This window comes from Jaculus jaculus, chromosome 7 (assembly GCF_020740685.1).
Source record: "Jaculus jaculus isolate mJacJac1 chromosome 7, mJacJac1.mat.Y.cur, whole genome shotgun sequence".
Lineage (NCBI taxonomy): Eukaryota > Metazoa > Chordata > Mammalia > Rodentia > Dipodidae > Jaculus > Jaculus jaculus.
In genome coordinates this window covers 42650081-42794259 of record NC_059108.1, presented here as the reverse complement: position 1 = coordinate 42794259, position 144179 = coordinate 42650081, and the positions used below count along the sequence as shown (strand labels likewise).

The window sequence follows — 144179 nt, the reverse complement described above, 5'->3', positions numbered from 1 at the left end:
TACCTCTGATTCATATCTGTTCTATTTTGATTTTTTTTCCTTCTGTCATTCAGGTCTTATTCAGGTGGCATCATCCACTGTGAGGTTGTGGATAACAAGGCACCTTTATGTCTGGAACACAGCACTGAAAGCATTCTTTCCTTTCCTTTGGCTCTTACATTCTTTCTGCCACCTCTTTCACAATAGTCCCTGAGCCTTGGAGATTGTGATAGATAGAGATGTCTCACTTCTTGCTGAATACTCCACTGTCACTTGTTTTCTTCTTTGTTTATTTTATTTTATTTGGGGGGGGGGTTGTGTGTGTTTGTTTTTTGGTTTTTCAAGGTAGGGTTTCACTCTAGTCCAGGTGACCTGGAATTCACTATGTAGTCTCAGGGTGGCCTTGAACTCACGACAATCCTCCTACCTCTGCCTCCTGAGTGCTGTCACCACTTATAAGCACCATAGTGACTTTGTAAAATTTATTTACAATCAGACAAAGAGAAGAGAGATGAAGAGGGAGAGAGAGAAGGGGAGAGAATGGGTGAACCAGGGCCTCTAACTGCTACAAACTCCAGATACATGTACCAATTTGTGCATCTGGCTTTACATGGCACTGGGAAGTGAAACCTAGGCTGTTAGGCTTTGTAAGCAAGTGCCTTAACTGCTGAGCCATCTTTCCATCCCTTATAGTGAGTTTGGAGTCACCCCAGTGGACACCACCATCTGAAAAGAGAAGCTTCTTTAACCAAGATTGAGAGTAGCGTTACTAAATGTGTACAAACAAAATTATTTAGAGGGCAGTTTGATGGGTATAATATATTCATTTAGCCAGACAACAGTAGCAGTTTCCGCACTAGGGCTTATGACCTCCCTAGCTATAGGCTTTTGATTAGATTTTTAGTATCAGGCAGGAAATCCTTCCTGTGGAGCAGGCCTCAAATCCAATCAAAGAGAAATTGGTTTCTGCAATAACAGACATGCCACCCTTGCCTTTTAGTTCACCATTGGTACATTTGGCCTGGATGTCCATTTGTAAAGCTGGCAGGGTCCACTACTGGTTAACACCATTGCTAACTTTTCCCTCCTAACAGACTGTATAGGTCTTTTCAGCATTCTGACAGCTAGACAACATGAACAAGGCTTCCAGACCAGCTCCAGTTTGATTTCACAGTGTCTGCAGCCCAATCATGTGGAGTCTTCAGAAATAGGGTCTTACCATATAGTTCTAGTGTCTAACCAACAGCCTTGGCAATAGCCCATAATTTTGGGGTGATATCATTGGCCTCCTGGCCAAAAACATGCTAGAAGGTATCCCACCCCTGGCACTGAAATTTTTCTAATAGCAACCTATGGCTTTGGGCACAACATTATCTACCTCCACAGGATACTTTTGCCCAATATATATCTCTTTTTAAAATATATATTATTAGCTAGCAAAGAAGTAGGTTTCCATATGGCTTATTCATAATGTCTTATATTTCAATTAATCCTCCTCCTACCAATCCCCCCCCATCTCCTGCCCCTTTACTTACACATCTACTATGCCTTCTTTTTAACCCTCCCCTCCCCTTCATCCCTTATAGCCCCTTTCTAGCCTCCTGGCCTCTACTATTGCCTTTCACTCCAACTCACATACAAATCTAAAACATTACAAGCTAGGATCTACATAGGAGAGAGAACATGCAGCATTTGACTTCCTAAGCCTGGGTTACCTCAGTATTATTTTTTCCAGATTCATCTATTTCTCCACAAATTTTATAATTTCATTTTTTTACAGTGAATAAAATTCCATTACATATATATATATATATATATATATATATATATATATATATATATATGCTACATTTCCACTATCCATTTATAAGTTGATGGGCATCTAGACTAGTTCTCTTTCTTAGCTATTGTGGATTCTAATTATTACTTATTAAGTAGAAACTTTGTATGCACATATTGTACATTGATACCATCATTTCCCTCCTCACTGCCTCCACTCCACTGAGGGCCCTCCTCAGTGGGATTGCTGATATTCACCATGGGGTTGTGGGTTATGAGATGTGAGAGCATCAGTCAGTCATAGTAAGAGGGGCAGTACATCTGGATATTCCCTTTCATTCTGTGAGTCTTACATTCTTCCCATCCCCTCTTCCAAAAAATTCCCTGAGCCATGTGAGTATGTTTTAAGTTGACTTTAGTGTTGCGCTCTCAAAGCTTCTGAATTTCTGGTTTGGTGTGCTTTGAGTAACCTCAGTGTCTGTCTCCATCACCATGGTGCTGGTTGTCAGACTAACTATTTAAGCAGCTGTTGCAGTCTGGTTCGCATTGCTGGTAGAAATCACCTAACCAATAGCAGCTTCTGGGGAAAAGAGTTTTATTTTGGCTTACAGACTCAAGGTGAAGCTTCACAATGGCAGGGGAAAACGATGGCATGAGCAGAAGGTGGACATCACCCCCTGGCCAACATAAGATGGACCACAGCAACAGGAGAGTATGCCAAACACTGGCAAGGGGAAACAGGCTTTAATACCTATAAGCTGGCCCCCAACAATACACTCCCTCCAGGAGGCATTAATTCCCAAATCTCCATCAGCTGGGAACCTAGCATTCAGAACACCTAAATTTATGAGGGACACCTGAATCAAACCACCACAGCAGCACTTTCTCATCTTGCCAATTCCTCTGTGGTTTCACCTCAGCCCTGGCTGGTGTGCTGGAGTAGTTTATCTTCTTGGTTCTTGCTGCCTTCTGAAAAAGAAAAACAGATTTTCCAAGGGATAATGAGGTCAGCATAGGTTAAGTTGGATAAGCACTGTTAAATAAGAGAGTTTTTTTTTTTTTTTTTTTGGTTATTTTTTTTTTTTTTTCATTTTTTGAGGTAGGGTCTCACTCTAGCCCAGGCTGACCTGGAATTAACTATGTAGTCTCAGGGTGGCCTCGAACTCATGGCGATCCTCCTACCTCTGCCTCCCGAGTGCTGGGATTAAAGGCGTGCGCCACCACGCCCGGCTTAAATAAGAGAGTTTTGATAGGTGTAGTCTCCCTTTTGGACAAAGACTAGTGGGAACTTCTCGTTGGAGTCCATGATCTTGGTCTCCATACGATTCTGACTCAGGTTCCAGTTCCAGCTATGGGTTCCTTTACACTGAGTTGATGGACCTCTTAGCCAATCACAGAGCCATTGTTTACCCACCTAAGCTGTATGCCACTATTGCACAGGTGTGTCCATCTTGTCATGCTGGATACTTTCATATAGCAGAGTCTCCTGCTAGTACACAACATTGTTGACTATTTTTCCCCAGCAGCTCATGTAGCTCTTTGCAGCACTAAATGGGCAGACCATCTGGGAACTGGCTTCCTTCCAGGTTCTAGATGGATCTCTCAATGTTCTGTGCCAGCAGTATGTGGTGTAATCAGCACCTTCTGCCTCTGTGTAATCAAGTACCTTGACAGAAGCTTGTCTTATTTTGGGGACCTCATAGGTCTTTCTGATCAATAGCTCAATGTGGGTTGTGACTGATTTCTGGTACTGAGAGTTATAAGCTAGAGCCAAATGTTTTAAGGTCAGGCTTCATCCCACCCTCTTCAGGGCTCTTCTTACCAGACAATCCCTGTATACTCGTGTTGAGGGTTATTATTTTTTAGTCTGCATCTACATTAAAGTCTTCACAATTCACTGCAGAGATATTTGCTCAACCATGTTTATAGCTGCTCAATTCACAGTAGCTAAGAACTGGAATCAACCCAGATGCCATCATTGATGACTGGATAATGAAGATATGGTACATTTATACAATGGAATTCGACTCAGCAGTTAAGAAAGATGATTATGTAATGAAATTTGTAAGAAAATGGACAGACTTGGAACAGCTCATACTAAGAAAACTCACACAAGCATAGAAAGACAAACACCACGCCTATTCCCTCATCTGTACTTCCAACCTGGAACAGCTTGAGTTGCTGGCATTCCTGATAAGCAACTCTAGAGACAGATAATAAGGATGGAAGTGTTTGAGGGAAGGAGAATGGAGGGGGGCGCACTAGGTACACACAAAACTAAATCCAAAATAAATTGGTACCATAGAAATCTTTGTCCTAGATAGCACACCAAAATATATAACCCTCTAAAATATTTTAAAGGTAAAAAAATTAGTTATTGCCATGTGTGTTGTGTTGTGTTGTGTGGTGTGGTGTTGTGTTTATGAGGGTGCATGCATGCCAGGCACATGTGTGGAGGTAAGAGGACAACCTTGGGGTGCTTCTGCTCTCCCTCTACCCTCTTTTGAAACAGGGTTTCTCTTGTGTTTGCTACTGCTTCTTCTGCTTGAGAGCTTCTGGATACTCATGACTCTGCCACCCATGGTCATTAGCACTTTGGGATGACAAACCCTTGCTCCTCTTTGGATTTACGTGAGCATTGAGGAGGATCTAACACAGGTCTGCAGACTTGCGAGGAAATGCCTTTAGCTGCTGAAATGTTTCCTCAGCTGTAGTATTTTCTTTTTCTTTTTTAGCTTTTGTAAATGGGATTGTTTCAGTGATTTCTTTCTCAGCATTTTCATTATTGGCATATGGACAAGCTATTGATTTTGTATACTGATGTTATTTTCTTACTACTTTGCTGAAAGTGCTTATCAGCTCTAAATATTTTTTGTGGGGTTTTTAGCATATAGAATTTTTGTTTGTTTATGTTTTTGTTTTCCAAAGTAGGGTCTCAACTCTGGCCCAGGCTTAGCTGGAATTCACTAGGTAGTCTCAGGGTAGCCTCCATCTCATGGCAATCCTCCTACCTTTGCCTCCTGAGTGCTGGGGATTAAAGGTGTGTGCCACCATGCCCGGCAAGCATATAGGATTTTATTTTTTTGAAGCAGTATCTCACATATCCCAGCGTGGCCTTGAATTTTTAAAAAGTGAGCTTGGATAGCATGAGAGCCCAATATTAAATGTTGAACTGTGACAGTGGTTCTACAGGAACATGTTACCACATAACCCCTGAAGGAAATAGCCCTGAAAAGAAATTGCTTATGTACTGTTGTAATCTATTTATTTGTGGAATAAATTGAATCATCTTAGGTAAGATAAACAGTCCATTTCTCTGCAAAGAGTAAGAATAAAGAGAAAATACAATTGCTAACACAAAAATGTAACTTACAGGGTCGATTTACAATTTTGAATTTGTCAGTTCACATGTTTGCTAGGATTGCACAATGGAGTCAACATATGGCAGAGTTGCAGCAGCTGGACTCTCAATGTTGAGGAAAGAAGGTACAAGTGAGCAAAGGGAAGAGCCTAGACAAACACCATTTGGGGACACCTGTGTCTGCTCCAAACTATACCTAGCTCCATAGACTATACTGTAAGTCTAGCATTTATTTTTAACAGTTTCTACTGTGTTAAAAGAGATTCTAGCAAGCAAGTGCCTTAGGAGATGACTGAGGAGAACTCCAAAGGAATTGCTGGATTGGTAGCACATTATGCAAACAAATAATACTTCCTTTGTTCTGGCTTGCTTTCTTGAGACAGGTTCTCGGGTATCTCAAACTTTCCTCAAACTTGCTATATAGTTGAGCCTAGCTTTAAACTCTGATCCTCCTGCCTCTGATACAGACATATTGGGCATCTTGAGATCAATGAAGCCTTTCTCAGCAACCCGCTGGGTTGTTAACCTAGGAGGTAGGGTGCTGGATACTCACTATCACACAAACCTTCTACCCAGTAAGTTGCCTCCAGGGTCTTTTCCTGTGAATTCAAAGAATGAAACTCATGGACCACAGATGGTGAGAGGGAAAAGGTTTTATTATAGAGCTTATGAGAAGGAAAGAAGGCAGAGCAGGAGGATCCCCAGAAATGGGAAAAAGCAGACTGGTGACTGTGATTGGGGTCTATCATGGTAACTTACCAGCTGAAGGCTGCAGGCTGAGGAGTCAGTCCAACTCCCATGCCGGGTGTTGCACCATCTTGTAATCTTAGCCGCGTAGTCATGTCAGGCTCTGAGGGAAGGGAGCTCCTTTATAGGTAGAGAGACAAGGAAGTTTACGGAAGAGGGGTCGGAAGGAATGTGAGAAGGGGAATCCAGAGACATAGTCCTCCCCATAATGACAGACTTCTGCCCTCACAACTCATAACCTACATCTACCTGGTGAATACCTGGTGCCACTCCCACTAAAGACAGCCCTCAGTGGAGTGGGGGCAGAGAGGAGAGAAATGATGGCACCAACATATGATGTGTCCATACAAAGGAGAGTGGTGTGAAGGGGAACGTGAGGGGGAGGGAATTATCATGGTTTATTGCTATAATTATGGAAGTTGTCAATAATAAAAAATAAAAATTTAAATTTAAACTTAAAAAAAGAATGTGATTACCATAAGAAAAATCATTTCCCAGCTATTATAAATTGAGCAGCAATAAACATGGTTGAGCATGGACTTCTAAGGAAATGAGATGAGTCCTTAGGATATATGCCTAGGAGTTCTATAGCTGGGTCATACGGTAGATCAATCTTTAGCTGTTTTAGGAACCTCCACACTGATTTCCACAATGGCTGGACAAGATTGCATTCCCACCAACAGTGTAGAAGGGTTCCTCTTTTTCCACATCCCCGCCAACATTTATGATCATTTGTTTTCATGATGGTGGCCAATCTGACAGGAGTGAAATGGAATCTCAATGTAGTTTTAATCTGCATTTTCCTGATGACTAGTGACATAGAACATTTTTTAGATGCTTATATGCCATTCGTAATTTTTCCTTTGAGAACCTTCTATTTAGCTCCATAGCCCATTTTTTGATTGACTTGTTTAATTCCTTATTAGTTAACTTTTGAAGTTCTTTGTATATTCTAGATATTAATCCTCTATCAGATATATAGCTGGCGAAGATTTTTTCCCATTCTGTAGGTTGCCTCTTTGCTTTATTCACAGTGTCCTTTGCAGTGCAAAATCTTTGTAATTTCATGAGGTCCCAGTGATAAATCTGTGGTTTTATTGCCTGAGCAATTGGGGTTGTATTCAGAAAGTCTTTGCCAAGACCAACATGTTGAAGGGTTTCCCCTACATTTTCCTCTAGCAGTTTTAGAGTTTCTGGACTGATGTTAAGGTCTTTAATCCATTTGGACTTAATTCTTGTGCATGGAGAGATGGAAGGATTTATTTTCATCCTTCTACAGATACATACCCAGTTTTCCCAACACCATTTGCTAAAGAGGCTGTCTTTTCTCCAATGAGTATTTTTGGCATTTTTATTGAATATCAGGTGGCTATAGCTACCTGGACTTACATCTGGGTCCTCTATTCTGTTCCATTGTCTGCTTTTGTGCCAGTACCACACTGTTTTTGTTACTATGGCTCTGTAGTATAGGTTAAAATCAGGTATGGTGACACCACCAGCCTTATTTTTGTTGCTCTGTACTATTTTAGATATTCAAGGTTTTTTGTGATTCCAAATGAATTTTTGGATTGTTTTTTTCTATTTCCATGAAGAAGGCCCTTGGAATTTTGATGGGGATTGCATTAAATGTGTAGATTGCTTTTGGTAAGATTGCCATTTTCACAATATTGATTCTTCCAATCCAGGAACAAGGGATGTTTTTCCACTTCTTAGTGTCTTCTGCAATTTCTCGCTTGAGTGTTTTAAAGTTCTCATTGTACAGATTCTTTATTTCCTTGCTTAGGTTTATTACAAGGTACTTTTTTTTTTTTTTATATACAATTGTGAATGGGAGTGAGTCTCTGATTTCATCCTCTGTGTGTTTGTTGTTAGCATATATGAAGGCTACTGATTTCTATGTATTTATTTTGTATCCTGCTACGTGGCTGTAGGTTTTTATCAGCTCTAACAGTTTGCTGGTAGAGTCTTTAGGGTCCTTTATATATAGAATCATGTCATCTGCAAATAATGATAACTTGATCTCTTCCTTTCCAATTTGTATCCCTTTTATGTGTGTCTCTTGCCTTATTGCTATGCCAAGACTTCCAGAACTATATTAAATAAAAGTGGGGACAGTGGACACCCTTGTCTTGTTCCTGATTTTAGTGGAAAAGCTTCCAGTTTTTCCCCATTTAGTAATATGTTGGCTGTAGGCTTGTCATAAATAGCCTTTATTATATTGAGATATGTTCCTTCTATTCCCAGTCTCTGTATGACTTTTATCATGAAGGGATGTTGGATTTTGTCAAATTGTTTCTCTGCATCTAATGAGATGATCATGTGATTTTTGTCCTTCCATCCATTTATATGATGATACCTATAGATTTGCGTATATTGAACTATACCTACATCTCTGGGATAAAGCCTGCTGGGCCAGGGTGAATGATCTTTCTGATATATTCTTGTATTCTGTTTGCCAATATTTTGTTGAGAATTTTTGCATCTATGTTCATGAGGGAAATTGTTCTGTAATTTTGTTTTTTTATTCTATCTTTGCCTGGTTTTGGTATCAGGGTGATGCTGGCCTCATAGAAAGAGTTTGGTAGAATTCCTTCTTTTTTTATTTCATGGAAAAGCTTAAGAAGCAATGGTGTTAGCTCTTCCTTGAAGGTCTGGTAAAATTCAGCAGTGTATCCATCTGGGCCTGGGCGTTTTTAGTTGGGAGATTTTTGGTAACTGTTCAGATCTCCATGCTTATTATAGGTCTATTTAAGTGATTAATCTCATCTTGATTTAATTTAGGTAGGTCATATAAATCAAGAAACTCATCCATGAGTCCTTCAGATTTTCATACTTTGTGCAGTAAATGCTTTTATAGTATGTCCCTAAGATTTCTTTAATTTCTCTGGCATCTGTTGTGATGTTACCTTTTTCATCTCTAATTTTATTAATTTGTGTCTCTTCTCGCTTTCTTTTGGTCAGATTTGTTACGGGTATATTGATCCTGTTTATGCTTTCAAAGAACCAACTCTTTGTTTCATTAGCTCTTTGGATTTTTTTTGTTGTTTCTATTTCATTAATTTCTGCCCTAATCTTTATTATTTCTTCCCACCTACTAATTTTTGGTTTGCCTTGTTCTTCTTTTTCCAAGACTTTAAGGTGAAGCATTAGGTCTTTACTTGCAACCTTTCGAATTAATTAATACAGGCACTTAAGGCTATAAATTTACCTCTTAGAACTGCCCTCATTGTGTCCCAGAGATTTTGGGATGTTGTGTTCTCATTATCATTTGACTCTATAAATTTTTTGATATCCTTCTTGATTTCTTCATTGACCCACTCATCATTTAGTAGTGTATTGTTTAGTTTCCATGATTTTGTGTATGCTCTATAGCCTTTCTTGCTACTGATTTGTAGTTTGATTCTATTGTGGTCAGAGAGAATGCAAGGAATATTTAAATTTTCCTATATTTGTTAAGATTTGCTTTGTGTCCTAATATATGGTCTATTTTAGACAATGTTCCATGTGCTGCTGAAAAGAATGTATATTCTACAGCCTTTGGATGAAATGTCCTGTATATATCTGTTAGGTCCATTCCTTCTATGATACCATTTAGTCCAGATGCCTCTCTGTTTATTTTTTCCCCAGATGACCTATCAATTAATGAGAGTGGGGTGTTGAAGTCACCTACTACCACTGTGTTTGGTGTTATTTGTGACCTTAGTTCTAATAGTGTTTGTTTGATGAATTTGGGTGCCCCCATGTTAGGTGCATATATGTTTAGGATTGTAATGTCCTCCTGTTGGAGTGTGCCTTAATCAGTATAAAGTGACCTTCCTTATCTTTCTTGACTAACATTGAACTGAAGTCTACCTTGTCAGATATTAGGATAGCAACCCCTGCTTGTTTACTGGGCCCATTTGCTTGAAACACTGTATTCCAACTTTTTCACCCTAGGATAATGTCCATCCTTTGCAGAAAGATGAGTTTCTTGGAGACAACAAATTGTAGGATCCTGCTTTTTAACCCAGTCTGCAAACCTAAGTTTTTTGGTTGGGGCATTGAGGCCATTGATATTAAGTGATATTATTGAAAGGTGTATATTTATGTTTGCCTTTTTTTTTTTTTTTTTTTTTTTGTGGTTCCAGTTCTACCTGTGCTCTCTTGTGTTAATTAGTATTTGAGTATTGCTTGTTTTTTCCAGGTTCCTTATACATATCCTTTTCCTTCTCTTCAGCATGGAGGATTCTTTCAAGTATTTTCTGTAGAGCTGGTTTTGTCTTTAAATACTCATTTAGCCTGATTTTGTCATGGAATGTCCTTACTTCTCCATCTATTTGAATGGATAGCTTTGCAGGGTAAAGTAACCTTGGTTGACAGTTGCTATCTTTCAGAATTTGGAATACATCACTCCAAGCCCTTCTGTCTTTTAAAGTTTGTGTTGAGTAATCTGCTGTAATCCTAATGGACTTGCCTTTGCAGGTAACTTGATTTTTCTCTCTGACTGTTTTCAATATTTTTTCTTTGGAGTGTGTGTTTGGTAGTTTGATTATAATATGGCGAGGAGAGGTTCTTTCCAGGTTTTGTCTGGCTGGTGTTCTAAAGGCTTCCTGTATCTGCATTGGCACCTCTTTCCCAATTTGGGGGAAGTTTTCTTCTATGATTTTGTTGAGGACACCTACTATGCCTTTGGAGTGAAAATCTTCTCCTTCTTCTATGCCCTGAATTCTTATATTTGACCTTTTCATAGTGTCCTGAATATCTTGAAATTCTCATTCATACTTTCCTATTAGTTTGTCTTTCTCTTTGTTGGACTGTATTATATCTGCCGCCTGGTCTTCCAACTTAGATATTCTGTCCTCTCCTTCATCCATTCTACTGGTGAGATTTTCTACAGAGTTTTTTATTTCATTAACTGTGTTCTTCATTGCTAGTAATTCTGACTGGTTTTTATTTCTATTTCCTTATTTATGTCTTGTATTGCCTTCTTTATTTCATTAAATTGGTGTCCTGCATCTTCTTTGATTCCTTTGATTTCCTCTTTGTTTCTTTTTGTTCTTCGACTTATTTGAACATATTTACAATCATTCTTTTAAAATCTTTCTCAGACATTTCCTCCAACTCATTCTCACTGGAGGTCATCTCTGATGCATTAATACTTTTTGGTGGATTTATATTGTCTTGATTTTTGGTGTTCCTGTGTTACAATGTATATATTTTTGCATCTTGGATTAAGTTAATGCTTAGATTTTCTAGTTTGCTGGGTATGCTTAGCTATATCAATTGATCTGATGTTATATATCTTCAGTTAGGAGATTAAGATGCTAGGTGTGGCTCTTAACATTCTCACAGTATCTAGAAAAGTGTTCCTAGGGGTTGAGTTTGCCTGCTATGGGAGTATTCAAGTAGGCTGAGTGGAACAAAATACAGGTAGATTCTAAAATTTAACTAAACGCTGTACACATTCAATCAATAACAGCACCGAGTATTTATGCAAGAGTAGGTGTTATAACAACCAGATCCTCTATCAACAAAGAGGTTTAGATTTCTGGTCTGTTGAGGGTTCCAAGTCAGCTTGTGACCAAGTGAGACCCTTCCCTGGTGCAATCCCAGTTACATTTTTGGATGATTTTGGTCTCAGTCTAGTAGGATGGCTGGGTTGCTGGACTGCTGTTCTCTTTTCTGGAGCTGGGCACTGGCTTTTCCTACAGGGCAAGCTGAGCCTGGCAACTGTGGCCCTGCAGATGGGCACCCCCGCTGCTGGAACTGCCACTGCTGCTGCTGAAGCCACCGCTTCTGGGTCCACTGTTGCTGGGTCTGCCGCTGCTGCTGCTGCTGCTCAAGCCGCCGCTGCTGGGTCCACTGCTGCTGGGTCCACTGCTGCCACTGCTGGAGCCGCTGCTGCTGGAGCCGCTGCTGCCGCTCCCGGAACCACTGTTGCCAGTGCTGTAGCTGCTGCTGTTGCTGCCAGAGCCACGGCTTCCACCGCCAATTCCGCTGCCAGAGCCGGGGCGCCGCTGCCAGAGCTGCTTTGGCCTGCCTGTTAGTGCTCTGGTGCAACTCTCCTACTTCTTTGCTGCCATTTTAATTTCTCATACACCTCACTTTTTAGTAAAAATGTGCATTTTTCTGGGTTGTCTTTGGCTTTTTCTCCCCTAGGCTGCTTTGGCGTGGCTCCTATGTCACCATCTTAACCGGAAGTCCTAGTGTACATTTTTTAAGCCACTAAATTTGTGGTAATTTGTTGTGGCAGCAATACAATATTGATGTACTTTGAAATTTTCATGTGTCCATTATAACATGACACACACAGAAAAGTGCTGTGGTTTGAATGTAAAATGGCCCCCACAGGTTCGGGCACTCAAACACTGGGTTCCCAGCTGGTAGCTCTGTTTTGGGAAGCACCTTAACCTTTACGAGGAGAGTCTTGCTGACATAGTAGGTTGCTGGGAAAAGACCTGAGGTTTTTATCCTGACTCCTCTTTTTGTCCAGCCCTGGCTTCCAGATCTGAGCAAGCAATCACACATTGCATCACCACAGTTGTGGATCACTCCTGCCACCGTATCTTCCCCACCATGATAAACTGTGTCCACTCAGACTATAAGCCAAAATCATTCCTTCCTCTTTTTTTTGGGGGGGGGGGATTTTAGGTAGGCTCTCAACCTAGCCCAGGCTGACATGAAACTCACTCTGTAGATCCAGGCTGACCTGGAACTTACAGCGATCCTCCTACCTCTGCCTCCCCGAGTGCTGGTATTAAAAGCATGTGCCACCACACTTGGCTCCTTCCTTTTTTTTTTAAAACATTTTTTTTATTTTTTATTTATTTATTTGAGAGCAACAGACATAGAGAGAAAGACAGATAGAGGGAGAGAGAGAATGGGCGCGCCACAGCTTCCAGCCTCTGCAAACGAACTCCAGACGCGTGCGCCCCCTTGTTCATCTGGCTAACGTGGGACCTGGAGAACCGAGCCTCGAACCGGGGTCCTTAGGCTTCACAGGCAAGCGCTTAACCACTAAGCCATCTCTCCAGCCCTCCTTCCTTTCTTAATGTGGTACATGCTAGCATGTCAGGCATTTGGTCACAGCAAGAAGAAACCAATGTAGTTATGAAATCTGTGTAGCTGGGGAGATGACTCAGAGGCTAAAGACATTTGCTTGCAAAGCCTGCTGGGAGTTTTCATAGGAAGGGAGTGCCTCTCCACCCTGTACTTTGTACGCAGAGAATGCACTGCAATCTTCAAAGGCAGTGGCAGTCCAAGACTCCCAATATTTTAGGACAGTTACCACTCTTTCCAAGCCTAGGCACTTTCATCCCTAAGTTTTATAAACTGAGGCCTTGGACGAGATTGTGCAAAGCCTCCCTAAGAATAATTTAAGAGGAAAAACTTTTAAAACGTTTTTTGACTTTGGTTCAGACCCCTTTATAAATCCATTTTATGAAAACAGTATAAATGGCAGCGAGGTTACCAGCTTAGCTCACAAGAGCACCAGTGACCTTTGACAGAGCTGAACCAGACAAATGGATAGCAAAAGCGCCAGCTGCCTTAGCAGGCACTCTCAGAGCGAGACAACCCCATGAGTGCGCTCGTCTGCCCTTCCTTCAACCTGTGTACACCTCCACAAGGGAAACAGAAAACGGGGAGGTGTCAAGATAAGGCATTACAACATCACAGTAAGAGGTTAAAGGCTTAACTCTTTTTACTGTGGCATCTTGTTTGAAGGGATGATTCTAACACCTGACAGATTGCTTTCTTCCTCAGTTCTGCTGACTTCCCAACAGTGAACGGTGTAAAAGCTGGAGCCAAAGTCCTGCCAGGCTGGCTCCCACATCCGTCCCCCTTGGCAGGATGCCACAGTGCCCACTTTTGTATTAGGTTGTTGAAGTCCAAGGAACTGACAGTGGAGGTCGGGTAAAGGTAAAAGAAGTTGACAAATTTAAAATATCTATTGGACAAATAATTTCAACAACTGTTCCTGATGGACTAGACAATGGAAAGGGAAGAGTAAGGGACATATTTGACCAAGGAAGTCACAAGGTGCTCATTTGCTAAGACAGGGGAGCTTGGGATGACAGGTGGCAGGTGCTGATGGAAGCAGCTCCTCTCTGGACACTTTTAAGGTTCTGATGAAACAAAGATGTCTAGCAGGTACCTGTATATTGCATTTGGAATTTGAATGGGAACATCAAAGTGTAATTTTGGAAAAGAGAAATAGTACATGAAGGAACACCATACAAACACCATTTAAGCACTCCTACGATAATCTTCTTTCAAAAAGAAATCAGATATTGTAAAAATGTAGAGCTGTCTTCAATTATGGTGCCATAAGTACAAATAACAATCTCCAAAAATGTAAAAAGCACTAGAATATCAGAATTCTCATGAAGAAGCAGAACCTAGACCTGAGAAACCTAACAATTCCATATTAAAGATTGAGAACTATATAACTCATACACTAATCTTGCTTGTTATATTTAGGTTTTCTAATTATTTATCCAGTCAAAAAACTGATCAATTTATTTGTCTCCAGTTTTAGAGAACAATGTAAAAATTTGGTTAGTTCAGATATCTGAGGGTGCTTTCGACAATATGCTTTCATTAAACCTTTTTCTCTTGCACTAAGACATTTTTACACTTGACTTTCACCCTTAACCAAATGTCATATTGCACGGTTTTGGACACTACTTCAAATATGCCTTTCAAATACCCAACTGAATTTTATCACTTTTAGAAGTAGTGTCTGGGTCACAGTCCTTAAATCAGTGTAAGTACATAGGACACATTAAGGGGAATTGGTTGAACTGACTTGAAACATAACTATATATCCTACACCTACCTTGGACCACCTTCCCTCCATTTCATCAACTAGATTCAATTCCCACACACAATATACACCAACAGCCATCAGTGTCTCCATTTATAGTGTTAATAGTTTTGCAACATGAGATGTACAATATATTTTAAACCACCAAGTATGCTTGAAATTGAACATTTTAAAAAGAGAATAAAAGTTAATGATTGCTCATGATCTATAACCTGACAATACATCTTTTCTTTCTCATTTTGAGATGATAAAATACCCCCCCTTGCTTGCTGCTGCTTAGTGGGAATGAAGAAATGTAGTCCTGTTAATCACGTAACTATCAGTTTATTAAGTTAGTTTCTCAACAGGCTTGTTGTACATGACTGCTAATGGGCTGCAGGTGGTTTTTTAAGTCTCATTATAATGCAGTTATGTCACAAAAAGACAGCATGGAACAATGGAAAACCTGCTGGACAAAGAATTACAGAGTTGAAGTTCAAATTCCAGCAAATACTCTTGAAGTCTTGAACGAGTCATGAGTCACATGTCTGGCCCCAAATCATCCCTCTGTAAAATCAAAGGACTGATTATAAAGTTGTGCCAATTTGCAGCAAGCTAGGAGGCAGGTAACTATAAGCTCATATCTAGAAAATGTACAGAAAACAGTCTTGCCAAAATCTTTCCACATTGAAATCAACTTAAGGCTGGGCATGGTGGTGCACACCTTTAATCCCAGAATCTGAGAGGCAAAGGTAGGTGGATGACTGTGAGGTCACCCAGAAGTTACATACTGAATTCCAGGTCAGCCTGGGCTAGATAGTGAGACCCTGCCTCAAAAAAAAAAAAAAAAAAAAAAGCATAAAACTAGGAATTCTCTCACCATCATCTACTCTAAAAGAGAATTTTGTGGCCTAATAGCTATGGAAATACACAAAGATAGCATTTCACATGAAAAATAATCTTGATTACTAAATCAAATTAACATGCTTTAAATCATGCTGAAAATAGCAAATGCTCAAGTTCTGGGCCCACAAATAGTGCTTTGTCATATAGAGTTTCCTTCTCTCTGATTAAAAAAATATATTGCCATATTTTGTTTCTTAATTTTTTTAGTCTTATTAGTTTTTAAGTTTACATGCAAAGTAATGGATTTCTTTATGGTGTTTTTATATGTTTTTCCTTTTTTTCTCTCTGTTCTTATTCATTCTTTGCTCCTCCTCCATTGTCCACCACCATCTCATTTTACTGGTTCCTTTCCTCTACCAGTCACCCTTTCTCCCTTTTTTTTTTTTTTCTTTATTAGTTTTGTCCTCAGTGAATATAGTAAAGTTGGTATCATTGTTAGCCTCCTCCCTGTCCTCACCCCTCCACAGGGACCTTCCTAATTGGGGAATATGGGTCATGCATTGTGGGGTTAGCCATCAGTTATGGGTAGGAGGCAATGTCTCTGTGTATCATGACCCAACATGTGGTTCTGACATTCTTTCCACACCCTCTTCCACAAATTTCCTTGAGCCATATTGGGTTCATTTTAGGTCTGCTTCAGTGATGAGGTCTTGGGAGCCTCTGTATCTCTGGATATCTAGTTTGGTAGGAGTTGATTGTTCTCTGTGTCTATCTCCTTCACCCTTGTGCTGGTACCAGGTTCACCAAGAAAACAGCGCACTTGCTTGTTTCCCCAATTATTCTTAGTTTCAGCTGGGGCCCTTTTGAGGTATGATGGGGTGGTTCTTTGCTTAGGATCTGTGTCTATATGAAAAAGAGAAGCAAATTCTCTGACAGAGAGTAAAATTAGCACCAAATAAATGGGATAACCATTGCTTTTATAAGAGAGAATTTAATAGGTGTGGGCCCTCTTGTAGCCCACAATGGGTGGGAGCTTGATAATGGAGAGCTGGATATGGTTCTGACTTGTTTCCCAGCTCCAGCTATGGGTTCTGTTCAACTGAGCAGATCAGTTAACCAAATCAAGAGCAGTTGGTTTCCCACCATGGCTGTGTGCCACTATTGCACTTGTGTGAGAATCACATCAGGTTGTTTGCTGCTAGGTAGGTTAGACCATGAGTTGCTTAGACAGATATTGATATTTCCTTGTTGCTCATGTAGCACCTTCTGGCACTAGACACATTGTCTGGGGACTGACTCTTCCAGCTTCCAGCCATGTCACTCCATGTTACGTGCCAACAGCATATGGTATCTTCACTTACCACTAATTTTTGGTGGGTCATCAAGTACTCTGACAGAAATCTGTCTTCTTGTGGGAAACCTTGTAGGTATCTCTGATCAAGAGCTCATTGTGGATGTGCTGGTACTGGGAATTATAGGTCAGTGCCCAAAAAGTGAAGGAAGAAAAAGATAAGTAATATAAAAGAGACAGAGAGAAGAGGGAGAGAGAGAGAAAAGCAGTAGAAGATTAAGGTCAGTCTTCATGGTACCCTCTCCAGGGCCTTGTGACTCAGGTGTTCCCTCTAAGGGCCTGGTGAAGGTTCAACCATTTGGTCTGTGTTTTAGGATGTAGAATTGTATGGCACCATTGCCATTTGGGTCCAGTTTTGTGTCCCCCACCTTCTCTCTTGCCCTCCTCTCCCTCACCACCCATCCTATTGTTTTAGGATTTTCAAGGTAGGGTCTCACTCTAGCCAAGACTGACCTGAAATTCACTATGTAGTCTTGGGGTGGCCTTTAACTAACAGTGATCCTCCTACCTCAGTCTCCCCAATGCTGGGATTAAAAGCATGTGCTACCAGGTCTAGTAGAAAGAGCATGTGCAAATGGACACAGCAGGCCCTCCAGCCACTGCAAATGAACTCCAGACCCATGTGCCACCTTGTACATCTGGCTTGAATAGTTACTAGGGAATCAAACTCAGATCACTAGGCTTTTCAGGCAAACACCTTTGCCTCTGAGCTATCTCTCCAGCCCCCCTTTCTCCTTTTCTGTTACATGTATTCCATTACCCTCTCTTTTAGCATCCTGCTTGTAAGACCTCTTCCCCCCCTCTCATGCTCTTTCTATTTTCATGGCCATTCATCCCCACCACACACACATATCTAAATGTAGTCTTAATTCCATGTATGAGAAAACACATACACTAGTTGCCTTTTTGAATCTGTTTTATTGTGCTTAGCATACTAATCTCCAGTTCCATTTTCCTGCAAATATCAAAATTTCATTTTTCTGTATAGTAGAATAAAAAGCTATTAAGTATATACACCACATTTTCATTACCCATTCACCTGTTGGTGGACATCTAGACTGACTTCATTCTTAGCTATTGTGAATAGTTCAGCAATAAACCTGACTATGCAAGTACTTCTGTGGTATATTGACTAAAAGAACTTCAGGTCTATATCTAGGTATGATATGGCTGGCTAATGTGGTATTTCTAGTTTTAGCTTTTTGGGAAGGCTCCATCCTGATTTCCACAGTAGCGCATCAGTTTACACTTCCACCAGTAGTGTGTAAGGGTCCCTCACCAGCATTTGTTGTCATTTCTTTTATTTATTTATTTATTAGAAAGAGAGTCAGATAGAGAGAGAATGGGTACACCAGGGCCTCCAGCCACTACAAATTTCAGACATATGTACCACCTTGTGCATCTGGCTTGAATGGGTACTGGGAAATTGAGCCTGGGTCCTTAGGATTCCCAGGCAAGTGCCTTAACTGCTAAGCTATCTCTCCAGCCCTTGATTTTTTTTAAGTTTTAATTTTTACTTATTATTAGGGAGGGAGGGAGGAAGAGAGAGAGAGAGAGAGACAATGAGTGTGTTAGGGCATCTAGCCATTGCAAATGAACTCCAGACGCATGTGCCACCTTGTGCATCTGGTTTATGTGGGACCTGGAGAATCAAGCCTGTGTTCTTGGGCTTTGCAGACAAGTGCCTTAACAGCTAACCCATCTCTCCAGCCCTTATTTTTGTTTTTTGAGGTAGGGTCTTGCTCTAGCACAGGCTGACCTGAATTCACTATGTAGACTCAGGCTGGCCTCAAACTCACAGTGACCCTTCTGCCTCTGCCTCTTAAGTGTTGGGATTGAAAGTATGTGCCATCATGCCTGGCCTCATTTCGTTTCTTTTTAACTGAATAAGTGAGTTTATTTAAATAATTGACTTAATGGTGACTTCAACCCCCACTCCTGGCTCAATGCTGATGGAAGTAATCTGCTTAGTGATCTCAGAAGGACTGAATAAATCAGTGAGTCCCTTGTGGATTCTCATCGGGAAGCGATCCCATGTCTTGGACCCTTCACCACACGGTGTTTTCCTTGTAGTTATTCTCAGTGTCTTAGTGGGCATGCTAGCTGGTCCTTTCACTTTGAGGTTCTCTTCCTTGGCTCCTCTGATGAAGTCAGCACGCACCTTCTCCAGGGACTTGTGACGGTGATCGGGATTCTGTGGATGGCCACCTCCGGTTCCACGGGTGTCTTTCCGGTGTCCTTAAAGGCCATGGCTGTGGCTGGCGAGGCTTCCTGGCCGACTTGATCCTGGCAAGAGCGAACAGCGACGAGCTAGGAGCAGGAGCGGTCGGGAGCCCGCCGCACCCACAGCCGCATCTCAGAAAGCCTCATTTCATTTCTTCATAAGAACCATTCTCACTGGAAGGAGCTGGGCTCTCAATGCACTTTTAATTTGCATTTCTCCATAGCCAAAAATTCTAAGCTTTTTCAAATATTTTTGTGGTTCATGTTCATGTGAGAGGGGGTATATGTGTGTATGCATGTGTGTGCATGCATGTGGAAGCCAGACTTTGGTATCTTTCCTCAGGTGCTGTCCCCCTTTTTAGGCAATGTCTCTCGCTGGCTTGAAACACACTGCCCTCAACTGACTGGTCAGCTAGCCCCAAGAATTTGCCTGTCTCTACCTCCTTAGATCTGGGGGTCACATGCATGCACCACCACATACATGGTTTTATTTACATGGGTTTGAGGGATCAAACTCAACTTCTCACACTTACAAAGCAAACATTTTATCAGTTAAGATATCTCCCAAAACTCTTTTTCAAATATTTATGAATTTTTAATTTTTATTTTATTTATTTATTTTGAGAGGGAGAGACAGAGACAGACAGAGAGAGAGACTGAGAGAATGGGCACACCAGGGCCTCCGGCTGCTGAAAAACAACTCCAGACATATTTGTCACCTTGTGCATCTGGCTTCTATGTGTCCTAGGGAATTGAACCTGGGTCTTTTGGCTTTGCAGGCAAGTGCCTTAACTGATAAGCCCTCAACTATCCGTTGACCATTTGTGTTTCTTCTTTTGAGAATTACCGGTTCAGTGCATTAGGACATTGGTTGGCTGGATGATGTGAAAGGTTTGGTATTCATTGACTTTTGTTTGTTTGGTTTTTGCAGTTAATTGCAAAGAGTTTTCCCCATCCTGTAGGCTGTCTCTGCACTCAGTAACTGTTTTCTTTGCTAGGCAAAGCTTATTTCTAGTGATCTCATGTGTCAATTCCTGAAGTTATCTCCTGTGCCTTGTGCTACTGGAGTCCTTTCCAGAAAGCCCTTTTGCCCGAGCAAGCAGCTTTGTGCCTGACAACAAATATAGATCTAGTTTCATTCTTCTACATAGGGCTATTTCCTGGCACCATTTATTGAAATAATTCTTTTATCCAATGTACTTTTGCATGTATGTGCAATATGTTCATATGTATAAGCACATTCATTCACATGTGTGTGGATGCATGTGGAGGCCAGAAACTGACATTGAGTATCTTCCTCGATTGCTCTCCACCTTATTTGCTGAGGTAGGGTGTCTCACTTGAGCCTAGAATTTACTGAATCAACTAGTCCTGAAAATCCCATTGCTGCCTTCAACAATGAGATTACAAATGAGTAACCACATTTACATATGTTCCAGGGATCTGAACTCAGTTCCTCATGCTTACATGCCAAACACTTTATCTCCTGAGCCATCTTCCCTTCACATGCATTTTTTAATTACTTTATTTATTTATTTATTATTTGAGAGAGAGTGTGAAAGAGAGAGAGAGAATGGGCACTCTAGGGCATCTAGCCAATGCAAACAAACTCCAGACACATTCACCACCTTGTGCATCTGGCTTTTTGTGGGTCGTGGAGAATCAAACTTGGGTCCTTAGGCTTTGCAGACAAGTGCCTTAACTGCTAAGCCATCTCTCCAGCCCAGATGCATGCTTTTGATATTTATAACAGAAACTTAGGTGGCTGTAATTGTGTAGGCTTATTTCTGAGTCCATGTTTCTATTCTATTGGTCTACATGTCTGTTCTGTGCCAGCTTCACTTGTGTATTTCTGAACAAAATAAAAAATACTAAAATATCAATTGCTAAACACAAGACTATTTTGCTTTTGTATTCTTAAATTTTATGAAAAGACAAAATATATTTGACTCTAATAGCCAATCAGTACTATTCCACATAGAAAAAGCTAGGACTTGAGAAGTGGTTCAGTGTGACAGCACTTGCCTAACATGTGAGGCTAGGGTTTCATCCACAACCAAAACAAAAAAAAAAGAATTGTATAACCCTGTTTTACACATTTTTACAAATTAGGAAATATTCATAAGATGATAACATGATGGATAGTTAAATATCACTTCCTATGTTTTTGTTTTCATGTGTTAAGATTGGCAAGGATGAGAACCCAAATAAATATTTGGGAGTTAATCCCAAAGGCAATGAAAATAAGCAATGTCTTTAAGGAAGTGAGGCCTAAATGAAAAAAACAACGTGGTTTTCTTTTGAGCAAATTTTGTCGTGATATAGAATGATTGGCTCCTCCAAAGTAATATAAAATAAAGACAAATAACTGAAATGATATAAAAAATTCTAAACTATTTATGCAAGATGAATTTATGGCAAAAAATCTATATATGATCATGTTGGTTAAAATGAGAGTTTGCCGCCACATGTTCTCTCTCATATGTGGATCCTAGCTACAGATGACTGGGCTTCTGCGTGAGAATGAAAATACTTTGTAGCAGAGGCCAGTAAGTTAAAAAGGAGACATAAAGGGAAGAGAAAGGAAGGGAAGAGGATACCTAATAGGTTGATATTGTATATATGTAAGTACAATGATTGTTATGGGGAGGTAATATGATGGAGAATGGAATTTCAAAGGAGAAAGTGTTGGGAGGAGGGAGGGAATTAACACGGGATTTTTTTATAATCATGGAAAATGCTAATAAAAATTTTTAAAAATTGAGAGTTTTCAAGCTCTTCTTTTTCTACTGTGATGAGGTGAAACTACTTTTAAAAATATTTTTATTTTTAATTTGCAGAGAGAGAAAGAGAATGAGCACACCACAATCTCTTACCTCTGCAAACCAACTCCAGACACATGCATCACTTTGTGAATCTGTCTTTACATGGTACTGGGGAATGGAAGCTGGGCTGGTGGGCTTTGCAAGCAAGTGCCTTTGTCTGGCTAGCCATCTCCCCAGCCCAAGGATTTATAAGCTTTTCTTTAAAAAAAAAAAAAAGAGTCATTTCATTAATATTAAAAACAGAATGATGGCCAGGTGTGGTGGCATACACTTGTAACCCTAGCACTGAGGTAATGAGAAAACAGAACAGTTCAAGGCCAGCCTGGGTACATACTGGGAGCCTGGGTGGTTTTTTTTTGTTTTTGTTTTTGTTTTGTTTTTGGTATTAAAAAAAAAAAAAACAGCACAATGATGCCAATCTAAAATTTGGTCTTCTCTGTTAAAACAAAACGAAGTTTTCCTTGAATAGCAATCTGCTATTTTGGAAATCGTGAAAGGTTTTTTCTTTTCATTTGATCTAGGAAACAAATATTCTCTTTCAAGTGCTTCCCTGTACCTCATCTTAAGTCTGTGGGTATTTAAGAAAACTGAGCTATTTTTTTCTTACTTTCTGAGTTTGCCTTTGATGTTTTTTATTACTTCGGTTAAATAATGATTGTTCACAGTGTCCTGTGATCATATTTTGGTCAAATGCTTTAAACCTTTTATAATTTTTATAAGCTTTTCAAAATAAAATTCTGAATTAAGCTGTTTTCATGCCCTCAAGTTAACTTTTGGTCTTTTGAGTTCAGTCCCTGGAAAACTGCCAGGAACATGTTTCTTGCTTCATAAAGAGCTACCAACTAGGCTTATTTGTTGTGATAAGTTATAGGGAAAGCACATTGGCTACTGTTGTAGTCAGTCTCATGTTGCTGGGATGAACATTCAAACCAGACAGACACAGCTTATGGGAGAAAGGGATTTATTTCAGGCTTACAGATCCAGGGGAAGCTCCATAATGGTGCCCCACCCCTTTCACAGATCCAAGCAGAGAGTACCACCACCAGCCAGCAATACACACAAGCACCAAGCCACAGCAAGCAAGAAAGACCCCCAGAGCTCAGACCAGGCTAGAATTTAAATCTGCCCCCAGTGACACACCTCCAGCAGGTAGCTCCAGACCCAAGTTAGTAAATAAATAAATAAAGCTAATAAAACACATGAGCCTATGGGGACATGCATTCAAACCAGTCACTTTTCTCAATGCCATAACAGAATACCAGACAGAAATAACAGAAGGGAAGATTTTATTCTGGATGCAGTGGCCAGGTCTTTGGTAATAGGAACAATAGCTTGACTACATCTGAGAGGGACCAGTATGCAGAATGCTCAGGCCAGTTTACAATCCTCAAGACCCTTCCTGCACGCCCACACCCCTCCCTCCTTGTGTCTGCCAGCTAGGCACATATCCAAAAGGTTCCAAAATCTCTGCAAACAGCACCACCAGCTGGGGACTAAGTGATCAAACACATGAGCTGGTGAAGGGCATTTCACATTCAAACCATGACAGAAAGCACTGGGAAGTGATGCTAAACTTTCTTTGAGTTATAACTATATGATGTTATTAATATGTTTAAAAAACTTATATAACATTCATAGAAATATTTGGGGAAAGGGTTTGAGAAAGGGTCTCATGTAGCCCAAAAGCCTAGGCTTCCCTTAGTCCAGCTCTGTAGCTGAGACGGCCTTGGAGTCCTAGTTCTCCAGCCTCTACCTCTGAAATGTCAGATACAGGCATTCCATCACCATGCCTAGATCACAATCTAATATTCTTGGCATAGCATTATTTATCACAATATTAGTTATAATTTTGTAATGTTCTATGTAGAAGGCTAAATTATTGTTACCTTCATTGTTATAATGAACTTGCACTTGATTTTTCACCATATAAGGAACTTTAACCACATCTTCAACCATGGATCTTCTAAATGCCTGTTGCCCAGTCATTTCCTTTGTTCTGATGCTTTTCTAGCTGTTTGCAAATCTTTAAGGAAATTCATGGAAGTAAATCTGATGAAGCTGGATCTCTGATAACCTGATGATCATAACATTGGACTGGAGATATTCTGTAAATTTAATGAAAAATATGACTGGTTTTTTGAGATAGTAATAAAATTTTATGACTCAGATTTGAATGACATACATTGTATGCTAACATGGCAAGGAACCATTTGCATTTTTTACAATAAATACAATAATCTTCTATTAAAAAAAGAAAAGAAAAATATGACTGGTTTATAAAATTGCTAAGCCAACATCAATCAGAATTAAGTACCAAGGAAACACCTAAGCAGAATTTCATGCTAAATTAACCAGTGCTAAAAGTACTAAGACAATTAAAATGAACTCTAACACTGATCCAAGTCAAATTGCCTAAAATAACCTATTTAATAATTGGTTCTAGACACCTGAGTTGGAGAAATAAAATTTGTGTTTGAGAAGATATAAATCTAATATTAACCCAGGAGTTGTGGACAGCTAGAACAAAGCTCTTCACTCTAAGACTCATCATGGAAGAGAGAAAATTAGCCAAATTGTAAAACAAAACAAAAATGCTGATGTGGTGACTTCTAAAGTTGTCAAAGTGGCTAATGCCCAACATGTTATTTGTCAAACTCATAATCTTAGGCAATACCTCAAGAATTCTTCTGCTAACCTGATTGGTTGTTTAAAAAATCACTAGGCACTTATAATACATGCTATTTTGGTTGTTTAGACACTCTCTTGTGCAAGAAGTATGAGGCTATAACAGTAGCTAAAAGGTTATTAGAAACGTTTCTCTCATGAGTGATTCTTGGAGAAATGTCATGATAGAGATAGTCACTCCACTAGTTATGTTACAAAACAGTTAAATATTGCAAACACAATAGCTGTGGGTAAAGCTCACTGAATTGAATGGATTGTGTGGGTCAAAGGTATTATATACACACATAGACTCCCATGGTAAACAAGTTAGAGGGAGGTCTATGCACTTAACAGAATCTCAAGCAGCTGGGGCTAATTCAGTGGCAGAATATTTGCTTATCCAGCATCAGGCCCTGGGATTAAGCCCCAGAACAAGGTGTAAGGGTATGTCATGCATCTTCCTCCTCTACTCTGAATGGATGAAGTGGTGCAAGGCTTCAGTGCATTATGCAATCATTCATTTTCACCAGATAAAACTTCTTGTGTCCCACCACATAAGAATTTAGAGATTAGACAAATTAAAGGATTCTAGAAACTACCTTCCATGAAGTCTGAAAAAAAGATTCCTTTTACTGGAAGGGACTGATACTTGGTTCTTCTCATTATACTGCATCAAAATTTGGGGGCTTCAATTTTGACCCTGAAGTCTCACAACTCAAAAAAGCTATTCAGACTTTTAGAACTGTACACCTTAAGATATTGCTAGCCAAAGAAAATTCCCCTTCCAGCAAATGGCATAAGCATAGACAGCTTTCTCAAGGTCACAGGGCAAGCCTCTGTTTTATCCTTTTTCATTTCCTGCTGTCCAACTCCTTCCCTTTTGGCTAAAATCTATGGGACTGGAATTTGTGAATGGTTTTACCTAAAGCGTTACCTCTAGAAAGACCCAGAATGCTGGGTTTATGTAGAGAAGATTTTCTTCTGAAGGTTGCAAGTGAGTTACACAAGGGGCAACTCTTGGAGTAGTGGGATACCAGTGGTATGAAATTTAAAACCAATCCATAAAGTCAGGGAAAATTATGGACTTTGTGGCCAAGCAGATCTCAAAGGCAAAGTATAGACAGGTTAATTCACATCCAAAAAGCAGATGGTAATGAATGTGTTCCAAAAAAAATTAATTGGGCTAGGGATTTAATTCAGAAGAACCCATGCTTAGTATGTACAAAGCCCCCCAAAAGTAGATTCAAACCCCAGCAAAAAGGAAGAGGGGGGAATAAAAGCTGAATAGAACATATGCTGCTTTAGATCTCTGTTGTTTATTTAGTAGACTTGTGTGAGGTATATTACAAAACTGATTGCTTTACTCATTCATCTTCCCCCTATTCTGCTACTACAGAGAGCTGAATGAAAAAGGTAGCTAACTATTTATTGAGGCATTGCCACTAAACACATGAAGATTCTCAAAAGAACAGAACAAATAACACCTCACAGACACTGTCACTAGACACATGAAGGAACTTTCTCAAGGGAACAGAACACGTGATGCACTCACAGACCTGTCACTAAACACATGAAGGAACCTTCTCAAGAGAACAGGGCATGTGACGTCCTCACAAACACTGTCACTAAACAAATGAAGGAACCTCCTCAAGGGAAAAGAACATGTGGCATACTCACAGACACTGTCACTAAACACAGAAAGGCACATTCTCCTCAAGAGAACAGAACATATGACATACTCAGACAGCATACAGTAGACTTGAAGGCATTCTAAGCAGTGGGTAGCCCGAGTGACAGCTTTTCCAAGGTTTCAAAACTTTTAAGTTTTCATGAGCTTCCAGATTACTGTAACTTGTGTTTAAAAGGTAAAGACACAAGTGGATATCTTTTTTAAAAAATTAATTTTCACACATGCATGTATGTCCAAGTATGGACACATCAGGATCTCTTACCACTGTAAATGGATACCAGCTGCATATACCACTTTGGTCTAGCTTTTACATGGGTGCTGGGGATTGAACTTGGACTATCATCTAGGAAAGCAAATGCCATTAACCACTAAGCAATCTCCCCAGCCCAAATGGGTACCTCTGTAAGTACTAAACTCCAGCACATAACTACCATAACACCCTGAACAGACTATGACTAACTGGGCTTGAATACTGTTAAACTGCTTATTGCCTAAAGCTTAATTTGATTGTAAATGGCTCAGGGCACAGGGGCTCTTGTTAGAGTACAACATAATCCCTTAATGTTAATCAGCACAGTCTCCCTGATGAAACACTTTCAGTCTTAAATGCTTTTACATATCTTCATCAGTAACTGCTTATCTCACTTTAACTAGATCAGCAAGAACACTATTCAACTGAAAACTGAATATTGTTTGATTATTCAGCTCATGGGATAACATGACTTGCAAATTCCCTACTAAAAAAAAACAAGTCTATTTATGATGCTGTCAAATAGGTATCGTGTTCAATGTTTTGGTCAATCTCTCAAAATTGAGAACTGACCAAAAGCGAGAAACTTTTAACTAAATTTGGCCTGGGCCCTCATGTGACTACCTGCCAAGTAACTTAGTACATCAACTACCTGAAAGCCCAACTTCGAAACACTACTGTAGCAGATGGCTGAGCCCCAGCCAATGCCATAGTCAATCACAGATGGCCAAATGCTTAAACTGTTCAAATATGGCAACACGGAGCTGTAACTGAGGGCTGTCTATGTGTCTCATTTCTGGCTCTATGTGTAAATGCTTTTTGAGCAGAACAGCCTACACATGCCAATCCTTGGAACTTGTGCTGGGCTGAGAAGTGCCAGATTCAAAAAACACATACATGTGCGCAAACATACACACACACACATACACACAAAATGAGATCTGCAGAACTAAACTGATGCCAATTGTGTGTTTTCACAAGATAGTTACCTTTTCTCTTAAGAGCAAAAAATGTTACAAAATAAAATATCACTAGCCCTGGCTATTTATAAGTAAACCACTTGGATCTTAGTTTTAGCACTAACAATAATTTTAAGGAAATTTTGACTTTTTAATGAAATTATTGGTTTTTTATCAAGGTAGGGTTTCACTCTAGTCCAGGCTGACCTGGAATTCACTATATAGTTTCAGGGTGGCCTCTAACTCTTAGCAATCCTACCTCTGCTTCCTGAGTACTGTGATTGAAGGCATGCACCAGCATGCCTGGCTTTGTTTTCTTAATGTTAAAAAAAAAAAAAAAACACTAACAAGACTTCTGGGTAAGATGGCAGTGGAAGAACCACAGCAAAGCAGCCAAAAGGGGGAGGGGAAGGACAGCAAAATACACTGTTCCACTGAAAAGTTAAGGTGCATAAGAAATTACCAACCACAGCAGAGAAGCACAAGAGATCCAGAGCATCTGCAGATCACAGAAGAAGGCAGAAGCAGCTCCAGCAGCAGCAGGACCAGGTCCATGCTGCTGGTCACCAGGCTTTGCCTAAGCAGCAGGAAAAGCCAGGTGAGCGAATTTTCCACTCACACCAGCATCCTCACAAACTCAAGAAACCTGCAGGGAAGGATATCAGGGACAAGCTGATTGGCTGGTGAAGAAGAGGATCACGGGGACAACAGGAACAACTTCAGCCACCATGTAGTCTCCCCAACCCCCACCATTAGTGCAAGTGCCAGCAACCACCAGTGACCTGGGGAAGGGAACTCACCTACTCAGCACCCAGCACAGGCTATCAGGGAATTACTCCCATTCACAATTGCCTCAAAATAAAATAAAGTACCTTGGAATAAACCTAAACAAGGAAAGTGAAGGATCTCTACAACGAAAACATTAAAACATTCAAGCGAGAAATTACAGAAGACACTAGAAAATGGAAAGACAGCCCCATATTCTTGCATTGCAAGAATCAATATTGTGAAAATGTCAATCTTACCAAAAGCAATCTACACATTTAATGCATTCCCCATTAAATTTCCAATGGCAGTCTTCATGGAAATAGAAAAAATAATCCTAACATGTTGGGCACAGGTAAGGGCCCCAGGCCACTGAGGGTTAAAGCGGCTTGAGCTGCCAGGCATGGCTAAGGGCCCTGGGCCACAGAAGGTTGCAGCTGGACTAGACCCCGACAACTTCAGGTCCCAAGGTTGGCAGGAGTGAGGCTGCTCCCTCTTCAAGGATGCAGTGAGCCTGGACCCCAATAACCAGGTCCCAAGGTCAGAAGGAGTTAGGCTGCTCCCTCCCCCAGCCCAGGACACCTGGACATCTTGATAAGACTTAGGTTCCACTTTCACCAGAGCCTTGTGACCCCTTGTCACTTGCCCAGTGCATCCCTATATGTTAAAGAGGTATCAGCCAGCAGCCTTTGCACAACTCATACCCTATACATTTTCTCGCCTCTACTTAGACCTTGTGACCCTTTCCTACTCACCCATGATGTCAGTACATGCTAATCTGGTATCAGTGGGACCTTTGCCCTAACCAATTGCCTTATGACCCATACCTCTTTCTACCCTTTCACAAATGCTTACAAACCCATTCCCCTGACAAATAAATGAGCCTCTCTCCAATGCTGCCTCCTAGGTGTCTTTCCCCCATCACACTCACAACCAAACCCTCTATTTCTCTCCAACACAAAAAACTGGTAATGCATCAACCTCTTAAAAGCCTTTAGAGCAGTGGCCAGTCTCTTCAATATGTAGATAGGCTTTGCATCCAGACCTTTGTGGAATCCCCCACTGGTGCTATTAAGCCCCTGGATGATTTCTGGGGATTCATGTGACGCAGACACATGGACCCACATAGCTTATTTAGCCAGGAGATGGGAGGTTCAGGAAGGAACCCTCCCCCTTCTTTTCTCCCAATCATAGCAATGGTTAGACAATGTATTAGCCTCCCTAAGACCCATTCCATGAAAAAATTAGATGATGAGTCCAATAAGGAGAGTCCCAAAGACCAGCAAGTGGCAGACCTCAGTTCCCTTGACAAAGCAATAGAAGAAATTAGAAAAAAAAATGATCCTAACTCCCCTATACCCACCCCTTTTATCTGCCTTTGCCACCATACCTGCCTCCCAATCCGGGCTGCCCCCCTCCAGACTCATGCTGCACAGACCAAAAGAATTCCAACATGAATGTGGATGACTCCTCTATCGCCCTCCTGTTATAACTCCATTTTGTCATGACCTAATACTCCAGCCTTTTGTTAATGATAAGAGACAAAGGTTCATGCTGACCATAAGGGTGATGAGTTGTTATGGGAGGGGCAGTCCATGGGTGTCTCTTCAGGGCAGGTGATGAGGAGGCCATGGTGGTGTTAGGTGGCACAGTGCTGAGATGGATATCACCAGTGTAGCATGTTGTTATGATTTGGTCCTGAGTGAAGCACAGACTTCTCTTGTAATCAGGGCAGTCAGTGGCAGACACCTGTTATAGAGAAGGTGAGGGAGATGGGATATGTGCACCCCATGAGAAGGCAGAAGGGAGAATAAAGGAACTTGTTACTCTTGTCAAAATGCTGGGTGTAAAGGGAGGATGAGTATTCAGAAGCAAGAGATAGAGGGCTTGGGGCAAGAGAGGAGGCAGAGGGGCATTTTGGAGTTGGGGAAGAGTAGGAACACAAGAGAGTTTAAGTTTGAGAGTGTATGTTGGGGTGGCAGTGTACTTATTCCTGGATGAGATAGGATAAGGGCTAAGGAAGGAGGGGGTCTGAGGAATAGCTCTAATTCTGGCTAAGGCAAGTGGGAAAGCTGGGGTCAGGGTAGGTGAAGTTAATCAGGGACAGACAGAGGCAGAAGGCATGAGTTAGTGTTAGAGTTTAGTATTGTAAATCACTATCAGACAGGGGAGACTATTAGTCTGACTCATTGTTTATATTTAGTTATATTTTTCTCATTGGGTGATTAAGACCATCCAGGCTGCCAGAATTAGCTGTATACTTTGGAGGTCAATAATGGCTCTGTAGGAGAGACTTTCAGGGACCCATGAGGAGTTCTATGACTCTCATCTGCTAGGATAAGCCAACGCCATGCCGACCAAGTGGCCCTCCATCTTTTGGGAAGCCTGGAGGACTGATTTTCCTCCAATGTGACTCTCCTGTTGCAGATACACTGACTTGGAACTCAGCTCTGGGTTTCCACATTCTCTCCTATCAAGAAGACAGGTAACTTACCAGAGGCTAGATGTTCAAGTGCCCCACCATCTCCTGTGGCCTTTTGACCAGGCAGCAGGAACCAAAATATTGGTTATCCATTTAACTACAATGTTTCCAATTGATTTGGGCTTCTACATATGATTATTACTCACTCAGAGAGACTGTACATATCTGATTAGCAAAACATATTAGTTAAAAAGAGTGTAGAACCTATCTGGTTAGCAAAGCAGGTCTGGTTAGAGAATGACATAATAGCTTTAAATCATTCTGATTAATATTTAAGTTTAGTTGTCAGGTGACAGTGTAAGCTACACTGGGACATAGAAAGCATACACATTCTATCTTTTAACTATCTGTCAGTTAAAAGTATAGGTAGAACATTTTAGTAGCCCTGAAAACAATATTTTTATCAATTATTTTATCAATAGCTTTAAGGCAATTGATTTAATTTAGAAATTGTATGTTAGGAAAAGACAAGACAGTATAAAACTTATATCAGTGTTTGAAAACAACTTTGGTTAGTCTGCATAATAATGCGAGTACCAATTACTCCCCAAACTGGAAGTAAAACAACAATTTAAAAGATTTTTTTTCTAGAGCAGGAAACATGTATCGATATAACTTTAAGTAATGAACTTGAGATATCAGAAATGAGAAAATTAAATGAAACTTTGAGACTGATTATACATAGCTCAAGAATAAAATAAAACTTGGTCATTGTTGAGGAAAGCAAGCCTGATTCTAACATGCATTAGAGACACAAAGCAATTTCTTAGATAAGTACCTTTTACCATTGAACAATTTTAAGGCTTAATTAAAGCAATATTTATGACTGTTACGTGAAGCTTAGACAAACTATATTAACATTGTTTGTATACAGTAGACTTTTTAAAGACATGGGGAGCTTTTTCAGCTTTTCTAAGAACAAAAAGCACAATAAGTCACTTTTTATAAGATTTAGATTATAACCTCAGTGATAATTATCTAGTAAAATTAGCATGAACAAGACAAGAACCATCTTAAAATTACAGTTTTAGTCAGGCATGGTGATGTATGCCTATTAATAGCCAAACATAATGAACTTTGTATAAATCAAATTACAATATTCTGATATCTAGAAAAGCCTAATACTAACAAAATTATTTAAGGCACATGAGGCTACAGAGAGTAAACTATGAACCAAAAATCTGCTAACGGTTCTCCTTTATACATTCATTCATTCAAAAGTTAGGCATTCCCATTTTAAATTTCTATTTGTTTTTTTACAACTCTGGAGATTAAAATCAAACCTTATTACCAGACTGAGGGAGCCGGAGGAGCCAGAAGCCAGAGGAGCTGTTGGGGTGAGGTCCTTTATGGCGTCAGGATCAAAAGCAGAGGGTGAGGACTAGTATGGGGGAGGGGGTGAGGGAGAGCTCATTTCTGAGACCTTAGCTAGGCCCTGGTGAGAATGGCAGGTACAGTAGACAGAAGGCCTTGCATACAGAGTGAAAAATAGGGTACTGCGGACCATTTGCCTGTACATTAGCAGAAGTTTGAGAATTTGGAAATCAAAAGTAACATTCTCAGGCCATTTGGACCCTTTGTCCAGATTATGGATGTGGCCAAGCAGAGTTGCAGAAAAAGATAAGATGTTATAAGGAGACAGGGAAAGAGCAAAACAAAGGTGAGAGAAAAATAAACCAGAGCTTAAGCTGGGTTTCCACAGAACACCAATATGACCCCCTGGCCCATTAGGGTGGACAGGGCCTGTACCTCCCACGTGGGCAGAGGCTGTACAGGTCACAACCATCGGCTGTTTAGCCTGTTAGCAGGTGAGAAGGGCGACTGTGCTCCCAATGGCGAAAGCTGCTGGCTGTGGAAGAAGAGAGCTCATGAGGGAGAGGGAGAGGAGGGAGGGAAAGGGGGTGTCCCAAGATGGTGCAACTGAACCAAAAGGTACCCCTTAGGAAAAGGTAAACCAGAGAGAAAGAGACCCAAGGTCCAGAGTGTGTCTTTCTGGAGACCTGGAGTTGGGGCCTAGTGGCCAAGGGGTGTAGCCTGGCATGCCAGCATGGCTTCCATGAGGAGTGAAACCCAAGACAGGCCAACCCGAGAGAAGGGGACACTTACCGAGAAGGAGAGAGGAGACCATGGAGAAAAGAACAGTGAGGCCAAATCATGGTGGGTGTGACAGCCCGTATCAGACAGAGATGGTCTGAGGCCTTCAGAGGGTCGAATGGCAGCTCAGTGGTCTGGTCAAGGGAAAGGAGGTCTGGCCGCCTAAGAGAGCAATCAGAAGCCTTCCTATCCAAGTCATGGCACCACATGTAAGGTTCAGGAGTGACTAAGGACCACAGAGACCACTCTGAGGCAAAGACAGAAGTTTTTATTCAGGGAAAAACATGAGCTGCCAGGACTGAGTCTCAAGAGTGGAGCAGTCAGCTTGGGGTTACAGATAGTGGGCTTTATAGGCTCTTCAGTTGGGGGAAAGTGAGGAAGGGAAGGAATTTCTTTGTTGTTCTTTACATTAGCCATAGGGTGAGACCAGAAGTGACCCAGTAGATCTAGAGCCTTGTTGTGCAGGGGAGGGATAATGGCTAAACAATCTCTTGAGGAATGTGGATGACTCCTCTGTTGCCCTCCTGCTGTAACTCCATTTTGTCCTGACCTAACAGGGGCCTACCCAAGGCTAGCCTCAGAGGTCAGAGGAAAAAGTTTCAAATGTCTAATTAATACAGGGGCAGATAAAACAACCCTAAAGTGATCTGAAGTTCCCCAACACTGGGAATTAATTCCTGGGCCCCAATTAATGGGGATAGGAGGTCCTTCACAGGCATATATTACCAGGGAGGCCTTTAAGTGGAAGGACCCAGATGTAACTACAGGTCTCATCAGACCCCCTAGTGGCAGATGTAACAACTATCCTGCTAGGGAGAGACATCCTTGAGGCCCAAGATGTAGTTATTGCCAGTAATATAGAAGGAGAATGAATTGAGATAGAAGACTATCTATACTATACTATACTATACTATACTATACTATACTATACTATACTATACTATACTACTATAGAAGACTATCAGTGTTACCCCCAATCCTAAAGATCACTGTTAAGTACGAAACTCCCTGCCTAGCATGGCTCTCTAATGAGCCAACCTGGATTGAACAGTGGCCTCTGCCAAGGAAGAAACTTGAAATCTTAAATTGGCTAGTAACAGAACAACTCCAACTCTTTGCCCCTCACAGAGCCCATGGAACACTTCTGTGTTTGTAGTTCAAAAGGGCTCAGAAGGATGGAGTTTACTAAAATATTTTAGGGCCATCAATAAAGCCATGCTCATTTGGGGCACCTCTCAAAGGAGACTGCCCCTTGTGTCAACCATTCCAGCTAACACCCCCTCCTTGCTATTGATATTAAGGATTGTTTCTTTTCTATCCCCTGCACCTCTGAGACCAACAAAGCTTTGTGTCCTCAGTCACCCTCTATCAATAATCCAGGACCCAGCCGGGCATGGTGGTGCACACCTTTAATCCCAGCACTCAGGAGCAGAGGTAGGAGGATCACCGTGAGTTCCAGGCCACCCTGAGAATACAAAGTGAATTCCAGGTCAGTCTGGGATCAAGTGAGACCCTACCTTAAAATACCAAAAAAAAAAAAAAAAACAGGACCTGCCAAACTCTTTCAGTCAATGGTTCTGCCCCAAGGTATGGCTAGTTGTCCCACTCTATGCCAAGAAGCAGTTGCTTAAGGCCACATTTAGATCACGGCCTTAATATCTATCATTACCTGGACGATATCCTAGTATGGAAAGACTCCTCCACCTCACCAGCTGAGCTAAGGGATCAATTAATACCTTCCCTCACTGAGGCAGACTTCAAAATTGCCCCAAATACAGTCCAACTTATCCCACCTATAGATTTCCTGGGGACAGAATTCTCCCTCACCTCTGCCCAGCCTCTTAAACCCATACTCTCCTTTCCCCAGAAGCTTACATTGGCCTCATTTCAGAGCTTTCTGGGGAACCTCAATTAGCTCAGGCCATCGCTCCCTGTCCCAACCAGTGATTTACAACCCTTATTTGACAAGTTAAAAGCGGACAAAGACCCATCCACCCAACCCCCACCTCCTAAGCCCAGAAGCAAAACAGGCATTAAGATTAATAACATATTTTCTGATATGGCACTTTCCCAGTACTTGCCAGACAAGCCAAGTCAGCTTATGATATTGAACTCCTCCCCAACCATCATGGGAGCATTATAGCAACCCCAAGGAGTCCTGGAATGGCTCCACACTTCTATTTGTGGTGCCCCATGCATATTAACAGAGATTGATGCCCTCACAGCTATGATCAAAACCAGGCAAGACGGGGCTCTCCATACCTTGGGCAAAGAATCTGACAATATTATAACCCCCTTCCCCTTGCTGACATACAATGGCTATTCAGGAACCACTCCTGATTTGCCATCAGCCTAATAGGCTCCCCTGGTCAAACTGACAACTGCTACCCTATTGAAAATGGATTCCTGCAATACCCCTTTAAAACAGCTCCCATTCTGCCTCTTTTCATGGAAACCAATCTCCAGAGCCCCTTCCCCATTTTTACAGATGGGGGAAAGGGGAAGCAGCTGTAGTTCTTCACCACCCAGAGAATCAACCTTCCAATATCATTTTTAAAGAACTTCCTGACAGATCCCCACAATATAAGGAACTGTATGCCATCTATCCGGCACTCCTAGAAGAAGAAGGCCCATTTAATCTCTTTTCAGATAGCATTTATGCTGTTAACTTACTCCCCTGGCTTGCTTACACGCATATCCTACTAGATGAAAACCCTCTTTCACCACTGTTGATAAAAGTCCCCAACCTCATATGCAAAAGAAGGGCCCCCCTATTTGCACAACACATACAGTCTCACAGCCCCTTACCGGGCCCCCTCACTGAGGAAATGCATAAGCAGACCAGGAGGCCTCCTATGGAGACCCAACAGACATCTTCTTAGCTACCCTTGAGGAAGCAAAAAAATTTCATGCTAACACCCATGTAAACCTTAAGGGATTACAATCACGCTTCCCAAAAATCAATCCCAACATATACTAAAAACCTGCCAGTCCTGTGCCTCACTAATAACACCACCTGCCCTGCAGACAATAGGCACTAACCCCGGAGGCCTCAAGTCCAATGTCCTGTGGCAAATTGACATCACTCATATTCCCCAATTCAACCATCAGAAATAGGTGACAGTGATAATTATTCCCATTATATATGGGCCACAGCTCAAACAGGAGAGAACTCAAAAAAGCTCATACATCATATGCTCTCTACCTTTGCCATGATGGGTCTCTCCCATCAAATAAAAACTGATAATGGCCCAGCTTTTGTCAGTTCCCCATTCAAAGCCTTTTGAATGCAATGGAAGATTCCCCACCATACAGGAATCCCACATAATCCACAAGGCCAAGGTATAGTGGAAAGAACACACCAAACATTAAAAGCCCAACTTAAAAAGAAACCGCCCAATACCTATCTGCCCAACCTTCAGTTAGCCATAGCCCTGACTACTTTAAACATTTTCAATATATACAAGAACTTCCAACACCCTCCTATCACCACTGGCATACACCAGAGACTGCCCCCCCCCATCCTGGTATGATAGCGAGATCCTTTAGATGGAATATGGAAGGTACTAGACCCCCTCCTCACTGTGTAAAGGGGATTCGCTTGTGTCTTCCCACAGGACCAGCCCAAACCCAAAATATCTGATTCAGTCCCACTGACCAAGATGGCCCACCTGACACTGACCAATCAAGGTTGGAGGAAATGCCACCCCTGCCATCACATGAGCCAGAAAAAGGGAGCCCCCTGGAGGGATGCTCATGATCTTGTGGACACAGCCAAAGCCTTATGCCCACCACAGGCATACCTCTCTGCCATTTTATTGGCGGCCTTAACAATTTTACATTCCAATGCAAATGTCTCTCTTGCTGCCTCTGCCCTACTTCTCCCTCCTAGTGTTTTCCAATGGCCTGACAGACCTATCAAGGGGTGAATAAAATTGTTGGCACAGGTGACTAAGGGCTGCCAAGTGACTGTCAGCTTTCATATCTATCCTAAGTCTGTGTGTTGAAGTCAAAGCATGGCATGCTTTGCATATCGCCAAACTGACAAAAAGTGCCTTAAAACCAGGACTATTATGGAGGATGCCAACACAATTACTGTGTCTCAGAACAAAGGGACCATGTAGATACTGTTCTCCTAACCTCCCCACATAAAGAATGTACACTCATCATAGGAGACCCTGGGATGAACGCTGGTGGGTAAGGGTGATGGGAAAACTCTATGCTCATAGACTTATCATCTCCCTCTGGCACTATTCATCTCTCTAGACATTATATCCCTGCTTCCCACCTGATGCAAATTAACCATCACATTCTTTTGCAAGAAAACAAGTCACAAAAAAATATTCAAGCCACCAAAACCTGGGCACAATACATCCAATATGTGGCCAACCTTCTCCCCTTTACTAACCATCCTAATGCTTCTAACTGCTTCTTTTGTGCATCTCCTACCCATCCTCTGCGAACCGTAGTTCCTATTAATGCCACCCTTGAATACCCTGTGTCTATAACCAACTATTCCCAAGCCCACCTTATTGATATCCCCTATTCGATTCCAGTCAGAACATGCCTCTTTGCCTGCCCAGCTCTAAGCTGACTAGAGCTGAATGTCTCCTTAATATTTCCTTAACCAGGAAAACTTGTGTCAAGACCCCCGCTCTCCTTTGGTGTGAAGGACTAACCACCCCCATGTATAAATGTTTCCTCTCTCACCTATTGTTCCCCAGTCTTGATTGTTCCACAGGTGTATCTCTATGAGGAAGAGGAAGCAGCCTATCAGCGCTGTCTGCACCAGCCGAGAGAAATAGTCATTACTCTGACGCTATCCCAGTGTGCTTCCAGTGCTGCAGGAGCTGCTCTTGTACAGACTACCACCTCACAGGGACTTCCAAGACAAGCTTGACAAGGCCATGGTATCCACTACCAACTGCCTCAGATCTCTCCAGAGATAAATGAACTCTCTCACGGGTGTGGTACTCCAAAACAGTTCAGCCTTCAACCTCATTATTATTGAACATGGGGGGCATGTGTGGTCTTGGGAGAAGAATGTTGTTTTTTTGTTAATGAATCAAACACTGATGAACAAAATGTTAAGACCCTCAAGAAACTCCACAAGGAGCAACCTGACTGCTATAAAACTGATGACCCCACTACCTGGTTCTCTAACCCTTTAGTCCTTTGGCTTCTCCCCTTCCTTGGTCCCCTTCTTACTATAGGAACCTTGTTACTTGTGGCCCCCTGCCTTATCAAATTGCTAAGACAACAAAGAACTAACATTGCTAAAGTTGCTACTAATCAGGTCCTTGTATAACATCTAACTCTATGTGGACCTGTGATAAGACTATAGAGAGCTCACTCCATGTGATGATACTGCCCCATTATAAAACCAAAGGGGGAGCTGTCACGCACAGCTGGGGCCACTGAGGGTTAAAACCGGCCCGAGCTGCCAGCCACAGCTAAGGGCCTCAGGGCCAAAGGAGATCATAGCTGGCCTAGACCCTGACAACTTTGGGTCCAGAGGCTGGCAGAAGTGGGGCAGCTCCCTCTTTGAGTATGCAGTGAGTTTGGACCCCAATAACCTCAGGCCCTGAGGCCAGCAGGAATGAGGCCACTCCTTCCCCTAGCCTGGCATACCTGGACATCCTGATAAGACTTAGGTTCTACTTTCCCTAGAGCCTTGTGACCCCTTGACACTTTCCCAGCACATCCTTATATGTTAATGAGGTATCAGCCAGCAACCTTTATACAGCCAATCCCCCTGTGACCCATACCCTATACCTTTTCTTGCCACTACTTAGACCTTGTGACCCTTTCTCACTCATCCCTGATATCACGACATGCTAATTAGGCATAAGCAGGACCTTTGTACTAACCAATCCTTTTATGATCCATACCCCTTCCTGCTCTTTCACACATGCTTATAACCCCAATCCCCTAACAAATAAATAAGCTGCTCTCCGATGCTGCCTCCCAGGTGTTTTTTTTTCCCCCATTGTGCTCACGGCCACTCATGACCCTGCTCCACAGTTTCCTGGACACCTCTGGAGAGCCAGTGCACAACAGCCCTTTTCGGAACCAAGGACCCACACCGAAATTCATTTGGAAACACAAAAATCCTCGAACAGAGCCAAGTATGGTGGTGCACACCTTTAATCAAGCACTTGGGAGGCAGAGGTAGGTGGGTCACCATGAGTTTGAGAGTACATAGTGAATTCCAGGTCAGCCTGGGCTAGAGTGAGACCCTACCTTGAAACCCACCCCCCAAAAAAACCTTGAATAGCCACAATTTTGAGCAACAAAAATAAGGCTGGCAGTATTACCATACCTGATTTTAAGCTAGATTACAAAGCTATAGTAACAAAAACAGCATGATCCTTCACAATGACAAACACTTAGATCAGTGGAACAGAATAGAGGACCCGGATATTTTATCCAGGCAGCTACAGCCATCTGATTTTTAACAAAAATGCCAAAAGTATTCATTGGAGAAAAGACAAGCCTCTTCAACAAGTGGTCCTTGGAAAGTTGGATATCTATATGTAGAAGGATGAAAATATCCTTGTTTCTCTCCATGCACAAGAATCAAGTCCAAATGGATCACAGACCTTTAATATCAGACCTGAAACTCTTAGACTGCTATAGGAAAAAGTGGGGAAAACTGTTCAACACATTGGTATAGGCAACGACTTTGTGAATATAACCCAGTTGCTCAGGAAATAAAACCACTAGTCAACCACTGGGACCTCATGAAATTACAAAGCTTTTGTACAAAGGACACTATGAATAGAACAAAGAGACAACCTACAGAATGGGGGAATATCTTTGCTAGCTATACATCTGACAGAGGATTAATATCCAGAATATACAAAGAACTCAAAATCAAAATATTAAATAAGAAATCAAACAACCCAATTTAAAAAAATTGGCTATGGAACTAAATTAAGTTCTCAAATGAAGAAATACAGATGGCATATAAACATCTAAAAAATGTTCTACATCCTTAGCCATCAGAAAAATGCAAATTAAAACTACTTTGAGATTCCATCTCCTGTCAGAATGGCTATCAAGAAAAAAAATAACAGTAAATGTTGGCAAGGATGAGGAAAAAGAGAAGCCCTTCTGCAGTGTCGGTGGGAATGTTGTCTGGTACACCCACTATGGAAATCAGTGTGAGGGTTCTTCTCATATGACCTAGTTATAGCACTCCTAGTCATATATCCTAAGGACTCTTTTCACTACCTTTGAGATATTTATGCAACCTTGTTTATTGCTGCTCTATTCACAGTAATTAGGTAATGGAACCAGCCTAGATGTCCCTCAACATAATAAAAATGTGGTATATTTATACAATGGAGTTCTATTCAGCAGTAAAGAAAAATGAAATTTGCTGGGAAATGAGCGGATCTGGAAAGGATTATAGCAAGTGAGGAAACCCCGGCCCAGAAAGCCAAATGTCACATGCTCTCTCTCATACTGTGGATTCTAGCTAGAAATGTTTAGATTTGTGTGTGAGCTGGAACCAAAAAGCAGTAGCAGAGGCCAGTAAGCTAGAAAAGGGCTATAAGGGAGGGAGGAGAGGTGAGGGTTTGAGGGGATGGCATTATATATACATAGATTACAGGGAGTGAAATGGCACACTGAGGCTGTACCTGCTCCTGTGTGCCTTCCAAAAAGACCATCCAATGCTCGAGAGGTAGATGCCACGTCAACATAACAATTTAATCATAATAAGAAAATTTAAGAAATAAGTCATTACATATTTAAATGATAATCTGTATAGGAGATTACTTTTTCAGATGTGTCATCAAGCTCACAGATAAATGTAATGCAAAAAATGCGGTAACTATATTTTACTTTTATTTTCGTTGTAAATTAAGGCATAAAAAACTCATGAGACCACAGATTATATGCATATGAAAATTGACTACAGAAAGATGCAAATAATTCATATAAGCTTTAATATATAAATCAGATTTAATTTTATCCATATTAGTCACTTCAGTTTAAACTTTACATCATATATTAAAATACTAAAAAGCTAAAAAAAAATCATTGTGAAAGAGATATAATGTGGGAAAATACATATTTGTGTCTTTATACACAATCTAAATCAGTCCATTCTATACAATAATTTTCCAAAATATAAATGGCACTGTACATGCAAAAGATAGGTACATGACCTCATGTAATTTGATATACAAGAAAATACCCTTTTAACAACACAGAGTCACAGCAGAGGTGGCATGAAGAATAAAATCTTGGATAAGGTTAAAGAAATATTTTTTTAAAAAATAGTTTCTACTACTTTAAATCTTTATATTTTTAAAATGATGTCTACTATGATTCTAAATTTTCTAGTTCTGTCACAGAGAAAAGCAAAACAGGGAAAGAGAAAAAAAAAATAAAAAACCTGATCCTTTGTGAAGTTTACACATTAGCCTTGCCCCTGGGTTGTATTTCGGCTGCTTTTCTGTTGACAGTGTCCTAAATCCCTCCTGCCACTCTGAGCTGGGCATCAGCATCTGATGAATTCTCCAGACTCCATCAGGCCATCGTGTAGCCATAACTGCCACAGTGGAGTGCCACCAGAAGTCTGTCCTTGAGGATTTCTTTACTTGGGTATTCAGGTAACTTGAGCATGTTGATGCTTTAAAATAAAAACACTGCCATTAAACAGAAAATATATGAAATTTCTGATAGTTTTCTCTAGTACTGAAAAACACTACTCCTAATTAACATAAAACCGCTTTCTCAAATTTGCAATCAAATTGGAAAACCCCTCAAGTAGTATTTAAAAAGGAAAAACCTGCCTCAGTGCAGTTTCATATGGCATACAAAGTGAGTAGAAGAAAATCAATTTCTTTCAGACTAAAACAAGGTAATGTATGTGGTGATGGTACACCTTAATAATACTTGTGACACTGGAACTTCAATGATATGTGAAATACTTGAAATATATGCAATTAAATTTTAGGTAGCTATGGTTTCCTCCAAAATTTTTGCTACCAAAAGGAGAGTAAAAACCCTGTAACAAGTAACCACTCACTCATCTGCAATACCAAGATTCTAGAGTAATCACGGGTGAGGTTTGCCTTTCATTAAAGAATTACAGTAGTTTTACCAGAGCTGCTTTAATAGTTTTATTTATTTGTAAGCAGAGAGAGATAAAGAGAAGAGAGAGAGAATGGGCACACCAGCCACTGCAAAAGAACTCCAGATGCATGTGCCACTTTGTGCATCTGGCTTTACATGAGCACAGTGGAATTGAACCTGAGTCCTTTGGCTTTGGAGACAAGCATCTTAACCTCTGAGCCATCTCTTCAGCCCTCTCTGCTCCTTTAACATTAACCCACAAAATTCATGTTTCACTGAAATAAACTAGCTTATCTTACCAGGTGCTTGAAGTTGGTAAAAGATTTGGGGCGTATGGCACAGCAGCAATTGTGAAGTTTTGCAGTCCACTGCCACCCATGATGTTGGCAAAGCCACCATGTGGGACCCTGGAACTGAGTATTTGAATCACACATTATGAGACTGAAAGGAAAATTCGTCATCTGACAGATATGTTATCAAGTTATAAGCTAGGGCAACAATATACTCAACTCTGAGACAATGACAGGATGATATATGTGAGTTACCAAAACTCCAATTGGCTCCTGTATGTTGCTTTGTGTTCAGTCAGTAAGCCTGTGCTGACACCCTCCATGTTTCACCACAGTCACTAGACTTTCAACTGGTCACAGCACATCTCTCTATTACTGTGCTGAGCATGACAGACTTACAGTCACTTGCTTCCATGTGCCCCATAGTAAGCTGGGACTTCCAAACATGTTCTGTTTACATGGGTATTCTTAGGGTAGCCAAAATGCCTAGCATCTATCAGTTGCTAAATATTTTCTGGAGAAGACCTTTTAATTTAGACAACAAAGGCTCTCACATGTTGTAATCCAATAGTTTCATTCCTTATTTAAAAAATAAAAACCTACGGCCCAAGTACTTCTTGTTCTACTTTTTTTCCCCCAGTGGAAAAACTAAAGATCCTTTCTTTTTATCTCTCCAGATATACAAAATACTGAATGTCATTTAAGATATTATGGCTATAGAAAACTTATTGATTTATCTACTTATTTATTTGCAAGCAGAGAGAGACAGGGAGACAGAATGGTTCTATTTATTTGAAAATAAATTAATATTTCAAATTAGTCTATGTATTGGTCATAATTAAGCAAACTGATCCAGGAGAAATTTTGCTGCTTTTAAAATGAGGTGCCAAGGGGTATACTACGACAATAGAGTACTTGTCTAGCAGGCACAAGGTCCTGAGTTTGAACCTAGCAGGACAAAAAATAAATTAACTAATTAAATGTTGTAGTGCTTTGGGTATAAATTACAATATGACAAAGACAAGGCCACCCTGAGGCTACATAGTGAATTCTATGTCAGCCTTGGCTAGAGGGAGACCCTACCTTGAAAAACAAAACGACAATACAAAAAAAAAAGGACAAAGAAACATTCAGTGTATTTAGATTCTAAGTATATACTTTTTCACACTTTTAATTAAGATTTTTAGTTATCATACAAAGTAATGGATTTCATGTTAACATATATTATCATATATTAAATATGACATATTTATATCATATGATATCAAATATAATATATTATCATATATTTTGTTCTTGTTTGCCATGCTGTCCCCCACCCCTTGCTGGTCCCTTTCTTTCCCCAAATAGCACCCCTTTCTAAATTCAGACTGCATATAGTCTACTGCCCTCTTTTGTGCCCCTTTCTCCACTGTTTTCAGACTCTTCTTCCCTTCACATAGTATACTTCTGTCATACATACATACATACATACATACATATACACATGTATATGTATGTGTGTATAGATATATATGATATATCTGCATTACTTTAAACTAATTTAATTTAAATCTAGACTGTATATAAGAGAAAACACTTATCTTTCTGAGGCTGGCTTGTACTGTTTCACACACTGATCTCCAATTCCACTCATTTTCCTACACACACCATGATTTCCTTCTTCTTTACAACTGAGCAAAATGTTAAAATATGCATTTTCTTTTTTCATTCATTTGTTGATGGGTATCTGGGCTGAGTCATAAGGTCTGACTAGACTTTAAAGATATTTTTAGTGTTGTACTTACCCTTCTCACAAAGCACCAAGCAAAAACAGCTCATGAGGAAAGTTTTTATTTTGGCTTATAGTTTCAAGGGGAAGCTTCATAATGGCAGGGAAAGGTCGCATGAGCAGAGGCTGGACATCACCTCTGCCACAGCAGGGAGAAGCAGCAGCAGGAGAGTAAGCCAACTAGCACTGGCAAACTAGGGGCTAATAAACCTCAAAGTATGTCCCCCAAAACCAGCAATTCAAGCCACCACATCTAGCATGTAATTCGCAGCACAAAGGAAGCCTGGGTGAGAAGGTGTGTGCCTGTAGTCCCAGCTCTTTAGGAGGATAGGGCAGGATAATCACAAGTACATAATACAAAGCACAGTTCAGCCCACTTTAAATAATGCTGACCAGCAAATAGGCAAAGCAACCTTGAAAAAGAAAATCAAAAGTGGAGGCTAACACATTTTGATTGTATTACGGAAGTAATCAAAACAGTATTATGCTGGCATAAAGACAGCTATACAGACCAACAGAACAAAATAACCCAGAAATTTACCCTTTTAAACACCATCAAATCATATTAGACAAGTGTCAAGAACATTCAATGGAGAAAGAAGGTCTACTCAGCAAAACATGTTAGGGAAACAATACCTGTAAAAAAAATCAGAAGATGAAGTTGGACTCTTAGCTTATACCATAGTCAAAGATGAACTCAAAACAACCCCAAAACCAAAGTATCTTCATAACTAATACTGTAACAATCTGAGAAGAAATACAGAGGAACACCTATTAGGAGTAACAACAGGTAAGGAATGATACCTAGAACACCCAAGAACTACAACAACCCAAAAACTACAACAATAAAATGCAGCATAAGAAATACAGTAGCAACAAAAGACTGGAAGAGATGTTCCTCCAAAGACACACACGTGGCCAATAAGCACATCAAAGAAGCTCTGCCTGCCAGTCTTTAGGGAAACATAGATCCAACCTATAATAAAATAACAACTCACAATCAAGGTGATTATTTACACCTAAAGAAAAAACAGAAAATAGTAAGGATTACCAAGAATGTGAAGGTTTCCTGATGGGAATGGAAACTAGGCACAGCCCTATAGCAAACAGTATAATAATTTCTCAAAAGTTAATAATACAATTACAGGGCTGGAGTCTGAGCTCAGTTGGTAATGTTTGCCTAGCACGCCCAAAGCCGTAGGTTTGATCTCCAGCACATAAACTGAGAAAGGGGTGCACATCTGCACCCAATCACTCTCGGAGTGGAGGCAGGAGAGTCATAAATTCACGATCATCCTTTACTACCCAGTGACTTTGAGGCCAACCTAAAATACATAAGACCCTGTCTCAAAAAAAAAAAAAAAAAAAAAACCCAAAATTTGCAGTACCATAATATGATCCTGCCATTTCATTTTTGTTGATATCCAGAAGAACTAAAGAAAGAGACTCAAAAAAGTATTTGTACATTCACATTCTCATTATTGATCAAAGCCAAATGTAGAAGCAATCCTGGTCTACAAACAGACAGATAAGCAAAATTTGATGCATATAAATAAAGGAATGTTCAGTCCTGCAAAAGAAGCCAATGTGACCATGCAACAACATGGATGAGCTTTGAAGACAACATGCATGTGAAATAAGCCTGTAACAAAAGGACAGGTCCATGATTCCATTCTGAGCTTCCTAGAGTAGTCCAATTCACAGAGACATGAGGTAGAATGATGGCAGCCAGGGACTGGTGGTTGAGAAGTGATGCAATAGGCAAAGATTCAGTTGGGGAACATAAAAAGAGTCAAAAGATAGATGGCGGTGATGATAACAATTGCTTAATGACAAAAGTGCATAATTAAAAACTGTTTAAAGGATAAATTCTATATTGTGTATTCTTTATCCCACACATAAAAACCATTAAAAATTTCCATTATGGGCTGGAGGGATAGCTTAGCAGTTAAGCACTTGTCTGCAAAGCCTAAGGACTCAGGTTCAAATCCCCAGTATCACATAAGCCAAATGCACAAGGTTGAGTATGCATCTGGTTTGTTTGTAGTAGGTACAGGCCCGTGGTGTGCCCATTCTCTTTCTATCTGCTCTCTCTCTCTCTCTCTCTAATAAATAAAAAAAAAATTCTTAAAATGGTCATTAGGATGTCCTAGTTGAAATCACTGACAGTGTGTTCTCAGCCACAGAAGAAGTAAAAGCTGGACAACATTAAAGAATTTCTAGGCTGGAGAGATGGCTTAGTAGCTAAGGCTCTTGCCTGCAAAGCTGAAGGACCCAGGTTAGATTCCCCAGTACCCATGTAAGCCAGATGCACAAGGTGGCACATGCAGCAGCTAAAGGCCCTAGAGTGCCCTTTTTCTCTATCTGCTTCTTTCTCTCTCTCTCTCTTTCTCTCTCTCAAATAAAAAATGTAAAAGCTTTCATCAAAAAAAAAAAGAGTTCCTCAAATTAACACTTTCCTCCCTCCTAGCTAAAAAGTGGTTAGATTTCTATTAAAAGCCTTACTGATAAAATCGCTCAGCTTACCTAATAATCAAAGTGAATACTGAGTGACTTCCCACACCAAGCCTAGTTGCACAGTCTTGCAATCCCAGCTGCTCAAGCAGCGAATGCTTGGGTTAGATTAAGTTTAAGTCTGGCCTATTCTCAAAGAACTATTCTCAAAGTATACAGTAAAAAGGGATGTAGTGTGATAGAGTACTTGACCAACATGCATGAGGGCCTAGGTTCAATTCTCAGTCCTGCCAAAAAAAAAAAATAAATTAATTAAAAAATAAATAAAATGTAAAAAATAAAGGAATGTCTAATCTGTGCTAGTAAACCATAAATGAATGATTAAGTCCTACCTAGGGCACAGAGTTATCTCTGTAAAAGACCTGGCTGTATCTCTTTGTAAAAACAAAAGGGAAAAAAACTAAAACCCAACATTCACTGGATGTGTTGGTGTGTGCCTTTATCAGCAGCACTTGGGAGGCAAAGGTAGGAGGATTGCTATGAGTCCGTGGCCAGCCTGAGACTACATAGTGAATTCCAGGTCAGCCTGAACTAAAGCAAGAACCAACCTCAAAATAAATAAATAAATAAATAAACTGACATTAATTAGTCTATGTATTTTAAGTTTTATTTTATGTGACCAAAAGTATAAAGAAATAAAAAGCTGTTCTGCTCTGAACTTCTTTTAACATTTTATTTTTATTTATGTATTAGAGAGAGAGAGACAAAAAGAGAGAGGGGGAACAGAATAGGCCTCTAGCCACTGCAGACATATGTGCCACTATGTATATCTGGCTTATGTGGGATCTGGGGAACTGAACCTAGGTGCTCAGACTTCATGGCAAGCACACTAACTGCTAGACCATCTCTCTAGCCCTTTTCTGAACACCTATAGAAGCAAACTTCACAATAAAGACATGATGAGAAAGTAAGTGCTGCATTGAATCTTACACAGACTGCAGCAAGCTGTTTCAATATTAGGATGACCAATCAATGTGCTTTATAGAACTAAGGACTGAAAAACAAGATTAAAGAAATAAAAAGAGGGCTGGAGATAAAGCCAAGGACCCTGGTTCAACTCCCTAATATACACACAAAGCCAGATACACAAAGTGGCACATGTGTCTGGAATTTGTTTGCAGTGACTATAGAGACCCTGGTGCACCCATTCTTTCTCTCTCTCTACATATATATACATGCTTCTTTTGTTCTCATAAATAAGTAAATAACTAGACTACAATGAGTTGTATGTAGCTCAGTGGAAGATGACTTGCCTAGAACACACAAAATGCTAGATTCAGTCCCTAGCATCACAATCAATTAGTCAACAAATGAATAAGTATCAAAAGATATACTAGAAAATATTTTTAAGCCAAGTTTTATGAACCACACTTAAAGCCCTGCTCCAATTCTTTATACAATGAATCAATATGACTGGGGTTCATACTCATGTTAATTTTATATAACAAAGAATGATAATTTTTTAAAATTATTCTTAAGGAGTGATGAAATATAATTATAAGACATTTAAGATAGTCTTACAGACCCAAGAAATATGACGTTAAAAAAATGGGGGCTGAAGAGATGGCTCAGCAGTTAAAGGCACTTGCTTGCAAATCCTGACAGCACAGATTCAATTCCCCAGTACCCATATAAAGCCAGATGCACAAAGTGGCACATGTGTTTGGAATTCATTTACCAAGAGGCCCAAGAGTGCCTATATCTGTCTGCTTCTTTCTCTCTGTCTCAAATAAATAAAAATATTTAAAAAGAATTTTTAATTATTTTTTGTTAACTTGGTTCACAGTTAGAACACTTGATTTTTTTTTGGGGGGGGGAGGAGAGGCTAAGGTAGGAGGATTTATTTCCATGAGTTCAAGGATACCCTGGGGTTAAAGAGTGAGTTCTAAGTTAGCCTGGGCTATATAAGACCCTGCCTCTGGGAGGAAAAAAAGGACAAAAAAAAAAAAAATAGAATGGAAAAACTGAAATCAAAAACTGCTGATGAAGGCCTGGAGAGATAGTTTAGTGGTTAAGCGCTTGCCTATGAAGCCTAAGGACCCATGTTTGAGGCTCGATTCCCCAGGACCCACGTTAGCCAGATGCACAAGGGGGCACGCATCTGGAGGTCGTTTACAATGGCTGGAGGCCCTGGTGTGCCCATTCACTCTATATATCTGCCTCTTTCTCTCTCTGTCTGTCACTCTCAAATAAATAAAAATAAAACAAAAAAAAATTTTTTAATGCTGATGAAAGTACAATCTTGAGAATGGACAATTTATGAAAGCTTATAAAGTACTGGTGACTTGGTAACAGTAATTTATGACTTTCATTTTATAAATTTAAATTATCCAGATATCTATATGTTAACTTAATAAAATTAAAGGAGGGCTGGAGAGATGGCTTAGCGGTTAAGCGCTTGCCTGTGAAGCCTAAGGACCCCGGTTCGAGGCTTGGTTCCCCAGGTCCCACGTTAGCCAGATGCACAAGGGGGCGCACGCGTCTGGAGTTCGTTTGCAGAGGCTGGAAGCCCTGGCGCGCCCATTCTCTCTCTCCCTCTATCTGTCTTTCTCTCTGTGTCTGTCGCTCTCAAATAAATAAATAAAAATTTTTAAAAAAATTAAATTAAAGGACAATTTTTCACCTGGGAAAAAAAATATATAGGTAGAATTAGTGCCACTAATATATAAAGAACACACACTTGCTCACAGACCCTTAGGGACACTGTTTTTCTGAGTTCTAAATGGTGCTAGCAAGTTGGGAAATACAGCCCTGAACAAAATGCTACCCTGAATATGCACATAAAAAAGTTAATCCCCATACATAACAATGGCAAACATACTGAGAGAGAAATCAGGGAAACAGCCCCATGTATAACAGTCACCAAAAAATTTAAATATATTGTAATATCCCTACCTAAGGAAGTAAAAGAAAAACAAATATCATGGAAATAGCCTTACCACTGAAAGAGAAATAGGAGAAAGCTACCTTCTTTCAGGTGGTTAGTCAGGGACAGACGCCCAAAGAGAGAACAAGGAGATGCTATACTGTCCATCTTGGCAAAACTGAAAATTGGGTCTGATCCAAGATGGCTGCCACTAGATCTATTCTGAGTCCACAAACCAATCAGATTTTGATTCTGCCTCCTAATGACAAGGCTCATCTTTATTGGCTTCTGGTCTATATAAAGGAGGTTACCTACACAGGCACCCACACTTCCCTGCCTCTCTTACTCTTCCCTTTGCCTAGCAACCTGGTCTGAACATCCACCTGAGTCTGTCCCTCCTTCCTAGCCTTGGGAAGTGGGGAATACTTATCTTTGCTTGTTTTTTTTTTTGTTTGTTTGTTTTGTTTTTCAAGGCAGGGTCTCATTCTGGCTCAGGCTGACCTGGAATTCACTATGTAGTCTCAGGGTGGCCTTGAACTCACGGCGATCCTCCCACCTCTGCCTCCCAAGTGCTGAGATTAAAGGCGTGCGCCACCACACCCGGCTCAGCTTGGGTACTTTTTTTCTTGCCTTTTATCTGTATCATGCTTTGTGGATACCTTACTACTTTGATAACATGTAAGATTTATCTATGATCTCTGAGTCCTTCACTATTACATAATCCTCTCTGGTCTCTTATTTGAAGGGGATTCCCTGTTAGATCTTAGCCTGCACACGCGGTGTATGCCTGTGCGCATGCATGTAAATGCCCCAGCCTTTCCCTAAACATCAGTTTTCCCTAAATAAATCTCATGAGCCAGGCGTGGTGGAGCATACCTTTAATCCCAGCACTGGGGAGGCAGAGGTAGGAGGATCTCTGTGAGTTCGAGGCCACCATGAGAATATAGAGTAAATTCCAGGTCAGCCTGTGTTAGAGTGAGACCCTAACTTGAAAAATGAAAAAATAAAAATTAAAAATAAATAAATCTCATGAATTATGATTTCTCCCTAAATAAACTCAATAATCCATAACTTGTCCTTCTTGAGTCCTGTTTTATCAATTCTTTGTTAAAATAGATAAGGACCAAAAATTGGGGTTCACAAGTTTGGGATATGCCTCCAGAGCCCCCAAATCCTGCATTACTACCAAAAGCAATATACAGATTCAGTGCAATTCCAGTCAAAATTAAAGCACCATTCTTCACAGAAATAGAAAAAAGTCCGAATATGGTGGTGCACGCCTTTAATCCCAGCACTTGAGAAGCCAAGATACGAGAATCACTGTGAGTTCAAGGTCATTCTGAGACTTCATAGTGAATTCCAGGTCAGCATGGGCTAGGCTAGAGCAAGATTCTACCTCAGAGGGGAAAAAAAGTCTTAGTATTCATATGAAAGCACAAAAGGCCTTGGACAGCCAATAATGTCCCCAGCAAAATCCATAATGCTGGTATTCATTCACTATACCTGATTTTAAGATATACTACAAAGCCATACTAATACAATAAGCATGATAGTGGCACAAAATAAACACATAGATCAATGGAACAGAATAGAAGATTTAGGTGTAAGTTCAAGTAACTATACCCAACTGATTTTAACACAAAAGCCAAAAACACACTGTGTACTGGAGACAGATAGCATTTTCAGTAAACAATGCTGGAAAAACAGGTTAACTACTGCAGAAGAATGAATCTAGATCTTCTTTTCTTACCCTGCACAACATGGATCAAAGATTTAAATATAAACTAAACTGTAAAACAACTAGAGAAAAAGTAGAAGGGAACAAAATAAACAACCACTGGGATCCCATGAAATGAAGAAGCTATTGTACAGCCAAACAAGCCACCAACTGAGTCAAAAGACAACCTGCAGAATGGGAGAAAAGCTCTGCCAGCTACACAGCTGACAGAGTTTTAAAATCTAGAATATACAAAGAACTCAAAAAAACTAAGCAATTAAAAAAAAATCAAACTGGTCAAAAGAAAACTGAGGCAGGAATATAACACAGAGCTCTCAGTGGAAGAAAAACAAAAGGCTAATAAACACCTTTAAAATGTTCAACATTGCGCAGCATGCCTTTAATCCCAGCACTCAGGAGGCAGAGGCAGAAGGATCGCCATGAATTCAAGGCCACTCTGAGACTACATAGTTAATTCTAGGTCAGCCTGGACCAGAGTAAGACACTACCTCAAAAAAAAAAAAAGTTCAATATCTTTAGCCGTCAGGGATATGAAAATTAAAACTACTTTCAGATTCCATCTCATTTCATTCAGAATGACAATCACTGAAAATCTAATGATAACAAATGCTGTCTAATGTAGGGGAAAAGCAACCCTTACTCACTGTTGATGGGAGTGCTAACTTGTACAGCCACTATGGAACTCAGTACAGAGGCCCTTCATATATCCTAAGGAATCTACACTTTACTATAGATTTACTTGCTCAGTCACATTTGTTGCTGCTCTATTCACAATAGCTAGGAAATGGAATCAGTCCAGATGCCTATCAGTTGATGAAGAAATAATGTAGATATGCTAAATATATACAATGGAGTTTTATTCAGGTATAAAGAAAAATGAAATTACAAATTTACAGGAAAATGAATGGATCTGGAAAAATTATACAAAGTGAGGTAATCCAGGCTCAGAAAGACAAACAGTGCATATTCTCTCTCAAATGTGGACCCGAGCTTGGGAAAGATTTGTTTGTAAGTCATAGCATCATCAGTAGGACAAGTCAGGAAGCTAGAGTGAGGCTTACAGAGAGGAGAAGTGGGGAGGGATTCAGGAAAGTAATAGTAGATAGGCAAGTGGAAGGACAGACATCAGGGGGTGGGCAGGTCTAAGAAGGAACAGTAGAAAGGGTTCTGGGAAATCAAATCAGGGCCAGTAGGCTTTGAAGGCAAGCACTGAGCCATGTCCCCAGCCCTAAGATTTCTTAATAATACAGAACCTCAAGCCTCACAGACTCAGCTGCCAGATGCAGAGAAGTCATGAGTGACAGGACTGCCTGCAGGAATGACACAGCACCCAGCCAGAAGCAGTTTATTGGAAGGAAAAGGTTGCTCAGGCTTACAGTTTCAAGGGAAGTTCATCATGGTGGGAAAGCATGGCAGGAACAAACAGCAGAACACCACACCTTGTTACCATAGCAGGACAAAGCAGCAGGAGTGAGCTGGCTAGGATTGGAAAGTGGGGCATCTTACAAAGTCCCAAAGCCTGTCCCAGGGACACACCTCCTCCCACAAAACTCCCCTGCATAAAGTTTCCATCAACTTGGAATTAAGGATGAGGTTTAATCACCAACACATGAGGCTATCAGGGACATTTTATACTCACACCACCACACTTGTCCTACAGAATTAAAAGCACCCCCCAGGTAGAATAACCAAGGACATAAAACAAAAGACAGACAAGCAAATCCCCAAGAGTTAACCTTGCTCCCTCCAACAGGAATAAAGACAGTAATGTTTTACCTTGTCAGTGTAACTGTGCCATGTGTGTGTGTAACTGTCTTCATGTGATTGTATGTCACTCTATGCTAAAACATGAACTCAATCTACCCCTAAGATCTTTCACATCAATTTATTTTTATTCAATTCTATTTTAGGCTATCAATTTTTTTTTTAGTTTTTATTTCCTGATATGCCAACTTTAGATATCTGAATGGATATGAATGTGAATGTTGGCGATATGGGTGTTATAACCACCTTCCCCTTGCCAGTGTTTGGCACACTTGCCTGCTGCTGATGGCCAGAAGGTGATGTCTACCCTCTGATCATGCTATTGTTTTCCCTAGCATCATGGAGCACCCCCTCAAGTCTGTAAAACAAAATAAACTCTTTCCTCCCACACATTGCTCTTAGGTGAGTGTTTTCTACCAATGACATGAAGCTAACTACTACGATGTATATGGAAGAACAGCAGAAGTGCTAGCTTGTTATCTTTAGGAATAGAGATTATAAGTGATTTGGACTTCTGTTGGCTTTTGCTTCTCTGAATTGTATACCTTTCCTATTTAGAAAATGAAATTATGGTTTATTTCTCACACAAGATACATTTCTTTGGAGGCTCCTTACAAGGATTTTCCATTGGAATGGGCATATCCTCATTGCTGGTTATGGGTTATACTGTGAGCAGCTTCTCCCCAGCAGTGTGTGAGCTCTGTCCTGGGTGTAGTACAGCAGCCATGACCCAGGGTGTCACCTTCCTCCCTAGACCACTGCAAGCAGCAGCCAAAGCTTCCATGGTTCCTTGTTCTTAGCCTTCCTTTCCTTTCCTTTCTTATCTGACTTTATTTTTAATAGCTTAGAATTTCATTTGTTTTCTACTTATGAAATGTGGTTCAGGTTTTCTATGATAAACATACATGGCTCTTCTAATAAGCTAAGAAGCCTCCTGCACCAGCAGTAGCACTGGAAACAATGATATATATGTACATACTTCTTTTTATTATTTTTTGTATGTTTACAACAACTGTGAGACCCTACCTCAGGAAAAAAAAAAAAAAAATCAACATTGGGTGTGGTCAGTATACCTGTAATCCCAGCACATGGGAAGAGGAGGCAGGAGGATCAGAAGAACTCAAGATCATCCTCAACTGCACAGCCAGTTGGAGGCTAGATTGGGCTACAAGAGACTCTTTCTCAAAAAGAAAAAAAAATGCTATATCTTTCCGAAATATAAAAAGAATCTTGGGAGCTGGGCATGGTGGTGCACGCCTTTAATCCCAGCACTTGGGAGGAAGAGGTAAGAGGATTGCCATGAGTTCAAGGCCACCTTGAGATGACAGAGTTAATTCCAGGTCAGCCTGGACCAGAGTGAGACCCTACCTCAAAAAAAAAAAAAGAATCTTGGGCTGGAGAGATGGCTTAGTGGTTAAGGCACTTGCCTGCAAAGCCTAAGGACCCAGGTTCAATTCGCCAGTACCCATGTTAGCTAGATGCACAGGGTGGCGCATGCACTTGGAGTTCATTTTGAGTGGCTACAGGACCTAGCACACCCCTTATCTCTACCTGTCTCTCCCTTTCTCTTTCTCTCTCTCTCTCAAATAAATAAAAATAAAATAAAATATTAAAAAGAATCTTAAGTCATCTAGTTTGCTTGTATCTATTATATTTAACATATCCTAAAATTGAAATTTTCATGATAAATATTGTACTCAAAATTATTTTATAGGATATGAAGCTTAACATTTTAAAATTCAATAAGAATTGGAATAGCCTCAAGAATTAACAAATGAGAGTACATGAAATTTAAAAGTTCCTCATGGCACTAGAAAATGCCTTGGGAGCTACTATGTGATAATGGGCACCAACAGCATGAGTTAGCAGGAGACCCTGCAAAATAAGGACAAGAAGTACACTCTTGCGCAATAGTGGCAAACAGCCCACATCAGTAACTAACTGCCCTCTGGTTGGACATGAGGCCTATTCAATGGGAGAGAAATTATAACTGGTACTGGGAACCAAGTCAGCACCCCATAGGCAGGGAACTGACAACTTCCAGAGAGAAGTCTCACTGTTCTCTGGACAAGTTGAGTGAGTATCCTCATCAACATGTCTTATGAAAAAAAAAAAGAAAACTGGGCATGAAGTAGAAGGATCACTATGAGTTCAAGGTCAGCCTGAGCCTACATAGTGAATTCTAGGCAAGCCTGGGCTACAGCAAGACCCTCCCTCAAAAAAACAAATATAGGGTACCAGCACAAGGGTGAAGGAGATAACACAGAGAAAATTCAACTCCTACCAAACCAGATATCCAGAGACACAGAGGCCCCCAACACCTCATCACTGAAACAGACCAAAAATGAACCCAGCTCTTTCTAAGCTGGCGCTCCTCAAGGACAAAGCCATGTTCAGCTCGAGTGCCAAGCTGGTGAAGCCGAATGGCAAGAAAACAGACAAGTTCGAGTCCGGAATCTCCTAGGCACTGCTCGAGCTGGAGATGAACTCGGACCTCAAGGCTCAGCTGCGGGAGCTCAACATCACCGCGGCCAAGGAAACTGAAGTTGGTGGTGGTCGGAAAGCTATCATAATTTTTGTTCCAGTTCCTCAACTGAAATCTTTCCAGAAGATCCAAGTTCGGCTAGTGCGTGAATTAGAGAAAAAAAGTTCAGTGGGAAACATGTAGTTTTCATTGCTCAGAGGAGAATTCTGTCTAAACCAACAAAAAAAATCCGCATGAAAAATAAGCAAAAGCGTCCCAGAAGCCATACTCTGACTGCTGTGCATGATGCTATCCTTGAGGACTTGGTTTTCCCAAGTGAAATTGTGGGCAAGAAGATCCGTGTGAAACTGGATGGCAGCCGGCTCATAAAGGTTCATTTAGAAAAGGCCCAGCAGAACAACGTGGAGCACAAGGTTGAAACCTTTTCTGGTGTCTATAAGAAGCTCATAGGCAAAGATGTTAATTTTGAATGCCCAGAGTTTCAGTTGTAAACAAATGACTAAATAAAGTTATCATTCACAATAAAAAAAAAAATGAACTCAACATGGCTCAGGGAAATTTTGCGGAAGAGAGGGCGGAAAGAATGTCAGAGCCACATGTTGGGTCATGATATGCAGAGACATTTACCATACCCATAACTGTGGGTTAACTCCAGAATGCATGCCCCATATACCTCAACAAGGAGGGCCCAGGAGGAGGGGGTAGGACATGGATGAGCCTAACAATGGTACCAAACTGACTGTATTCACTGAGTACAAAACTAATTAATAAAAAAATATATATATATAAAAATTTTTTTTTCAAAACGTGGAAAAAAGCCAATAAATAAATTAATTTTTTTAAAGTTCCTACACAGCAAAAGAAATCATTAACAAGTGGGAGAAAATCTTTGCCAGCTAGACTTCAGACTAGGGACTAACATTCAGAATTTATAAAGAGGTATGAAAATTAAACACACACACACACACACACACACACACACACACACACACACACACACACCAGCCAATTACCAAATGGGCTAATGAAATGAACATTCACAAAAAGAAGAAACACAAATGGCCAATAAATATTTTTTAAAGTGTTTATTTAATATCCCTAGCCATCAGAGACATGAAAATTAAAAGCACTTTGAAATACCATTTCACCCCACTCAGAATGACTATCATCAAGAAAACTAACAACAAATTTTATAGAGGATGTGGTAAAAGGAACCCTTATTTACTGCTGGTGAGAGCAAACAAGTACAGCTATATGGAGATCAGTATGTAGGTTTCTCAAAAAATTAGAGCTAGCCCTCCCATAAGACCCAGCTAAACCACTCCTGGGCATCTACCCAAAGGACTCCATATCACACTACAGAGGTACTTGCATGTCCATATTTACAATAGCAAGGAAATAGAACCATCCTAAATGGTATCTCATGGTGCACAGAAGATGAATGAATAATGAAAATGTGATATATAATGGAACTAATTTTATTCAGCAGTGAAGAAAACTGAAATAATGACACCTGCAGGAAATTGGATATATATGGAAAGAATTGTATTAATCAAGGTGATACACACTCAGAAAGGCCAAAGCTACATAGTTCTGAAATGCAGATCCTAGCCTGAAATAGTTATATGTATGTATATAATGAGGGGGCAAAGGTGACAGAGAGGATAGGAAGGGTGACGGGAAGAGGTAAAACACTGTGGCATGTAAAACCAAGGGAGGGGAGATTCCAGGGGCTGAGGTGTTGGGTAGAAGAGAATCAACTAAAACAAACTGCTTGAAAATGCCATAATGATATCTAAATCTGGGCTTAACCATTAAAAATTAAAATGCCATTAAAAATAGAATTGAAGGGGCTGGAGAGATCGCTTAGCAGTTAAAGCACTGGATTGCAAAGCCTAACAACCAGGATTTGATTCGCCAATATCCATGTAACCCAGATGCACAAAGTGGAGCATGCATGTGGAGTTCATTTGAAGTGGCAGGAGGCCCTGAGGAGACCCTTCTCTCTCACACTCCCCCTTCTCTCTTTCCCTCAAATAAATAAAAGTATTTAAAAAAAAATAGAATTAGAGAAAAATGTTACAAATGCCTAAGGAGTGAGAGAGAGAGATCTAGAGCAAACTGGGTATTTTTACTACTAAGCCAGATCAGTGATATAAAATATTAAAAATGTGTTGTGTTATTATTACAGAATGAAAGGTTACAAATTATAAAACATACTGACAGCCTTCATTAAAATTGGGTTTCTTGAATATGTTAAACATTTCCTGAATTTTATTTTTATTTATTTACTTAGAGAGAGAGAAGCACAGAATTAATATGACCATGCCAGGGCCTTCTGCCACTACAAACAAACTCCAGATCATGCACTGGCTTTACATGGGTTCTTGGCAAGTAAGCACCTTTAATAGCTAAGCCATGTCTCCAGCCCTATGTTTTGTTTTGTTTTTGTTTTTGTTTTTTACTTTTAATGCCTAAAATATGGAAAGAGAGTTACATAAGTTCACAATTAATAATTCTTCACTTTGTTTTTTTCCTGTGGTTATTTTCTAAGACAATAGAAATGAAATACATTAAATTCTTTCTATATTATCTTAAAACACTTACCTGCCAGTAACGAACTGCAAGAGAAGAACTCTCTCCTCCTGAGTAATATCTTCCACAACTTCCCAAAACCACTAACAAGAACAACAAAAAACTTAACTTACATTTCAGAGCAAATGTAGATGTACTAGTACCATAGAAATATGTAATATTCATCAAGCATATTTTATTCTACAAAACTCATTTATCAAAAATGATTTCATACAAAGCTTTCACATGCCTATTCCCACAAGTCAAATTTAGAGGAAAACTTTACTTTGTTAATTAATGTAAGTTTTCATCCAATAGTGCTGAAAAGCTTACAAAATTAAATGGCAAACTTAACTTCATTTGAAGCTCTAGAGAGACTTTTACCTGAATAACTGGATCTTCTCTTTCATAGCCACTTGTGTATTCTGTATTTTTTATCCAATCACTCACATCAATTTCTGGCATGCCAGAAAGCAGTAGCTCCTTTGGGGAAGAAGAAAAAATATTTCATTAATCTTTGGGAGAAAAAAAAAAAGGCTATTACATTTAAATAGCAAATTTGCCATAATTAGAAACTAATCTCATATAAAACTGATTTACTTCTGTGACAGTCACTGCATGTCATCAATAACAAACACTACACAGGAAAGAAACTTGGTAGTGAGCACTGCAAATTCTGTGACATCAGGAACTTTCTCTACACTGATATGGTATAAATAAAACTTAAAGAGAAGTAACTTAAATGTTGATATGTAAACATGAAACAAATTTATAGACACAATAATACCATTTAATTTTACTTATTTTTATTTTGTGATTATCTACAAAAATGTAAAACTGTATCACACCATGTTTTCAAAATGAAAGTGACAATACAAGCCTGAATAAACAGTGGTCTAAACAAAGGGAAAGTTTATCAAGAAGTTTCTGTCATTGGGAAAAGGGGATAATACAATAAAGCTACTTTTTATTGTTTTAAGCAAGGACTTAGGCTCAGATTCTAGTCTGGATTAATTCAGATCTTTTGAAGTAAATTTTACATAAGTTATTAAAAAACACATTTTTTTCTCCTGGCTTTTTTTTGTTTGCTTGTAGTGTAGACATGGATCCTAGGGTCTGGTATGTACCAAGACTGCATCAACCAGCGAGCTACATCCCCAGTTCTCTTTATGAATTCTGAATGGCTTTTTTCCAGGTCATTAGACACATACCCAAATGTCAATCATATAATTAGAAGTGAAATTATGAAAAGCAAAGTATTTAACCCTGAGATTTTCTAAGGGAAGAAAGAGTATGAAAGGAGCTTGTCCCTTCTCTGAATGAGTTTGTGTTCCACACTTGATAGGCTTAAAGTGAGACAATGATTATCTACACATACACTGTAAAAGAGAACAACTCAGGCTGCTTTTATCAGGGATCTAGATGTAATGTAGTTCAAATTCTACAACTACTATTAACACATACTGATGAGTCTACATTATACTCTGAGCAAAATCAGTACAAGGCAGTGTCTGAGAACTCCTGCAGGTTTTGAGAGCTATTCAGTGTCTATAGGGCTGTCTCTTCCTTGAGGCAGTATGTAGCTCCTCAGTGGACCTCAACCAAACCACAAAGCACCACTGATCTGATACACAAGCAGGCAAGAGAACCTGTCTGTTTAGCCTGACATCACAAAGTTACAAAACTGCTAATGTCACTTTTATATTTTTTTTGTTTTGTTCTTGGAATAGCTTTTATTTTAAAAATATTTAGGAGCCAGGCGTGGTGGCACATGCCTTTAATCCCAGCACTCAGGAGGCAGAGGTAGGAGGATTGCCATGAGTTCGAGGCCACCCTGAGACTCTATAGTGAATTCCAGGTCAGCCTGGGCTAAAGTGAGACCCTACCTTGAAAAAACAAAATTAGGTTAACATAGTAAGTCGCTATATGAAGTAATAAAGCTTTTTATAGTTCTAATTTAATTTCAAATACAACATGTGCCCATCGATTCAATAGCCCATATAAACAAAAATTCTTCTCTTGTAAGAGGCCCCAACACAGTAAGTTTGACAACTGCTAGTAAGTAGAAAGTACATCTTAGTCCTCCTGCCACAACAGTATCAGGTTCTCTTATAGATGAAGATGTTTGAGGTTGTTCTGCTTCCTGGCCTCCACCTTCCTTTGAACTGTAGATGCATGAGCTCCCTTATTTGCTGGCTTCAGGTTGAGGCTGGCTACTAGGAACCCCAAGCAGAGGAGAGTCCTCAGGTAGAGTCTCAGTTCCCTCTCTGCTTCCGCACCACATTTATTTTAATTTTATTGATAACCTCCATACACACATACAATATACCCTGATTATAATCCCCTCCTACCACCCTCCTTTGTTCTCTCTCACCTACCCCATGCCAATGAACTCCTTCTTCAACTAGTTTCTCTTCTATTTTGATGTCATTTATTTTTCTCTCATACTATGCAGGACTTGTATATGAGATATAAACAAAGGGGGGAAGTTATGGGAAGAGGGAGTCTGGGAAGAATAGGGGGTAAGAGTCAACTGAACAAATTGTATTTTTAATCACCAGAATGAATGCTATCTAATCTCTATGCCAACAAAAAATAAATATAAAAGCTAAAAAAAAGAAGAAACACGAATGGCCAACAGACGTTTTTTTAATATTAAACATTTTTAGCCATAAAGAAATGCAAAGTAAAACCACCTGAGATTCCAGCTCATCTCTGTGGGCATGGCTATCATTAAGAAAACAAATGAAGCTGGGTGTGGTGGCACACGCCTTTAATCCCAGCACTCGGGAGACAGAAGTAGGAGGATCACCATGAGTTCGTGGCCACCCTGAGACTACATAGTGAATTCCAGGTCAGCCTGGGCTAGAGTGAGACCCTACCTCGAAAAACCAAAAAAGAAAAAGAAATGACAATAAGATGGTGAGGATGTGGGAAAGAGGAGCCTTGACTCACTGTTGTTGATAAGAATGCAAACATATAAACATCAGTGAGGAGATTTCTCAAAGAGCTAAAAAGCGAACTGCTATATAGCCCAGCGACAGCACTCCTAGGCATATACCCAAAAGTCATCATGGGATAGACAAACTTGCACATCCATGTTCACTGCTGTTCTACTCATAGCAGCTAGGAAATGGAATCAATACATGTGTCCATCAACTGATGACTAGATAATGAAAATGTGGTACAGACACACAGAGTTTTATTCAGCTGTAAATAAAATGAAATTATGAAATCTTAAAAAATGGATGGCGCTAGAAAAGATCATGATACATAGATGAAGTAATTCAAACCCATAAAGATAAAAATTGCACATTCTCTCTCACATGTGGATCCTATTAATATTGCATGCAAGTACACAGAAGGATGTGACAGTGGATATAGATTATGAAACTAAACAGGAGACCACAGAGGTACATGGGAAGGGGAGGGGAGCAAAAGGACCCATGTGACACAAAAGCAGAAAGGAGGCTATCTTGGTGAGAGGGCAGAGGAGCAGGGGAGGGAAACAACAAATTTTATTTTAAAAACATCAAAATTAAATCTGGTTCTTTGTATGCTGGTCTCTTTCTTTCCTTCCATTCTTGTCAATGTCTGGATGCCTAAGTAGATGTCTATAAACACCTCCATACCAGTCCCTCTAGTTAAGATCTTCTCTAGACCTTACAAATACTTCTTTCTGTACCAGTCCCTTTAATTAAGTTTCTTCACTAGACCTTATCAACACATCCATGCCAGTCCCTCTAGTTAAGTTTCTTCTCTAGATCTTATCAACACTTCCCTACCAGGCCTTCTAGTTAAGTTTCTTGTGCGAAATGCTTGGAAAACTTCTGTCCCCAGGTAGGAATCTGATACACATCTACTGAAAGGGAATGGGGATGAATTTTGTAAGTTCCTTACAATTCATGAGTTTAATCCTCTTCTCTTCTAGGCTAAATATGAGCTCTTATTATTAATTATGCTATTACTGCTAATAGTTACAAATAAAAATGGCAACTAAATTCTCTTTAAAAAAAATTGAAGCATTTCATGGTTATCATATTATTTGTTATGATTTTGTGAAGAGTAAGGAAAAAAATCTATATTATTTTGTTTAACAACTAGGAGGAAGTTACTAAAATAAACAAAAACAAACAGATGAGATGGGAAATTCACAATAAAAAATATACAACAAAAATATTTTAAGTCCCAATCAAAAGTTTATTTTAGAAAAAGAAAATAATATAATTATAACAAATTTCCAGGCAAGGTGATTCACACTTGTAAATCCCAGCACTTGGAAGACAGAGGCAGGAGGACAGAAGTTCAAAGTCATCCTCAGCTACATAGCAAGTTTAAGGTCAACCAGGGTTACATGAGACCCTGTCTAAAAAAAAAATATCCTGGCTTGGTAGTTCTTAGGAGGTGAAGTAGGAGGATCACCATGAATTTGAGGCCATGCTGGACTACAGAATGAGCTTCAGGTCAATTTGGGCTAGAGTGAGACCCTGCCTCAACTAAACAAGAAGTAAAATTAGTGCCGGGCATGGTGGTGCATGCATTTAATCCCAGCACTTGGGAAGCAGAGGTAGGAGGATTGCCATGAGTTCAAGGCCACCCTAAGACTCCATAGTGAATTCCAGGTCAGCTTGGGATAGAGTGAGACCCTACCTCGAACCCCCCCCCCCAAATAAGTAAAATTAAATTAAACTAAATTTGAATTTTAAAATATGTGTATGGATAGTAAAGTAACAGCTGAAATGAATGTAATCTATACACTAATAGAACACGAGCCATACAAATGCTCATAGCAGTTAGTTTACCTAGTATTCACACCACATAGTGCTTTCACATTCTAGAATCATCATGGATCAATTCTCAAGCAACACAGTATGGAAGAGCAAGCCTTCACATGTTTGGTATGATCCTTCCAAGTACAAGAGCATTCTATGCGTATTCATGAAAACTCTTGTAACTGTTTTTTAACCTGATAATCATCTTTTGACTTGGGCTTGCCCTCTACCAGTCAATGAATAGACTGGCAGCTCAGGACATTATATTACTAGCTACATTTATTCTTTACTACAACACTACAATCAAGCCTGAATCTTTTACCTGATGTAGAGATATTTCTACAAAGTTTCCCTCCTCAAGGTAGCATATCCCTTTCCTAATAAAATAGCAAAGGCTCTAAAACCTCTTATTACTCAAGCCACCAAGAGTCAGGCTGGAACTAATGATGAAGACATGCCTCTGCAGTCAGAGGTACCAGCGCAGCATGTACTCTATGACCTGCAGTCAGAGGTGTTAAGTCTAGCATGGACTTGATGACACGGACAATTTTCAAACCTTCTTGTGTCTTGTTTTCTCCTTTTCTGTGAAATCAGAATAGTAAAACTTACCTCAAAAGTTTGTTGACCATATCTTAAGGTTAATACATACATATAAAGCACTTAGCAAATATTAACTGGCTAATAACTGTCAACATTAGTACCTGAATAAATCAGGGTCATGTTTACAATGTTATCTCAAATAATCACACCATCTGAATGAACTCAACTAAAAGCTAGAACACAAGACAACTAGGAAACCTGCCCTTACTCAAGTTTCTACTATCAGAACCACAACAAAAAACTCACTTGTGATACACATCACTGTGAAAGATAAAGAAACCAAAGATTTTAGAAGAAAACCCAGGAAAAGACATTCATAACCTTGTACTAGAAAAACAGTTTTCAAAAGGAACACAAAGCCAGGCGTGGTGGCACATGCCTTTAATCCCAGCACTTGGGAGGCAGAGATAGGTGGATCGCCATGAGTTTGAGGCCACCCTGAGACTACACAGTGAATTCTAGGTCAGCCTGGGCTAGAGTGAGATCCTACCTCGGAAAAAAAAAAAGAACACAAAGCCAAACATGGTAGTGCATGCCTTTAATGTCAGCACACACAGAGGTAGGAGACAGAGATAGGAAGATCACTATAAGTTTGTGGCCAGCCTGGGACAACCTGGACTACAGTGAGACCACACCTCAAAAAAAAAAAAAAAAAAAAAAACCCACAAAAGCAAACAAACAGGATGCAAAGCACCATCCTTTCTTTAAAAAACATAAACTGGGGCTGGAGAAATCACTCAGCGGTTAAGCGCTTGCTGTGAAGCCTAAAGACCCTGGTTCAAGGCTCGATTCCCCAGGACCCACTTTAGCCAGATGCACAAGGGGGCGCATGTGTCTGGAGTTCGTTTGCAGTGGCTGGAGGCCCTGGCGCATCCATTCTCTCTCTATCTACCTCTTTCTCTCTCTGTCTGTCACTCTCAAATAAAAATTTTTTTAAAAAATTTTAAAAACATAGACTGGGCTGGAGGGGTGGCTTAGCAGTTAAGGTGTTTGCCTGCAAAGCCAAAGGACCCAGGTTTGATTCCCCAGGACCCATGTTAGCCAGATGCACAAGGGGGCTCATGCATCTGGAGTTCGTTTGCAGTGACTGAAGGCCCTAGCATGCCCATTCTCTCTCTCCCTCTTTCTTTCTCTCTCTCTCTCCCCCTTGTCCCTCTTTCTCTGTCAAATAAATAAATGAAAATAATAATAAATTTAAAACAAAGAAACTATAATGTTTGTGGCAGCACTACACTACTTGAAATAGCCTGGAACAGAAAAGTGGAACCGACAAAAAGAAAACTGACAAAATGAAATACTATGCAGTGAAAATGAATGAATTATAACTATTTATGTCTGATTCTTGAGCTTTTTCACTTACATACACTTTAAAAATAGGTAAATGTAACCTATGATTTAGAAATAAGGAGTGATTACACTGGGGTGGGCTAGTGAATAGAAGGAGAACCAAAGTGACCATCTGGGGTAGGTGGTAGGTATTGTTTCTCTCTTAATACAGGTACATGCTGCACAGGTTTGAACAGTTTATTAATTCATCAAGTTGTATATATCAGAACTCAGTAAAAGTCACCATAAATTTATCAGTATCAGTAAATTACCAGGTAATATTTTGTCAATTATTTTTTCCATTGCTTTTTTTTAACATATACATAGGAACAAAAACTGATACCATTCTCTAATTTGAACTTCACATGACTAATTTAATTGAAGCATAATACAGAAACAAATCAAATTAGTCAGGTCTTATAACTAATTTTCAAATGCTAATGAACTACTTGCAAAATTACATTAAAAGTTAGTCAATGCCAAATGAAGCCACTAGTCTTACTGCTAGAAGCAAAACAAAAATCTTACAACTTACATTTCATAAAACTGAAGCACAATGAGCTTCAAAATTAACAAATTTTGTTCATTACTATAATAAGACATGCTATATTTTTCCATTAATCTGAAGTTTGATTCTAATGGTAATTTTTTAAAATATCTTTATTTATTTGCAAGCAGAGAGAGATTGAGAGAGGATGTGCCAAGGCCTCTAGCTGCCGCAAACTCCAAATGCAAGTGCCACTGTGCATCTGGTTTTACATGGGTATTGGAATCGAACTGGGGCCTTTATGCTTTACAAGCAAGCACCTTAACCACTGAGCCCTCTCTCCAGCCTCTCTAGTGATTTTTTTTTTTTAAACAAGAAGGCAGCTATTATAGTTTGAGGGTGAAATATCCCCCACAGGCTAGTGTTTGAACACTTGCTTCCAAGCTAGTAGTGCTGTTTGGGAGGCTGTAAAGACTTTAGATGGGATCTAGCTGGAGGAACTGGGTGGCTTAGCATTATGGCCTGGCCCCTGCTTCCAACTTTAGTTGTGTCCTTCTCCTTCCACCCTGTGTCCTGTCCAATCCTCACCTGCCCAGATACAAGCAAGCATCTTCATGTTCTTGCTGCCACAGATGCATGTGGCTCCTGCACAATGCCTTCCCCACCATGATGCAATGCTCTAAACCATGAGCCAAAATAAACCCTTCCACCCTTAAGTTGATACCTGTCCAGTATTTGGTCACAGTGACAAGAAAACTAAAATGGTATCTATACTTTTCTCAAGTGTTTTATTAAAGGGGCCAACAACTCGAGTTGTAAAAAGAATTTTATTACCAAAAACAATGTCATGGATAAAAGCAACATATAACTCATGTAAAATTAGAAATGCTATTAGGTCACAGTCAAAGGCCAGGAAACTAAAGAACAAAGCAGATAGTACTAGGTATGGAAGAGAGTGGACAATACACAAGGTGGAAGTTGAGATTCATAAGATCACATGCAGGGTAAAATAAGAAACTGGAGGCTATACATCAGCACAAAAAAAAAGCCCTCTGGATTCCCTCTGGAAGTACAAGGAGTCAGGACAGCTTCCTTTACTTCACATGGCCAATGAAACTTTGGGAACAGGCCTTCAACATGCAAAAGACATTAAAAATATAACCAATTTTGGTTTAACACCACTTCACCCATTTCACATTAAGACATGTTAATATTTGTTATTCAGCTGAAGTAAAACGACATCTCTGATAACCAATTATTAATCATAGAGACTAAACCATAGGGCCTCATTATATTGCATTCATTCAGTACAGTACACCAAAATTAATCTGAATGACATCAAATGGAGTTGTATAACAAGAAAGAACATGTTTTTGCTTACCAATTCATATTCATCAAAAAGTTGTATGAGGGAAGGTGGGATGAACATATGAAAGCCCTGTAAAAAAGCATTTATCTGGGGCTGAATGGCTCTTGTCATTCGAAGTTCAGTAACAAGCTGGACATACTCCGCCTGTAAGAAAAAAAGTTTTGTGATGACTTTTTTATTTCATATAGGTAAGAGAATGTTATATAACCATTTTTCACTTAAGAAGTAAAGAACCTGGCACTAATATTCACATCTCAATGAACCAGTAAGCCCCCACTCACTAAGCCATGAAGGCCAAAATTCTATTATTCACTCAACCAGGATTTTTTTCATACCATGTGTGGGGTTGATATTAGACTTGTCTTTAAAAAAATTCTTTCTGGCTCTGTCGTACTACCTCCATTCTAGTACACCAGTCCAAATTACCCCCCTCAAACTAGATTATGCAACAGATGGTCCACTTTCCTGTACAGTTCCACCTTCCCCCCCACCCCCGACACACACACAGCCAGAGTGGATTTAACATACATAGATTAAATGGGTCTGGGAAGAGGGCTCAGCAAAGAAGAGCACTGGCCAAGCACACAGGAAGGCCGGCCAGGGCGTAAGACCAGCTTCATTTGATTCCCCAGCACTCACACAGGCAGCTAGGCATGGCCATACATGCCTGCAACCACAGTCCCGTGGTGGGCACAGATCTGAGAAGTGCTGGGGCTTGCAAAAATGGCAGCTCTGGGTTCTAAATAGAGACTCCATCTCAAAGAAACACACTTATGAGTAACGGACGGGGAACCTAATATTCTCCTCTAGCCTCCACATGCAAACATGCAGTGTGTGCATCTGCATCAACACATACAAACACATGACACACACAAAATAAATTTAATGCATAGATTATATAGTTTAAGATCATGTAACTCTTTAAATGCTACAATGCCTTCTTATGACAGTTGAAAGTAAAATTTAAATACCCTCCCCAGTCTTGAAGCCCTGCAAAACCTGGACTCTCCCTTGCCATAAAGCATTCCCCTCCACCCTCCTTCCAGAATGCTCATTTAACTCTTGAGTCTTGGCCTTCTGTTCCCCAAATGAGGCCTAATCAGCCTCAATGTCTTTATACCTCCAGGGCTTTCTGATGGGGAAATGACTCATTAGAATGTAATCTCTTTGCAGACAAGGACTTTGTTTCAGTTATAGTACATATCCCCAACCCCAAAAAATAAAGTAGCTGCTACTTTGCAAGTGTTCAACAAATGTGATAAAATGAAGGCATAGATTCACCAAATTCACATAACACATACTCTGAAGTCGATAAGATGGCTAATTTTACCACAGCCAACTGAATTCTGACTTAAATTAAGCATGTTTTCAAAGCAAATTTTTATTTACTTTATTTATTTTTTCTTTTGAGACAGGATCTCACTAAGAAGTCCAGGCTGACTTAAGCTTGCAATCCTCTTGCTTCAGTGACTGTGTGACTATTGTTTATGAAGCCAGCCCAGTTTATCTTATAACACTACAAATCAATGTGCTTTAAGCAGATAGTGCACATGTACATATGTTAACCAGAAAATGCTAGCATGAGGAAGTGCACAGTTAAATACTAAATACCAGCCAAATCTAAAAACCTCATTTTGCTCTAGAAAACTAACAGAATAAATTTATTCTCACTACAACAAATGAAGTATGTGAGACTGGGGGAAAGCAGCACCATGATGTCTCCTATAAGACATATATGAATACATATATGTGTATGTGTATATATATATATATGTGCACATATATGTATTCATATATATACATATAAATATATATATGCATATATATGTATTCATATATATAAATGTATATATATACACATATATGAATGTAATTTGTCAGTTTACAAATATAAAACACACTTAAAGTAGAGTTAATATAAGTTTTATCCCAGGCGATGACATATCCTAGGAAAGTTGTTTCTGTTCCTACTTGAGTTTTCTGTCAATTTTCTGACATAGAATATGAGAAGTAGTAAAATTAACTGGAGAACTAAGCATGTAAAGAATCTATCAAATAGCATGTTTACATATAGGGCCAGGTATGGTGGCACATGCCTTTAAACCCAGCCCTTGGGAGGTAGGGGTAAGAAGAATGATGTGGGTTCAAGGGCAGCCTGGGCTAGAGTGAGACTACCTGGAAAGGAAAAAAAAAAAAAGCTACATACAGAGCTTCCAACCTAGAAGGTCTCAATATAGAAACAAGAACAAAAAGAGCCTTAGCAACTTTTTTCTTGTTTCAACTTTGAGCCTCAGAATTGATATAAAACTGGTACATAAAAATTAACTGAAAAAGAGAAAATAAGAGTGAGGCATGGTGGCACACACCTTTAATACCAGCACTGGGGAGGCAGAAGTAGAAGGATAGCCTTGAATTCAAGGCCACCCTGAGTATATGTAGTGAATTCCAAGTCAGCCTGGGCTAGAGTGAAACCCTACCTAAAAAAAAAAAAAGAGAGAGAGAGAGAAAAACAGCAGAAGTAAAGAGCTTCAACTCTCATACATTATTATGTTCCAGTTAAACTTTATGCCTAGTTACAGAAATACTTTCTTCAATAACTTCTAAGCTCAATGAGTTATCAAAACATCACCACTTCTTTTGGCCCTTTAAAAAATAATATTTTTGGCTGGAAAGATGGTGAAGCTTAAGGACCCAGGTTCAATTCCCTAGAACCCACATAAGCCAGATGCGCATGTTAGCGCATGCATCTGGTTAGAGTTTGCAGTGGTTAGAGGTCTTGATGTGCTCATTTTCCTTTCTCTCTCAAATAAATAAATCCTATAATTAAAAAAATAATATTTAATCAAATTGATAGTCTACTATGAATTGTCATATGTATCTATTAATAGTGTTCAGTAGATATTTATAGCAATAAGACTGTTATAAAGTTATGTTTTGATTTTCAACAATGAAATTCAAAAGAACTGCAAGATTTTATATGGAGAAGATCTAATAATAAAGAAAAACAGTGAGGATATAAAATAAAAAAATAATTATAATCAAGAAAGATTTATTGGAAACCAAAAGCATGTACCAAGTTTAAATATTGAAGTTTCTTTTCTCTGTTAAAACTCTCTAACATTCAATTTTTTAAACAAGAAATTGTGGTTATTGCACATATTATTAGGATTAAGCTTATATTTCCCATCAATTTTTCAAGTTGCAAGTGCTCCATTTGTACAGTTAGCTGGACAGTGTCTCACTCTGCCTTCTAAACGGCAGCATCACAGCTACACAACACTGAAATGATCCTCTCTACTTCAGAGCTTGAGTTTTAAGAGATTTCACCCTCTATGAAAATAAGTTTTTCTAACAAATGTTGGAATAATTTAGAGTTAATGGCAATCAGGGCCAAATTATAAAGAATGGCTATGATACAAATATGAATACTCACTTTGTTATTTTGGGTAACAAGAATACTTCCACCTCCAGGTTTCAAAGGCACCTCTTCCATTGCTCCAAAAACATCAGTTTCAACAGAAAAAGTGAGCTCTAGACCCAGGTCACTAATATCATTATCTAAAATCCACTGCAAATTTTTGGCATATTCTGGATCAATGGATGCTACATCCTGGTAATTTACAGGAATACCTAAAATAAATTTTAAAACAGCAGTTACAGTAGTATACATGCCTTTATCTATTGAGTGGTAAAATACTGCCCTCTACAGATACTCTGAAAGACTGCAAAATGTAATTCAATTCATAGAATGTTTTTAAATGGATGCTAATTCCTAAATTTGGAAATCAATTCAGTTAACCCTGTTTCTTCTACATCTTTGCAATGCAATCTTGCTTTGAAACAACTATTTAAGACACTGTTATAAGTTTCAAAAATGCCAATTACATTAAGTATACTCAAACTAAAAAGCATTCATTATATACACACACTAAAATGGAAGTGGAAAAAAACCTTTGAGTCAAAGGTACCTTTTTTTTAAAGGTTTTTTGTTTTATTTATTTATTTGAGAGCGACAGACAGAGAGAGAAAGAGGAAGAGAGAGAGGGAGAGGGAGCGAATGGGTGTGCCAGGGTCTCCTGCAACAGCAAATGAGCTCCAGACGTGTGCCCCCTTGTGCATCTGGCTAACATGGGTCCTGGGGAATCGAGCCTTGAACCAGGGTCCTTAGGCTTCATAGGCAAGCGCTTAACTGCTAAGCCATCTCTCCAGCCCAAAGGTACCTTTTTTAAAAAAGCAAGTACATCTTTTTTTCTCTCTGGTCTCAAAATAACTTAGGCACACAGATAATCTCTAGTAAAAATAAAAATTCTCCCACCTAAAATGATGGTTATCCATTTAGTGTTCTCCAAAAGCTATAAGGAAAGCAATATAAATAAATGTCTACAGAAATTATAATAAAACCATACCAAGAATGTGCTTGTAGAAAGATCGTGTGAAATAAATATTGACCAACTGCCTGTGGTTCAAAGCTAATCCCAGGATCTGTCCCGCAAACCGGAAATAGTTCAAGTGATCGGGATTGACATAGGAGTTGCTATTAGGTTGAAAAGTTGTACCTATTGAAATAAATTTTAAAACATTCTTAAGAATCTGTATACAGAAGAGAGATAATTTTAATGCAGATAAATTAATTCACACATAGCTTCAGAAAAACTACGGTTACATTATGCAAACTTCTACAGGAATGTACTTTGTGGAATACATAATCAGCCAACAGAACTGGAAATACAGATGACAACCACTACTTCAGGGCAAGTCTGTATATAGAGGAGACAAAGTTTTAAAATACTTCTGACTAGGGTAGTAGTGGAGGAATGTCCAAGAGACCTGTAACAATATATAAGAGAGCATACACACACCCACACTTTCCTAGCCAGTGTGACAGTAGCTACTAAGCTATAAACTTGGGCAGACGTTGCCTCATCCATCTATATGTTTACTTGTTTTTCCTTCTTACAGAATACAACACTATGAGAATAAATGTTCTAGGTAATAGACCTAAACACCAAATCTGATGCCTATTAACAATGGACAGAAACTCACCTAAGTCTAAAATTCATCCAATTCTTTCATATGGCAAATAATCAAGTTTATACAATTACTACTGAAATGAAAAAAAAAATGGTAAGGTTAACAGCTAATGATTGCTGTCAACATCCATGTAAGACATTATGGTTCTATATATAATTATATACTACAACACACACACACACACACTTTACAGAGAGTCAGGGTAAATCAGTTGTTACTTGAAATCAGAAGAAGGTTGAATTAAGGGTATAGAGTTTCTGCTTGGGCTGATAAAAAACTTCTGGAGTTGGATAAGTGTTTGGAATGGTTTCAATAGCAAATTTATATTACACATTTTACCAAAAGAAAATCTAGTGCAATGGGAAAACCTCATGCCCTATCTCAACTTTAACTCTCCTTCCCTACTCTTCTGAGATGACCACTAAATTGCATTACAAATTCATTCAACAAATCCATAATGAGTTCATGCTATGCACTACTACTCTATCCAACAACAGTAGAATAAATGATAACTGGTAAAACTAATAAAACAGTACCAAAGGAAAAGAGGGATGATATAAAAAAGTAAAATGTTTAGTCATTTGAAATATCTGTTTGAAAAAAATTCACTTTGTACTTTCATTAGTCTTTGATAACTACTTTCTTCCCTATCTCTGCATATGCCTTCACTGCCTCATGACTTTCTAAGACCTGGGTTCTTAAGAAGTAGAGAAGCTCTTGCTTGTGCATTGAACACCTCAGTATCCTCACCTCAAAGCACCTAGACTCCACAATTGAACTTAAGAATTACTGAACTCTGCCGGGTGTGGTGGCACACGCCTTTAATCCCAGCACTCGGGAGGCAGAGGTAGGAGGATCGCCATGAGTTCGAGGCCACCCTGAGACTCCATAATGAATTCCAGGTCAGCCTGGGCTAAAGTGAAACCCTACCTCGATAAAACAAAAAAACAAAAAAACAAAAAAAAAAAAAGAATTACTGAACTGAGGCCTGGGCCAGCTAAGACCAATTATTAGTTCAAGCACTCATTCACCCAAGAGTGCCAGAAAGACTTGACCAATGGACTAACTCCAGATGGGCAGGAGCCAATGCAAAACAAGCAAAATTCCAGACAAGGAATAAAAAAAATAGATATGTACAAAGAATTCAAAAAGAACATGAGTAAATGTCTTAATGAATTGAAAAGCACATAAGCAACCTCCTAAAGGAACTCAAACAAGGGCAGGAATGAATTCAGAGAACACCAATAAGCACCCAAATAAATTTCAAAAGAACACAAACAACCAAATAAAATGAGGAAGTCAAACCAGGATAAGAGATAGAAATAATGGGCTTGAGAGATGGTTTAGCCATTAAGGTGCTTCCTGGCAAAGCCAAAGGAAGCAGGTTCAACTCCCCAGTACCAACATAAAGCCAGATGCACAGGGTGGCACATGAATGAGAAGTTCATTTGTAGGGGCTAAAGACCCCCATGTCCCATTCTCTCTAAATAAATAAATAAATAAAATATTTTTAAAAGAGGGAGAAATACTGAAGGGGCTGGAGAGATGGCTCAGTGATTAAAGGCACTTGTTTGCAAAGCATGATGGCCTGGGTTTGACTCCCCAATACACACATAAAGCCAGATGCACAAAGTAGCACATACATCTGGAACTTGTTTGCAGTATCAAGAGGCCCTGGTATGCCCATCCTCCCTTTCTACCCCACCCTTGTAAATGAATAAATAAATTATTAAAACAAAAAGTACTGAAGAAAAACCACACTAAAATTATGCTGAAAATGAAGACAATCCAATGAGTCAAATAAAAGGCAATGGAAAGCTTTGCCTATAGAATGGGTATTGTGAAATATGGAGTATCAGACCTTTGAAGAGAAGGTAAGGAAATTGAGTTAGTCATTCCAAGTCAATGACAAGCTCAACAAAACATTAACAGAACATGAAAGGTATCTGGGACACCATTAAGAGACCAATGCTATGAATTATAAGCACAGAAGAACCACCACCCCAGGCCAAAGGTATAGAAAGCATTTTTAATAAATGATGTCACAAAACAAAAGGACTTAACACATGTCTATAGAACATTCCACCCAACCACTACAAAATACACATTCTTATTAGCAGTCCAGAGGACAAAGGACTTATTCTAAAATAGGACATATATTAGGATAGAAAGCAAGTATTAATAAATTTAGGGCCAGGTGAGGTGGCGGATGCCTTTAATCCCAGCACTCGGGAGGCAGAGGTAGGAGGATCACTGTGAGTTTGAGGCTACCCTGAGACTGCAGAGAGAATTCCAGGTCAGCCTGAGCTAAAGTGAGACCCTAACTCATAAAACCAAAAAATAAAAATAAAATAAATTTAGGAAAACTGGGGACTAGAGAGATGGCTCAGTGGCTAAAGTGCTTGCTTGCAAAACCTGATAGCCTGGGTTCAATTTCCAAGTACCCACATAAAGCCAGATGCACAAAGTAGCACAGGCATCTGGAATTTGTTTGCAGTGGCAGAAGGCCCTCACATGCCCATACTCACTCTCTGTGTCTCTGTGTATCTCTAAATAAATAAATAAACAAAATATTTTTTTTAATTTAGGAAAATTTAAATGATCTCTTGTAGTCTATCTGACTGTAATGGAATAAAGCTAGAAATCAACCCCCCCAAAAAAAAAACACAAACTTGGGAAATTTAAATAAGACACTACTGAATAGTGAATGGATCATTAAAGATGTCATGAAAAGAACTGGGAGAGATTACTTAGTGGTTAAGGTACTTTCCTGCAAAGCCTAATGACCTGAGATCAATTCCAGTACCTGCATAAAGCTAGACAGAGGGGTGTATACATTTGGAGTTCACTTGCAGTGGCTGGAGGCCCTGTGTGTCCATTCTCTCTCCCTCTCTCTTCTGTCTCTCTGCTTATAAATAAATATAATTTTTTTTTACAAGACATCAAGGAAAAAAATCAAAAGTCTCTAGAATTGAATGAAAATGAAACACATCATACCAAAAACTGGAATACAATGAAGTTAGTCCTAAGAGAGAAATGCATAACCCTTAAAGTGACTACATTACAAAATCAGAGATCTCAAATAAACGATTTAATAATGTACCTGAAGGCCTTGGGCAAACAAACAGAACACAAAAGTACTAGACAGCAGGAGATAATTCAATTAGTGAGGAAATCAATGAATAGATTCATAAGGGCTGAAGAGATGGTTCAGTGGTTAAAGGCACTTGCTTGCAAAGCCTGCCATCCCAGGTTCAATTCCCATAAAGTATCCAATTCCCATATTGTATCCACATAAAGCTGGATGCAAAAAAAGTGGCACATGTGTCTGGTGTTAGTTTGTAGCAGCAAGAGGCCCTGGCATACCCATACAAACACATACACAGCCAGGCATGGTAGCACACGCCTTTAATCCCAGCACTTGGCAGACAGAGCTAGGAGGATAACCATGAGTTTGAGGCCACCCTGAGACTTCATAGTGAATTCCAGGTCAGCCTGGACTAGAGTGAAACTCTACCTCAAAAAAAAAAAAAAAAAAAAAAAAAAAAAAAAAACACAGCACACATGCATGCATGCAAGCAAGCAATTTTTTAACTGATAAAACAGAGTTGATTCTTTGAGAAGACTGAAAAACTCTTAATTTGCCAAAAAAATGCCCAAACTAATAACATTAGAACTGAACATGGAGATATTATAACAGATACCAATGAAATCTAAGAAATCAGAAGGATCTATATTCCACTAAAATAGAAAATCTAAAAGAAGTGGATGGATTTCTATGGCCTATCAAAGTTAAACTAAATTGAGATAAATGATTTACACAGATCTATAACAAACAAGTAATGAAACTGAAACAATAACTGTTTAATTTTTAATTAATTTATTTATTTATATGCAAGTGGAGAGAGGTAAAGAGAAGAGAGAAAGAAAGAGAGAATGGGCATGCCACTGCAACTGAACTCCAGATACATAAGCCACTTTGTGTATCTGCCTCTACATGGTTACTGGGGAATCAAACCCAGGTTTGCAGGCAAGCACCTTAACTGCTAAGCTATCTCTCCAGCCTGAAGCAGTAATTTTTTTTAAAGCATTTGAATTTTAAAAGTCCTGGTCCAGATGGACTCACAACAACTTTCTATTAGACTTTTAAAGAAAAATACAGAAATCACATGATTATCTCAATAGATACAGAAAAGAACTTTGACAAAATCTACAGGCTGCTGGGAGTTAAAAAGCCACCAATGGTCTCACCCAGTGGTAGACCCTGTTGTGCTACAATACTGATGTGCCAGGCAAACGCCAGGCCAGTGGCATGACTGCTATGGTGGTAACCCACCACTTTCTGCATAGAGACTTGTTACAAGACAGACTTCTTGCCTGATACTATAACCATGTCAAAAGCCCATGGCTGGGCTAAAGAGATGGCTTAGTGGTGAAGGTGCTTGCCTGTGAAGCCTAAGGACCCAGGTTCGATTGCCCAGTACCCACATAGGACAAATGCACAAGGTGGCGCACGTGTCTAGAGATCGTTTGCAGTGGCTGCTGGCCCTGGTGCATTCTCTCTTTTTATCTGCCCCTCTCTCTCTCTTTCTCTCTCTCTCTCTCTCTCTCTCTCTCATAAATAAATAAATACATACATACATACATACATACATACATACATACATACATACATACATACATACTTTTAAAAAATTTAAAGCCCATGGCTGGGGAGGCCATAGGCCATAGAGGAAACCTACTACTATTGTTTTGCTAAACAAATGTGTTGTTAAGATGCCTTCTAAATTCTTATGTTTAGAGCCACGGATTAGGGCTGTGTCAGCCAGAAAAGTGTCTGTTGGTAGTAGGTTATCATTAACACAGTCTAATTGGTAGTCAGAGTACTAAAAGTAAGTGACTGATGAATACTCAGCCTTATATGGGACCTCTATATCATCTTCCCCCAAGGCTTGGGGACCATCACAGAAATGGTCACAGAAAGAATGTAAGAGGTGGAAGGCTACAGAAGCATGCTGCCTGCACACGAAAGAGCCATCACACTCATACCTCACAGGACTGTGGTTACCTGCACAAGATATGGTCAGTCACCATGCTGTCATGGATGGGAGGGGCTTGGGTCTCCACCCATTTCTGAGGAGCTACTGGTAGTTAACAGTGCTGGGGGGAAGGGGTCTTTTCTTCACTTATGTATCCACCAGTGTGTGAGGGGATATGAAGGTGTTCAGGAAAAGCGGTGGAGAGGGAATGTGAGATCATGGAGGGATCATACATATACAATAAATATTTATGAAATTTTCAAAAACTAAAGAAAATAGATAAGGTAAAATCAAAAGAAAATAAATATAAGCAAATAAGTAAAGATCTTCAGGAAAGGAAGTTTTGAACTTGAAAACTATTTAAAATAGAATATAAAGGTTTTATTAAATTTTAAGCTTAAAACATATCTGTGACCCTCCTAGCTTGTTTTTGACTATTAAAACTACTTATTATTCAAATAAATGTGGTTTACTGTGATTATTTTTAAGAAACAATTAAAAACTCAAGGGTATCATATTAATAACAAAATACCATTTTCAAACAATAGAAGTAATAGCATATGACATTTACTTCATGCTTTTCAAACACCAGTCTTGAGCTCAGCAATTTCATATAACCACTATCTGAATTCTTGTTCTAACACAGAAGTTATCATCATTTTCAAATGAGGAAACTGAGGTTCAGAGAGGTTAGGTTCCCTGGCCTAACAAAATAAAACAAAACAAACAACAACAACAAAAAAAAAAGGATGGCATAATTAGGATTCACACCTAGTATAACTGCAATGCCAAGCCCTTAACCATTATACAACACTTCTTAGCTGCCTTAATTTTACTACAGATTAAGTTTTTAAAAACATTATTATAGGTAATTAGTCTACCCATTCATTCTCTATAGCAAGAATTCTTCCCAAATGGATCTCTTCATGACAACTAAATCTAATAATAAAGAAAATCTTCAACTATAGTTATGAATACTGTGACCACCCCCTGCTCTAAATTTGCATTGTTTAGGAAACATTTACACCAATGATCGCACATCAAATTTGTTTTTCACAAATGCAACTATGATTCAGAATAAAAGACTATAAAAAGAAATGAATCTAAAAACGCTAAAATTTAGCTTTAAATATTAGGCCTAAGTAATTAAACTTGGTGCTTCACTGAACTTGTCATAAAATTCACAAAGATGCAAAATTCACCTCACTGCAAACAATCAAAACTTTCAGAATTAGAGCATTGCTGAGTAACTTCAATTACTTCAGGCGTGTTGAGAAGCCCATTACATAGATGAATGCCTGCAGCTTCCCAGCCTGGCTGTAGCCCAGTTCTGTACACCTCCCTAATCCCTCTTAGCAAATGGAGATATGGTGCTACTTTGGTTAGAAGCAATCAAAAGTTACAATTAATAAAATATTCCCTTCTTAGAAAAGTATGCAAATACCAAAGAAAGAAAACACTTTCAGGGAAAACAAGCAACCATGCAAAGCATCTGAAACGGAATCCCACCATCACTGTACATGTTTCTATTACATTACAGAGCTCGCAATACAAAATACAATATAAAACGAGTTGGTAACCATTTCCATTTAATTTATATATTAAATTAAAACTATATATATAGATTGCCAGTACCATTTCCACAGAGTCATTCATCTGTATTGAGCAGCTAAGTAAGCACTTCTTAGTTACAGAATCTTATCTCTTAAAAGGACCGAGAATAAATTCATTATGTATAAATCAACTATTAGTTAAATTTTCATGACCAATAAATTCTTAAGTCATTGAAATGCAAATGAAGTTAGCAAATTTTTGTTTCTAAATAAGGACTTTTGCTTTATTTGTAAGTCCACCGACTAAAAACACGATTTTGTAGGGAAAAAAAAAGTTACCTCAAACACACACATACACACATACACACACACAGGGTAAAGAACAATCTTTAAGTTGAATAACATTTAAAGTTATGGTGATGGAAAGATGGCTCAGGGCTAAAGAGGCTAGCTTGCAAAGAGTGATGGCCTCAGTTCAATTCCTGGTACCCATGTAGCCAACCAGATGCATAAAGGGATACATGAGTCTAGAGTTTGTTTGAGTGCTAGGAGACCCTGCTGTACCCATTCTCACTCATATTTTCTCTTTTTCTCTCCTTCTCTTTCTCTCTCTCCCTCTCTCCTTGCAAAAAAATTTTAAAACAAATTAATACACTAAAAATAAACTTCTGAAGGAACTTCCTCAGGTCCAATACAAAACCTTGAGACAAGCATTTAGAAAACAACTATTTAGAAGAAAAATTGTAACAATAGGTTCTACTTCTGAATTGATTACCCGTTATCTATGTGAACAATTTCTATTCTATGACATGGGACACCCCATTTAGATCACACAGCTTCTATGATGTGGGACACCGCATCTAGATCACACAGCTTCTATGACATGGGACACTCCATCTAGATTCCAGAGGTTCTATGACATGGGAAACCGCTGTATATCACAGAGCTTCTATGACATGGGACATCCCATCTACATAATCAAATTACTATAGAATAAAAAACAAAATTCAGTAGTGGGATAAATTTGACAGTCACAGAAAAAGTTTAGACCACAAAACTTACCATCTGCTGACTGGGTAAACAACGCATAATCAGGATTGACTATCTCATTAGACAGAATATCAAACCACTCACGCACAACACCTTGGCCCTGAGGTCAAGAAAACAAAATTAAACATCAACAGAAATATACCATTCAGAAATGTTTTCTAAATAATAAAATTTGAATCATTAAATTACTTCCTTTATCAAGCACATATTAAACATATTTATCTTTTATCTCCAGTGATTTCTGCACTGCTTATCCTGATACCTACCATGCCTTCCTCTCCATGGAACCGGACAGCAATCCCCTGCTTTAGCTTTGCACAATTTGCTTTTGACACAACTTCACAGCTACTCCTAAAAATAGAATCTAAATATGTAGCATTGGTTAATTTTACATATTAAATTTACAGTGACAATACTTTGTGCCTCATACATATGTAAGTTTCTGTATCAAACATACCTCTGTGAACCAGGAGAATGTCACTCTCACTTACTGGCCTGTGCACCATGTCCGAGTCTGGCTGTCCTGAGTGCAAGTGCTCATAGAACCATTCACAGCGATCTTTAAATGGCTACCCCAAAATGACAGGGAAATATATTAGCAGAAATTCAATCATCTAATAAACTTACTAGCAAAAAAAATCTGTACAAGCAATCATTTTAAAAATTTTATTTATGGTTAGTAGTTACCAGATAATATTCCATTCTTCAATAAAGTCATAAAAAGACAGATATTAACTAAAATACTTTAACTATCCAGATAACATAGTTTTTAAAAATGTTAATGCTTTCAATAATAAAAACTGCAATTATAGCTAAGAATATAACAGATATGAAACTAAATATATTACTCTCAATTTTTTTTAAAATCTAATGAAGCTTATAAGATGAATTTTCATGCCCAGAAAACTATGTTGGCTTTTTCATTGAATGTTTCAAAAACTAATCTTTTATACCTAGCTTATTCTTATTTCCTTCCTTTGAAATTTAGACAACATTAAGAGTTTAGTTATCCTTCCACTTCCCCTTCCTTCATCCTAAATGTGGAAGAAGACCCCCTGGAGAGTGAGGCCAAGTGATCCCTTTCACTCATCTTCAGGAAAGCAAGCAGCAGCAAAGATCTGCATTACTGAGTAGCTAGCATGTACCAGCACTGCAGGGCATGTAAGAGAAGAAAAAATTTTAACTTCCTTGCTGAAAATTGCTTGGTAAAATTAAAAAGACAAAACTAACATATAACAATACTATATGCACATAATAACAGATTCATAACAGGGACATGCAAATTCTCTGGGTATCCAGGTATCAGAAGATCATGTTAGGGCCAGGACTTAAAGCTGGGTAGGACTTGCTCAGATGGGGAGAAGGGATCTTTAGTTTACAGGAGTAAAAGGGTGTCTTCTTGTAAGATGCTCATGCCCTACTTGTACTGAAGGAAGCAAGCTTGTGAAAGTAAGGTAAGATATTGAGGAACCAGTGAAAGATACAGGCACCCTTGTGAATATGGTCAGAGAGTCAGCTGTCAACATCCTGTCCTGTCTATCCTGACCCAAAACACTTTGGTGTGTATATTCCCAACAACACAATTCTCCTCTGTGACAGCTAATAAAACTGGGAATGCATGCATTACTATATCTAGTCCTTAGAAACTATTTCCAGTTTTGACACTTTCTCAATAATAACCTTTATAATACAATGATTCATGAACTACATTCCATTATCTTTACTTCTATCTCCTTCCCTCTGGTACAGTTCTTCAGTTTTTTCTTAATGTTCATGACATTGATGGTTTTAAAGATCCCAGGTCAGTTTTGTAACACATTCCTCAATTGGAGCTAATCTAAGGCTGTGTCAGCTTAGACTCTGAGTATGCATCTTTGGAGGACCATCACAGAAATGAGGGAGGCCGAGTCTCACTACATCCTACTAGTTGACACACTATGTCTGTTCTGACCAAAGGCAAGCTTCTCCATTATAAAGTTCCCTTGTTTTTTTGTAATTAGTCAGTATTCTGTGAGGAAATATTATGAGACTGTAAATATCCCATTCCTCTTAAAAACTTCTCATATTTATTCATTGCTTATTATAGTATAGCCACATAAATTCCTATGTTCTTTATAATTATTTATAATCACCATTATTTGTAACATGTGCTACTGTTAGTTTTGATATTCCCACTATTTCAGATGTGACCAAGAAGAATCTATCTGAGCTGGCTTCAAGTAATTCTGAGGTAATTCCATCTTTCTGTGACCACTTACTTTCCTGGACATCAGAACACTCTAGCTCATTTTGTACTTGCCATACAACACAGACCTGAAGTCACCATTGCACCAATAAGTTCTGGCTCATTAAGAAGGCTCTTTATTAGAGATGAAGAGTGCTGGGTTTGCTATAACTACAAATGATAGATACAAGCTATAAATTCACACTGATCTCTCCCATTCCAATCCAAGGGCAGCATCTGCTGTTTCCTCCAGTTTTTAACTTCCTTCTCCAGTGAGAAATTATGCTTCTACCATATATCGTTTGCAGTCCTTCCCTCTCCTCCACCTCACATTTACACACCTAATCTCCTATGGCTGACATGGCCTTCACTCCAAAATGCCTAACTGAACTATGTCAATGACTCAGACAGCTACCACTACCCTCACTATGAGCTTCCTCCTATGCCATTCCAAATTTTCTCTTCCAAAGAGAGACTGCCTTACCACACCAAACTCCAAAACCTCACTCTAGGCCAACACAATGTATGTGGACATTCTCTTCACCCTGGACAGTCAACAAAATCTGCCCCCGACCCGTGGGACCAATCTGACATGGGGTGGTCGAGGAGGGCTGCAACCTGAAAGAACGGGCGGGAAAGAAGAAGGAGACCAAGTGGAGGATTTGTCAAGGTCTCGTTTAACGTCGGATTTTTAGCTCTTTTATAATCAACCAGCAGGTAGGGCAATAAGGAAGGGAAAAAGGGGGAGGGGGTACAAGGAAGGAGGAAGTAGGGCCACCTGGCCGTAATCTTCTGGAGCATCTTGTGGTATTTCTGGAATCTCTCTTGTGACATCTCCCAGAGCAGCTGTTTGTTCTCGGGGGAGGGGCTGCATGAGAGCTGCTAGTTCTCTTTTGTCCTCAGGGCAGCCTGGTCATGGTCTCTGACAAAAATCCCTCTCTTTATCAACATGGGTAGGTTTCTATGCAGATGCATTTTAATTGAATTGTTCAGAAAAAGAAAATGGAAGTGAAAAGCAGAAATTATATATATATATTTTTGTTGTTGTTGTTTTGTTTTTTTGTTTTTCAAGGTAAGGTCTCACTTTAGGTCAGGGTGACCTGGAATTCTCTATATAGTCTCAGGGTGGCCTCGAACTCACAGTGATCCTCCTAACTCTGCCTCCCGAGTGCCAGGATTAAAGGCGTGTGCCACCACGCCGGCAGAAATAATATTTTTAAAAAGACATTAAGAACAACTCTGTGGGAAAAAGTAGGGGTACAGTGTAAGGGAGGTAGGAGAGATGGGTCAAAGGAGGGTGGTTGGAGGGGATAACGATCAAGATACATTATATATAAGTACAGAGGTTGTCAATAAAATGTTACAAAAAAAAAACCTACTTATTCTGACCACTGACCAAATCATAGCCTCTAAGTCTATTGTATGCATGTGGTAAATTATTTCCCAAAACTTTGGTAGGATTAGGTCATTCTGAGGCAGTTATTAGTGACTCCTAACAGACTAGCAAACAAAGAAGGATCTTCCATCTGGCAATCAAGGCTCAATCTCATGAGATCCAGTCTACTTTGCCTGAGCTGCATCTCTTCTCACCTATGCAAAACTTCTGCCATAATCATTTACAATGTTACATGCTTTTCTGCTTACATGAGCAGGCCTTCATCTCAGCTAGAACGTTCATCTTCCCTGTCACTACAACTAAACTTCTGTATATTATTCAAACTTCTCAGAGTCACTTAAAATCTACCTTTTTTTTTTGAAATTTCCCTTCACTACAACAACCAGAAGAAAATTCTCCTTTCTCTAAATGTCAAACAAACCAAGTAATACTATAATTATTTATTTATAGATGTTTATTATCTCCAGTTAGATTTAATTAAGAGCCTCTTAGAAAAAGAAATTGATTCCTATTTCCAAAACACTACTATATGTTGAGCAAATATACCTTTGTACAGTACATTCTTCAAAATCCAATAAAGTTTGTTTTATTGTCTTGATTTTATAGATGACAAAAATCAAGGCTTATGGATGTTAAGAAATGTGGCCAAAATCATATAGCTTGTAGGTAACACATGCCTTTCCATAGCACGTGTCATAAAACGAGACATGTGCAATGAACAGATCCACTCCAGGTAGGAAAAAGTTTGTCAAGTATAACTGCAAGATGAGCAGTGTGAAGTCATTGTTCTGAGCAAAGGGTTCACCACACTGCAGATGCGTCACACATTACAAGGGAAAGATTATCTTTCCTAAGGTTATCTGGGGATAAAATCCTTTCCTCAAAGACCATCCACTTATAGGACTAGTGTTCCATTCAATTAACTTCAGGAAATGTGGCAATGCATCCTGTTCTCTTTGAAAAAATAAAAAATAAAAAAAAAACCTTATGAGTGTTAAGTATTCAATAAGCATTTCCTTTTTTTTTTTCTTTACATTTCATTTATTTAAGATAGAAAGATGCAGACACAGAGAGAGAGTGGGCACACCAGGGACTCCAGCCTCTGCAAACAAATGCACCAGATGGCTCATGTGGGTCCTAGGGAATCGAACTGAGGTCCTTTGGCTTTGCAGGCAAACACCTTAACAGCTTAGCTACCACTCTAGCTCTCAACAAGCATTTCTTGAAGAAATTCATTCCTCATACTACAGTAACACAATACAATATCTCTCACAAAAAATTTTAAGAAAACTACCACTTGAGACAAAATTCAAATTCAAAAAATTCATTTCACTAGACTTAATAAAAGTACAATGAAGAAACTTTGTACCTGTGCTTTTATGATATGCATGAATCTGGACATCAACTCAGGACATTCAAGGAGAAAGTGAAAGTGATCAAAAATAATTTTGGGATTTCTAAAGAAAAAACATGGATAAGAATGAGGAGTATCCCTGTGCAAGATACAAAGTCAGGTATACAAATATTGAAAAATAAGAGAAGAAAAACACATATTAATCCCCAGCTTTTCAATGTTATTGAGCACATTTTGAATAGTAACTTTTTTTCTTTATTATTATTATTATTATTTTTATTTTTACAAAGGTTAGCCTTATATCCCCTCTCTCCCAGACCTACTTTCCCTGAGGGTTCTCCTCAGTGAAGTTATTGGTATTTAGTGTGGGATAATTAAGATCAGTCAATCTCTATTGGGAGGGACTTGCTTCAGGAAATTTTTGCCCCCACCCAGGCTCTTACAATCTTCCCACCCTTCTTTCACAGTGTTGTCTGAGCCAGAAATAAACTTTTTTTTTTCTGTGTAACTTAAAGTATATGTAAAAAAAGGCAGGGCTGTGAAGGTAGTCCAAGCATACCTGTTAACAAAGCATTTTAAAACTTCATCATGTTTGCAGACAAACTCAATGAAGCGAGGTGAAGTCATTCTGGACAGAGATGGAAAAGTCATCAGGACACACAGGCAGAAGACAGTCACAAACAGCAAATACAATACTATTACAGATACAACTTGTTTATAATACATTATAAATTTAGAAAATTGAGATATGTCTAGTCAGTTTGTGAAATGTAATAATATGTGTACTTCTCCTTAATAGATGGAAAAAACAAGTGACTCCACATAGAAATAAATGTGTATCACTTCTACAAGAAAATTTAAATATTTTTAAAAGGCAAACATAAGTGCAATGAATATCCCAAACTAAGATACGAATAGAACTTAAATCAACAAATTAGTGCAATTATAAAAATGTGACAGGTTTTCTTTATTTATCAGAGAAAAAAATAATAATCTGAAGGCTTCTTACCCTGGAGGCATCTGACAAGAGCAGCACATATAAAAAGCTTGAATGACAGCACTGAGCCGGTTGGCTGTCATGGAAATAACATCCTGGTAATCAGCACCAGCTTCCTGTTTCCCAGCAAGAGCATCTGGTTTAGATTCCCCTGTACCAGTCGGCAGCTTTTCACAGATCCCAGGTCCTGCAGGTTCAAACGGAGGAATGGAAGCAGCATCCTGCTCCTGGCCTTTTTGTTTCAGCAGAATAGAAGTGATATCCGCTGAGTCCTTTTTGTTTTTCATCAGTTCTGTGGCTATTAAAACTAGCCATTCATCTAAGGAGTGCCAAAGCAATTCCAGAGGCTAAAAGAAAAGAAATACGCTCTGTAAACATCATTACTAATACAAGATTTTCTTTTCATTCAGATAAATAGTGTAAAAAATTCACTCTAGATAGTCTAATCAATATGACAGCAATCTTTAATGGTAACAAAAATATACAAATGTTGTATAAATAACAATTCCTTCATGCACAAGAAAAATGTTCACTCACATGTATGTATTCCTTGGGATTAAAAAGTAAAAGCTAAAGTCTAACAAAAATTATATGTAAACTTTCTTCATTTTTAAATACATATTTTAATAATTGAATATTACTTTTATAAATCCTAATATTGACTATATTATCATGATCTCAATGATTTTAAACATTTTTCTCAATTTAAAAAGTGAGAATTTCTTGCCAGGTGTGGTGGTGCACGCCTTTAATCCCAGCACTCAGGAGGCAGAGGTAGGAGGATCACCATGAGTTCAAGGCCATTCTAAAACTACATAGTAAATTCCAGGTCAGCCTAGGCTAGAATGAGACCCTACCTCGGGGGGGGGGGGGGGGGGGGGGGGAGGAGGGGGGGGAGAATTCCTAAGGAAACTAATAAACAATTTGGTTCACAGTGCTACTTCTTTTTTGTTTTGTTTTGCTTTGTTTTTCAAGGTAGGGTTTCACTCTAGCTCAGGCTAACCTGGAATTTACTATGCAGTCTCAGGGTGGCCTTAAATTCATGACAATCCTCCTACCTCTGCCTCCTGAGTGCTGGGACTAAAGGCATGTACTACCACATCCAGCTGCTACTTTCTTTAAACATTTAAACTTTGTAAAATTTTGATAATTTATAATAAACTATAAAATGGGGCAAACTGTATATATACCATACATCTTTACACATACAAGTAATTCATTTCTAATAATCAGTATTTTTTTGTTTTTTTCGTTTGTTTGTTTTTCAAGGTAGGGTCTCACTCTAGCTCAGGCTGACCTGGAATTCATTATGTAGTCTCAGGGTGGCCTCCAACTCTTGGTGATCCTCCTACCTCTGCCTCCCGAGTGCTGGGATGAAAGGTGTGTGCCTTCACGCCTGGCTAATCAGTAATCTTTTATACAAGAAATATAGTTATTAAACCTCTACCAAAATACTGAGTAAGGACTGGAGAGATGGCTTAGCGGTTAAGGCACTTGAGTGCAAAGCCAAAGGACCTCGGTTCAGTTTCCCAGGATGCATGTAAGCCAGATGCACAAGGTGGCACATGTGTCTGGAATTCGTTTGCAGTGCCTGGAGGCCCTGGTGCGCCCATTCATATTCTCTCTTTCCCCCTCCCTCCTTCCCTCTTTCTCTCAAATAAATAAGTAAAAAAGAATATTTTTTTAAGAAAACCTGATTAATAACTTTTTCCCCTAGTGCTGCTCAGCTATAACTACAGACCTCAGCAAATTCTTGTGTTGTTCTGTTTTGTTTTGTTTGTTTTAAGATAAGAGTCTCATGTAGCCCAGGCTGGCCTAAAATGGCTATGTTGCCAAGACTAGCCTTGAACTCCTGATCCTTTAGCTTTTGCTTCCCAAAATGCTGAGATTACAAGCATACACTACCATGCACAAAGTGGCACATGTATCTGGTTGTCATTTGCAGCAACAAAGGCCCTAGCACCCCTTTTCCTCCCTCCCTTCCTCCATCTCCCACTCTCCATGCAATAATAAAAATAACCAATTTAAAACTAGGAAAAAATGGGTGAGGAATAAGTTGAATCTTATTCCTACATTAATATTCCTACTGAGAATAATAAAATATCTTCTGTGAGTTAATAGAACATTTTATTTTAAATCATGTTATTACAAATGCTACAGCAGTACAAAACACTTAAGTTGAAATATAAATGACTTATTAATTTTTAAGGCATACAGCAATATAAATATACAACTACATTTGAAATGGAGTGGAGTTTGTGGAACAGTTCTTCATCTTACACAGTATTAAATATTCCTATTGAGAATGAGATCTTTCTATAAATGAACACAGAACTTCATCCTATGTTTTGAATCTTAAATGGTCACAGAATACTATAAGCTAGAACAACTGTTTAGATAGACCTAACTTCTAAATATTTCAACAAAAGAAATAATCTTACTTTTAGAAACCATTATGGAAAACAACTACACAACCATGTTTGTAACTGTAGGAAATGTTGAAGTGACCTGCTCTATAGGACTCCTCCTGGTATCTCACAACATCTTCTCTGCATTTTATCTTTAGGATTTCTTCTGTTCTACATAAATGTAAGAATGTTTTTCTAATTGAGTTTGGAAAAATTAAATCACTCCCATTTCTTCATTTGTACACTAAATCAAAAGGCAAAATTAAAACAAACAACAAGTATACTGAACAAAACCTAGTTAGTTTTCTGACTCCAGACAGTCTGCTCAAGGGAGGCAGGAAAGCACAGGGCAGCCTTTTCTTAATGACACAATTCTTCCCTTACTGAAGCTGAAGTGTGTACTTCTTGCCAGAAAAGAGGGTTTTCAGGGGCTGAAGAGATGGCTCATAGGTTAAGATGCTTGCCTGCAAAACCTAAGAACCCAAGTTCGCTGCCCCAGTGCCCACGTAAAGCCAGCTGTACTAAGTGGCATATGCATCTAGAGTTCATTTGCAGTGGCTGGAAGTCCTGGCATCACACTCATTCATATTCTCCCCCTCCCTCCCTCCCTCCCTCTCTCTCTCTCTCTCTGTATCTCTCTGATTACAAATAAATAAGTAAAATATTTTTAGAAAGAGGGTGTCTAGGGCTGGAGAAATGGTTTAGTGGTTAAGGTGCTTGCCTGTAAGGCCCAAGGACCCATGTTCCATCTCTCTTCAGATCCCACATAAGCCAAATGGACAAAGGTGAAGCAAGTGCAAGGTTGCACATACCCACTAGGTGGCGCAAGCATCTAGAGTTCAATTTCAGTGCCTGAGGCCCTGGCATGCCAATTCTCCCCACCTCATCTAAAAAAAAGAGGGTTTCCAATAATTAGTTGTGACAGCAGTGGAAGAACATGGCATTCCTGCTGCTTGAGAGAATGGGAGGAGTGGCTGCTGTGGTAAAGCAGTCATGACTCCATTACTGAAGACTGAAGTCCACTTGGGAGAATGTTATATCTGCTCCCAATGAAAGAACTCTGATGTCAGCACACTACTTAGCTTTACAAGAGAAAATGAACTTCCAAATGGAAAGAGCAGGGGTCCACTAAGACTGCTTAAAACAAAGGGAAAAGAGCGCCTCTGAGACATGGTCAAACCTAGAACATCAACTCGATGTAAGGAATCCTGAGGCAAGAAACGATAAGTGCTAATCACACAAATGAGCACAGGACCCAAGCCTGCTATGATCCCCTTTTCAATACTTGCAATGTGCAAAACCCAAAGGTTAATTTTGAAAAATCCAAATGAAAGGGAAAATGAAAGGGAAAGGAGATAAAATCAGTTTGAGCTTTTCTTTCCTTCTTTCTTTAAGATAACCTTGTCTTTCTTCAATGCATGTGCACCAAAACCAAATCCATACTGAAGACTTTCCTTACTAAGGAATTTCTCCTTGGATGTCTTGCAGAAAAGTCCTTCCTTAACCACAAAAAGAAATACTAAGAAAATCATAAGCTTCTGACTATAGCAGTATCAACAAACAAGGACTGATAAATATTTTTATAAAATTTTTTTAATGATCTACTAGGAACTGAGTGTGGAGCTCTTTGGTACAGTGCTTGCTTAGTAGATGCAAGGCCCTAGGTATGATTCCTAATACTGTAAAATTATAAGGAGGAAGGAAAGAGAGATGGAAGAAAGGAAAGAAGGATGAATGGATGGATCATATACATACATACATACCTATGTGTGTGTGTGCTATTACATGTGTGTGTGACAAAAACACAAAGTCTGGATGCCATTAAAAGAAAGAAATGTGACTAGATAGAACAATCACTTAGCATATGTGAGGTCCTAGGTTCAATCCCAAAATTGCAATAAAAAAGGAGAGGAAGGTTAGGGAGATGGTTCAGTGGTTAAAGGTACTTGCTTGCAAAGCCTATCAGCCCAGATTCAATTCCCCAGTACCCACGTAAACCAGATGTGCAAAATGGCTCATGTGTCTGGAACTCACTTGCACCAGCAAAGGGCCCTGGCAAATCCATTCATATCCCCTCTCTCTTTCTCTCTCTCTTAAATAAAAAGATTCTTAAAAAGTCAGGAGCATTGATATTCTGGATATATTTTTATACCCGGTTCTATCTGTACTGAGTACCTAGGTAGAACACTAACATTAAATCAAGCATCATATGCCTATAAACAAGCTATTCATAACACATACTCACATTTTGGCAACAAAGAAATTAGGCAATACTAACAGTCACTATAACTATGACTTTCCATTTATCCCAACATATGAGTACAAAGATAAGCAGATTCATTCCTAAAGTAGTGGGCTATGTTAGAACATATTCAAAACCATTTGTTATGTGCTGTGAGCACCAAAACTCACTTTACACAGCACTAGCAAAAGAATAAATCAGGGGCTGGAAAAATGGCTCAGCAGTTAAGACATTTCCCTACAAAGCCTAATGACACAGGTTCAATTTCTCAATACCCATGTAAAACCAGATGCACAAGGTGATGAATACATCTGGAGTTCAGTTGTAACATCTAGAGGCTCTGGCTCATCCATTCTCTGTCTGTACTTGCAAATAAATAATGTCTTTTTTAAAAAAGCACAGATCAATAATTTAGAATAAAAAGATAAACTGCCAATCCTAAGTACTGTTAAAGGCAGTTGCATGTGAAAACCCAAAGACCGAATAAAAGCAGATGTACCATTTTCTTCTTCCAGAAGGTGGCACAAGAGGGGAAAAAGAAGTAAAAAGAAATGTTTATATGTAGCTGAAAACTACCTTTCCTATAGTGATTTAAAAAAAAAAAAGAGTGAAACAGGTAGATATGCGTATCTTTCTATAAAAACTATCATTCCTATCTCTTATCATTAAAGAATAGTATCAAAATGCTTACAAATCCAGAAGTATTTGTCAAAATGTTTCCATGACCAAAAAGAATCACTTAGCATAGACCACTAGTTTAGCTTCAAACAGTAAAGCTGTGGATCTGAAGTAGTTTTTGAGAAAGTGGTACATGAACACATTTATATTGCTTCTTCAATGGAAAACCTAAAAATTGTCTCAGGTAATTTGTCTTTATGAACCTCCAGATAATATTTTATACCATGAAAAAAAAAAACCTCTTAAAAAATTATCCTTAAAAACAGCAAGAAAGGGGTTGGAAAGATGACCCAGAGGTTAAGGTACATGCTTGCAAAGCCTCCTGGCCCTGGCTCAGTTTCCCAGTACCCAGGTAAAGTCATATGCACGAAGAGGTACATGCATCTAGAGTTCGTATGCAGTGGCAAGAGGCCCTGGCACACCTTATTCATTCTCTTTCTGTCTGCCTCTTTCTGTCTCTCAAATAAATAAAAATAGTTTTAAAAATAGCATGAAAGGCCGGGTGTGGTGGCACACACTTTTAATCCCAGCACTTGGGAGACAGAGGTAGGAGGATCACGGTAAGTTCAAGGCTACCCTAAGACTAAATACTGAATTCCAGTTCAGTCTGTACTGAAGCAAGACCCCACCTTGATAAAACAAACCAAAACAAAACCAAAAAGCCTGAAAGGCCTGGAGTGGAGCTCTAAGGTGGAGAACCATGACATAGCTCTGGGTGTGACACCCAAGCAGCAAAGACAGCACTTGTCTGCCATGCACACAGCCCTGAGTGTAACACCCAAACAGCAAAAACACAAGTAACAACCAAACAAAGAGCATTAGGAGCTTATTAAATCACATACTTTTCAAAACTATAGGCTATTTTAAAATATAATAGTACAAAGAAGGCATTAGTAGCAATTATAGTCATATTAATTTTAGTTCATAAAATTAAAATGAGCAACCACGATGCCTTGGATTTTATACATAATCATTCCTCCATGATCCTATCCCTATGTTTTTGTAAAGAAAAGGCTGCTGAAATAATTCAAAGTATTTTCAGAAAATCTCTAAAAGATTCTTCTTTAAAGCTATCCTAGGAATTGTTTGTAATTTATTAAATGGAAGTACTTTTACTTGGAACAAGCATATGTAGACACACACAAAGTGCAATACACAGTAGTGAAATTTTACAAAACTTGGTGCTTTGTTTCTTGTAAGAGATTAACAAATAATGGCTGTGTATTACATAAGAACATAACTAGCTGGGGGAATAGCTAAGTGGTAGAGTGCTTACTTAGCATGCATGAAGCTGTGGGTTCAGTTTCCGGTACTGGGGAGGAAAAATGAAATTTGAGCTGGCCCAGGTGACTCAAGCCTGTAACAGGTTCTTCAGGAAGGGCAGGAGCATGTAGGTTCAAGGCTTGCCTGAACTACAGAGTGAATTCCAGGCCAGAATGGGCAAAACAGTGAGACCTTGTCTCAAAATAAAAATTTTTAAGTAGGCTAGGGATTAAGTCAGTGGTACAGTACTGCATGCCTAGCATGCAGGAGGCACTAGGTTTAATCCCCAGTACTGCAAAAAGTAAGCAAATTAATAAATCAATAATTCAATGGTTAAATTTAAATATTAAAGAAAATCTTAGGAACTGTAGAGATGGCTTAGGGGTTAAGGTGCTTGCCTGCAAAACCAAAGGATGCAGGTTCAATTCCCCAAAACCCATGTAAGCCAGATGCACAACGTGGTGCATGCATCTGCAGTTCATTTTCAGAGGCTGGAGTCCCTGGCCTGCCCATTTTCTCTGTCTATCTGTCTGTCTACCTACCTACCTGCCTGCCTGCCTGACTTTTTCTATCATGTGCAGTCTGTCTCTCAAGTAAACAAAATTTAAAAATCTTGAGCTGTCAAGGTCGGCCAGACAGGCCAAATGACGGAATGTGTGCAATAGTGGCATGTCTGCTGGAGGCTCACCCTTGGGAAGGAACTTACATGCCTGGTACTGAAAACCTAATCAAAAGCCTATGGCAGGGGAGATCATGGGCCTTAGGGGTACAAAACCTGCTCTTGTCTGGCTATATTCATATATTATTGTCACCAAATTTCCCTGAAAGCACTACACTTAATGTTCATATTCATATATTAAATGCTACTCTCACTTTTGGTTAGAGAACCTTCTCTTTTCAGAAGGCGAAAACCACTGGGATGACCCAAAAGGCAACACAGTTGTAAGAAGAAGTGATGGAGGAGTGCTCAGCACTGAAACATCTCTATCACACTCTCCAAGGCTCAGGGTCCATTGTGGAAGAGGTGGCAGAAAGAATGTAAGAGCCAAAGGAAGGATACCACTCCTTACAATGTAACAATGCAGACAGAAATTGGCCTCGATATCCATGACCTCGCAGTGCCTAGAAATACCTACACAAGACTCTCATAATGGGACAAAAAGACGATGACATCAAAATAAAAGAGATACTAATGGAGAAAGGGAAGGGATATGATGGAGAGCAGAGTTGTGAAGGGGAAAATAGGGGAGGGGAGAGGAGGGAAATATGGTTTATTGTCTATAAGTATAGAAGTTATCAATTAAAGAAATTAAATTTTAAAAAAAAATCTCAGGCTGGAGAGATGGCTTAGCACTTAAGGCACTTGCCTACAAAGCCAGAGGACCCAGGATCAACTCTCCAGGACCCACATAAAGCTAGATACACAAAGTGGTACATTCATCTGGAGTTTGTGTACAGCAGCTAGACCCTGGCATACCCACATTTTCTCTCTCTCTCTCTCTCTCTCTCTCTCTCTCTCTCTCTCTCTCTCTCTCTCTCTCTCTCTCTTTCTCTCTCCTTGCAAATAAATAAAAAAAATTGTAAAATAAAAAAAAATCTCTCTACCCTTAAAATAAAGCAGTAACCAAATGAAAACTTCATGTGTATGAGGCATCTGACTAATGAATGCATGCTCTGACATAGTCACCTCTTTTACATCTATCTTCCTTACATGCTTCTCTGACCTTGAACACTTGGCTTCTTGGAGTTTTATTCCCATTGTAGCCCATGTCGATTCCATTACTGGGGGAGGAGGGACCAATCCGAAAGACGTGACAAAATATCCTCACAATCCTTAAAAGGCTCTTCATTTGAGCATCATAACTGCTAGACAAACTGAAAATTAAAATAGGAACAGATTAGATGCAATAAAACAAATTCTATCTGTAAATATGTTTAAGACATTTTCATCCTATTAATCTGTTTCATAATACATCTGGGGTAAGACTCCTTTCCTATGATGACAAGACAAAATGCTTGATTTTAAGAGTAAGGTAGCAAATATTATTAGGATTTTACACAAATAGATTTCTAATTTTTCAGCATTCAGAATATACCAATGATCAAAGCATAAATAAAAATAAAATGACCACTTAAGAACAAAAGATATCTTGAGGCACCAATTCAAGGCAGTTTCTACTTTTCACTTCCAAAAGTGTGTGTGTGTGTGTGTGTGTGTGTGTGTGTGTGTGTGTGTGTGTGTGTAAATTAAACTAATGGTTTAGAACTCTGAAATGTTTCCAAGAAAAGAAACAGTATAAATGTTATGTTTTGAGGCCAACCCAGCACTGCATAAGCCCACTGTGATATTGCCTAACTTTAATCCCAAGAGCTGGCAGGCGGAGGCAGGAGGATCAAAAGCCCAAGGTCATCCTTGGTTACAGAGGAAGTCTGAGGACAACCTGAGCTATAAGAGACTCTATCTCAAAAAAGTCAAAAAAAAAAAAAAAAAAAAAAAGGCCAGGCCTGATGGAATACACCTCTAATCCCAGCACTCAGGGGGCACAAGTAGGAGGATCACCACGAGCTTGAGGCCAGCCTGGGTATACTGGGTATAGAGTGAGTTCCAGGTCATCTTTGGCTAGAGAGTACAACCATACCTGTGGGGGGGGGGGGATAAAAACGACATTCACAATTGAATATAAAGGTTAACGACTAGCAGCATCAGGGTTATTCTCTATATAATGAACTGTCTTATGCCTGATGACTACAAAAACAGTAAATAAACAAAGACAAATTCAGCTAACACTAAATTATACTGCAGGTAACAAAAACTTTCCTTGACAAGCCAGAAAGCCACTAGAATTGGTCATCATCACCGAGAAACTACAGGAGACTAGTCAACTATTCTTTGTTCTGAGGTAGACCTGTCCTGAAATCTCTAACCTCAGTCAACCATGAAGACTACTGACAGAGTAAAGGATGAAACCAGAGATTCTGAATAGAACGCCATTTCTGTAGAAACTGGCCTATGGAAGGAAGCTTGCTGTCTCTTCCCAATGTGTTTACCCAGTTAATTGTAATACTGCATCCTTTAATAATAAATAAATAAGCAAACAAATAAATAAATAAATAAAAGCAGCCAGGTATGGTGGTACACACCTTTAATCCCAGCACTTGGGAGGCAGACGTAGGAGGATTGCCATTAAGTTCTACGTCGGAGGCTACGGAGTGAATTCTAGGTCAGCCTGGGCTACAGTGAGACCCTACCTCAGAAAAAAATAAATAAATAAATAAATAATAGCAATAATAAGGGAATAGAAAATGCCTTCTTTTCAGATATTCTTATTTGATGGATGCCAAATTAAGGGCTCATGGTCCATCCTGGTGACATTTGAACCAAAACTTCTTGACACTTTGCCTTCAATATTGACAGTTTTCTCACTTTAACACATATTATTTTAAAACTCAATAAAAATGAGCTGTCAGCTGTATTATGAGTAAATATGAGTGCAATTGCCGACACTGAACTTGAGTAGGACAACTAGAGCACAGGAGGACCGCTCTCATTAAAAACTTCAGCTCAAATGGGCAGAGAACCTGTTCTGTAGTGACCATATACATTTGTCACTCTGCAGTATTTTCAACTTTTGTACCATGGGATCAGTGACTAAATACAAATGTAAATTAGTTGTAGCAATTTCTCTTAGCATGCTATAACTTTTGGAAAACTTCACTGTAGTAACACAAATTCCATGAGAAAAGTGTGACTGATGTCCACTTGCAAAATTATAAGTTATACAAAGACTTATGTTAAGTTATTTGATCTGGAGAACACTTCATCAGTTACCTTTTGAGGAAAGAGGTATGTTCTTAGTGGAATCTAAATATCATCAGTTGTTAACATAGTCTAGTAATTTTTCTCCCTCCCCCCATCCATTTTGTTATCATTTATTTATTGATCTTTTATTTTAAAAAGCTGTTCTCTTAGACTCCCTCACACCCCACCCCAATTCTACTGAGGGTCTTCTTCAGTAGGGTTACTGATATTCACTGAGGACCAAGAGGACTCCGTCAGTCTCTGTAGGAGAGAAGGAACACAGTGCCAGAAGGTATTCCCAGCCCCCCCCCCCCCCACCATGCTCTTATAGTCTTTCCAACCCCTCTTCCACACTGTTCCCTGAACCTTGGTGGCCAAGGTAGAAATCTGATGCAGTGTTGCATTCTCTGTAGACTCTGGGTCTTTTGTTTATTTGTTTTTTGGGTTTTTTGCATTTTTTTATGAGAGAGAGAGAATGGGCATGGCAGGGCCTCCAGCCACTGCCATCAAACACCAGACGCATGTGCCATCTTGTGCGCATGTGCGCCCTTGCATCACCTGGTACACCTGACTTACGTGGGATCTGGAGAGTCGAAGATGATCCTGAGGTTTCACAGCAAGCGCCTTAGCCACTAGCCATCTCTCCAGCCCCGCATCTCTGTTTTGATGAGGTTTGAGTGACCAGTGTCTGTCATGTCTGTTATTTCTGTCATCATCTCCTTAAAACTGGTTTTCAGCCTAGTCATGACAGCAGTATTTGTGTCACCGCTTCCTCTGTAATGACTTCTGGGTCGGGCAGATGAGGTGGAGGTGACCCATCTCCTGGTGGACAGTTGGCTCTCTATTCTTGATGTACCACTGTATCTTGCTTCTCCCCGGCATTCTCCCCCATCTGCCACTGGCAAGCAGGCTGCAGAAGAACCAGCGCCTACCTGCTTGCTTCTTTTTTTTTAATTGCATTGAAAATTTATTTTGCCCAAATGAAACTTCTTCCAAGCTCAATCAATGATCTACAAAATAAAATTTTCTCACTTTCCAAGCAGTGAAATCTTTCTTTGTATTATATAAAAATGGCATAAAATCCAGGTTTCATTTTTTGATGATAATTTTATCCAAAGCCACAATGTCTATATAAATGTTTGGGGTTTTCTCTTCATTTTTTTAAATATTTCATTTTTATTTATCTATTTGAAAGAAAGAAAGAGGCAAATAGAGAAGAGAGAATGGGTACAACAGGACTCCAGCCATTGCAAACAAACTCCAGACATATACCACCTTATGCATCTGGCTTTACATGGGTCCTGAGAAATTGAACCTGGGTCCTTTGGCTTGGCAGGCAAGTGCCTCAACTGCTAAGCCATCTCTCTGACTCTACATAAATGTTTTCAAATCAGCTTCCTAACTCAAAACTCTATCAATATACTTTGGATTACATTACATTTTTTTCTTTAAAAAAAAAAAAACTGAGGCGCTATCTTTCTTACTTGGCTATGATTTCTATTCGTTTGTGTGTTAATAACTATTTTTATTTAACCATAAATATGTAAAAAGTAAAATAATATTATCATTCCCATGAAAACACAGCATTATGTGCAAAAAGACCTCATAAATGTTTATCACTTGTTATGGTTTGGATGTTCAGTGACTCAAAATGTTTGAGTCAAAGGTTTGGTGGCCAAACTGTGTCATTCTTAGGAGATGGTGGAACATATAGGCTAAATTACTGGAGTTGGGGCTGGAGAGATGGCTTAGCAGTTAAGCGCTTGCCTGTGAAGCCTAAGGACCCCGGTTCGAGGCTCGGTTTCCCAGGTCCCACGTTAGCCAGATGCACAAGGGGGCGCACGCGTCTGGAGTTCGTTTGCAGAGGCTGGAAGCCCTGGCGCGCCCATTCTCTCTCTCTCCCTCTATCTGTCTTTCTCTCTGTGTCTGTCACTCTCAAACAAATTAAAAAAAAAAAAAAATTACTGGAGTTGTGTCCTTCCTAGACACCATCAGAAGTGGCTTTTCTCCAACAAGAGCTCCCTGTCTTTGTGTTCTGTCTCACTCCAAACTCAATCACTGTGGAGCCAAATGATCATGAACTAAAACCAATGAAACCACTTAGGTCACTCTGCTCAGGGACTTTGTCAAAGCAAGAGAACATTCACACATTATGTGGAGGAGATATTCTTATAGTCATACCTCAAGAGAACATTCACACATTATGTGGAGGAGATATTCTTACAGTCATACCTCAAGAGAACATTCATGTATTATGTGGAAGAGATATTCTTACAGTCAGACTACAAGATACCAATTCCTACTTTTCTCAAAGTATGCTGAGCAATATCTCAATCATCACTAACACAGAGTTGATTTTGTTTTTCTCCAGTGCTGTGAGTTGAACTCAGGACCTTATGCATGATAGGTAAGTGCTCTACCAATAATCAATATACCCTGACTATCACCCTCTTAATGAAAGTCTGTATTAAAGCAAGTGACTAAACTCATTTCACAATGTAAAAGTTGAGGTACATAAAATGACTAGTAAATAAGACATAACCTAGAAAAACATCACTACACATAAACCTGGATAATTTATATTCATGATCCCCTTGAGAATCTCTTTGGTCACATGAAAATAATCCTAACAATATTAAAGCCTATACTGATCCAACAAAAATCTAAACTAACCCTAGTCACAAATGAGATTATAAAGTATTGCAAAGGTACCTTGTCAGAGAGAAGAATAGTTTAGTTTTAGAGCCTGTTCTGACCATGGATCCTTTTCCCATTCTCTTGCACCTCTAAGATTTGAGGGGTTTTGTTTGCTTGTTTGCTTTGGTTTGCTTTTGGTTCTTGGCTTTAGTTTTGTTCATACAGAATCAGATGTAGGCCTGGCTGGCTGGCCTTGACCTCCTGACCCTGTTGCCTCCTCCTCTTGAGTGCTGGCGTCAGGAGCATGTACATGACACATGGCCCTCCCATTTAGAAGAGGAAGACTGTGATAAAGAATATGCTCTGTATGAGAGTGTAAACCCTGGTTCCTCTACTTATTAGCTTGAAAAATCATTTATCTGCAACTTTCTTATCTGGGAAGAGTTTTCAACTATAGAAAAGAAGGAAGGTTAAATTATAATGGTATTTAAAATTATCATCATAATCTCTACCACTTTCATTTACACAATCATCTTTGTCTTGCTTCTATGTTCCAAACACTATACTTGGCACTTTGTGACATTGTATCCTTTCATTTGCACAAAGATTTTAGTTACTGACTACATGTTCTGATGAAATAAAATCAGGTAAATTGTGACTAGACTATGAATTTAATATAGGGAGAGAACTTGTCAGTTTTATTCATGATCAGGTAACAGATAACCTGGCAAACAGAAGGCACTCATGAACAATGGAGAGAGTGACACAGTAAGTAAAATGGTATGTTTGGACTTAAACTTGGCTAACTCCAAAGCCCATGCTTTTAATAACATACCTCACTCTTAGAAAGACCTCATCAAACACATGGTGTGGTAGTTTGAATAGATGGCCCCAGTATATTCAGTGTCTTATTAGTTTGTAGTTTGGATCTACAGCCACCTGTCTGGAGAAGGTGTCACTGCGCAGATCTTAAAAGTGTGGTGATGGGTTTCTAATTCTAATCTAAAGTTATGTAAAGTGCCTAGTTCCACCTGGAGTTCCTTAAGTGTGCTGTGTGGTATGGCTTTTTACTTGGGGCTTCTCTCTGTGTGTTTGGACCTGTGAAGAAGGCTAGCTTCTTCTACCATTATGGAGCTTCTCCTGGATCTGTAAGCTTCAATAAAGCCCTTCTCCAAAACCATGCCTGGTCTGGAAGTTCATCTCAGTGAACCTAAAGCTGTCTACTACACATGAAACTCTGGAAATAGCTAAAATCAGTAAAAAGAGTGCATTAAGGTTATAGAAGAATCTAAAAGTAGTTCCACAGAGACCTACTTTACAAAAATGTACAAACTATATATTGAATAGAATTGCTAAAGAAAGCTGAGTGGTTAAGAGAATACAGTAGTAATCATTGTTCCATAAATTATGTAGCTGAAGATGAGCTTGAATTCTTGATCCTCCTGTCTCCACCGTCCAAGTACTGGGATTATGGGTATGCGCCACCACACCCAGTTACTGGATTTTTTTCATATATATTTGCCTACATGACTAGTAATCATTCTATATACCCCCATTCACTGAAGTAGGCTCCAGTTTCTTTACAGATTCAAGGCTCTAGTAATAGTTGATAACGCTGGCCTTTTTAAATGAAAAAAAAAAAGGGGATAAGTCAGCAACCTTTGATCTACCACTGACAAAAGACACCTAACAAGATAAATGACCCCGAAGGTGAAGTCAGCACCACTGCTCCTGACAGGCCGTGGTTCTTACCTAAGCAGTTTGTGGCCGTTGGTTGTAGCAACTTCAGCTAGGCTGGTTAGGATTTTGAGGTACTGGCTTTCACTTTGCTGAGACAAATGCTCCAGAACTTGCCGTAACTAATTTTTTATGAATGAAAAAAAAATGACATAGTAAGGTAAACTATTAAATTTTATCAAAAATTTAAGTACCTATTAGTAATCTTAAAAAGCTCTGGGATAACTCAAAAGGCACCACTGTGCTGAGAAGTGACAGAGGAGTGCTCAGCACTGTAACATAAGGTCTATCACAGCTCCCAAGGCTCAGGGTCCATTGCGGAAGAGGTAGCAGAAAGAATGTAAGAGCCAAAGGAAGGGTAGGACTCCTTACAATGCAACAATGCAGGCAGAAATTGGCCTGCATATACATGACCTCACAGTACCTGACACTACCCACATAAAACCATCATAATAGGAGGAAAAGATGATGACATCAAAGTAAAAGAGAGACTGATTGAGAGGGGGAGGGGATATGATGAAGAGGTGAAGTTGCGAAGGGAAAAGTGAGGGGAGGAGAGAATTATCATGGCTATTGCTTATAATTATGGAAGTTGTCAATTAAAAAAAAAACAGGGGCTGGAGAGATGGCTTAGTGGTTAAGCGCTTGCCTGTGAAGCCTAAGGACCCCGGTTCAAGGCTTGGTTCCCCAGGTCCCACATTAGCCAGATGCACAAGGGGGCGCACGCATCTGGAGTTCATTTGCAGAGGCTGGAAGCCCTGGTGCGCCCATTCTCTCCCTCTCTCTCCCTCTATCTGTCTTTCTCTCTGTGTCTGTCGCTCTCAAATAAATAAATAAAATTAAAAAAAAAAAAACAGTTATCTAGGACTGGATAGATGGTTTAGCAGTGAAGGTGCTTGCCTGCAAAATCAAAGTACCCAGGTTTATTCTCCAGGACCCACATAAGCCAATGCACAAAGTGGCACATGCATCTGGAGTTCATATGCAGTGGCAGAAGGCCCTAGCATGGCCATTCTCTCTCTCTGCCACTTTCTTTCTTTCTTTCTCCAACAAATAAATTTTTTAAGTTACCTAAACTTGGGAGCTTTACAGTCATTTTTACTTTGCATAAATTTATGAGCCAATTTAAATTATTTTATTTTTATTTATTTATTTGAGAGACAGAACGAGGCAGAGGAAGAGAGAGAAAATGGGCATGCCAGGGCCTCCAGCCACTAAAAACAAACTCCAGATGCATGCGCTATCGTGTGCACCTGACGTACAGGAGTCCTGGGGAATCAAACTGAGGTCCTTTGGTTTTGCAGGTAAATGCCTCAACTGCTAAGCCATCTCTCCAACCCTTATGAGCCAATTTAGATACAAAATGACATGAAAATTTTGTTGAAAATAACACGGTAGGAGCTAGGGAGATGGCTCAATATATCAAACACTCACACACTCACAGCTCATGCCTAAGTGCATAAGTTCAATCCTCTGACCTTCACAAACAACCAGAAACAGTAACAGGCTTCTGTAATCCCAGCACTTTAATGGAGAGCTGGAAGGCAGAGACAGGAGAATTTCCCAGAAGCTCTCAGTAAGCTCAACAAAATAGAACAGCAGCAGAGAAACCCTGTCTCTGATGAGGTAGACCAGGAAGGACAGACCCAAAAGTTGTCCTTTGACTTCCATACTCACACTGTGGCATGTGCACATGCACTCATTTACACAAGCACATATACACAGATACATACATACACACACACACACACACACACACACACACACACACACACACACCAAAAAAAATTCTTTATTCACCTAGTAAGACACGTATCTTAGAAACTATCAAGTATATATGTATGGATATTTAATTCCAAACTTCTAAAGTTTAATAGAACTGTTTTTAAGAATTAAACTATTACAGATACCCAGTTAAGGGCTGGAAAGAGGTTCTGGCTTTGATTCTCAACACCAAAGACCAACAGAAAAACACTTCTCAGAAAACCAGTGACTTGCCAACCCTAACATAATAGTCCTCCTTATATTCTTTTCCTCTGTCCACAGGGAATAGTTATCTTAAGGACAGACTGAAGAACCAATGAGAAGATTTAAAGGGACAAATATTAAATTCACTAAATTTACTGATTATTATATGCAATTATCTCTTGATAGCCCTAGGGATTGTCAGAATCCTTATGAGTACCAAAATCCATGTGTTCAAGCACCTTATATAAAACAGAAAAAGTATTTATATGTAATATGTACATATATTCCAGTGTACATTAAATCTTTTCTAGATAACTTATCATACCCAAACAATGCAAATGGCTATGTACCTACTTGCTATACTGTGCTGCTTAAGGAATAATGACATGACACATTTGTACACTTTAGGTACACATGCAATATGAGGTTATTCTGATCGACAACTAGCTGAATCTATGGCTGCAAAGGGATTCCTGTAATCCATACTAACCTAGCAGGCAGACGAGCACATTCAGGTTATGAAATATTTATAAAAATAAATAAATTATTAAGCACATTTGTAAAGCCGTTCATTTACAAGCTACATCACAATTCTAGTACCATGTTTTCTCGGAGGTCTTCGCTCTGTGTCATTTGTATAATAGTCTGGAAGAGCCTAGGGTGATACTGAATTAACACTTCACAAGTCTCTCCATATCCACCCTAAAAACAAGACTTAGAATTAGTCAGTTCTAAAAGCAGAGCCTTTTAAAGATGACTATCTTTACAGACAAGCACCTTTGCTCTAACCTCCTCATTTGAAAAGAAAGAGCTTTACCCTGTCAGTTTCTGTTACCAAGAGGCTCACAAAGTTCTAGTGAGAAGGTACCTGCACACATAAGTCCAGAGGGGTTACTCCATTCTTGTCTGGCAAATACTTGGCGCCACGTAACAGAAGAATCTGAGCAGTATCTCTCTGACCATGACTGCAGAGAAACAGAGCAAAGTTAAAACGTAATCTTTTAATTTAAATTATCTATAAATTTTGGATAGTTAATATTGCAACAGAAGATTAACAACTAAAAAATCAAATTAAGATCTACATCCTCAGTAATTATGAAATTGTTTCTTAATGTTAAGTCTGCTATGTATTTCTATGGTGTGCATATATGTATACATATTCCAGTGTGAGTGGCACACATATACAGAACAGAGGTAGATGTTGAGTAGCTTCCTCTATCACTTTCCATCGTATTTTGAGACAGGGTCTCTTCATGAATCTGGACTTCATAAGCTAGCTGGCCAGCCTGCCTTTCCTGTCTCTGCCTCCCCAGTGTAGGGAGGGCTGGCATACGTTAGCACAGCCAACACTGCTCATGGGTGCTAGGGATCTGAACTCAGGTCCTCATGTGTGTATGGCAAACACGACCTGCTGCACCATCTCCCCAGTCTCATTAAATCTTAAAGTTGAATTTGAGGCACATGACTACTGATAAGTCATAATGTTCTGGGATACTTCCCATATTCCTAGCTAATTGTTTTCCTTCCACTCACTTTTTAATCCCTTCCTTGGGTATAGCCTGGCCTTATTTTCTACTAACCACATCTAAGTCTCTAGACTTCCTAGACCAAAAGAGACTCAATACTCAAAACAAGAATATATTTTATGATGCCTTATTAGTAAGAAAGAGAGAAAATGGAGGGGAAATATCAAAGAACTAAAGGAAAGAGTTTAAGTTGGAGCTAGCAGTAAAAATACTACCTAGCAGGGCTGGAGGGATGGCTTAGCAGCTAAGGTGCTTGCTTACAAAGCCAAAGAACCCAGATTTGATTCTCCAGGAACCACATAAGCCAGATGCACAAGGCAGCACATGCATCCGGAGTTTGTTTGCAGCGGCTGGAAGCCTTGGCGTGCCCATTCCCTCTACCTTTCTCTGTCCCCTCTATCAAGTAAATAAAAATTAAAAATATTTTTAAAAATACTACCTAGCTTTCAACCTCCACTATCAACCTACTCAGTTTACCTTCTGATGACAGCTGATCAATAGAGCCTGTAATGAACAATTTTCCTACCCACATGCCTCATTCTCTAACTGCTCCCTTCCATTAGCAAAAGCAATAATTACCAATCTTGTGACTAGGACCAAAACAACTTGAACAGCAACAACTACACTGAATGTAGGCCTTATTATTCAGTGAGCTCTTCTGACTCTAGGTAAGCATAACACAAAATAAATTTATAATCCAGGGACAGTACAACATAAGAAATATTCAAAGAAATTATGCTGTTAGAGAAACCATCTAATCTAGCAACTTTCAGATGATGTTGGCAACTGCAGCCAACAGGTGAAGCCAGGACCCCATATGTGCTGCACAGACAGGACTCTCCCCTCAGTAAGCACGCCCACAAAGGATCGTATTTTACAAAAAGAAAGGTTATATACATGTCAGAATTTAAATAAAATTAAATGCCATTCATTTTATTTCAAGCAAAGTACCACCGTATAAGGAATAATTTATAACCAAAAATGAAGCAATTAAAATGATGAGGACCTATAAATCTAGTGCCAGAAAGAAGCTGCAATAGATTTTATTACTCACTTGATGCTTTGATGCTATCTGATCACCTTGCTTAATAAAAATACAATAAACCAAAACTAACTTGAGAACAGTATCTGACTGCAGAAAAAACAGAAAATCAAAAAAAAAAAAAAAGTAAACCAGCAGTCCTTCTGAAAACAATCATAATGAGCTATACTAGTGCATAAGAAGGGTCTTTTTCTGTATGCCAGGCTGGCCTAGAACTCACTATGTAACCCAGGTTGTCCTCAAACTCACAGCAATCCTCTTGTCTCAATCTCTCAAGTGCTAGGAAAACAGCTAAGAGCCACAGCACCTGCTCAGAAGTTGTCATCAAGCACCATTTATCATTAAGCTGGTGGTATTGGCCAAAATATCACATAGTTAATTGTGACTGGAACTTATGTCCTGCTCCTCATCATGCCCAAAAATGAAAACCAAGTGGAAAATAACCAGCAACTTGTTTCAGAAGACAGTGCTGCCTCTACCAGAAGACATGTGAGCTTACACATGACCATCCCATTTAACAACAAATCTTTTAGCTGATATAACCACGTGTTCAACCTTTCCAATGAAACTGTCAATGTTTTAACTATAGACTTTCCCCACAGTACCACACATGGTAGCTGTCTTATAGCATGTATTCAACAACTCAGTAAAAAATATTATCAACTTTAACTTTAGATACTATGCACTTGACAAGTAGTAAAGAAGACTACACTATAGAAAATAACCACAAACCTAAAGCACGTTTCCTTAAAATATAACAGGGCATAAGATCATTCTCAGTCCTTTGTCTTTAGTGACAATTCTGAGTTACAAAATAATTATTTTGAAGTAAGCAAGGGGTTATGAGCTTATAACATTCTCTGTGCTTGGAATTTCTCTGTAACTGCAACATAACACTAAGTAAATAAACAAAACAAATATAAATTAGGGGGTGTGCTTTTATGACAAAAACTCAGGTATGATAGGATATGCATGTATATATGTACATACATTTGTTTACATCCATGCTTCCTAGCTCATGCTTAACTCCTTTAGCCCATGCTATGTCTCATGTAACTAGAACAAGGTGAAAATATTTGAAGCAGCTTTGGACAGTAACACAGAATAAAAGAAAGGGACAGGTTTTGTTAGAGTGCTGGGACACTTTAGTCCTCAGAAACCAAACCTTCTCTAATGTTCTAATGCCTTTCTTTAACCTGTTTTTTTGTTCTCCAAGGCTGGCTATGGAAACTGTTGTTTTTCTTTCCCAAGACAAGTTACAGAAGCTAAAGATGTACTACTCTAACATTTCCCCATCTTTCTCTCTTGGAGCTGGCCATTTTAAAAAGTCCTTTAATCTGTCTTGCCTGATGGATCACAAGTTCCCCTTTTTTGGAAGTGCCCCTTTCCCAGGAAAAAAGACTACTGTACAGAGAAGCCAAGTTTCCCCACTAGATCATACTCTTCAACCAATTCCATCTCCACATGTTTCAATCATGCCTATGCAATGAGGTCTCCCTAAAAACCCAAACTTCTGGCATTTGGAAAGTGTCTAGTGAGCGGAGCAAAGGGAGCCTTGCAGGAAGGTGACGAAGAACCTGTGTGCATGCTAGAAAGACGGTGCAGCTCAGGTCTACAGGATTGAAGCTCTGTACCAGACCTAGTCCAATGGACATCTGTACGCATTCTTTAAAGTTTCCTGCAGAAGGGCTCGGTAAGAGTGGAAGGGGACAACAGCTATAATAATAGGGGATGAATGTAATCAGAACACATCATTCATATATATATATATATATATATGGAAATTATAAGAAAAATGTTTAATTTTTAAAAATATTCTTTATAATAAACTAGTAGTATGCTCATTCAGTGTTTCTGATTTCAGGGTGCTGCTCTAGAGAATTAAACCCAAAGAGGGAGTCTTGGGAACTACAGCTGCATGCAGTTGGGCAGAAATGCAGAGGTGGAAGGCGGGCAGTCAGTCAGAATTGAGCCCACAGCTTGTGGGGACAGCGTTACTTGCCAGGAAAAGTCAGAACTGAGCACAGGAAGCAGCTAGTGGCTGCTGCAGAATTCACTCTGGCTCACCTGATGGGAGGGATCCCCACACACTTAAGAGTGACAGAAGTCATCTGTGTGGTAAGGTGCACAGTGAGACAAACTAAATTTGAGTTTGTTTTTCCTCCATGTCCACAGATTAGGCTTCTGTCAATTACAGGCAGCCAACTCATCACCTCCAGGCTGAGTAAGGCAGATACTCAGTTGCAGGCAGGCAGGCAGGCAGGCACAAAACTCCTCACCTTCATCTGGGTAGCAGGGATCCCTGAATCACTTCTGGCTCTGAGTGCTTGCCATTAACATACTAGCCTTTGTGTAAATAAACTGTGCTAAATTTCATTTGTCTAAAGCTTTTCCTTAAAAGTTTCTCTTTCAGGGCCGGGCATGGTGGCACACACCTTTTATCCCAGCACTCAGGAGGCCAAGGTATGAGGATCGCCATGAGTTTCAGGCCACCCTGAGACTACAGAGTGAATTCCAGGTCAGCCTGGGATAGAATGAGACCTTACCTCAAAAAAGATAAATACACAAAGAAAGAGTTTTCTCTTCAGTTTTTCAACTGCAAACACCACAGCTCAAGAGTAAATGTCAGCCAGGCATGGTGGCACACATCTTTAGTCCCAGCACATGGGAGGCTGAGGTAGGAAAATCACCTGAGTTCCAGATCTGTCAGGGATAGAGTGAGACCCTGCCTCAACATAAATAAGGCTATACAGTGAGTCCTGCCTCAATTAAAAAAAAAAAAAAAAAAAGGAAAGGCTGGAAAGATGGCTTAGCAGTTAAGGCGCTTGCCTGCAAGGTCTAAGGACCCAGGTTTAATTTCCCAGAACCCACGTAAGGCGATATACATGGTGGCACATGTGTCTGGAGTTCATTTACAGTGGCTGGAGGCCCTGGCATGCCCATTCTCCCCCCCGCCCACCTTCTCATATAAATAAATAAAAATATTTTTTAAGAAAAGGAAACAAAATTAAGTAACAGTGACATGAAGAATAAAGTCAGCCACAATAAAAACCTAGCAAAGAGCCTCTCAAGCAAAACCAAAAACACCGTATAGAAAGGGTGTACTACAGCTCACATCCAGGGAACTTCAAAGAGCACCAAAGGCTACACAAAGCTAGGGTGAGTGAGTCTCACAGGCTCAAAAGAATCTGAGTCTTAGTTCAATGCAACAAGGCATGGAAAAGTTCTAAATACAAGGCTTAAACACAAAGGGACAAGAGATAATTCATTTTTCCAAAGGAACACTTTGCTGAAGAAGCAACGAAGGAGTCAGGAGGTGGGTTAGACACTGCAGTGCTGTGGGCAGGAGGTGAGTTAGACTCTGCAGTGCCTTGGGCAAAGAGACAGGTTAGATATTGCAGTGGTGTGGGAAGGAAATGGGTTAGACACTGTAGTGCTGTGGGTAGGAGGTGTGTTAGACAGTGTAATGCCATGGGTGAGAGGTGGGTTAGACACTGTAGTGTCATGGGCAGGAGGTGGGTTAAGACACTGTATGTAGTGCTGTGGGCAGGAGGAAACAAATTCACTTTCAATGAGCTGGATAGCCTAGAGGCCCAAAACAATTCTGAAGGGATAATTTATAGAACTCACTAAGATGTTTCATGTTGAAGGGTAGAGAGAGAATTAAAAAATAATGGTCTAGTTTGTGTTTTAAATAAGTAGAAGGACAAGGGTTCCTTTGATTATAATAAGGAAACCAAAAGAAAGGTTTGAAGAAGAAATGTTAATATCTGAGATTCTCTAAGACTTCTAAGAAATGATATAAGCCAGTCTGGTGGACCCTCAGATCTAGAGCTAGAAAGAAATGTCTGTTCTATTAGCAGTTAAGGCGTTTGCCTGCAAAGCCAAAGGACCCAGGTCAATTCCCCAGGACCCATGTTAGCCAGATGTAAAAGGTGGCACAAGAGTCTAGAGTTCATTTACAGTGGCTGGAGGCCCTGGTGTGCCTATTCTTTCTTTCTTCCCCTCCCTCCCTCTTTCTCTCTTTCAAATATATAAATAAATAAAAATTTGTTGAAAAAAGAAAATAGATGGATTCAGACTAGATCTGCAAGTCAAAAATCAAAAAGTTCCTGTATTTAAAGCCCTCTTGGATCTAAAAACCTAAATAAGCTGGGCGTGGTGGCGCTCGCCTTTAATCCCAGCACTTGGAAGGCAGAGATAGGAGGATCGCTGTCAGCTCGAGACCAACATGAGACTACATAGTTAATTCCAGGTCAGTCTGAGCCAGAGTGAGACCCTACCTCAAAAAAAAAAAAAAAAAAAAAAAAAAACTAAATAATTTTTACAATTCCCTTAATTTAAGTCAAAGAGAAGAATAACTATGCCATTTTGTGGACTGCTCCTAAGAAAAGTGCAGATAGATGATCTGAACCCGAAGCCTAGTGAGAGAAAGGCAAAATCGCCGTAGAAAACAAACCTCCAATAGATGATATAAAAGAAGACAAACCACCAGAAGTTTCTGGAGACCTCCAAATCTAAGACCCTACGTGAATAATTGTCACAGAGTTAGTAGTCCACATTGGGTTCCTTATCAACAGAGTCAACAAGCAAACTAAAAATGCCATCAGGCCTCCAGGACTGCACATGTACCCCATGTACTTCTAAACAAAACACCATCATAACTATCTACATAGCATTCATATTTTGTATAAATAAGAGATGCCTAAGCTATATGGATGGATATTCAAAGATTATTTAGAAATGATTTGACATTTTATATAAGGGATCTGAGTTTTATATTTTGGTATGTATCAGGGGTTGAAAGAATTGTCCTAGAACCAATACCAAGAGATACTGGGATGCAGAAGATCTATAATTCAAATCAGAAATAATTATTAGAGGATAGGGTAATTGCTCAGCAGTTAACAGTGCTTACTTGCAAAGCCTGCTGACCTGGATTTAATTCCACAGTATTCATATTAAACCAGACACAAAAAAGTAGTGCATACGCATAGACTCCGCTTGCAGCAGCAAGAAGCCCTGGTGCTCCTGCATATGCACATACACAACTGAAAATTTTTTCATAGAATTATTATAGTATTTTGTGCACTGCTCTTAATTGAAAATTACATATATGTAACATATTACAAGTATACATGGATGTGTGGGTGTGAGTGCATGTATAGAATTATTATATGGCTCCTTAGGGACTGAGTTCTGTTTTTTGCTGATGACATTGTAGCTGTTTTTTTTTAAGCCCTCCAGTACTGGGGATCCAAACAGAACCTTGTGCAGAGTAGGCAAATGTCCTGCTACTGAGCTACACTTTCAAACCCTATTTACTACTCTACCACCAATGCTTATAACAACACAGGATACACAGTGAGATCTAGCTAAATGTTTCCTGTTTACATGAATGAGTAAGTAAACAAATATGCAATTCAAGACAAAGAACCAAAACAGAAGGATGAAAACAGAAATACAGAACTAATGGAATGAGTCAATATTTTTTAAAGTTATGCAAAGAAAAAAAAGACATGGTTCTAAAGTAAACTTGGTACTTCATAAAGTGAAGTATGGGAATTGCTACATTATTGATTTATCCTAAACATGAAGTAGTCAAGTAAATAATAAAGCTCTAACCTATACCATAAAAACACTGGCAATTAAAGGTAACAGAGCCTTCCAGGCATGATGGCTCACACTCATGATGCCAGCATTTGGGAAGCTGAGGGAGAAGGACCCAGAGTTGATGACAGCATAGGCTACAGAGCAAACTCTGCCTCACAAATAACGATGACGATGACAGAAAATACTTTCTTTTCTGTAATGAAGTAACAAAACATTATTTATCATCTCACATGAAGGCAATGAGTTTGCAGGCAAACAAAAGCATTAGAAAACATACAGATATCTGTGTGTACAATTACAGTCACTATACAACATTCTTTAAGGGTACATCTGAAAATATAAAACATCATACCTGCAAGCAAAGTACAATGGAGTGGCTCCTGATACATTTGGCCTGTTAATATCAGCACCACTGTCTAGCAAGCACTGCACTGTCTGGGGGGAAAAAGACAATTAAATAAAGCCAGAGAAGTCAAACAAGAGACACAATTATCAGAATCTTAATCCATATAAGGAGAGTCTCCCACAATCAAAGCTTTAAAGAGAAATTAATGGGTAGGCACATGACAATTATGGAGAAAAACATCAAGCTCTGATAAGCTCTGAGCCTCTCAAGGACTACATGATCTGTACATATGAAACAGTCAGTGTGATGTGATGTTTGTCAGGCAGGATGGCTCCCAAGTACCACTGAATCATAAGTAGTGAGTGGTCACATGTGACTAGTCATACCTGAAATGTGGATGGCACAAGCAAGGAACTGAATGTTTAATTTTAATTACAATTAAGTTTAGATAGCCACATGTGGCTATTGAACTGGATACTGTTGCTTTAGATATCCAGTTTTTAAAATTGGTTTTCATTTGCACATGTGGCAAGAGATGGGGCAGTGCCTCTTGCTACTGCAAAGGAACACCAGACATTTGTACCACTTTTTGTGTCTGGTTTACATGGATAGCTTAGGAGTTGAATAGCAGGCTTTATAACCAAGTGTCTTTAACCATTGAGATATCTTCCCAGAGAGAAAGGCATAAATCTAAAACTTTTAACCTCTTACAACAAAATGAGGACATAAAATCAACCTGTCCACCAGCTAGCTGATGACTGGATAATGAAAATGTGGCACACATATACAATAGACATTTACTCAGCTGTAAAGAAAAATGAAGCTATGAAATCTGAAGTAAAATGAAATTTAAAAAATTATACTAAGAGAAATAATCCAAGCCCCAGAAAACAAAAATTGCATGCTCTCTGTCCTATGTGTATCCTAACTTTTTTTTTTAAATGTTTTATTTTTATTTATTTGACAGAGAAAAGGGAGCATGCACCAGGGCTTCCAGCCCCGGCAAACGAACTCCAGAGTCATGCGCCCCTTGTGCATCTGGCTAACATGGGTCCTGGAGGATAGAACCTGGGTCCTTTGGCTTTTCAGGAAAATGCCTTAATTGCTAAGCCATCCCTCCAACACAATCCTAGCTGGAAAGATGGCTTAGTGGTTAAGGTGTTTGCCTGCAAAGCCAAAGGATCCCGGTTTGATTCACCAGGACCCATGTAAGCCAGATGCACAAGGGTGCACATGCATACGGAGTTCGTTTGTAGTGGCTGGAGGCCCTGACATGCCCATTCTCTCTCTCTCTCTCTGCCTCGTTCTCTCTCTCAAATAAAATATATATATTTTTTAAATAATGGTAATTTGGGGCTGGAGTGATGGCTTAGCAGTAAAAGTGCTTGCATGCAAACCCAAAGGGCCCAAGTTCAACTCCCCAATACCCATGTAAGCCAGATGTACAAGGTGGTGCATGCATCTGGAATTCGTTTGTAGTGGCTGAAGCTGGCACACTCATTTTCACTTTCTGTCATAAATAAAAATAAAATATTTTTAAAAGATAATGGTACTTTAAGCCCTGTAGCTCAAATAGCCTCGTTCAAATCAGTAGGTATAGATGGATGGTTCTCAACCAAGGATTGTTCTTCCCCAAACAGGACATTTGGCCATGCCTGGGGAAGAGAGGGTGCTGTGTATGGGTAGCTAGTGAGTAAACCATGCCTAGGACAGCCTCCCAACACAGGAACGACCAAATTCCAAAACATCTACAGTGCCATGCCAGAAAGTCCACAAGTTCTCCCCATCCCACAGACAATGTTGCCAGTCACCATCTTAGTACCTTATCATTAAATCATGCTACAGAGCTGGTAGTTTAGCTCAGTGGTACAGTGTGTGCATAATACACCCAAGACCTTGGGCTCAAACCCCAATAGCAAAAACAACAAATAAAAACAAAGGGGGGGCCTGGAGAGATGGCTTAGTGGTTAAGGCACTTGCCTGCAAAGCCTAAGGACCCAGGTTCGATTCTCCAGGTCCTACATAAGTCATATAAAGAAGGTGACACATGCATCTGGAGTTCATTTGCAGTGGCTAGAGGCCCTGGCACACCCATTCTCTCTCTCTCCCTCTCTCTCTCTCTCTCTCTCTCTCTCTCTCTCTCTCTCTCTCTGTCTCTCCTCCTTCTCTCTGTCTCTAATAAATAATTTTTTTAAAAAAAGAGGTAATACAAAAGTATGGTGTGTGCTACAAATTTTCTTAAATTTAGAAAAGTAGCCAAGTACAAACTTCAAATGTTAAGAATAAACAGGTACTAGTTTTGACAGAAAGCCTATTTGGGTAGTCTGATCATGATTTTCACATTTCAGACTTTTTATGTGACAGTTGTTTCTGTATGTTCTTGACACAGGAGAGGGATAGTGGTTAAGTGTCCACTGCTACTGAAGGTATTACAGATGAAAGCTTTCATCTCTTGAAAGCCTCAGGAGATATGTAAGCAAGAGTACCAAAAATACATATCCATGTGCATCTACCACCTGACAGTATGGAGAAAAACTGGAATTACTAACAAAATACTATGCATTCACATAAATTATAGCTAAGCTGCATAAAAATATGACTAACCTTAACATATACCCAGACACTGTGCACACAGGCACTGATTAATTCATTCAGTTATCCTGGGAGAAAGACCATGCTCTCTGCTTCGGTAAGCAGACACTCAATTGCAAGGTCAAGTACTTGCACCCACCACTCAGACAGTGCACCAATATTACATGCAACTATTACAAGAGAAACGTTTCAGTTTTTTAAGGCTTTAAAACGCTTCCCTTGCAGATAAGTGTTGCCTGGAGAAGAACAGAGGAAATCTACTCGTCTGATAGACAGGAAAGCCATGTAGAAGAGTCTGAATAGGAAAAAGTTTTAATTGCCTTGCAACCCTAAAACAACTGAAAAGTAATCACCCACTGTGTTGTTTTAAATATTTATTTATTGATTGATTTGCAAACCCACACTTTCTACCATTTTGTACAAAGTAGTTCTACAAAACAGCATTGTTAGCACTGTTCACCCCAAAGCTGAAAGACTGAAGAGGTGCAACACTCTGTGGGTCAGACGTTCAGCCAAAGCTTAATGTAAAGATAGAGCACCTCATCTCAGCAGTCCGCAAATGTGGAAATTATATTTACACCAAAGAACCACTTTAAATAAAATTCCTTATGATTACCAGTAAAAGTCTGATTTGTAAATGTAACATTTGCATAAGAATTTCTCCTTTTGTAAAGGAGTTGCAAATTGAAAAACTTTAAGAAGCCCTGCTACAGGGCTGGAGAGATGGCTCAGCAGATTGAAAGAGCCAGACCAGGTCCAATTCCCACCCACATAAAGGCAGCCGAACAAACTGCATATGCATCTGAAGTTCATGTTCTTTCTCTCTCTTTTCACTCTTATAAATATTTTTCAAACAGAAGCTCTAGTAGAGACTATGCTAAATTTTAAAGGTGCAAGAATATGTAAAATGAACAAAATAACCCCTTCCTCATGAAATTTACAAAACCATGGAGAAGAAAGGCCAGAAGACAAAACAGAAACAAAATATGTAATGTGCTGGATGGTGATCAGTAAGTATTATCCAAAAGAATCAAACCCTATAATCGGGAGCCATTTTGGCTGGACTTGTATCCATAGCTCTGGGCTTTCGGCAGCAACACTTTAGCAAAACTATAGCAAGGCTTTAGCAAAACTATAGCACCTACATGTAAGCAAGATTATGTATATTCAGTGTCAGGAAGCCATTGGCAGTAAGACATTAGCACCTACATGTAAGCACGATTATGTATATTCAGCCATTTGGCTGGCCTTAATAGTCTTTTGTACTGAGAATTGATTAAAGTACAAAAACTCTGTAACAGGAAGGTTTTTTTTAAAGATTTTTTTTTTAATTTTTATTTATTTATTTATTTGAGAGCAACCGACACAGAGAGACAGATAGAGGGAGAGAGAGAGAGAATGGGCGCGCCAGGGCTTCCAGCCTCTGCAAATGAACTCCAGATGTGTGCGCCCCCTTGTGCATCTGGCTAACGTGGGACCTGGGGAACTGAGCCTCGAACCGGGGTCCTTAGGCTTCATAGGCAAGTGCTTAACCGCTAAGCCATCTCTCCAGCCCAGGAAGGTTTTTTTGATAGAAACTTGTGTGAAGCTCATAAAATCTTTGTCCATGGAAAAACTGTTTGTAAAAAGATATAAAAAGGAATGCTGTGAAATAAACAGTGTCTTCAGTCCTGGCTTGAATCCTTGCTTCAGCCCTGGACTGGAGGCCTAGCTTTCTTCTGTCTTTCTTCTGTCTTTCCTTAATCCTCACTCCCCCTCAGGCTCGAACCCTTTCAGCCCGCAGGCTCCGGCACCCTACATACAAATGCCTTCCTTCTGTGAAAGCAATGCACTGGGCTATAAACCACAAAAGGCTTAAAAGGCAAAACTATGATCTGCAGTAATAAACATCACTTCTCATTTTGAGAATTGTATGGCTTGCTGTTTACTTGTTAAAAATAATTTCCCAAGAGCACGCCTTTAATCCCAGCACTCAGGAGGCAGAGGTAGGAGTATCGCTGAGAGTTCAAGGCCACTCAGAGACTACATTGTTAATTCCAGGTCAGCCTGGACCACAGTGAAATTCTACCTTGAAAAAAAAAAAAAAAAAAAAAGTCTGAAGTTCACAATAAAATGTAAACACATAAAAAGGTCAACATAAAGGCTGGAAAAATGGCTCAACAGTTAAAGGCACCTTCTTACAAAACCTGATGGTCTAGGTTTGATTCCTCAGTACCCACATAAAGTTCATGCCTATACCCTAGCACTGAGGGGGTGGAGACAAGAGAACCATAGTGGTTCACTGGTCAGCCAGTCCAATCAACAAAGAGTGAGCTCCGAATATAGTAAGAGACACTGTCTCAGGAAGGTAATGTAGAACAGGAGTAGAAGACACTGGATGTCCTCATCTGGTCTCTGCCCGTGTGTGTAAGGAGAGGTACACATCTGTACACACATGTTCATATATCATGCATGGACATGCACACATACATACCACAACAAACACACAAGAGGACTGGAGAGATGGTTCAAGGTTTAAGTGCACTCCCTGTACGACCATGAGGGCTTGAGGGGGCCCAAGACAGCCCAAATATGAATTCCAGAATATACAAACAGCTCAGCATGGTCACACATGTCTGTAACCCAGTCCAATGGGAAGAAATCACTAGAGCTCACGAAAAGCAAGCTTCAGAATCAGTAAGAGGTTCCAACACCACAAGGAGAAAACAGGGAATACAGCCCCCCAACCCCCCAAAAAAAGGAAGAGAAGAAATACACTTTGGGGGAAGTGAAACCATTAATACTGTTCGCATAGCTAGCCTGAAAACCAGGGAAATGGCAAATTTCCCTGTAGCCATTCAAACCTAATAAAAACAGAGATCCAGAGTGTTCCGGGAATAAATCACTAACTCTGGACTCTATCTTGCCTACCAAGGCTCAGGGAGCATCACAGAAGAGGGGGCAGAAAACCTGTAAAAGCCTCAGGGTGAGTGGTAATGGCCTTGGACACCGTGTTTCTCCATTTCCCCCAGAGACAGACGGAGGCCTCTCTTGGTCCCCATAATGAATACCACAACTCCACCAAAGACCCTCAGCAGAACTGGGGCAAGGGAGAGGGGGGTCTTTGTGTGCAACCTTTTTATTTTAAAAAAAGTCACTATTTTTTTTAAAAGAAATAGAAATTTGGGGGGGGTCTGGGGATATAGCTCGGTCTGTGAAGTGCTTGCTCTGCAAACACGAAGACTTGAGTTCAATCCCTAGAGCCCACAAAAACCAGGAGTAGCACACATGCCTGTCATCCCAGCACTGGGAAGCTAAAGACAGGAGAAGCCTCGGACTCTCTGCCTGCTTGTCTAGCCTAACTGGTGAATTATTAGAGAGCCTGTCTCAAACAAGGTAATTAGGGGATGGAGAGAGGGAGAGATGGAGAGGTTAAGGCACCTGCCTGCAAAGCCTAAGAACCCATGTTCAACTCTCCAGGTCCCACATAAGCCAGAAGCACAAGGTGACACAAGCACACACATACATGTGCACTAACTGGTGCACATGTATGGAGTTCAATTACAGTGGCTGGAGGCCCTGGCACGCCAACTCACACTCACTGTCAATCTCTCTCTCTCTCTTTCTCTCTCTATATATATGTATATATGTATACATATGTATGTGTGTGTATATATATATATATATGTATATATATATATATATATATATATATATATATATATATATATCTCATGCACATAAAAAGAAAGTAGTTGGGGCCTGGAGAGATGGCTTAACGGTTAAAGCATTTGCCTGCAAAGCCAAAGGAACCCAATTCAACTCTCCAGGACCCACATAAGCCAGATGCACAAGGGGGTGCATTCATCTGGAGTTCATCTGCAGTGGTTGGAGGCCCTGGTGCACCCATTCTCTCCCCCCCCCCCCCGCTTGTTCTTTCTCTCTCAAATAAATAAATATTTTTTAAAAAAAAAAAAAAAAAAAAGGTAGTTGGTGTTCCTGAAGATGAAATCTGAGATTGTCCTCTGGCCTACACACAACCCTGTTTCATCAATGTCAATGCAGATAGCTCAAAGTACAAAGAACTAGACATGCAATAACAGAGCTATATACCAAAGTGTAAGCTGGGGTAATATCATTTGTTGAGATGAGACTAAAGATCTTTACAAAAGCACCTTTTATTGTAATTCTTTTGTTAATATTTTTATTTATTTATTTGCAAGAAGAGAGAGATAGAAGAGAGAGAGACAGAATGAACAGGTATGCCAGGACCTCCAGCCACTGCACATGAACTCCAGATGCATGCGCCACTTTGTGTATCTGGCTTTACATGGATACTAGGTAATCAAACTCGGGTCATCAGGTTCTGCATGTAAGCACATGCTAAGCCATCTCTCCAGCCCCATTTTTATAATTCTTATGTGACTTACAGCAAACAAAAAGAACTTATACACTAAGAAAAACAGCCAGCTCACTCATCAGTGACTGGTTTAGTACCGTTTCTCTCAAAGCCTGTCCCACTAAACCTAATGCGTTTGGAACCCTCATTTGAACCACCATGACTATCCAGCTGTGTAGGAAAAGTAAGTGCTGGGAAGACTGCTGTTTGCACCATTTCCCAGGAGCAATTAAGGTGAATTCTCATACTGCCATGGGTAAAATCATCCTTAATATAAAGATACAGGCTGAAATGTTAGTCTACCTACCTTTATACCTCCACACAGAAGCAGATGAATGCTTTATAAGCACTTTTAATTACGCTTGCATGGATGTCAGTAACTGGGTGAAAAGCTTAGATGTTGGCTAAATATCCCAAGAGAGCCAACTGAACAAAAGTGACCACAGTTCCTACTAAGCCTGTAAGCTCTGTCTAGGAGAGCAGGTCAAACAACTGCTTTTAACTTTCGGGAGCATAAATCCATCCACTTCACAATTCAACTATCACTTTATACATCACAGGTTTTCATATTCAGTTGTATGAATATAGGAATATAAAGTTATTCTTTTAAAAGTATAATTTATTTCAAAATAAATTATAGCTTAGTGCCAAAATAACTCTTCTATGTAGTCCAACACAGACTCTTAGATTAAACTAACAGTGACTGACAGTGACAGTTCACAAGGGTTTCTAAATTCATGTTCCTCTGGGAAGATGGCCAGTTGTGACACTTCAACACATACATGAAAATGTGTCAAAAGTAAGTTCAATTATGATCAAAACATCTGAGCAAGTATTGTGCAAAATAATGATTCCACTGTCCTTTCTAAATGTGAAATTAATATAATGAGCCAGGGCTAAGAAGATAGCTGGCTAGTCAGCAAGAAGCATGAGGACCTGAGTTCTGGAGCCCAGCATCTACATAAAGCCAGGTGCAGCATATCTTGAGCAGTCACCAAACAGGATGACCAGTTAGCCTACTTTTTTTAAATTTTTTATTTATCTGTCTGCACATGTGTATAAGCAGCAAGACCTCTTGCTGCTGCAAGCAAATGGCTTACATGGGCATCTGGGAGACTAACCAGTCCCCAATTTCTTAAGCTGTTTGTTTTGTTTATTTATTTATTTGCTTGCTTGTTTGTTTTGAGAGAGAGTCTTTCTCTAGCCCAAGCTGACCTGGCACTCAATCTACAGTCCTAGGCAATCTGTATACCCACAGCAATCCTCCTACCTGTGCCACCTGAATGTTGGGATTAAAGGCATGCACCACCACCAACAACAACAACAACTTCTTAATCATGACAAAAATGTATTTTTCTGCCAAGCATTATACCCATTTTTTTAAAAAAAAAAAAGTGGTATATATCTAAAAAAGCATTTCTTGTAATGAAGCAAGAATACAGTATTTAATTATTAATTGCAAAAGCTTCTCAGCTCTTGGCACATGCATCTGAAGTTCATTTGTGGTGGCTGATTGCTCATGTGTACCCATTCTCTTTTTCTGTCTGCCTCTTTCCCTCTGCTGCTCTCAAATAAATAAATAAAAATAAACCAAAAAAATATTTTTAAAATACACTCTTCACCAGAAAAGTGAAAGTATATAGGTTTAAAAAAAAATACATGCAACCAATATTGGCCTACAAAGACATAAGTTCTGAAGACTTTCTGATGAATGAGTTTGTGTCTCTGGTTACTTTAAAACAACAACAACAACAAAAAAGGCCAGTTTGATCTGTCACTAAAATAAGTTAGTAGCACATTTAACAAAACATTTTAGTCTCTGTATTCAACTTAGAGAAAATGTTTTTGGGTTTTGGGTTTTTTTGGTTTGTTTGTTTTTTGAGGTAGTGTCTCACTATAAACCAGGCTGACCTGAAACTCATTCTGTTAGTCCCAGTTGGCCTCAAATTCACAGCAATCCTCCTACCTATACCTCCTGAGTGCTAGGATTAAAGGCATATGCCACCACACCCAGATAGAAAAAAAAAAATTTTAACTCAGTAATCAGGCTGGAGGGATGGCTTAGTGGTTAAGGCACTTGCCTGCAAAGCCAGGCTCAATTCCCAGAACCCACATAAGCCAGATGCTCAAGGTGGCACATGCATCTGGAATTCATCTGCAGTAGCTGGAGGCCCTGGAACACTCTCTCTCTGTCTCTCTCATAAAAATCAGTAATCTCTACCTATATGGTAACTCATCATGCGTCAAAGACCAGTAACTCACACCCAACTTAGGATAAAGGCTTTGCTAATCAACTGAGATCTGAAAATGTCCTGGAAACACATAAGTCATTCTGAAGCATAGACAATATCAGTACAACTATCAACACAGACTTTTAGAAATATAATTCAGCCTGAGCATAAGGAGATAACTTTTAAGATTTGTTACAGTCCTAATGAAAAAGGATCAAAGATACATCCCCTTCAGAAAGCAACTGTGCTAAGCATTTCTATCAGTACCAGACCTTTGTAGACAACTGTAACTGAAGATGACCAACACAATCCACCACAAGTCAATGAGGCTTCGACAGCATTCCTTGCAAGCATTAGCAAATTACAATGGGCTCATCTGGCATATTAAAGTAGGTACTTTTCTGCCCCTTGAGAGCTGTGAGCTGGACCCATTTTCTAATATGCAGTAGTTCCTTAAATCTTGGATCACTGGGCTGAGGAATGCTGCTCAATAAGTGAGGGCTAGCATACATGAAGCCCTGAGCTTGACCTCCAGGCTCACAAACGGAAGGGGGGAAAACCCAGTCATTCAACATGAGTACCCTATTTTTTCACATATAACACATAAATCTAGTAGTACTGACTATGAGAGTAAGAACAACAAACCACTGAGAACAGATACTGCTTGAAAAATACAATACAACTTCAGATGAGAAAAGATAAAATATACAGATCAACATTGGTATAAGAACTTTCCTCCTCTTCCCCAACCCTTACAAGCCAATGTTAACCTATACCTCACTGTCTTGAAGAAGTCTAGTATCCTATGGTCATATATACATAAAGTACTTCTACCCACAAAAGCTGAGACCAAGAATTTGTACCAATGTAAGTAAATAAATGTGTGAGACAGGTATGGTGGCACATGCCTGTAACACCAGCACTGAGGAGACAGAGACGAGGAGGAACATGAAGTTCAAGGCCAGCCAGGTCTATTTAGCAAGTTACAGGCCACCTAGGGCTATGAAATGAGACCCTGTCTCCAAAAAAAGGGGGAGGGGGCTAATACATATGTACATACTTAAAACATAGGTGAATATTCATGTACAAATAAAGTTTCTATAGTTATTAATAGTGACATTTTTATTTTTGTTTTCAGTTGACTGTGGTATTGCTATGATTAACAAAGAAAGAAATTACATTCTGTTATCAGTATGTTAAATATGAAAGACAAAAACCTTAACATAAACAGAATAAGAACTTATGTTAAAGACAAACTCAATCTAAGAACTTAAGTTCTCAATCTTTATACGAGACAGCAGTCTTCTAATGAAAATACTATTAGTGGGCTGGAGAGATGGCTTAGCAGTTAAGTACTTGTCTGTGAAGCTTAAGGACCCCCATTCAAGGCTCAATTCCCCAGGACCCACGTTAGCCAGATGCACAAGGGAGCGCATGCGTGTGGAGTTGGTCTGCAGTAGCTAGAGGCCCTGGCATGCCCATTCTCTCTCTCTCTATCTGCCTCTTTCTCTCTGTTGTTCTCAAATAAATAATAAATAAAAAATTTTAAGAAAGAAAATACCATTAGTAATTAAATGTCTATATATAAGAATAACATGAAAGCACCATCACAAACTACATGCAAGGTGTGTAAGGAAACAGCTGTCACTCTAGCACTTCCTTCCTGGAGAGCAGCTGATGATGTGATTTCACTGGTTTCAGCAGTTCTGGTATTCCCTCTCTTCAGTAAGTGACAATACAATCATTTATTGAAAAGCTAACTATTAAAACTGAGACTAGAATAAACATAATCATTTAAAAACATGTAAATAGGGCTGAAGAGATGGCTTAGTGGTTAAGGCACTTGCCTGCAAAACCTAAGGACTCATGTTAGACTCTCCAGGTCCCACATAAGCCAGACAAACAGTGACGCAAGTGTGCAAGATCATACGTCATACATGCACACGAGGGGGCACACATGCCTGGAGTTCAACTGCAGTGGCTGGAGACCCTAGCAAGCAATTCTCTCTATCACGCTCACTCTCACCCTCTCACATAAAGAAAGGCCAATCTGTTGCACTTGCCTCAAAAATAATAATCATTTTAAAAACATGTAAATATACAACATAAAATTTTAGTATTTTCAATTATTAAAATCTTCAAGCCAGGGACTGGAGGGATGGCTTAGCTGTTAAAAAGCTTGCCTGCAAAGCCCAAGGACCTATGTCTGACACTTCAGGTCTCATGTAAGCCAGACACAGAAGGTGACACAAGCACACAAGGTTGCACATGCACACTAGGTGGCATATGGGTCTGCAGTTCAATTACAGTGGCTGGAGGCCCTAGTGTGCCAACTCTCTTTCTCAATCTCTCTCCCTCTCTCTCTCTCTCTCTCTCTCTCTCTCTCTCTGACTTACTCTCTTGCATAGAAAAAACAGGGGTCAGTCTGTTGGGCATGCCTCAGGAAAAAAAAAGTGTTTAGGGCTGGAGAGATGGCTTAGCGGTTAAGCGCTTGCCTGTGAAGGCTAAGGACCCCGGTTCAAGGCTTGGTTCCCCAGGTCCCACGTTAGCCAGATGCACAAGGGGGCGCACATGTCTGGAGTTCGTTTGCAGAGGCTGGAAGCCCTGGCGCACCCATTCTCTGTCTCTCCCTCTATCTGTCTTTCTTTCTGTGTCTATCGCTCTCAAATAAATAAATTTTAAAAAAAAGTGTTTAGTCTACGAGCCAGAAATTATCAAAATCATAAATATTTTGAAGAGAGTTTTAGTAAAAGCAGTATTTTCTATACCCGCTAGAAAATAATATATTGCTATAATTCTTCATGTTCCCATAATATGCCCAATGAAACACCTTTCACAAATTCAAAATTTTTAAATACAAACACATGCAGCTTCATGTGAAGTCTTCATGAAGAATGAATTTACCGTTTTGTGGCCATTTTGGCAGGCTACATGCAATGCTGTCTGCCCCATTGCATCCTCAACATCAACATCACTGACGTGTTGCACAAGGTCATGAAGTAGTTCTGTCCGTCCATTCACAGCCAGCCAGTGTATCTGTGAAGCCATTTAGTCATTAACATTTATGCAAGAGTAGTTCATTAAAATTAGCAGATGAATGACGCAGTTATTTCTCAACTGATGAAAGAGCTCAGCTGGTAAAAATGTTTGCCTTGCAAGCATGAGGACCTAAGTCTTATCCCCAGAACCTATGTTTAAAAAAAAAATTTTTTAAGCTAGGTGTGATGGGTGGCATGCACTTGTAATCCAGCATTAGGAAAGTAGATCCCTGGGGCTCACTGGCCAGTCTAAGCTGCTTGGTAAACAGCCTAATAAGGGATCTCTCAAAAAAAAAAAAAAAAAAAAGACAGACAGCCAATACCTGAGGATGACACCTGAGGTTGTCATCTGGCCTCCACACAAATGAGTGCATACATACACAAAAAAAAAAAAAAAAACACTTTGGACAATGTACTCCATATATTTTTCACTTGATTTTTTTTCACAAATATTACGATAATCTGAGCATGGTGGTACACACCTTTAATCCTTGCACTCAAGAGGCAGAGGTAGAAGGATTGCCAAGACTTCAAGGCCACCCTGAGAGTACATAGTGAGTTCCACGTCAACCTGAGCTAAAGCAAGACCCTACCAAAAAAAAAAAAAAAAAATAGACGGTGGACTGAAGAGATGGCTTAGCAGTTAAGGTACAAAGCCTAAGGACTTAAGCCAGATACATAAAGTGGCACACCTGTCTGAAGGTCGTTTGCAGTGGCCAGTGGCCCTAGAGCACCCATCCTCTCTATATCTGTCTCTTTCTCTCGCTCTCTCTTTCAAATTAATATAAAATATTTTTTAAAAAGAATAGATGGTATCATGTTGCTAATACAGTACAAAATCTGTAATTTCACAACAATTACAGATTCTATATAATCATGATTGAGCTTCTTCTATATGAACAGAACAAATCAACTCTCAGGGAAGCTTTCTCTTATGCTCCACATGAAATATATAGCTTTTTTTAAAAAAATAAAGAGCCAATGCAGAATATACATTCTTTTCAGCAGCACATGGAACATTCTCTAAAATAGACCATATATTAGGACACAAAGTAAATCTTAACAAATTCAGGAAAATTGAAATAATTCCTTGCATTCTATCTGACCACAATGGAATTAAACTACAAATCAATAGCGAGAAAGGCTATAGAGCATACACAAAATCATGGAAACTAAACAATACACTACTAAATGATGAATGGGTCAATGAAGAAATCAAGAAGGAAATCAAAAAATTTATAGAGTCAAACGATAATGAGAACACAACATACCAAAATCTCTGGGACACAATGAAGGCAGTTCTAAGAGATAAATTTATAGCCTTAAGTGCCTATATTAAGAAATTAGAGGGCTGGAGAGATGGCTTAGCGGTTAAGCGCTTGCCTGTGAATCCTAAGGACCACGGTTCAAGGCTCGGTTCCCCAGGTCCCACGTTAGCCAGATGCACAAGGGGGCGCACGCGTCTGGAGTTCGTTTGCAGAGGCTGGAAGCCCTGGTGCGCCCATTCTCTCTCTCTCCCTCTATCTGTCTTTCTCTCTGTGTCAGTCACTCTCAAATAAATAAATAAGAAAGAAAGAAAGAAAGAAAGAAAGAAAGAAAGAAAGAAAGAAAGAAAGAAAGAAAGAAATTAGAAATATCTCAAGTAAATGACCTAATGCTTCACCTTTAAAGCCTTGGAAAAAGAAGAACAAGGCAAACCAAAAATCAGTAGACGGGAAGAAATAATAACGATTAGGGCAGAAATTAATGAAATAGAAACAAAAAAAAAATCCAAAGAGTTAATGAAACAAAGAGTTGATTCTTTGAAAGGATAAACAAGATTGATAAACCCTAAGAAAATCTGACCAAAAGAAAGAGAGAAGAGACACAAATTTATAAAATCAGAGATGAACAAGGTAACATCACAACAGATTCCAGAGAAATTCAAAAAATCATAGGGACATACTATAAAAGCATATACTCCACAAAGTATGAAAATATGAAAGAAATGGATGATTTCCTTGATTTATATGACCTACCTAAATTAAATCAAAAGGAGATTAATCACTTAAATAGACCTATAACAAACATGGAGATCCGAACAGTTATCAATAATCTCCCAACTAAAAAAAGCCCAGGCCCAGATGGATTCACTGCTGAATTTTACCAGACCTTCAAGGAAGAGCTAACACCATTGCTTCTTAAGCTTTTCCAGGAAATAGAAAAAGAAGGAATTCTACCAAACTCCTTCTATGAGGCCAGCATCACCCTGATACCAAAACCAGGCAAAGATAGAACAAAAAAAGAAAATTACAGACCAATCTCCCTCATGAACATAGATGCAAAAATTCTCAACAAAATATTGGCAAACAGAATACAAGAGTATATCAAAAGGATCATTCACCTTGACCAAGTAGGCTTTATCCCAGAGATGCAGGGATGGTTCAACATACACAAATCTATAAATGTAATACATTACATAAACGGGTTGAAGGACAAAAATCACATGATCATCTCATTAGACGCAGAGAAAGCATTTGACAAAATCCAATACCCCTTCATGATAAAAGTCCTACAGAGACTGGGAATAGAAGGAACATATCTCAATATAATAAAGGCTATTTATGACAAGCCTACAGCCAACATATTACTAAATGGGGAAAAACTGGAAGCTTTTCCACTAAAATCAGGAACAAGACAAGGGTGTCCACTGTCCCTACTTCTATTTAATATAGTTTTGGAAGTCTTAGCCATAGCAATAAGGCAAGAGACACACATAAAAGAGATACAAATTGGAAAGGAAGAGATCAAGTTATCATTATTTGCAGATGACATGATTCTATACATAAAGGACCCTAAAGACTCTACTAGCAAACTGTTAGAGCTGATCAAGACCTACAGCAATGTAGAAGGATACAAAATAAATACACAGAAATCAGTAGCCTTCATATATGCTAACAACAAACACACAGAGGATAAAATCAGAGAATCACTCCCATTCACAATTGCATCAAAAAAAAATAAAGTACCTTGGAATAAACCTAACCAAGGAAGTAAAGAATCTATACAATGAGAACTTTAAAACACTCAAGCGAGAAATTGCAGAAGACACTAGAAAGTGGAGAAACATCCCTTGTTCCTGGATTGGAAGAATCAATATTGTGAAAATGGCAATCTTACCTAAAGCAATCTACACATTTAATGCAATCCCTATCAAAATTCCAAAGGCTTTCTTCATGGAAATAGAAAAAACAATCCAAAAATTCATTTGGAATCACAAAAATAAAGAGCCAAGGTATGGTGATGCACATCTATAATCCCAGCACTTGGGATTGAGACAGGATTGCCATGAGTCCAAAGCTAGCCTGAGCAATTTAGTGAGACTTTGTCTTAAAATTTAAGAAAAATTAGAGGGCCCATTTTGTGAAGAGATGAAGACTGAACAGTCATGTGTGCATTGCCAGCCTGCTGCCCAGTCAGCTCCATGTGGAACCTAAGAGGGGAAGATTCACAATGAAATCTCTTCTTACTCAGTGAGTTTGTTTTTTTGTTTTGTTTTGTTTTGTTTTTTTCCTGGATCTTCAGCTACAGGTTTTGGCTTTCTGAGAAACCTTATCATCAAAGACGATGGCAAGCACTGTTTACCAACAAGATATACCCTTGTTCTACGAATTCACTGGGAATCTCAACACTCTTGTGGTCAAGAAGCCTGAGGCAGAGGCAATCTTCTCCAAGTACGGCAAAAGTGTGGACTGCTCTGTTCATAAGGGCCTTGCCTTCATCTAGTATGTTGATGAGAGAAATACACGAATTATGACAGGATGTGCAGCTACCCAACATATGCTCCTCCTGCTATTGCTTGTGATGTGGTGCCCTCTAAATGCCACCTCATGAAAGAGCAAAAGGGGCTTTAAGTATGAATAGTGAGGATCTCCCAGGTCTGAGAAGTTAAAAGGAGTTGCTGATGCAGATAAAACAAAAGTGGCTTCTCTACTGAAAAGCCTGGAAAAAACAGCAAGGGAAGAGAGCATGCAGGCAGTGGAGGTAAAACGAAAGCAGCCCCTCTTGAAGAAAGATGAGACTCATCTGAGATGGAGTCCGAGGCAGGTGCTGCTGGCTCTTCGGAGGAAGGAGCCCCACTGGATGGTGATGACAATCAAGATGGATAGATCAAGGATGATGAAAAAGAGGCTGAGGAAGGAGAGGATGACAGAGAGCACCAATGGCAAGCCTGACTCTAGAGCACACAGTGGGCTTTAGAAACCTTCCATTTTTTTTTACTGGGACATTTGTCTAAGATCAAATGACACCAGATCCACTTGCCTAGAATCTTCAGCACATGCTCACTCTCTCCCTCTCCTGTACCATTCATGTATATTAATCCTATTCCTGATGCCTACTTCCATTTCCACTTCTTCTGATGCTGCTAAGTAGTAGTATTAAGTCTGACTTGCTTTTAATTCTTGCTTTTAATTTTGATATCTCCTTATGACTTAATAAAGAGGTGTATGGTTTTTATCAACTACCTCCAGAATAATCTCTGTGCAAGGAATATCATTCTTCCACTCATGCACGATTTCAGCAGTTGCTTCCCTGAATGCAGAAGCAATCTCACTACATTGTGGCTCAGAGCAGCTCTGACATAAAGGTATGCTTGTTGTCCCTCCATGAGTACTCCGGGGCTGCTCAACACAGATGTAACCATGTATTTTGTGAATGAGAATTGACATGTCAGAGACATCCTGTAGAAAAATAGTACAATAGTCTTACCTTTTTCTAAAGTTGATACTCTGGGTTACTTTTGTGAATATCCTGATGTTTGGGACCTTTTTTTCCCCTCGAAATAAACAAGCCCTTATTAAACCAGGAAAACTCAATTTTTTTCATCAAAAAGATCATGACTGGCATAGTGGTACACGCCTTTAATTCCAGCACTTGGGAGGCAGAGGGAGGAGGATTTCCATGACTTCAAGGCCATCCTGAGACTACAAAGTGAATTCCAGGTCAGCCTGGGCTAAAGTGAGACCCAACTTCAAAAAAAAATATGTGTGTGTGTGTGTGTGTGTGTGTGTGTGTGTGTGTGTGTCATGAGAATTGGCCATAAGCACTATCAAAGGAAAGTTAAAACCTATTCAATTTAATTCAAATCTTCTGCCATGTCTTCAAAATAGTGGCTTAGACATCAAGCAATTCTATTTTATGTCTACTTCTAAAGTGAATCACAAATAGTGATAAATAACAAATACTATTTGATGAAAACTTGAAATTTCAACAATTCCTTCAGCAATAATCCATACCACCACCTTACAATATGTATATGTGCATCAAAAGTATGCTAACTTATTTTTACAAAGAAAATGATATGGCAAAATAGATAAAAATAGTTTTTAAACACAATAAAATAAGTGGCATATAGGTGGATGGTGATTATCTTAAGTACAGCAAATGCAGGAAGCTCTTACTCACTTTGTTACTTTTCTCTCCTTTCTCCAAAGCCATAGAATTGTCCTTCAATGAACATATTACAAGTTCTTTTAAAGATATAGCAAAAAATAACTCTTCTATAATGAACTCATAATTCACTTTGACAGAAATGCTTCTATGAAGTCCCTTAGAAGGCACTGATAAATGCTAAGAGAGCAAGGCTTCAAAAATAAATGAAAGTTACAAATCTAAAAGAGGAGAAACATGTTGAATAAAACTTCTCTTAGTAGATATAAATGAACACTATAAAAATCATTCTGCACCTTAATTACTTTAAAGAAGTAATTTGTACTATATTCACATTACCATTACATTCAAAATTATTTTCTAAAAAGGATTTTTTAAAATGCCAGAAAAATTGAGAGCACATACTGCTGTGAGGCCTTCATTATTACAGATGTTGACATCCGCACTGTATTCCAACAATTTACTCATGCATTTCTTCTGTCTGAAAAGAAAAAAAATTAATAGATTAGTATGAGAAAAAAATATTCAGGGCTGGAGAGATGGCTTAGTAGTTAAGGTGCTTGCCTGCAAAACCTAAGAACCCAGGTTCAACTCCCCAGAACCCACATAAGCCAGATGCACAAGGTGACAAATGTGCACAAGGTGGCGCACACATCTGGAATCTGGTTGCAGTGGCTAGAGGCCCTGGTGCACCAATTGTCTCTCACACACGCAAATTTGAAAAAGAAAAACATGCAAATGACAGTTATTTTACTGAAAATTAATTAAAATCAATGTTAGACTATAAATATTTATATTAAATAATCTATAATTCAAGTATAGCTGCAATACTTACTATCTGAAATACTACAAAACTGTTTCTGTGACTCAGTAGGAAAAGGAAATGACACAATAGAGCTGGAGATGGCTCCTTACGTGACATGCATGCTGCACAAGGTGGCAACCTGAGCTAGACCCTGCAGCGCACGATTAACCCCAGGGTGCCTACAGCAACATGGGAGGTGGAGAAGGCGACCTGTGAAGCTTGCAGGCCAGCTAGCCTGCTGTACACAAAGGTGGACAACAGACAGACAACACCTGTAACACTGTGGAAGGCAAGGACTGACTGACACCTGAGATTGTCCCACCTCTACATGTGCACCCTGGCACGCATGCTGTGGCACACATGCACCCATACCCACACTCACACACAAATGCATGTACACAGATTAAAAAAGAAAGAAATGGCACAATCAGGTTTTCATGTCAATTGGGACAAATGGAATGGTTACCTTCATTAGAAATGTGTAAGAAAATGATCTGCTGTCTGAGGCTTTCATGATCCAATAATGAGTATCAATAACCCCACTGAGGAGGACCCCAGTAGAAGGGGGTGGGAGAAAGGGGATATAAGAATATAATATCTTTATTTTTTAATTTTTATTTATTTATTTGAGAGAGGAAGAGAGATAAAGAGGCAGATAGCAAGAGAGAAAGAATGTGCACACCAGGGCCCCTAGCCACTGCAAACACTAGACACATGCACTACCCTGTACATCTGGCTTACGTGGGTAATAGAGAATCAAACCAGGGTTCTTGGGCTTTGCAGGCAAGCACCTTAACCACTAAGCCATCTCCCCGGCCCAGAATATAACTTTTTTGAATTTTTTCTTCTTTAAAGAGAGAAAGAAAATGGACTAAGGTTAAAGGTACTTGCTTGCAAAGCCTGCCAGCCTAGGTTTGCTTTCCCCCAGTACCCATGTAAAGCCAGATGCACAAGTAGCAAATGCATCTAGAGTTAGTTTGTAGCAGCAAGAGGTTCTGGCACACCCATAGTCAGTTTCTATGTCTGTTTCTTTCTCCTTTGCTCTTACTCTCTCTCAAATAATTTTTTTAAATATGTAAGAAAATATGTTTCATAGGTCAGAAATGGATGCAGCAAAATATCTCAATGTTGTATTCTACATTCTTATTTGCAAAATAGTTAGGGTAATACTAAGATGAATTATAAGTAAAAATCAGACTGGGGTGTAACTTGGTGACATACTGCTTATTTAGAATGTCTTGAGATACGGAGTCTCAAAAAAGCAGAACTAGAAACAAGTCATTGGAATATCAGTACATGCTGTATGCACATCGCTCTGCTCACTGAACCTTTAGTTATGTGGAAAATACACCTGATCCACAATCCACCACCTTAACCATTCTTAAACATACATCCATGTTCGCAGAAAGTCCTCAAGGTTCATCCATGTAACCCATGTCAGAAATTCTTTTTTGGGGGGCTAGGGAGATGATTCAGTGATCAAAGGTGCTTGCTTGTAAAGCCTGTCAACATACATGGGCCTGGAGACATGGCTTGGTGGTTAAAGGCACTTGCTTGCAAAGTCTGACGGCCTAGTTTCAATTCCCCAGTACCCACATAAAGCCACTGGCACAAGCATCTGAAGTTCATTTGCAATGATAGTAGGCCCTGGCACACCCATTCTCTCTTTCTCTTTCCCTCCCTCCCTCTCTTCTTTTTAATTTTTTATTTTTATTTACTTATTAGAGAGAGGGAGAGAGAAAATGGGTGTGCCAGGGCCTAGTACCACTGCAAACATACTCCAGACATACCCCAGCATGTGCATCTGGCTTACAGGGATTCTGGGAAATTGAACATGGATCCTTGGGCTTTAAGCAATGCCTTAACCACTAAGCCATCTCTCCAGCCGCCCCGCCGCCTCCCACTTGCAAATAAATAAAATTATTCTAAAAAATATATAGGGTGGGCATGGTGGCACATGCCTTTAAATCAGCACTCAGGGGTCAGAGGTAGAAGGACTGTCATGAGTTCAAGGCCAGCCTGAGACTACATAGTGAATTCTACGTCACCCTATGCTACAGCATAACCCTAACTCAAAAAATAAAAATAAATAAATAAAAAGAAAGATACATGCAGACAGACAGACAGATATTCAGTACTAAATTGAGGCAATATGGTATAATCCATGGCATGAAATTGTTTATAATTTAATTAGTAAATACTAACACATGCAGTATACTACATTGTGTGCATCGTGTATTATATAATGTACACATTATATATAACATTTACACAGTAGTACACAGTATTAGAGTACATAATATATGCAGCATATGTGTATGCATATTACTATTTACTCAACTATTTGTTTAAAATCTCCTCAGTACTAAGTATAGCCAAACATACAGTAATTCTCAGGGGTTTGTTTGTTTGGTTGGTTGGTTGGTTGGTTTTTTGAGGTAGGGTCTTGCTCTAGCCCAGGCTGATGTAAAATTCACTCAGTAGTCTCAGGATGGCCTTGAACTCACAGCAATCCTCCTACCTCAGCCTCCCAAGTGCTGGGATAAAAGGTATGTGCCACCACACCCAGCCTTTCATACAGTAATTTTTTTTTAATTTGATGGGCTGGAGAGATGGTTTAGCCCTGTTTTTAAAAATATTTTTAAAGATTTATTTATTTATTTGAGAGAGAGAGGAAATGGATGCACGCCTGGGCCTCCGGTTACTGCAAACAAACTCCAGATGCATGTGTCACCATGTGCATCTGGCTTATATGGGACCTGCAGAATCGAACCTGGGTCCTTAGGCTTTGCAGGCATGTGCCTTAACTGCTAATCCATCTCTCCAGCCCACATACAGTAATTTTCAATAAAACCTGCTGATTACTAATACAACATTCAATCTTGTAAATCAATAGCTAAAATTCTTAAATCAACCTTTTTAAAAGAAAAAAAGATCACCCTAAACTGCAGAACAAAAAGCTACTTTTCTTGCTCTGAATTTTGCAACTGAAACAAAATTAAATGTCACTTTAAAATCTGCATTATAATCAAATGAAAAAAATAAAGCTCTAAATAAATGTTTAAGTTCAAATAGTTACAGTGTATTAACACCCTGTCACGAAAATCATAAATACATAGTAAAGTATGGGCTGTGGAGATGGCTCAGCAGTTTTAAATACACTTGTTTTCAAAGCCTGACATTCCTGTTCAATTCCCCAGTAACCATGTAAAGCCAGATGGACAAAATAGAGCATGCATCTGGAGATCTTTTGCAGCAGCAGGAAGTCCTGGTTCACCTATTCTCTCTCTCCCTTTCTTTCTCTTTCTCAAATAAGTACTTTAAAAAAGAGAAACACATAATAAATATAATCATGGAAACAGACCAGTCAGCCCTATTGAAATGATTGCTTGTTGAAAATGTGTTTGCAGCTGCATCCACAGATAGATTTCTACAACCTACTCAGTACTCAATATGAATCATTAACCTAGCTCCAAAATAGTTAGGTGGGAACAGTTCAGAGAAGATTCCCCCAAAAAAGCATTTAAGGCAGGGGTGGCTAAAGAAAGTGACTCCAGTAATGTCCTCCCTCCCAAATACAAACTGCAAAGGTGTAGCAGGGCAATAAGAGATGCATATCCTATTTTCTTTACTAACCATTATTATTACTTTCCAGAATATAAGTCAAGAGTAACCTAATAAGTGAGGGCTATTTGACTAGGAATTACAGCTAAAATATTAACATATAACTTTCACCCTTCCTGAACTCATAATTTACCACATTTCTTAAAAAAGGGGGGGCTAAGCCGGGCATGTGGTGCACGCCTTTAATCCCAGCACTTGGGAGGCAGAGGTAGGAGGATCACCATGAGTTCGAGGCCACCCTGAGACACCATAGTGAATTCCAGGTCAGCCTGGGCTAGAGTGAGACCCTACCTCGAAAAACCAAAAAGAAAAATAAAAAAGAAAAGAAAAAAAGGGGGGGCCTGGAAAGATAGCTCAGTGGTTAAGGCGCTTGCCTGCGAAGCCAAAGGACCCAGGTTCAATTCCCCAGGACCCATGTAGCCAGATGAACAACAGGGCACATGCATCTGGAGTTTGTTTGCAGTGGCTGGAGGCCTTGGTACACCCATTCTCTCTCTGTCTCTCTCCTTTCTATCTCTCCTTGCTTGCAAATTAATTAATCAAAAAAACATGCCTTAGAGCTAGCCATCTATACCTTAGGGATGTTCAAGGCCTTTCCTTTGAACATTTCTTTCACATAATCATAAGCAATACTGGAGCTCCTACTGACATTAGCAACTAATCCTCCCCAGATATTTTAAGCACTGTGTGAAACATATGGTGACCCAAATGACACAGACCAGTGAGCCAAGTGTTCTGCAAAACCTTAACGAGGAGGCACAAGGTGGGTTGTTCACACCTGAAATCCCAGCACTTAGAACTCAGTCAAGTTCAAGGTCAGTCTGGGCTACACAGACTCTGTCTCAGAGTACCAAAAAGGGGGCGGGGGGACTATAAAAGAAAAGGGAGAAATGAAAAAAATATTTTAAAAGAAGGGCAATCCAAACATCACCAGTGGTGACAAGAGAACCACCAAAGCTGGCCTACCAAAGTATACTACTGATCTGACAAAATGGACCAGGAAAAGATGCAAAACTGTCCAATGATAAAGCCAAATGCACAACACGGCCCAGCATCTGATGTGCCCATATTCATTCTCATTCACTTTCTCTCTCCTCCCCCTCACTCAATCAAATAAATAAAAGTATTTTTTAAAAAGAACACACACATGAGGCTGAAGAGGTGGCTCAGTGGTTTAAGTGCTTGCCTGCAGAGCCTAATGATCTGGGTTCAATTCCCCAGGACCCACGTAAAGCCAGATGCACAAGGTGGCACATATCTGGAATTCATTTGCAGTGGCTAGAGGCTCTAGTGCACCCATTCTTTGTTTGCCCCCCACCCCACACACACATACATAAATAACTAAATAAAAATATTTAAAAAAGAGCATACACAACAGGAATTGTACAACCACAGAGATATCTGACATTTCACCACATCAGACTGCATGTACCCAATCTTGCCTGATGATGAAAAAGACCCAAAGCTAAAGTCTTCAAGGCCTGAATCAATAACTGCTTATTTTAAATTTACTTCTAACCATTTCTGATGATATTTCTAGACCCAGCAGAATTTAGTAAGCAAAAGCAGTAGTAGGCAAAGAGATGTGAAACCTGAAATGCCAGGCAGAACAAAGCAGGGTAAAACAGCTCACGGACAGAATGTTATTCATTATGATCAACATTACTAGGGAGAGGCAAAAATATACCCAATATGCCACTTTAAGGTTTTCACATTCTGGAAATATCAGTTTTGTTTCTTTCTTTTAAATACATCAGTCACTAAGAAAGTGTTTTCCACAATTAAATGAAACAGGGCTGGGGGCAGGATGGGGCTCAATGGCCAAGCACCTGCCTTTTGTGTACAAGGCCCAGCACCAAAAATGAAAGAATGAATAAAAATGAAATTAGGTGGAAAATGGTTTTAGCAATGAAAGCTACCCTTAGCTAGGAAGCTTATTTGATATAATTTATTCTCAAACAGCTATTAGCTGGGTATAATACACTATTAATTAATTTTACTAATATAATTAACTAAACAAGCAATTTTAGAAATAGCAAGGAGCTAACAGTAGCAAAAGATAGCAGAAAAAAATAAAAACAGAAGTAAAAATTATTATGTTCAGGAAATTAAATGTCATCTTAATCCAAGTAGTAATAAACTTCTACAAACATCATTTCTTTTTTAAAAAATATTTTTATTTATTTGCAAGCATAGAGAAAGAGAATGAGTACTGGGCACACCAGGACCAAGTGCTGTTGCAAACAAACTCCAGACACATGTGCCACCTTGTGCATCTGGCTTTACTAGAAACCTTCAGGCTTTGCCAACACATGTCTTTAATCGCTGAGTCATCTCTCCAGACCCTACAAATATATTTTCAAGAAGAAAATCATTAGTGAACAATAAATGATTAAACATGGCAGCCATTTAAAAATATAACATAATGAAGCCAGGTGTGGTGGCACATGCTTTTAATTGCAACACTTGGGAGGCAGAGGTAAGAGGATTGCTAGGAGCTCGAGGCCAGCCTGAGACTATAGAGTGAATTCCAGGTCAGCTGGGCTAGAGTGAGACCCTACCTTGAAAAACCAAAAAATAATCTACATATAATGACCCAAGACTCACTATATTGTTTGTGTGTGTTTTTCAAAGCAGGGACTCACTATTGCCTAAGCTGACTGGGAACTCACACCGTAGCTCTAGGCTGGCCTTGAACTCAACACAACCTCCTGCCTCACTCTTCTGAGTGCTGGGATGGAACATATGCGCCACTACACCCAGCCCCAAGACCTACTTTATAGAGGAAAAAATAGACATATCTTTGAGACCCAAAAAAGTACAAAAAATAAAATATGCATATTACTTTTGTAATTTTTCTCAGTACAAGTGTTGGGGGGAAAAAGAACATCAAATCAAATAAGCTATTTAAGAATATTAAAATGTACCCATTTCTAGCAGCCAGATGAAGGGGTGTGCAACCGGAAATATCTTGGTAGTTAGGGTCCGCTCCTTTCTTTAGCAGCAGCACCAAGCACTCAACTGACCCACAGCTGGAATAGCAGAACACAATTCACACGCACTCAGTGAGTACCTCACCACACATAACAATTCAAAATCTATTAAATACATTCTTTAAATTTTACTTATTTCTCCTTCCGTGTGTGTGTGGGGGGGGGGGAGAGAATGTGTGATATAGACAGGCAAACCAGAGCTTCTTGCTGCTGCAAATGAATGGCCATGTAGCTTTACATGGGTGTCTGGGGAATTGAACCTGAACCATCAGGTTTTGCAAGCAAGCTCCTTTAACTGCTGAGCCATCTCTCCAGCCCCAAACACATTATTTTTAAGATCCGTATTTATCCACAATTTAATTTAACTTGTGTCATAAAAAATAACATCTATCTTCAAAACAGCACATTCCTCTATGAAAGCTATAAAGTATTTGACAAGTTCAAATAAAACAAAATTTAAGTATTAGTATATAAAAGATACTATAGAATCATCTTGACTTTCTGGTTTTTCCAGGAGCCAGGTGAATCATGGAACAATTAATTTCAACACACCTACATAAATCCTGAAGAGATGACAAGCATGGGTCAGTTAGCTAACTGGCTGCACATTCTAAAACTGTGGATATAGGAAATCATACTCCCAACTAGGAAAAGAATATAAACCTACTGACTTTGCATGCAGTTAGTGTGTCCTTTTGATCCCTGATACTGGTAACATAAAAGGAAATTTTAGCTGGGCGTGGTGGCGCATGCCTTTCATCCCAGCACTCAGGAGGCAGAGGTAGGAGGATTGCAGTTAAGTTTGAGGCCACCCTGAGAATACAGAGTGAATTCTAGGTCAGCCTGAACTACAGTGAGACCCTGCCTCGAAAAGAAAAAGGAAATTTTGAAGCAGGTACATTCTACACACATCTAGACAATCCCCATGCCTAACCTAAAACAAGTTAGGACAATAGGAACATGAAACAAGAGATCATTATCAAAGTTAACAATTTACAGCACACTATATACCCTACAAAGGATAGAACTACATGGCTACTGGTTCTCATCCCTGCCCTAACCACTAACAGCTGCTGACTCAGATGAAGACCCTGACTCCAGGCACAGCGCATCATCTTTTTGGTCTTACTTTGCTGCGATGTGAAGCAAGCTTCTCTTCACTCGTCCAAAGGCATAATTGACATCAAATTTTGAATTTGAGAGTAGCTCAGAAACAGACCTATGTAGCCAAAACAAGATCAAAGGAGGAATTGATATGCATAAGGTTTTTAAAAACATAATAAAGTTAACAGCTCTTTAGCAACTCTGGGTACTTATTCAAGTAAAAACCATCTCTCTAGGCCCCAACTATTTATTTAAAAGGCTCTGTCTCATCAATCAAAATGCAAGGCACTATTCTCTACCTATAGAATGGCAAAATATCCAAAAACTGAGCCAGGCGTGGTGGCGCACGCCTTTAATCCCAGCACTCGGGAGGCAGAGGTAGGAGGATTGCCATGAATTCAAGGTCACCCTGAGATGACAGAGTTAATTCCAGGTCAGCCTGGACCAGAGTGAGACCCTACCTCAAAAAACCAAAAAAAAAAAAAAAAAAAAATCCAAAAACCAACAACCAGGCAAGGTGGTGCCAGCTACTGCAGCCCTGGAGAGTTTGAGGCCACAGTGTCTCAAAAAAATAAACAAGGGGGCTGGAGAGATGGCTTAGTGGTTAAGGCACTTGCCTGCAAAACCAGAGGACCTCAGTTCAATACTCCAGGACCCACATAAGCCAGATGCACAAGGGGGCACATGCATCTGGAGTTTGTTTGTAGTGGCTAGAGGCCCTGGCGTGCCCATTTTCTCTCTCTCCCTCTCTGTATCTCTCTCTCTCTCTCTCTCTCCAGTAAATAAATAAATAAAAATATTTTTTAAAAATAAATAAAAAAAAAAACAAGCCAAAGTAGTGGCACACACCTTTAATCCCAGTACTAGGAAAGTTAAGGTAGGAGGATTACCATGAGTTTGAGGCCAGCCTGGGCAACAGTGAGTTCTAGTCAGCCTGGTCTAGAATGAAACTCTGCCTCAAAAACACAAAACAAAAGAAAAAAAGAAAAAGAAAATGAAATAAATAGCCTACCTGCCTTGATCAATATACTGGAGCTAAATGTTTCCTGATCTGCTACTTAGTCTGGTCTGCAGATGTCTGAGGACAACCAATAATAAGGTGGCTTCAGCTTGTCCCAGACTTGTAAGAAACAAAGAAAGTACTCCTGGCTGCTCCACTTGACAAAAGTCAGCCTTACCTGTGTTAACTGTTAGCCAAATAAAGAAGGCTAAAAACACTTTTGAATTACACCACAGGAAATTTAAAGCAGAACACTGAGATTTCAAACTTGTTTCACAACACAGTTTATCTTTGCTTTCTTTTCTTTATTATTAAAGTGCTCAATGATTAAAGAAAGCTGACTATTACGAGGATAGACTCCTTCAATAGATAGGTAACTATATCCTATATACACCTTTATGAAAGGTGATTAGTACTGCATCCATTTAAAAAAAAAGTAATCAAGTAGAAGTTGGAGAGGAAAGTAAGCTGCCCTGAGGCCACTTTGCTGCAAAGGTCAGGGGCAGCACTTGAAAGAAACCATCACAATTTTTTTGTCAATATCAACAAATCACAACAGTATCTGATTATTTTTTAAAATCTTTTTTTTTAATTTTTTATTTATTTTTTTGAGAGTGACAGACACAGAGAGAAGGACAGATAGAGGGAGAGAGAGAGAATAGGCACGCCAGGGCTTCCAGCCTCTGCAAACGAACTCCAGACGCATGCGCCCCCTTGTGCATCTGGCTAACGTGGGACCTGGGGAACCGAGCCTCCAACAGGGGTCCTTAGGCTTCACAGGCAAGCGTTTAACCGCTAAGCCATCTCTCCAGCCCAGTATCTGATTATTTATACTGTTCATTTCCATTTAGAAACTCTTCTGCTATGAAACCTTGTTGGTTTTTTTTCAGTATTTTATTTATGCATTTATTTGAGAGAGCGAGTGGGTACACCAGGGCCTATAGCCACTACAAATGAACTCGAGATACATGTGCCACCTTGAGCATCTCGCTTTATGTGGGTACTGAGGAATCAAACCCAGTCCTTTGGCTTTGCAGGCAAACACCTTAACCACTGAGCTATCTTTCCAGCTTTCCTGCTATAAAACTTTTTATGGTTTCACTCATTTTGTACAATGCCTGCCTAGCACACACAAAGCCTTAGGTGCAATCCCCAGCACCGTATAAACCGGACATGGTGGTGATGCCTGTATGTTCAAAACCAGCTTGGGCTATAGAGAGATTGTCTCAAGGAATAAAAAAAGAGAGAGAAACATTTAAACAATTCTTTGTAGAGCGGGCATGTAGCCAGTGGGGAGAGTACTTGCCTAGAGTGTCCTGGGTTCAACCCCCTGCAGTACATAAACCAGGCACAGTGGCATATACTTCTGGAACCAAAAAACTTGGCTGGTGAAGGCAGGTGGATCAGAAATTCAAAGTCATCCACCACTATGTAGCAAATTGGAGGTCAGCCTAGGGTATAAGACACTTCCTCAAAAAAAAAAAATTAAAATTAATTTGTGTGTATATGTGTGTGTGTAAGACTTTAGAGGTGCATCTTGGGAAATCTTGCCCCTTAGTTCAAAATAGAAAACTGTAACAGATTGGCTCCCTAGCCTAGGGTATGACTACCACTTAGGATGTGTGAAAGCTACAACAGAAATTAAACAGCTGGCCCAGGACAATAACTATGTCCAAACTGTCATCTATTTGTGTGCATGTATACATACACATAACATTTAGAATGACTGATACTTTTCAAAAATAATAACTGATGAAATAGGCACTTACCTGTGTTGATCTGCCATAACCATTGGCATCAATGTGTAAACAGCAGTTTCATTATCTGAGTAAAAAAAAAAAAAAGAATGAGTTATCTCCTACTTTTTCTCATATTAGAATTTTCTTCACTATACATAGAAAGTGAAAAGAGGGGCTGGAGAGATGGCTTAGCGGTTAACACACTTGCCTGCAAAGCCAAAGGACCTAGGTTCAATTCCCCAAGACCCATGTAAGCCGGATATACAAGATGGCACATGCGTCTGGAGTTCATTTGCAGCAGCTGGAGGCCCTGGCGCGCCCATTCTCTATCTCCATTTCTCTCTTTTCTCTCAATCTCAAATAAATAAAATAAAATGAAAATGAAAGAGGAAGTGAAAAGAGGTTGTGAAGAATATGAAATGAATGTGTTTTCTGTCTAAGGGTTAAGAAAAAACTTGGCTCTGAAAAAAGACCAGGTTCTAAGAAGCTGCTCTTGGGCTGGAGAGATGGCTTAGTGATTAAGGTGTTTGCCTGCAGACAGAGGACCTTGGTTGAATTCTCCAGGACCCATGTAAGCCAGATGCACAAGGTGGTGCATGCATCTGGAATTTGTTTGCAGTGGCTGGAGGCCCTGGTGCATGCGCACTCACTCATGCTCTCCATGCCTCTTCCTCTCTCACTCACTCAAATAAAATTTAAAAAAAAAGAAAAGAAAAGAAAAGAAAAGAAAAGCCCCTCTTGAGTGATTGAAACCTAAAGGGGTAAACAAACCTCGAGACTAAGAGTCAGGAAAAATAAACTCAATTCTGAAAAAAGGCCTGTGGGAAGCCAACCCCTTTCCTGAGTCAGCCTTCCTCCAGACCAAAACAATCCTTGACAGCAAAGTTCCTATTTCTGCATTTGACAAAAGGCCTCTAAATTTTCCCTTCCTTTACCCCAGAACCTGCATCACTTTTATATTTTAACCAATCATGAGACTGTGAGGCCAAATTGCACTAAAGACAAAAACGCCAGCAGATTGCCTGCTGGAATGCCTACTTGCCTCAACTTTTTCTGGGTACACACCCTTCTGCAGAAGTAATCGCCTTGCCACATACTTTAGATTGTGTGGGTCATTCCTGAACCCTAGATTCATTCCTAACAAGGTACAAGGAGATTAGAATCATGCAGAACAGCCAAGATGCTATGAAAGTCTCTATATGATCACAGAAGAGCTTGGCTTCTCGATGTAAGGAGAAAACTGGAAATCTAGTATTTTCTGTAGTTTTAACAAGGGACATTTTGTTTCCAAAAAGACTTTTTAATTTTTTAAATTTATTTTTATTAGTCATGACATACTTAGTATGTAAACAACACATGTTGGTACCATCCTTTCCCTCATCCCTGCCCTTTTCTGAAGGGGCCCTCCTTATTGGAGACACAGGTTATCCCCATGGAGACTGTGGGTCGTGCATTGTGAGGGCAGCAGTCAGTTACTGGGGAATAGGTCAGGCTGGCCTTGAACTACTTATGTAGCTGAGGAGAATCAAACTTTTGATCCTCCTAAGTGCTACAATTGCAGACATGCACAACCACTCCTGGTTTGTGAAGGCTGGGAGGGCTATGACCAGAACCTCACACATTCATACAAGCACTTTACCAACTACACCCATCATGCCCTAGCTACAGCAACCCACGGGTCCACAAGGCAGTACTATTAATATATGCAATACAATCTAATTTGTTTCAACCTCTTCTATTTCTTTATAATGTGGATTATAGAACTTGCTCTCCTTATCAAAAGCCTTAAGCCTCCCTTAACATATACAGACCAATAAAATACTGAGCTTCTAAGCTGTGACCATTGCAATCAAGTCACTCAAGTTCAACAAGCAATAGTCATATTTGTGCAAGTAAACCTTTCAACCAGGACAGTACTAGCCTGCAGTGGTGGCACCCAGCTGTAATTTCAGCACTCAGGAAGCTGAGGCAGGAGGATTGCCTCAAAATTGAAGCCAGACTAAGTACCAGTCCAGCCAGGGCTACATATCAAGACCCTGTTCCAAAAGAAAAAAGTACAAAATCATAAGGTTGTCACCAGTTACATTATTAAGACTTATTTAAGTCAAATCTAACCTTACAAAAATATAGGTCACATACAGTAATGGTAAGGATAAAGAAATAAATACAATCACAACTGAGCTGCTACAGAGACTTTAGCTAAGATAACACTATGTACTTCTGCCCAATAATTCAGTTTATATTTATCGTTAAGCAATATGTGAAAAATAGTTTTATTGTATCTTTAACACAAGCAATTGTTATCTCTCATAACAGTTCCTGGATCTCTTTAAAAATTATTTTGGTGTAAAAAATATGAGAAAGCTTCCTTTTCAAAAGATGAAAGAGAATACCGGTATACTATGAATAAAATCTGTTCACATGTTTCCTTCTCCACACTCAGGAAGAAATTTTCTAAAATTCTTTTTTAAACCATGAAATCTCACCAACACCTTCTAACTCACATTTATGTAAAACAAATACTGGGAGCTGAGAAAATGGTTAAAGGTGCTTGCTGTCGAGCTGGAGAGATGGTTTAGTGGTTAAAGCGCTTGCCTGCAGATGCACAAGGTGGTACAAGCATCTGGAGTTCATTTGCAGTGGTTAGGGGCCCTTGGTGTGCCCATTCCCTCCATCGCTCCTCCCTCCCTTCCCCTCTCCTTCCTCCCTCCCTCCCCTCTCTCTCTCTCTCTATATATATATACACACACACATACATACATATATGTATGTGTGTGTATGTATGTATGTATATATAATCTGCCTATTTCTCTCTAATAAATAAATATTCTTTAAAAGGTGCTTACCTGCCAAGCCTGCCTGCCCTGATTCAAGTCCCAAAGCATCCATGTAAGCCAGATAGAAAAAGTAATGAGATGCAAGCATCTGATGCTTGTTTGCAGGGGCAAGAGACCCATATGTGTACAAATAAGTATTTTTTAAATAAATTTTGGTCTAGGTGTGGTGGTATACGCCTTTAATCCCAGCATTTAGGAGGCAGAAGTAGGAGGATTACTGTTAGTTTGAAGCCACCCTGAGAGTACATAGTGAATTCCAGGTCAGCCTAGGCTAGAGCAAGAGCCTACCTCGAAAAAAGAAAATAAATAAATAAATTTTGGAAGGTTGGAGAGATGGCTCAGCAGTTAAGGTGCTTACCTGCAAAGCCTAAGAACCATGATATATTGTGTATATTATGCAAGTTGTCCAGTAAAAAGCTAAAAAAATGAATATTAAGTGAAAGCAGCACTTAAGGAATGGATTCAAGTGAGGAAGAAAGAAAGAAAATAGAAAAAGGTGATTCTGGGTTAGAGATGACTCAGTGATTAAAGTGCTTGTTTGCAAAGCCTGATGGCCTGGGTTTGATCATGAAGCCAGATGATGAAAGTGGCTCATGCATCTGGAATTAGTTTGGAATGACAAGAGGCCCTGGCGTGCCCATTCATTCATAATCTCCCCCCTTTCTTCCCCCTCCCCGCTTGCAAATAAACACATTTTTTTAAAGGCGAAGCTAAAGTCCAGTTACTAAAATTAGGATATTCTAGGTGAATTATTTCATAGTAACAGAGTAACAAATATTTGGTAAACAGTTACCATAAACCTATGGTCATTTTATGGTCAATTTATTTTCAAGAAAATTATTCCTAAAATCCCAAATACCACATTACTTTCATGTCTCATCTCCTGTCCCCTACATGTTCCTCCATAGCCCACCATTTTTCCCTATCCAATTCTAACAAAGTTCTGGAGGAAAAAAAAAAAAAAGTGAGCCAAACAAAGCCGAGAAGCAATGCACCCGGGAGGGGGGAGAGGATCCTAAGTTCGTGGCCAGCCTGGCTTACAAGAATCACGGCCACCTTCGACGGCCACTAGAACTCAAGTGGTTGAAAATAAACTTGACTCTGTTTCCCCCCTCTCCTGCAGGACTTCAGCCACACAGCACCGACAGTTCTGAACTGCAGGGACCCAGGCTTTATTCCCCCGTCCGTAGACGAGACAGACGCGCTCCAGGGACCACCCAAGCGTGCCGCAGGGGCACGAAAGGAGCCCGACAGCCAGCTTAAAGGAGCGCCGCCCGCCCGCCAACTTTGACAGCTTCCCGTCCATTGTGCAAACTCCACTACCGAAAACAACCAGAAGCCCGGCGGGCCGCACCGGGCAGCGCCAGAGCCGTGGGCGCCGGAGCTGGGCGCCCGCTCGAGGCGAAGCCCCGGGGTCCCGCGCCCGCGAAGCCCCCGCGGCGACGCGGACAGCGCCCGTGGGCGTTCCCGGGCCCCGCCGGCTCACCCTCGGGCAGCTCCACGGTGCGCGCGCGGCGCAGCGAGCGCGTCAGACGGTTGAGCTGCTCCATGGCTCTCTCCATCCTCGGCGCGGCCTCGCCCAGCCCCGCCGCGCCCCGGCCTCGGCGCCGCGACCCTACATCCCGCCCCAGGCCCGGCCAGCGGGCGAAGGAAGCGGGCTCGCCGCCCACAGCGCCCGCGGCCCACCGGCGGGCTGCCGCGCGCCGCCTCCTTGGTGCGGGCGCCGACGGCCGCGGGACGCCGCACACGGGCCCAGGGCACCGCCGCTCGCTCGCGCCTTTCCGGACGCGGCGCCACTTCACTCCCCGGCTCGCACGGCCTTCTGGGAACTGTAGTTCCGGGCTGGCGGAGGCGCGCGTTCCAGGGCGGAGCCACGCTGAGCGCTCCGCTCGCCTCGGGGTTGCTGGGCTGGCAGTGCGGGGGAGCTCAGACAGCACGTTGTGATCCTTCTCACGTGTCCTTCCCTCCGAAGTTATGCAGTAGTCGTCACTTAAAAATAGTTTTACAAAGCTGGGCATGGCGGCGCACACTTGTAATCTCAGCACTCAGGAGGCAGAGG

The 144179-nt window shown here is 39.6% G+C and overlaps 1 protein-coding gene and 2 pseudogenes across 4 annotated transcripts; 1 reads left to right on the top strand and 2 right to left on the bottom strand.

Annotated features, from left to right (window-relative positions):
• Positions 1-18748: 18748 nt before the first annotated feature.
• On the bottom strand, positions 18749-19098 carry LOC105944169 (annotated as a pseudogene).
• Positions 19099-40857: 21759 nt separating this feature from the next.
• Hace1 (HECT domain and ankyrin repeat containing E3 ubiquitin protein ligase 1) lies at positions 40858-143724 on the bottom strand. 4 transcript variants are annotated; one of them, XM_045154762.1, is made up of 24 exons: positions 143607-143724; positions 139314-139368; positions 136570-136659; positions 135375-135479; positions 128424-128499; positions 122455-122586; positions 110356-110438; positions 102691-102787; positions 102423-102524; positions 99870-99976; positions 93406-93556; positions 85103-85437; positions 84653-84721; positions 84109-84196; positions 79577-79688; positions 79386-79483; positions 79132-79219; positions 70853-71002; positions 69880-70076; positions 66459-66590; positions 58277-58375; positions 57926-57996; positions 42190-42303; positions 40858-41460 (listed from the first exon to the last, which is right to left on the bottom strand). In XM_045154762.1, the coding sequence occupies exons 1-24, from the start codon at positions 143680-143682 to the stop codon at positions 41421-41423; spliced, it is 2667 nt and encodes an 888-aa protein (XP_045010697.1). In that variant the 5' UTR covers positions 143683-143724; the 3' UTR covers positions 40858-41420. The 4 variants fall into 4 exon arrangements, with proteins under 4 accessions (XP_045010697.1, XP_045010696.1, XP_045010698.1 ...); XM_045154761.1 differs by having other exon boundaries at positions 40858-41444; XM_045154763.1 differs by lacking the exon at positions 102423-102524 and having other exon boundaries at positions 40858-41444.
• LOC101609477 lies at positions 55223-55809 on the top strand (annotated as a pseudogene).
• Positions 143725-144179: the final 455 nt, after the last annotated feature.

Coding starts and splice junctions, on each gene's coding strand:
- Hace1 (XM_045154761.1), bottom strand. CDS start 143,682: ATGGAGAGAGCCATGGAGCAGCTCAACCGTCTGACGCGCTCGCTGCGC. Junction 93,557..99,869: donor AACGGCCACAAACTGCTTAG/GTAAGAACCACG, acceptor TTTAATTTTCAG/TTTGTCTAGCAGTTATGATG. Junction 84,197..84,652: donor TTAAAATGCTTTGTTAACAG/GTATGCTTGGAC, acceptor TTTTTTCTTTAG/AAATCCCAAAATTATTTTTG.